Below are 130,405 nucleotides of genomic sequence, written 5' to 3'. Positions count from 1 at the left end.
CGTTTTATATTTTAAAACTGTAAATAGTTGTTTTGATAGTAGCCATCCTAACAAATTTTGGCAAGGATGTGGAAAAATTGAAATCCTTATACAGTGTTGGTGGGAACGCAAAATAACATAAGCTGCTATGGAGAAAAGTATGGAGATTCCTTAAAATTTAAAAATAGAACTACTATATGATCCAGCAATCTCATTTCTGGGTATTTACCCAAAAGAATTGAAATTAGAATATCGAAGAGATATTAGCATTCAGTTTTCATGACAGTGCTATTCATAATAGCCAAGATGTGAAAAACAACCTCAATGTCCATCTATGGGTGAATGAATGGATAATGAAAATGTGGTTTATACACACAATGGAATATTATAATATTACAATAAGCAGGAAAAAAATCCCCTGCAATATGTGATAATATGGATGAATCTTGAGGACATTATGCTAAGTGAAATGAGATGGTCTCAGAAGGACAAGTACAGCTTGAGTGCACTTATATGAGATTTCTAAAATCGACAATCTCATAGAAGCAAAGAACAGAGTGGTGGTTGTCAGAGGCTGGGGTGAGGGTAGTTGCCAATCGATGTGTATAACATTTCATGTATGCAAGATAAGTTCTAGAGATGTGACATTCAACATTATGTCACTAGATAACAGTATTGTATCTTACACTTAAAAATCTGTTAAGAGGGTAGATTTTAGGGTAAGTGTTTTTACAACAATAAAAAAGAATTAACTTTTAAAAGTTATGTAATTAAGTGCATAGAAGTTGATTACTGAAATTGCATCCTGGTGTATCATACCATTTATCAAAAAAAAAAATCATTGCTCATCCTTTTCAGTGATTTTTTTTAACCTTGAATCCTACTTTATCTTATATGTCTAATACTCCTCTGCTTTGATTCTTTTAGCATTTCATTAATACATCGTTTTCCATCCTTTATTATTAAACTCTCTGTATCATTATGCTTTCAGAGTGTCCCTTGTGAACAGCTTATAGTTGTTTTACTATTGTATGTTTTGCTTTGTTTTCTTCTGTTTTGAAATCTCTAACTTCTAATAGGGGAATTTAACACATTGACATTTTTTACAGTTTCTGGAATGCTTGGTTTTAGCCCTGCTATCTTATTTTATATACTTTAAAAAATTTTTCCATGCTTTCATGTTTTTGCTTCTTCTTTTTTGTTTTTATTTTTTTTAATGGAGGGCACAGCTCACAGTGGCCCATGCGGGGATTGAACCGGCAACCTTGGTGTTATCAGCACCACTCACTAACCAACTGAGCTAACCAGCCACCCCTCGTGTTTTTGCTTCTTAAGAGTGCTCCTGTTGAATTAATGGAATTTTCTTTGTTTCACTTTTCTTCTAATAGTTTAGAATTTATGCATTTTACATTGTTTGACAAACTACCACTTGATGATAACATATTTAACTTATATTTTCTATCAGCACCTAGCATTAATACCTATTTCAAATAGAAGACATCATGAAATCACTTTGCCCTGCTATATTTTTCTTGGTAATAAATACATGTATGTGGACAGGTACACTATAAAACTGATAGTGAGACAGGTTAGTTAGCATGTTGTGAGGTAGACAGGAAGGTCCCTGGTGGAATAAACAAAAGGCAGCCATATCCTGAAACTCCAGGTTCTGGAATGGCTCCTTCATTCCAGGACAAACAAATGAGAATGTGCCTGGAGGGTTAATAAATTATCTCAAATCCCTTTTGGCCGGACAAAGGAGCAGATCTGGTAGATAGGGATGGGTTTATTAATCCCTTTAGGGTGGGCAAACAGGACAAACCTGATAGACGAATTCCATTAGAATTTAATTAGAAGGCGCCAGCTCCCCTTCCCCAAGCAGGCAAGGGAAGGTATAAAAGTAAGAACTTTTGCCTCAGTCACTGGGCAACCCGGTTGTGACCCCCTCTGGTTCCGAGAGCTGCGACTCTTTACTCTTTACTTTTAATAAACCATCCTCTTTTACAACTCCTCACCTCTCCTTGGTCCATGCTTCCATTCTTCGGTTTCACCAGACACCATCCCAGCACAAAGAAAATATCCTACATCAATAGTATGTAAAATGTTTGCATCTTCACATTATCAATGAAGATCAAATTAAATTTGCATCGTTAAATATTAACAAAGACCAAATTAAAGCACAAGGAGCTCTAAGGAGCAAATCAAAAACTACTCCAAATTCACTGTTATTAATAGCTGTTATTTTAGAATTTATTTTTCTCAACATTTGCATACACTCTTAATTATTACTTTATATATAAATATAGAAATATAATTTTACTATTGACTTTGAAATACCACTCTCTGTGGTAAGACTGACATACTTGGTGTTCTGGCATAACTTTTTAATCCAATATCATCAGTGAACTTTTATAAGAGTAATATTCATATATGTTCCAAAGACAGTGCCCAATGGCTTCTATTACCTTCTAAATGGCTGAATTTGTGCATATATTGAATATAAATATGAGATTTGCCACACTTCCAATCAAGAGGAATAAAGATTCACTGTAAGACATAAGTCTGATATACCAAAATATGCTAAATATATTTACGGCATGAAGGCTATAAATATGCATTCCCATTTTATTACTTGTAACAATAGTTACATTAAAGAACCATTAAGACATTTTAAATAGAGTTGGAATGAAGTGAAAGAATGACCTTAAGAATAATTTGGTTGAGCGGCTGAAATTGATTTAATCTGACATCTGTAGAATGCTATAAGTGGGATCAAAACCTTTCCTGTATTTTAAAGGTTCTCATGGTACATATTACTTACATTGGCAAAAAGTGTCTGTTTATAACTTCAGACATTTCTTTTTCTTAAATCGTACATCATAGATTTTTCTCTATGCTTTAAGTAGTTATTTTTGTGTGATGATTCTTTTCCTCTTTTTTTCACATGCATAGTCAGTTTGATTCAAAATATACTGAGAATTTATTGATGTGCTTGGCCTGTAAGGAGCAGTGAAAATGAACTTGAACGTCCTGTTCTTGAAGAAGTTATTCTAGTTAGCTGTGCCAAGGGTGTGCCCCTCTCATGTCTAATGTCTTCTCTCCATTCTCACTCCCGCAATAGAATTTTGGCTCCTTCATTATTTCTGGAATGTTATAATCATTGAAAAGATCTTGGTTGTGTTATAAATGAATTTGAATTTTGGAAAACATTATGGTCACGTATGTAACATAAAACACACATTTGGATGCACACATTTAGAATACATACGTATCTGTATTCATAAATATCTACAACATATATCTACATGTATTCATAATATTAACACATATACACACATACACGCACACTGATCTGAGAAATGTATTCCAGTGTGTCCATATGCCTCACCGAACCACTAGTGTTTTACAATAATCATTTAAAGTCTGTTTCCCTAAAGTATCTTTTCATATATTTACTAATCATTTATATTTCTTTTTCTGTGAATATCCTGTGTATCTTCCTTGCCTGGTTTTCTATTGGCTTATTTTTGTTTTGAACATATAGATTCACCTTCCATATTAGGAATAACTTTTTGTCATGTATCCTCAAAATATTGTCTTCCAGTCTGTTGTGTCCTTTTTAACATTTTATTTGAAAATAATTTGAGACTTAAGAAAGAGTCGCAAAGAGTACAGAGAGTTCCTGTATACCTTCCTCTAATGTTTTCTTACATAAGCATGAGACAATTAGCAAAACTAAGAAATTTACGTTGGTACAGTCCTCTTTACTAAACTGTGGACTTTATTCAGATTTCATCAGTTTTTCCAGTAGTAATGTCCTTTGGTTGTTGTTCCAGGATCCAATCCAGGATACCACATTGTATTTCATTGTTACGTTCCTTTAGTCTCCTCCAATTGGTGACAGTTCCTCAGTCTTTCTTTTTCTTTCATAAACTTGAAACTCTGGCCAGGTGTTGAATGTCCCTCAATTTGTTTTTGTTTAATAATTTTTTTTCTTGATTAGACTGAAGTTATAGATTTGGTGGACGAATACCGCAGAGGTGATGTGACTTTCATTGCATCACGTAAGGACTCCGTAAGATCACTAAAACTTATTGCTGGTAGTGAAAGCCTTGATCGCATGGTGATGTTGGTATCTGCCACATTTCTCCACCCTAAAGTTATTTTTCCTTTCCATATATTATACCTGAGAGACTTGTAAATAAGGCCTGCTCATGCTCAAGTGTTTGAAAATTAAGCTACACCTCTTGAAGTATATCAAAAAATGTGTGTACAAATGTTAAAACCACCAACATAATTCATTTTGGGGGTGGGGAGATACTTTAGGTGTATGCAAATATCCTGTTTCTCTTAAACTTTCGCCGACTAATGGTGCTTTTCATAGTGGATCTTGCCTACCACAATGATTACTGTGATGTTCTAATGGTGGTTATCTATTTTTTGCATTCTCTCTACATTTATTAATTGGTTTTGTAATCAGGAGTTGTCCTTTCATCACCATTCATTTATGATTTTGCTCATTTATTTACATCAGTGTGGGCTCATGGGTATCAATTGCATTCTTTGGGTTTTAATCCAAACTGCCATTGTTTCTTTTATTTTTCACATTGTTCCAACTGGGGCCATTTGGATCTCTTTCAGATCGGCGCCTATGTCCTTCTGACATTAACGCTTATTGTGCCTCCCTCCTTTTCTGCACTTCTGTGCTTTCTGGCATCACGAGATGTTCTAGGTGCATCACCGAGCCCTGGAATTAATCATCACTCAAGGAGCCTTGCTTGGCCCCTTTTATTAGTGAATGGTGTTTAAAGACCAAAATCTGGGTGCTAGGTGTGTGTGGTGCTGTTGGGGTGTCATTGCTTCTTAGCTCTCTAGGCAGAAAGAGCTATGAATTAAAGGTAAGTTAAGGAATGCAAACTAACCCAAGTACATAAAATATACATGTATTTGTATAATTGTAAATATACATTGCTCTATATTTTTGTAACTGTATACATACTAAAACAAACATGAGTTCTTCGTGATATTTCCAACACTAATCCACCACCACAGCGTTCATTTTAGCATTCGCCTTGGCTTAATTGTAACTTCTTTCTTTGACAATGAGGAAGTTGGCTCTCATTGCTACACTGTATTGTATTTTTAAAAACCCAGGATACATGTACAGTGATTTCAGATTTGCTAACCCCTACTCCTGTGGAACACAAATTTAACAATGAGAGTACCAGGCTTGTGTACAACTCTTGTGTACAAATCTTACAGTATCTAGTCAAAACATCGTTTTCCAAAGTTACCAAAGTCTGCCTCTCTCTTCCCCACCTCCTTCAGTATGGTTATGACCTACATTTTAATACAGTTAGATTCACTTGTGACAGTCTGCATGCCATCTTGAGGTCCTAGGACATCCTGTTTGATTTTGAATTTTTTTCACTAAAACTAAATCTTTGTAGTGTAGAGTTTTAAGGGTTTTGACAAATGCTTGAAGTCCTGTGTCCAGCATCACAGTATCATACAGAACAGGTCCCAAACTGCAAAAATTAGCTTGTACTGACCTATTGACGTCCACCTCCTTTCCCCAGTGGTCCTGTTTTCCATCCCTATACATATGCTTTTTCCAGAATGCAATATAATGGAATAATACAATATGCAGCTTTTCTGTCTGGCTTCTTTCAATTAGAAAAATATACTTGAAAACCATCCATGTTGTTTGTTGCATAGATCCATAGTTCCTTCCCTTTCATTTCTGAGTAGTATTGTGTGTTTTGAATGTACTGTGGTTTGGTTACACATTAACTTCTTGAGAGACATCTGTTTTATTTTGTTTTTTCAGATTTTGGCAATTATGAATAAACATTCATACACAGGTTTTTTTGTGGGAACATAAGTTGTCGATTCATTTGGGTAAACGCCTAGGAGTGGGATTGCTGGGTTGTATGGCATGTGTTTGCTTCTCTTTGTAAGAAAAAGCCAAAGTTTGCATTCCCTCCCATTGTGTTAAGAGTTACAGATACATTCTCAACAGTACATTTTTAAAATTTTTTTGTCTATTAGTAAATGTGTATAGCTATCATATTGTGGTTTTAATTTTCATTTCCCTAATGAATAGTGATGTTGAATAACTTTTCCAATGCTTCTTTGCAATCCATATATCTTCTTTGGTGAAATGTCTGTTCAGATTAACAAAAAAAATTATTAATTTTTTTTCTTGGTGAGTTTTAACTTTCTATTCCATAGAGAATATGTGTAATCATATAATCAAATGTTACTTGCAAAAATTTCTCTCAGTTTGCAGCTTGTCTTTTCATTCCATTAGCAATGTCTTTTGTAGAGCAAAAGTTTTTAATTTTCATAAAATCCAATTTATCAGTTTATTGCTTTTGGTGTTTTATCTAAAAGCTCTTTGACAAACCTAAAGTCACACAAATTTTTAGCTACTTTTACTGTAAGTTGTGCAGTACGTAACAAAGTTCATTTTTTTTTGCTTGTGAATGTCCTACTGTGTCACCACCATTTGTTGGAAAGATGATCCATTGAATTGCCTTTGCATCATTGTTAAAAATCACTTGAGTCTGTTTGTGTGGGAACTTTTCTGCCTCTGATATTTGTTACATTGATAAAAGTGTAGCTCCTACTGCCACACCGCATTGTTAACTGTAGCTTTATACCATGTTTTCCCGAAAATAAGACCTAACCAGAACATAAGCCCTAGCATGATTTTTCAGGATGCTCATAATAAAAAATAAGCCCTAATACGTCTTTTGGAGCAAAAATTAATATAAGTCCCTGTCTTATTTTGGGGGAAATACGGCAGGGGTTATTTTATATTACGAGCATCCTGAAAAATCATGCTCGAGCTTATGTTCCGGTTAGGTCTTATTTTCGGGGAAACGTGGTAAAGTGTTGAGATCCAATAGTTTGAATATTCAAACATTGTTCTTTTTCAGAATTGTTTTGGATATTCTAGTTCCTCTGCCTTTACATACAAATTTTAGAATCAGGTTGTCAATCGCTACAGAAAGTTTGCTGCTCTTTTGATGAATTATATTTGTACCTATGGATCAAATTATAGAGAACGGACATTTTGACAATATTGAGTCTCCCAATGTATGATTATGAAATATCTCTCCAGTTACTTAGGTCTTCTCTGGTTCATCACAGTTTTGTAGCATGCTACACAATGACCTGGCACATATTTTGTTACAATCACACCTAAGTATTTATTGTCTTTGTGTTAGTGTCAGTGGTATTGTATTTTTTATTTCAAACTCCAATTGTTTATTGCTGTTATAAGAACATCCTTTATTTTGTATTTGACCTTGTATTCTACATAAGCAGTAATGTTATCTGCTACTAGAGAGAGTTTGAATTCTTTATTTCAAATTATTTTTTTTTCTGACTTATAAAACAGTTTAAGACTTAAAGTATGATGTTCAAAAGCAGTAGTAAGAGAAGACATTTTTGTCTTGTTCTTGAACTTAAGGGAAAAGTATTCATACTCTTCATCATTAAGTATGTTGTTAGCTGCAGGGTTTTTAATAAATGACCTTCATGAGGTTATTCCACACTTCTTGACATTTTATTAGGATTTGCTAACACAATAGTCTTAAATGTTGTCACCAAAAAAAAAAGATAAATATGTGAGGTGATGGATGTGTTCATTAACTAGATGGGAGAATCGTTTCATACTGTATGTGTATACCAAATCACCATGACGTACACTTTAAATATCTTACATTTTTATACGTCAGTTGTACCTCCATCAAGCTGAAGAAAAAGAAACAAAAATAATAATGCAATACTACCTTTGTAATTAAAATATTTAAATACTCCTCACAACAGAAATATCAGCTATGTACTATGTTACTGGTTAATATAACTACTAGCTGATAAAACAGACAAAACCTAAAATTGGCTGGCTTAACACAACGAAAGTTACTTTTGTTTACATAAATTCTGATGGCAGTTGGCAGGGTCTCTCTGCTGTCAGGTGACTCAGGGATCCAGGCTGCTTCCATCCTTTTGCTTCACCATGGAAACATGGGGTAGCCACAGTGGAAGAGAAAGCATAGGAATGGCTCACTGGCTTCTGTCTAATGACACATTGTCTGGCAATATAACTTTCCCCTTTGTCCAGGAAAAAGAGAAAGATCAGATGTGGATAAGTACTTGTAGTTTCTCCCACAAGCTGTCAATAGTAGACACTCAACAAAATCAATCATTATAATGTGTATAAACTCTCTTCATTTCTTGGAGGAGTTCCTGAGAAAGCCAGATTTGCTTTGAAATCCTCCAACTTTTCAAGTGCCTACTATATGACAGGTGCTTTCAAACACAGGGTCACATCTGGTTTTCAAAGGGTCATGTGAATGTCGGCAGGGAAAACATATGCTTCTTCACTCAGCAGCACTTTTCTGTACTGCCCTTTGCAAGAACCTCTATAATCTCATAGGCTGAGAATGTTCTTCTTCCTTTTGATGCTTGGTCAAATTTTAACTTGGGAGCCTCTGCTACCGTCCACATGACCGAACATGCCTGAACACCTGTACAGGTGCTATTAAGCAAACTGAAAACCAGGATTTTCTTGTGCGGAAGGTTCACAGACCAGAGGCAGTGGAATATTTTTGTCTTCTTTAATCAGAGTTAGCATATCCACCAAAGAACCAATCTTCAACTCCTAGGAGGACTCCATGGCTTTAGGAATTCAGCTGTAGTAGATGTTTGCTCCACAGCGATTTCTATGGCCTTTCCTCACCTACCACTTATGAGAGATCCTTTGGTTTTTAATTGCCTAGGTGAACTCATTCACCTGTGTATGTGTTCACTGGCCAGGTTCAAAAAAGACACCCCATTACAATCTTACTGCAAATATCAGAGGGGTTAAAAAACTCTCTAATTTCAGGGTTATAACTCCCGAACCAGTAGATTGTGTGCCAAGTCGGACTCTCCTTACAAGTCCTGCTGGGAAACACTAGAAGAGTGGTTGACGAGGCCGCGGTGGTCGGGGGAGTGACCAAGCATCTGAATGTCAGCATCCAAAGGGAACCTGCAAGTTGAACGGGCTGTTGCTCTCGAAGAGGTTCCAGGGTGAGGGATGGGGCAGCAAGGGGTCTTCTGAAAAGAATAGGAATGCTTTATGTCAGGGGAAGGGCAGGTGATTCTAGACTGTTCCACTGGGAGTAGGGCACAGCCTTCAGAGGAAGATGTAGTGAAAAGCCGGGAAGCAGGTTAGGTTCCAGAGTTGGACAAAGGGGCATACAGGGGAAGACCAGGGGAAAGGTGCTATCATTCAGGAAAGTGCTGGGATCAGAAGGAAATACAGAATCAACTCTCAAGGAATCCTGGGATTTGGGCAGTAAAACCCTCGTTTACGAAAGCCCCCAGGCAATACCCAAATCACGTTTGATTCGCATTGTCACCGTCCTTCTTTAGGCCTGCTTTTAGTATCTTGGTACAGAGACCTATTTGTGTGTGTGTGTGGCCTGAGAGACATTATGGAGAACTGAGAAGGGAAATAAATTAAGAGATGAAAGGTCTGCCTCCAGCTCGGAGGTGTGAAAACCACATGGACTCCAGATGAATTTAGACCAGAGGTCTAGTCTCAACCCTGTCTCTTACTAGTCATGTGATCATAGGGAAATTATCAGGTGCTATGAACCTCAGTTTTTCACCTGTGCAGTGAGTTTAGAAAGCCCTGTCCTGTACAACTGTTGGAGTATGTGTAGGTATGTAAAGCCCCTTTCACAATGCCTGGCCTATATTGGATCTTTAATGAATGGTGAGGAATCCCACTTCTGGTTAAAAATCCTAATGTGTGACTTTTCGGGTGTGAGCATAGGCAATTGCAAAGGCTTTACCTGGCAGGCGTCCTGGAGGAAGCGGCCCTCCCCACCTCAGACTGCACAACCGATGGATTGCGGTCTCGGAAGGGGGTAACAGTCAGACTCAGGTCCATCTGGCAGGTTATTCTCTTCTCCTACTGGCATTGCATTCCTAGCCCTTGGGCTTTCACTCTCAAGTGTCCGTATCTGAGGCCTTGGACAGATGTCCTTTGCAGGGCCTCTGCCGAGGCCTCCTTATGGAGGCGGGAGGAGGAAACCTTGAAGATACTTTTCCCATCACTTTTCCACTGCTAGCCCTGCCTCCTTTTCTTCCTCTGATTCCAGGATCCACAAAACTGCCAGAGCCCTGTGTTCTGGCTCCCTCAACAGCGAGGTGATCCCCAGGTCTCTGCTGATCCACCCAACCCCCACTGGTGTGCTGTTCCATGGAGGAAAATAGAACAGGAGGAATCGGCCCGTCTTCCTATTTGACACTCTTATGCCATCACAGGAAGTGACCAAAGGTTGAACTCTACTGTATCTGGCTGGTTGCTTCAATCAGCCTCTCTGCCATCTAGTAGCTTAGCTCGCACTCCAGCTCATGACAGTTGTTATGATAATATGATAACGTTAGAAACATGGCAGTTGTTTCTAATATTATTTTGACCTCAGAATCGGCCACCCTCTCTGGGAATTTGTTTTGTTATCCAAGATCTCTCAGTGATTACGCAGTGAGTATTCTTAGACACTGGACACCAAATCAGCCCGCAGTGCTGCTTCATAACGAAAATTTGGTAAATGTTCTCTTAGAGAATACATTATTTAATTTGGGTGTGGTTTAGTCTTTCCCAATTGGATTCAACTCGAAGTTCCTAGAATTCAAGTCAAAGACCAATTCTTTCCTTCCCTCCGGGCTCCTCTTCCATCCAAAACACTGTTTACATTCATGTCACTGCCACCAAAAATCTAGTCCTTGGTAGAGTGGGCCAAAGTGCACTCAAGATAACCTAATTACAATGCCAGTTTAATGGAGAGGTTCTGGCTCTCCCAGGCCAAGGAAAAGAGTGCCAGCCTAGTGGCTTCCGGGCGTCACTTCAAGAGAACATCACACATTTTTTTTGGACATTCTTGCAGATGATGTGTCTAGAACACCTACTTCATATACTGTGTTCCACTGCACTGGGTTTTTACAAGAATTCAGGACACCGTCCATACCTACCCCAGGTGGAGATTTCTCTCTGGTTTATCCATGATCCCAAAGTAACTGCTAAATGCAGTTTTTTCTCAATGGTAAGACACACTCTGTGAGTGTGGCCCCTGCCACCACGACAATCATCTCCCACAGAAGGAATCTTCGTTTCCCAAAGCCCCCAACTGCAGGGGCTCAGGGCAGTTTTACTTGACTGCTCGCAGCTGGAGTCCCACCGCCTGTCCCCTTTGTCTTGTTTGTTAGCTCTCGGAGGACTAAAGAGCAAGCACTCAATTCATGTTTGGGGAATAAATGAGCCGGTGAGAAAGAGATTTCATTTAAGATTTAAGATTTAATTTCTCCTATAATCTTGAATAAGCCACACAAATATATATAATTTAATTTTACAGAATGACAGACTCAAAGGAATAAATGAATCCATAAATTCGCCATCCTGCATTTTTTTTCCTCTGTTCCTTGAAACTCTCTATTTTCCTGCTGGGCTTTCACAAGGAAATTCCTATGCTAATGGCATGTTATCTTGTGACAGATCACCGAAAAAAAGATGGGTGCAAAATTGCAAAACTCTTATTCTTAAACCTGAGAAACAGCTATCAATGTTGACCACTGTCATTCGTAAACTTGATTCTGAAGCTAATTAAACTTTTCATTACAAGGAACAACATTTGAAAAACAAAAAAACAAAAAACGATAAGTCTCCAAATCACCCAGATTGAACAGGAACACAAAGATGGTATATACTGTGTCCCCTCCAGATCCAGTCTGGCCCTCCACTACTTAGATCTTTGGCCATGGCCTTCAACGGAAAAGTGAAGAATCTTCCTCAGACTTCACTCAGGGCAGGAGACGCTGCTGGACGTGACACTGGAACTTTCCCTGGCCGTGGCAGTAGTATCATCCACAGCAGCTCTGGCCTGGGCTCGCTCTCTCTCATCTCTCAGGGCCTCCTCATACCAGTATGGGAAGGAAGTGGGATCAGTCCCACTGATCTTGGCGAAAAACTTCAGGACTTTCATCTTGCTGGTTTCAGCGTGGGCTCTTGGACCCCACAGGAACTCGTAGCGTGGAGGATCACTGTTGGGTACCTGCTGGTACTCCAGGTAATTCTCCTGCACTAAATCTTCAGTGATGAGCTTCCTGGGCTCCCCATAGATGAAGTCCTTCTTCCCAGCAAACACTCCCATCACTTTCAGCACCTCCCAGATTTTCTCCTCAGGGGCACGGTTACCCTCCATGAAGATTACGCCCAGGATAAGTATCAAGAGGCCGGTCTTCGGCATACCCTGGTCATCACTCAGCATCCCATCGTAGGTGAGGTCTAGCGTTTTGACGAGCACATAGGAATGGCTGGTGGGGTCCACTTCCTTCACTTCAATGCCAAAGACAACCTCCATGCACTCACAGACTTTCTCGAAGATCACAGGGAAGTGTTCCTTGTGCTCCTTGATGACACTCTTCAGCATTTCTGCCATGGTGATGGGCTCTTTTGTTATATACTTGACACTCAGGAACTGCACCAATTCAGCCACCTTCTTGTGGAGCACATCGTCGGTGAGCAAGGACTCAGGATCTGGTGGAGCCTGTGAGGTGCTGGGCGCCTCCTCTTCTTGGCTTCTAGAACTCTCATCAGATTGACTCACTGGACTGGCTGTGATGGCAGTGGGGGAGGAGCAGGCACTCTGAGAACTCTGGAGAGGACTCAGTGTCCCAGTGGCAGGCATCTCCTCTGGAGTGCCCTGGGTCAAAGAAGAGAGAGAGGAGGAAGAGGTGGTGGTGGCTTCCTCCTCAGCCATGGGAGCCTGCAAACCTAGCAGGCCTTGTGCCTCTCTTGGGGCCTGAAGGTGTTCCTCTAGCTTGCAGTGCTCACTCTTCTGACCATGAGACATGACTTGTGTTGGGGGCAGCTGGCAGGAGGGTGGGCAATTGGGACCCACAGACCTTGGGGAGAGAGGGAGAGTGTCAGTGACCTTAGCTGAGAAACTCACCCATGATGGCTCCGACAAAGGCAACTCATAGGTCTTTAGGGGTGTTTTCTGTCCTCACAGGGCTCCTGTTCTCCGGGCTGCTAAGAACTGAAAGGAAGTGAGACGGCTCCTCAGGGTGTGGCCAGCCAACACAGCCTGAGGATGCCAGGGCTGAAAGGCCGGGCAGGGTTAGGCCCTGAGGCGCCCTTTTATTGTGGGGTAGGTGGAACCCTTAGTAGACATTGGGGTGCACCTCACCTTCACTTCTGGTATTTCCTGGGCCTCTTCTAATAGGCTGGCCTGAGGACACGTGCCTCAGACCAAGGCCCTCACCTCCTAGTTGCTAGAAGAACTGAGGGGATACCTCAGGATGCAGACTACAGACACAGTCCTGCCCCCGTCCCCCCATGCTCACAGGAGGGATGGGGCCAGACTCTGAAGTCCCGCTTGTTTTGGGGTAGATAGTTCCCTCAGTGCTCACTCAAAATCCTAATCTTTCCCCTGTCAGGGAATGGGCTTCCCTCCTCTCACTTCCTAAGCAGAGGAAGTGAGGAGGCACCACGTCTAGCCATACTTGCCTAGGGCCTCCTCGGCCCCATAGAAGGGACCGTGTGGGCTTCAGTGGGGCCTCCTTTGTCTAGGGTAAGTGGGCCCATTACGTTACTAATCGTTACTCCTGAGAGGGCCTGCTCCCTTTCCCACCTCAGCTGACCTGACGGGCATCCACAGACTGAAGCCTCCACTCTCTGAGAGGAACCTCGTCCGCCACCCCTATGGTAGAAGGGATAGCCTACCACAACTGGCCATGTCTGCTTGGTATCTTCCAGGTATGACACCTGGGGCTGGGCCCATCTTTTCGGGGGTAGGGGTACCCTCAGTACTCCTTCAGAGTATTCAACTTTACATCTGGCAGGGCCTCAACTGTCCCCCCGCCAATACCTGTCGACTCGTCCTCAGACCTCCCTGAGACCACTGAGACAAAAGTGAAAAGACGCCACATCCAGCTCCTCCTGCCCAAGGTCTCGCAGGGCTGGCAGCAGGAGCAGGGCAGGTTTCTGTGGGTGCCCTCTCTGGAGTGGGGAGGTACCCTCAACCCTTTTCAGTGTAGTCACAATTATTCTAGACAGGGCTTAGGCCGTCTGCGTTCTGCTGACCTGAGACACCCTGCCTCAGGCCAGGGCGTCAATCTCCCTGAAATCACCATCAAGGCAGCAGAGGCTGGGGGGAGGTGCCTCTGCCTCACAGCTTTGCCCAAGGCTGACAACAGGGGTGAGCAGGCAGGCAGGCGGGGCTCTGTCTGTGTACACAGAAAAGTTTCCTTAGTCTTCCTTCAGCATCCGCATCTGGAAGCCTGCCCTTCCTCACAGTTCTCACTTGGATGCTTAGCAGGGCCTGGAACTCCTCTTCCTGCTGACCTGAGGCTAGCCCCTTCAGACCGGGGATCTCATCTCGCCGCCATCCCTGATCCCGAAATAGTGATGGGGAGGGAGGCTTATCCTTCCAGCACTGCCCAGGGTCCAAATTTCTGTGGGGACCTCTCCGGTTCTGAGGTGGGGGGTAACCTCAGTCTTCCTCAAGGTATTCATATTTACCGCTAATAGGGCCTGGGACCCCTTCCTTCCGAGGATGTGTCCTGTAGGTCAAGGCCACCATCTCTTGAGTCCCTGAAAGGTAAGTGGGGGTGGGAGGGCGCTTTGTCTGTCAAGCGTGCTTGGAGCCTCACAGGGTTGATAGCACAGGCAGGTGTCTGTGGGAACACCCTCTGGCTGCAGGGGGAGGTTTCTTCAGGATCCTCACCTTGACGACTGCCAGTATCTGGGACCCCTTACCTCGCTGACCTTAGTCCAGTCACCCCAGTTGAAGCCTGATCTCCTTCAGACTCCAAAGCTCGAAGTTGGGACACACTACATCCAAGGCCCCTGCGTAGGGTCTCCCCAGGCTGACATCAGGGGTGGAGTGGTATTGTGGGAGGTCCACACTATTCTGGGATGGGTGGAGCCCTCACTCCTCATGAGGGTTCTCCCGGCTCCTTGATTAAATACTCTCTGGGAGATTCCGCCCTCTCTGCATGCTGGGAGCGTTTGCCCAACTGCAACTCTTTTAGAGAAAGGTTTTGGTTCCCAGGCTAAATGCTAGATGGGCAAGCAGCAGCCCCCATGACAGGTGGTGGAGATTCACTAAAGACACCTACCTTTCCATGACGTGTCTTCACCCACCAGACGCAGATTTTGGAAACGTTTTGTTCGAAAAGCTTATTCTCTACACTGAAGTGACTGAGCAGCGTGATTTGGGGAGTTCCTGCTCTTTTGAGATTGTCTGGCTTTGCATCGTTCAGTACAGTCATGTCCACTTTTCTTAAGCCTCATTGAAATTAAGAAGTTATTTTACATCTCGACCCTGCCATCCCTGATCCGGAAATGGCAGGGACTCGGGGGAGGCTTGTGTGTTTGTTGTTCACCCTGATGCTTGCCATTAAATTTTTAGTCCATTCTTTTTATTCTATTAAAATATTGTTTTAAAAGGCCAGTCTTTATCACTAAAGTGGTTTCAGGTGGTTATCAGCACCGACTCTGGAGTCACACTGCATCAATCCAGCCAGTCTTGCCCGATATCTGATACTACCCCGGGGCTCCTGGCCTGTGGTCTGAATCGATGTCTCAGATTTGTGCAGTGAAGCAGGGGCCACAGTTTTAAAGGTTTCCTCCTACCTACGGTGTCATCTGCCATCTATTACAGGCTATGGACCCTCCCAAACTTCACTGGCGCCTCCCACACCCCCACCAGAAACACATACTAGTTCAACACAGGGGTTTCTCATGTTCTGTTGTTTAGATTTTGTTGTTGATATTTTTGGTAGGCTGAAAAAGCTCCCCCCACCCCAAAGCCTACCCCAGTCCCTAAAACCTATAAACGCTGCCTTCTTTGGAAAAAGAGTCTTTGTAGATGGGATTAATTTAATACTCTTTTCATGGGGGGGATTACCCTGGATTATCCAAGTGAGCCCTAAATGTAATCATATGTATCCTTTTAAGAGGGAGGCAGGAGAAGAGTCAACAAACAGAGGAGACAATGTGAACATGGAGCAGAGAGATGTTGGAAGATGCTGACCTTGAAGATTGTAGTCATGTTGCCACAAGCCAAGGAATGCCAGCGGCGACCAGAAGCTGGAAGAGGCCAGGAATGGATCCTACCCTACAGTCTCCAGAGGAAGTGCAACCCTTCTGGCACCTTGATTTCGGCCCAGTGCAACTGATTTTGAGCATCTGGCTTCCAGAACTGTAAGAGAATAAATTTCTGTTGTTTAAGCCATCCAGTCCATGGTAGTTTGATACAGCCGCCCCAGGAAAACGATACATCATTGTTTTCATTCTCCCTTTTACAGATTTCCAGGATTGATTTTGGGAGCGGAAGATAGCAGCACAAACGTCATTGTCCTTTTGGCAACTACAGGTAAGGCACTAAGTCTGTAAATAATTTCAGGAGACTTGACATGTTTACAATATTTTGTTTCACATTAGTGAATATAGTATACTTCTCTATCTATTTGGGACTTCTTAAAAAATCTGAATCTATCAGTAAACTGTTACATCTGTCTCCACGAAGAGCGCTTACATTTTTGTGATTTGTAAAATTTCGCTTAGGTAACTTTTGGATTTGTCGCTGTTGCGCGTGGGATATTTTCTATTATGTGTTCTAATTAGTTACGGTTTTTGTGTGGTAAGGCTCTTGATTTGGTGTAGTTACCTTCCATACACTATCTTTCTGAACTTCCTTATTTATTTGTATATTCCACAGGCCTATTCCTTTTACTTTTCTACGCAGATGGTCATATTGTTACCAAATAGCATCTCTTTCTTTACAATATTCATATCTCTTATTTATTTTTACATCCATAGCTCTGGCTCTGTGTTCCAGTGCAGGTTTGAACAGTAGAGGTGAAAGTCTATGTCTGTCTTGTTCCTGATTTCAATGAGAATGCTTCTACCATTTCACATCTAACTATGTTTGCTGTAGAATTGAGGAAAAGGAAGTTCTCTTCTGAGTTTGCCAGATGTTTGTACCATCAACTCATGTTGAATTTCTTTCATAGGTTTTTGCTATACCCATTGGAACAATCAAATGTTTTTTTTTGTTTTGTTTTGTTTTGTTTTTTTGTTTTTTTACAGGACTTTGTTGGGGAACAGTGTGTACTTCCAGGACTTTTTATTCCCCAGTCCTTTCAGTCTTAGTTGTGGAGGGCACAGCTCAGCTCCAGGTCCAGTTGTCGTTGTTAGTTGCAGGGGGGGACGCAGCCCACCATCCCTTGCGGGAGTCAAAGCAGCAACCTTGTGGTTGAGAGCCTGCACTCCAACCAACGGAGTCATCCAGGAGGCAGCTCAGCTCAAGGTGTCGTGTTGAATCTTAGTTGCAGGGGGCGGAGCCCACCATCCCTTGCAGGACTCGAGGAGTTGAACTGGCAACCTTGTGAGAGCCCACTGGCCCATGTGGGAATCGAACCTGCAGCCTTCGGAGTTAGGAGCACGGAGCTCCAACTGCCTGAGCCACCAGGACAGCCCAATCAAATGTTTTTTCTCCTCTAATTTGTTAATATGGGGGATTACAGTTCAAAGTATTTTCTAATGTTAAATCATGTTTTCATTCCTCGGCACCATTTATTTGCTCATTTAATTCACTGCTGTGTTGACTATGCTATTTTATGTAAGATTTATTTATTTACTGCTATGTGAATAGCTTGGCTCAAGTGTTTTTCTTTGTGTGGGTGGGGGCCAATGTTCTCATTTGGTTTTTGAATCAAGGAGAGCTGGCTAGGGACAATGAGTTGAATAATTCCCCCCCCCCTTTTTTTTTTTGCATGCTTTGGAAAAGTTCACAAAAGCTAGCAGTTCATTTTCCCTGACCTTGGTAGAAGTGGCCTCAAAATGGTCTTATTCTGGACATTTGAGAGTGGCTTAAATTTTAAATAGTTCCCATTTGTATTTTTGCATTGAAGTTGTTTTAATGGATCACTCTGGTTATTTATTTTCTAAGAAGTGGTCCATTTTACTGAGGATTTCAAGGTTAACGGCATGATATTTATAATAAAAAGTATTGCAGAAACTCCCGAACTTATACACCAGTAGAAAGAATAGTATAATGAAGGCAATATACGTGATATTCAGCATCAACAATTGTCAATACATGGCCAATGTGTTTCCAATTACCCCCCCACTGTCACCCCACCCCCCATTTCTGCAACTGGGACAATGTGAAGCAAGTCCACGGCATCACATCTAAGTATTTCAGCACACATTTCTAAAAGATAAGGAATCTTTTTAAAAGTATAAACTTAATACAATTATTAGTCCTAAAAATCTGTCATTAGTATCAAATATCCAGTTATTTTTCACAGTTATCTGAGAGCCTAATACTTTTAAAAATTTTAATTTCTTGGAATTGATGTCCAAATACGGTCTAACAACTCTGATTATATCCCTTAAGCCTTGTTTTCATCTATAGATTTCCTCCATATCACCGCTTTCTCCTTGCATTTAAAAACAAAAGTCTTGTGTTTTGCCCTATTTCCCATGGTCTGGATTTTGCTGACTGTGACACTTTAGTATGCTTAAACGGGTTCTTCAGGCCCCTATATTTCTTTAAATTGAGAGTTAGAGGTAGAAACTTGATCAGACTGGTTTTTGTTTCCTTCCTTCCTTCCTTCCTTCCTTCCTTCCTTCCTTCCTTCCTTCCTTCCTTCCTTCCCTCCTTCTTTCTTTTCTTCCTTCTTCCTTCCTTCCTTCCTTCCTTCCACAAGACCACTCCATAGGTGATGCTGAGTACCTCCATTGGGAGGTATATAATACCTGGTTGTCTCCTTTTGTATTGATGATAATGACTTTTATTTATTAATCCCTTAGGGTTCACAGAATGATCATTCTCTCATTTCTTAGTTAACGTAAACCATTTTATACAGGCATACCTCATTGATATTGCAGGTTTTGTTCCAGACCACAGTCATAAAGCGAGTATCGCAATAAAGCGAATCATGATCTTTTTGCTGGTGGAAGGTCTTGCCTTCCATTTGTAAAAAAATGCAACATCTATGAAGCATGATAAAGCAAAGCACAATAGAAAGCTTGTGTGTAGATACATTTTTCTGTCCATAGTTTGGTTGTCCTGAAGGGAACTTGTTGTGTTCCATTATATTGAAATCTTTGCTGCATCTAAATTTTGTACAAATTTACTTAACTTGTTTGTTCCTGCTTTTCTCTTTAGTAATTGATCATATTTGCAACAATGTGTTTTAAGTGTTTTCCAAGGAATGGCTTGTATGAGTTGGCTCTGCTGTTTTCTATTTCATTAATTCTGCATTAATCTTTATTACTTCCTGGTTTCTGCCTCTTTAGATTGAATATGCTATTTATTCTGTAGCTTCTTGACTTGCTTGGCTGTTTTAAATGTTTCTCGTTTCCTAATACATCTCTTTAAGCCTACACTTCTCACTGAGTACCACTTGAGATGTATCACACAGAGTGTTGTATAGCTTCATGTTTATTGTTCGAATATTTTACAAGTTGAGTATATCACTCTTACTTATGCTATTAAAATTTCTATTTTTTGTTCTCTTAAAAATATGTTTCACAGAGTAAAAGATTTTAATTTTGATGAGGCCTAATTTGTCATTTTTTCCCCTTTTATGGATTGTGCTTTTGGTTTCAAGTCTCAGAACTCTTTGCTTAACCTGAGTTGCAATGATATCTTCCATTTTTTTTCTAAATTTTTTAGTTTTGCACTTTATGTTTACATCTATGACTCATTTTGAATTAATTTTTGGATGAAATGTGAGGTGTGAGGTTCATTTTTACCATTCATAGAAAAGGCCATCCTTCTTCCATTCAATTGCTTTTGAACCTTTGTCAAAATGCCGTGGACATTTTTCTGTGGCTCTATTTCTGGGTGTTTTGTTCTTTTACATTCATCTATATGTCTATCCCTTTGCTTATACCACATTGTTTTGATTACTGTGGCTTGAATCAGATCTCTTAAAACTGGGTGATGTTCCTCCCACTTTCTTCTTCTTTTTCCAAAATTATTTTATGTACTCTAGGTCCCATTCCTTTTCCATATAAATTTTAGAATAAGCTTATCTAGATCTATAAAAATCCTGTTGGGATTTTGATTGGAATCATGCTCAATTTATAGATCAATTTGGAGAGAGTAGACATTTATTATTTTGCGTCTTCTAATCCATTAAAACAACGTCTCTTTATTTATGCAGGGTTTTTTTTTTATTTCTTTCATAAATGTTTCTTGAGTTTTCAGCATACAGATCTAGTACATGTTTTCATAGGTCAATAACTCAGTATTTTCATTTTTTGAGTCATTTTAAATGGTATGTTTAAAAATTTCACTTCACAATTGTGCATTGGCAGTATATAGAGACTGGATTGATTTTATTGTTTGATTCTGTATCCTGTGACCTTGTTATGCTTACTTATTAGTTGTAGGGGTCATACTAAGATTTGAACATAGATATTGGTCTGATGGGCACAGATCTAAAGAGGGCATGTAGCACTGTAGTCCTCTGCTTAGTATAAAGGTCCTTTACACAGTAAAAAGGCAACTGAGGGAGCTCTTCTTTCAAGCAGCAGTGAACCATTTCTGTAGGCTAAGAGGATTTAAGAAAATCTATAGGTTCAAGACTCTCAAGTGCATTTACACAAATATAACTCTCCCATATGCCAGTTTCCAACTCCTTCCCTTTTAGGGGCCTGACTTTGGCATATGACACTCACCAAGGATAAGAATCCATTCAACATCTTCTGAAATTCTGCTACTCTAACAAGTAAGACCTGGATCTAAACTTTAGCTCGGTCAACTCTGTGGTAGCAGATGGGAGTCTCTTTAAACACTGCTAAGGAGTCGAGCTCGAACTTACACATTGCTTTGAATTGGTGATTAATTGACATAAACCTGTTACTTTTTCTCTTAAAAGCATCACTGGTATGATACTCAACAATGGCCACCCAGTTTCACAATTTCCCTTTTTTCTTAAATGCCAGAGATATTGCAAAAGAAATACAAAGTTGAAGGACTTACTCTATACAATTCAAAAACATGCTATAAAACTACAGTGATTAACACAGTGAAGTATTGATTGAAGTACTGGTATAAAGATCAATGGAATAGAATTGAAAGTGCAAAAATAAACACAAGTTTATGGTTAATTGATTTTTGATAAAAGGGCCAAGACAATTCAGTGGAAAAAAAGGATAGTTTTTTTCAACAAATGATGCTAGGAAAATTGGGTGTCTTACATGCAAAAATACTGGGAGTGCCAAAAACATGAAAACAAGTGGACACTTTGGTCAACATTGCTCAAGCAGGTATTCCCCATAATCAGAAGTGTCTGGATGCTGATGGTAACCACTTTGAGCACCTCTTGTCATTGCAGAAGTCAAACGTGACTTGTGTTCATCTTTTGTGATACGTACATATTGAGTATTACAATTTTAATACAGTTTTCCTTTCTTAAAATGTGCATACATTGTTTTGGCACCCTCTGTATATATAAATTGGAGTTCATCAAAATTAAAAAGTTTTCACTTCAAAAGACACCATTAAAAAAAATGAAAAGACAATCCACAAAGAGAAAGTACTTGCAAATCATGTATATGCCAGACTCATATCCAGAAAACATCAAGAACTCTTATAACTCAATATTAAGAAGGCAAACAACCTAATAATAGACGTGTAAAAGGTTTAAATAAAAATTGCACCAAAGAAGATACAAGTATATGAACAGATATATGAAAGTATGCTTAACAAAGATGCTAAGGTCATTGGGGAAATTCAAATTAAAACCATAATGAGATACCACTTTATAGCTACCAGAATGGCTAAAATTTTAAAAAAGCAATAAATGTTTATGGCATTTTAGAGAAATTGGAACTTTCATATATTGCTGTTAGGCATTTAAATTGTACACCCAATTTGTAAAACAGTTAATTTTCTTAAAAATTAAAACATCAACTTACAACAACACCCAGTAAAACAACTCATGTCCGCACAAAGACTTGTAAGGGAACATTAATCATTAATCATAACAGCCAAAAAGTGGAAGCAACCCAAATGTCATCAACTGGTAAATGTATTTTTAAAAAGTAGTAAGTCCATATAATAACATTACATTCTTCAACTCAAAGGAACAAACTACTGATGCATTGTGTAGAGAGCATGGTGGGGTGTTAAAAACATGCCAAGTGAAAGACGCAAGATCCAAAGACCACATATTATGATTCCATTTTTATGAAATTTCCAGAAAAGGCAACTCAGAGACAAAAAACATATAAATGTTTTTCTGTGGCTAAAATGCGAATGGAGATTGATTGCAAATTATTTTGAGGGAATTTTGGGGGTGGCTATTGTCTGAATGTGTCCCCCAAAATGCATATATTGAAATCTTAACCCATAAAGATAATGGTAGTAGGAGGTGGGGCCTTTGGGAAGTACTTAGAGCATGAGGGTGGAGGGAGTGCTCATGAATGGGATTAGTGCCCTTATAAAAGAGGATCTAGAAAGATCCTCGCCCCTTCCATCAAATGAAGACACAGCATGAAGACTGTGAACCAGGAAGTAGGCCTCCACCACAATGCGACCAGACTGGAGCCTTGACCTTGGATTCCCAGCTTCCAGGACTGTGAGAAATAAATTTCTGTTTTTAAGAAGCCAGCTATTCTGTGGTATTTTGTTATAGGAGCCCGAATGGACTAAGACGGGGCGGGGTGATACAAATGTCGTAGAACTAGATTTTGGTGATTGTCACACAGCTCTATAAATGTACTAAAAATCATTGTATTCATACTTACAATTGATAAATTTTATGCCATGTCAATGATATCTTCTTAAAGCTATAAAAGTATGAATCTGCTGATAGTTATAACAATGAGTCTGATTGTTAGGTACCACTAGCCTAGATGGGCAAAAGTGGCATTATGCACATTAGTGCCGTTAAGCTAGTTATCTACTAAAAATTTTTTGGCTAATTCTTACCCTTGTGTCAATGACCAATAAATATTATCACTCACTATACCTTGGTGGCTCCACAAGAGCTTTTATGAAATGAGCTATATCCTACTAGGGCAACAGAGCTGAATCATTGTCTGATCCTGCCCTTGAACAACTGAGGAATAATTAGAAAAACTGCTTACTCCTGTTAAGTCTCAGACACAATTTAATGGAGTCCCATGAATATAGTAAGTTGTCTGATAGAAGACATTTATGTTTGAAAGCATCAAATGAGTATCAGTTTTATTGAGTTAGGAAGCCATGTCTGATTGGTAAATCTTTGTTTTTCAGATAGTATTTAGCATAAAACAGTCAGTGGTCTTTATTTTATTCCTCTTCAGGGTATTGGTTGAGAGTTTGATGTCAGTGGAGTTTAGCAGCTTTAATCTGAGACATTTCAGAACCATGGTACCCGGACCATACCCTGAACTTGGCTCACTGTCTCAGTCCATTCTGGCTGCTATATAACAAAGTAACATAGACTGAGTGGCTTATAAACAACAGAAACATATTTCTCACAGTTCTGGAGACTGAAAGTCCAAGATCAGCGTGCCAACCAACATGGCTGGTTTCTGGTGAGCACTGTCTTCCGCGTTGCAAACTGCTGTCTTCTCATTGTGTCCTCATATGGTGGAAAGGGAGTTACAGCCCTCCCTTTTAGAAGGGCACTAATCTCATTCATGAAGGATCCACCCTCATGACCTAATCTGCCCACAGAGTCCCCATCTCCAATACCATCACATCAGGGGATAGGATTTCGGCATATGAATTTAGGGGGACAAAACCATTCACTCCATTATCTCACTGTAGCCACCCATTCTCCTCATCAAGGTCCATGAAACGTCTTACGAACTCATCCCAACCTCCTACGGTGTCAGCTCCTGCCACCCCATTCATGCCCTGTACTCTAGCTACACTCACCTTCTCACCGTTCTTGAGAAATCTAAGCTCTCTCACAACTACATTCATTGTAAACGTTATTCCCTTGGCTAGTACTACTCAATTTACCCTTTCAGGAACAGCTAAAATAGCACCTCTTTTATGAAGCCATCCTCAAACATCGCCATCCCATTTTCTCTCTCCTCCAGTACACAGCTATTTATACTTATTTTTTTTGTTGCACTTATTACAGTGGATTATGCCTTTTATACCTGGTAAATTGTGCATTTCCCAAGGAAGAGAATATACCTACCTATGTTTCAGTCCTTAAGTCCCGGTGTAGTATATGGTGCATGGTAATCATTGAGTTACGGGATACATGAATCAAGGATGCATGAGGTTCAGTCGCTATTGTTATCTTTTAAAAAAAAAAAAATACATAGCCCCAAGCCTCCAAGTCAAATCCTCTTTCAGAGGAGGATAAATAAGACTGGCTGACCTACATGTAAACTGTGAGAAGGACAGTGTTTAGAGAAGAGAGTGGTGAGGGGCAGCACTGAGTGTCTAAAACATTCTTGTCAGGTAGTCATATTATGTGACATCTGAAGTGAGAAAAATCACAAGATCAGAAATTTACAGGTAAGAAAAATGGAAAAAGGTAACCACGTGAGGTTATAGATGTGTTCATTAATTTGATTGTGGGATCCTTTCACAAGTTACTCATATATATGAACTCATCACGCTATACATTTTAAATATATTACAATTTTATTTGTCAATTATACCCCAATAAAGCTGGAATAAAAGGAAATTTACAGATGAAAGTTAATAATAGTTTTAGAAATTTTCTTTAGGTATTGTTAAAAAATATGCTTTATCTCAACTGTCAATAAATAGCTTTTGAAATTTTCCCTAGTGATAAAACATAGAATTGGTTATATTATCTATTGCCAAGGTCACCACCTTGAGTCTTATCGTAAGTGGCATTCCCTTTGATGTATCAAAAATAGTAATAATAGCTATAATCTATTGAATATCAGCTATACACCAGTAATTGTGCTCATTGCTTTGCATATTTTATTCCAAATCTCAGTATGCCCACGATATGAGGTCACTTTACAGATGAGTAAACTGAGGCCCAGAAAGCGATAGCAAATTGTTCAAGATTAGTTAAGCGGAAGAGCCAAGATGTGAATACAGATTCATCTTATCCAGAGTTCATGATCTGTCCTCTGTGTCATGAATAATTTTGCTTCATAGGTGTTAAACGGAGCTAGAGTTAGACAAGAAAACTATACATATAATCAATAAAGGTGAATTGTGAGTACAAGTTATTTCAGAAATAATTGCAAATTTGGTGACCAAGTAATTACATCAGATTCCTTTAAGACATAGTACAAGTTCTTCTAGCAGTAAATAATAGCTACAGTAAATAAATACTCAGTGCATTTATCTGTTGTGTATTAATAGACTCTTTCACATATAAGAATACTTGAAAAATATACGCCAGCACTGTTGGGTATTAACAACATTTAAAGAGATCTGAAAACTCAAAAATGTGCTTTACAAAGTATGTCTCTATTAAACAGGACAACCTAAACACTGAGGAATAAAGTCAAATCTAGAAGCAATCATTTAACTTCTGTCTGTGCCTCAATGCACTCCAATTGCTATTTTAATAGTATCAGTAAAATGCGCCTGTTTATGTAAATTCCAAAATCACACATTTTGCATTGCATTTACATAAGCACTTGGGGCACTGCTTAGGAAAATATGCACTATTCAGCAGATTCTGGAGCCACGGGGTTTGAGTTATTATCAAAAGGATCCTTCACCTCTAAGTACGAGTCATATACTTTCAAATAGACAGGTAAAATGTTAGAGCCATAGGCTTGTTCGAGAAACACTGTAATAATAAGATGTATTAAAACCATGACAAATAAACTAATAAGATCATGAAAAAAAAACATAATAATTTTTATTTTTAAAATATTTTAAAGAAAATAGGGGCGGCCAGATGGCTCAGTTGGTTAGACCACGAGCTCTCAACAGCAGGGTTGCTGGTTCAATTCCCGCATGGGATGGTGGGCCATGCCCCCTGCAACTAAAGATTGAAAACAGCGACTGGACTTGGAGCTGAGCTGCGCCCTCCACAACTAGATTGAAGGACAACGACTTGGAGATGATGGGCCCTGGAGAAACACACTGTTCCCCAATAAGATTATATATATTCCCCAATAAGATTTATATATACATATATACATATATATATATATATATATATATATATATATATATTAATTAGAGAAAACATATATGTTACCTATATACAATGTAATAATAGATGATTTTGCATCTCTGAGGATAAGGAGAGATGGAAGGAACGTCACTCCATTTGCAATTTAAAATGCTAAAAGAAATCTTCCAATTGCTAGTTTTCCATGAACTCGTGAGAGATTTGAGGTTGCAGGGCAACCAAGTGTCCCGAGCCCTGATTTACTTGGAGAAGACACACCACATGATGGTAAATGGAATTCACCTAGGGTGATCGGCAAATTGGTGAAGACTGTAATCCCATCAGGACCACAAAAATTGGGGAAGTCTGCGATATCTTGAAGGCTTTTTCTGCATGTACCTTACCCAGTGCTCACAGAAAAGATGAGTCTTTGGGAAAGTTCTCTTGGGCAGACCAGGAGAAAGGAGAACAGAAGCCACTGTGAGAGGGCCCGAAGTCCACCAAGACCCTTGTGATTTATTGTCCCTCTTACACAAAATCCTTCATCTGTGGGGAAAAGAACACCATTGCATTTAGGGGACTGGTAAAAATCCACTGTAAGGGGGAAAGAGGAAGAGATTTTTTTTGTTTTTAACTTTTTTTTAAAATTTTTTTATTCTAAGTGTGTTTTTTTGCAGGACCCATCAGCTCCAAGTCAAGTAGTTGTTTCAATCTAGTTGTAGAGGGTGCAGCTCACAGTGGCCCATGTGGGGATTGAACCGGCAACCTTGTTGTTAAGAGCACCGCGCTCTAACCAGCTGAGCTAACCGGCCACCCCAGGAAGAAAGTTTTAAACTCTATTCGGGGGGAGTGACAGGAGTTCTGGGGCTAGAACTAACTACAGCTAGAGGAAGAATAAGAGGACTGAGAAGGCCAGGCCCCTGAGACCTAAGGATTCCTGCCTGACCATGAGGCATTGAGAAGGAAAGAACGTTATCAATATTACATCTGTAGTATTTTTGTAAAAAAGGCATAACTTCAATGTATTCACGAGACAGCATCAGATAAAATTAAATTGAGGGACATTGTATACCACAGATCACTAGTGCTCTTCAAAACTGTAAATGTCCTGAAGGTAAGGAAAGACCGAGAAAATGTGATGGATCAGAGGAAACTAAGAAGAAATGACAACTAAATGTCATGTGCTATCATGGATTGCATCCTGCAACACAAAAAGCACCTGAGTAGAAAAACTGATAGAATCTGAATACAGTCTGTAGTTTAATCATATTGTACAAATTTCGAGCTCTTAGTTTTTATCACTGAACTATGGTTATGTGAGATGTTAACATTAGGGGAACTGAATGAAAGGCACATGGAAACTTTATGTACTATATTTACAATTCTTCTGGAATTTGAAAATAATCTCAACTGTACGTAATACCTTGTGGTCTCAGCTATGTATTTCAAGGATTTTTGTTTTATTGGGCCTTGCATTTCTATGTATTTTGTGGTTGGTGGTTTTTCAGGCTGTCCATTTTTCCATATTGCTAGAAATAGAAACACTCATCACTCTTAGGCTCCACTAAAACCGCTTCGACAATATGCCCAGGTTACGGGTAATTCACTTGATGTTGAATCCACTAACAACTTTTAAATTTAAGAAGGCTTAGTATCACTTAATATCTCTTCATACACTACCATCCTCCTTGAAAGACTTTTTTCGTCTAGGTTCTATGACAGTGTACTCTCCTATTTTCTTCCCACTTATCTCTAGCCATGCTTTCTTGGGATTCTCTGCAGCTATCTGTTTCTTTGCTGTGCTTAGCCCAAGACTTAGAAGTCTCCTTGTGTTCATCTTCTACATCTAATAGATCACCAAGTCTTGTTCATTTTATTTCTTAAATGTTTTCGTATCTGTTCATTTATCTCCATCCCTGGTGAGCGTCTCCTTGTCCAGGAAAACCCCATCGCAGTTACTCCAACAGTCTCTTGAATGGTGTCTAGGTGTCTGGTCCATTCTTCTCGTAGCATAATTGTTCAAAAACAAACCTGATCGTGATAAGGGTGTTTGTTTGTATCCCTCACTGAGCTGTAACGCCCTGAACCACAGCAACCTTGTTTTATTCACTGTGTTAGCCCCACAACAACGCTCCATACTTTTTTTGTTGAGTGAATAAATGACACTAAGAAAGAGATACAGCGTCATCCATGACTGAATGCTGCAGATAAGGCTCTGGGCTTCGGTCACGCACATTCATCAATCAGCCCTTTCATGATTTGTGGACTGATTCTCATTGTAATATTCTGAATTCACGTGTCTTCCCTGCATCCTCTCTGTCATGTAGCCATTGTACCATTTTCACCATGGACAATGTTCGCTACACATTACACTCCCTCCCATATTGCTTACCCTCAGCTAAGGTAGTTCAGTTAATTGACAAATATAGTTGCTTTGTTTTTGTTTGTTTCAAGAATGTTGCCAAATGGTCTGATAGTGTGGAGACATAGTAGAGAAGCTGTGGTGAGACCATAGTTTCTAATTGTTTCTCCCTTAGGGAACACCGTTGATAGCTATTTGCCCTTGGCACTCATTTTCCCCATGAAATCAGTAAATTAGTGATTGTTTCAGTCTCTCATTTTGGGGATAGTCTTCCTAATGTGATCACACAGAGACTCATGCCAAGAGGATGAGGTCATGTGCTTGAACATACTTAGTTTTTGATTCCAGCCATTTCTCTTCTCAGCCAGGGAATCCAAGTCAATGAGTTCTTGGCCTATACTACCCTGTTTAACTGTTGATTTTTTTAATGCTATGTATCATCTTACCAATTGGGCTGTGAAGTTTTCAAGGGCAATGAGCAAGTGATTCATTCACTTGATAAATTTGTGAAGATCATGTATTATATCTCATGTTATTCTATGCAATAATAATAAATACAAATATTACCCTTTAGTAAATACCTGCCATATTCTAGGTACATGGATTCATGACTTCATTTTAGCCTCAAAATATGTCTGAGAAATATTCATATTTTACAGATAAGGAAACTGAAGCTTAGAGAGTTAAGTTACTCACCCCAGGTCACATAGTTGTAGCCAGGATTGAAACCTAATCTGACTGATTTTAAAACCTGTTCTCATTGTACAGCTCGGTGGTTTAAAAAAAATTTCCCAGGGCAGCCGATGGCTCAGTTGGTTAGAGCACGAGTTCTGAGCAACAGGGTTTCTGGTTCGATTCCCGCATGGGCCAGTGAGTTGCGCCCTCCACAGGTAGATTGAGGGACAATGACTTGGAGCTGATGGGCCCTGGAGAGATGCACTGTTCCCCAATATTCCCCAATAATTTTTAAAAAAATTTTAAAAAATTTCCCCATGGACCTTTTTAAAAACGGAGTATTATTGAAGCATCATTTATAAAGGCAAAAATCAGAACTGCTCTGTTGAAGGAAGGGGTCAAACCTACTTTTGATTGTCTCTTTCCTCTCTCCCCACAGTGACCCATGTCACATAGGTTGTGATTTATCAGAGCTCCAGAGTGTCAAGTTGGAAAACCCGTCACTATTCCTTGTTACCTCTTTTCACCCTGACCATTTTTTAGTTGAATGAGGAAGAGATTTACTGAAATGATGAAATCACATCCTATTCTTGTCACACTTTCTTTATGAAGAGAGAATGTTTTATGAAACAGTTTCCATGCAACTGCTTTAGCCAAGAGCTGTAGGTAACTCATAATAATTTGCATAACAATGCAGGTTTTGTTTCCATCAGCAGGGGTTTCGAGCAAATTCCTGCATTTTTCTGTAATGAGGAATACCTGGAGAAACAATTGAAAAATGGTAATACCTTGCAAATGAAATTTAGGTGATTGCAAAGATGTCCATGTTCAGCATGAGGAAAAGCCTATATGTAAAGACAAGTTGGTGTACAAACAAAAACCATCAATTTGACTTCTCTCAATTTCAGTCTACAAAAATGGAATGGAATTTATGATGTGTGTCTGACACTGGATCGTCTAGGGTAGATTTCAGTCACTTTCAGGTTAGTCTTAAACACAGATAAAAGGCAGGAGCCAGACGTGGAAGCTGTGGGTAAAGATTCTGGAATCGCAACAGTACAGAATAGGCATTCATCCTCGACAGATGTTAAAGAAGATGAACTACGGTCTTAAAGGGCCAGAGTTAAGCCCAGCTTCTAATATTTATCTTACAGTTTTCTTAAATGACATTATGAGTCAAATGGTTTTATTTATGCCCAAATGTACAGAAAAAGATCACTTGGGCAGGGTCTGGGAAAGGGGCGGCAGGCGCCATGTCCGGCTGTGAAGGTGGCAAGAAGTCCCTGAAGCAGCCCGAGAGGTAGGCCGAGGAGATGGACTAGAAAGATAAAGCATTCAGGCAGAAGCAAAAGAAGAAGAAACTCAAGGAGCTAAAAGCGAACACTGAGTGGAAGGACGCCCTGGCCACATGTGGAATTAAGACATCAGGCAAAAAGTGAGCTGTTCCTTGTGCCTAGGGCAATGGTGATCCTTAATTCCATTCCGGTTTTAACATCTGGATTCCCTGCCATAACACCTGTTTTCACCTATAGCTACAATGAAGTGTGGTCTTGGACCCTGTTGTATATTGAAGAAGAAACTTTTGTAAAGAAAAAAGAAAAAAGATCACTTACTGTGACCCATTAGTGTGTCTTTAGAAGATTCTCTTTACTCTTCTTTTCTCTTCACAATGAACAAACGATTGTAGAAAAACACTCATTGTGACTTGGGTAAAAATATTCTGAGAAAACAGTAACTAGAATGAACAGAAGTTTTGAAAGATATAAAAGACGAATGTTACTTCCAAATTTTACGGATTTGAAAACTCATGAGCTATACGAGGCTGGGCAATTAAGTTCACGAACTCATCCTAGAAAAAGTGCTACACACCTCACTGCTGAATATCATCACTACGGTCAGCTTCAAAGTACTCCCCTTGGGAAGCTATGCACTGATGCCAGCACCTGGTCCACCCTTCAAAGCAATTTTGGAACTCTTTTTCTGGAATGGCTATCAGAGCTGTCATTGTATTATCCTTGATGTCCTGAATGTCATCAAAATACCTTCCTTTCAATATTTCCTTTATCTTCAGGTAAAGAAAGAAGTCATTGGGGGCCAGATCAGGTGAGTAGGGAGGGCGTTCCAGTACAGTTATTTGTTTACTGGCTAAAAACTCCCTCACAGACAGTGCCGTGTGAGCTGGTGCATTGTCGTGATGCAAGAGCCATGAACTGTTGGTGAAAATTTCAGGTCGTCTCACTTTTTTATGCAGCTTTTTCAGCGCTTCCAAACAGTAAACTTGGTGAACTGTCCAGTTGATACAAATTCATAATGAATAATCCCTCTGGTATCAAAAAAAGGTTAGCAACAGGGTTGCAACAAGTTCGCAAACTTAATTGTCAGGCCTCCTTTACGACTACAAACAAGTCTCTAACCACTCTGAGCTCCATTCTTCTCTTTAGAAATGAGAGCATTTTGAGAATGGGCATAACAAGGTGATCAAAACCAAATAATGAGTCTTAAAGCTTTCACTTGGAAGATTATACTGTATTATTCCACAGGTTATAATCTCATGGTCAAACCCAAAATCAGTGGGACAGGAGTATATGCTGCTTGCAGGAAAGGCATGACAAGGGCTTGAAGGGAATAATTGTGAACAAACAATGTCTACCACACTACCCTTATACCCATTGTTAAAATGTTTGTGTACAGCTTTCATACTATGCATATTTGACCTGAATTTTCATGGACAAATAGACATTAGCGATCCTATAAATGTTTTGATTTTTCATTCATAAATATATCACTTCTCTACAAAAGGCTCTATAATCCTTAACCAAAATATCCATACATCTCAACTTTCTTTTTAAAATATTATATATTCACATGAGTTTCAGAGATCTGGTTCTGTAATTTTAGCAGTAATATATTTTTTTTGTCTTCTAGGTTTACTTACAAACCTGATTTAAATGAACTTTGGAACATCCTAAATGGGAGACAAGTTCAAGTTAATACATAATTATTTTCACCATTGTGTTCATTTAATGGTAATTCATTTGACTATTTAGAAAAAGAAAATCACTTATCTAACTAATTATTCCTACATCAGCCTACCCATATTGTAGAACTTACTGCAAGATAAGTGGCATAGAAATTTACTCTGATTAACAATGCTATACTTGATTATATTCCTGACATTCTAATAATAATGAGTCCACATAAGAGATTAATTTGAAATATCCCCTCAGTATTTAATGTAAAGCAGTGTACTCTGAAAGAATGCACTCTCCATATAAATACTAAATCTGGAAGAGTAAGCCTCCCAAATGAAAATAATGACTTACTTGCCAATCCCTTCTGTTTTTTTTTTTTAACTTTTATTTATTTTAAGTGTGTTTTTCCAGGACCCATCAGCTCCAAGTCAAGTAGTTGTTTCAATCTAGTTGTGGAGGGCGCAGCTCACAGTGGCCCATGTGGGGATCGAACCGACAACCTTGTTGTTAAGAGCACTGCGCTCTAACCCACTGAGCTAACCGGCCACCTCCAGCCTTCTTTTTTTTTTTAATTTTTAAAATTAAAATTTTTTTTATTAGTTTCAGATATACAAAACAATATGATTAGATGTTTGCACCTCTCACAGAGTGATAATCCCCCCAAGTCTACTACCCCTCCGATATGGTACATAGCTGTTACAATTCCATTGACTTTACATCCTGTCAACTATAAAACTATAAACAAATAAATATATATATATAGCCAATCCTGTCTCTCTCTTTCTCTCTCTCTCTTTTTTTTTTTTTTTTAAGGAGGGTGCAGCTCACTGGCCCATGTGGGCATTGAACCGGCAACCTTGGTGTTATCAGCACCACGCTCTAACCAACTGAGCTAACCGGCCACTCCGCCAATCCCTTTTTGAAAACGCTTTTTAAAATGTCAATTGCTGTCATCATTTTTCTTATCTGTAAAGGCTGTACCGGATGCCAGACAAGAGTCATATGCTGTGAAGATAGGTTCTGAAAGCAGTTCAAGGCAGATAGCAGTGCAGCTTCTAACAAGTCCTATGTAGTAGATTTTTTCCTAGATACTAACAGACATCCCAGAGACTAGAGGGTGGGGGAAATAGATACATTGTTCACTGGATCCCTGCTGAGGTGTGGACTTACTGTCCTGAATCTGCCTTTACAAAATAAGGTCTCACATTGAGCTTTTCCTACTAAATCGCTAGGTGTGTGTGACCTTGGGGCCAGTTTGTGTCACCCTGGACCTCAGGTTCCTCATCCTGGCTTTGACATCAGAACACCTGTGACATTTCACGAACTATATCAAATATTATTTCCAAACCTCAGTTTCCTTTCTATGCAATAAAAATAATGGCAGCATCTCCATTATGAAGCCGTTGTGAGGGTTACAATAAAAGAGACAGTGCATGAAAGCACTTTATAAATTATCAAGTACTGTATAAATGCTCAGAGGAACATCTATCCCGCTTACCTAACAAGACTGTAATAAGAGTGTGAATAAATTTATATTAATGAATGAATGAGCGTGTAATCATAAAGGTACGTTTCCTACGCTTCTCATCCTTATTTGTGGCTTTATTATGGCACTGGGTATAGTCTGCCATACAATGCAGGTATTTCCGTTTCTGTCTTGCCCACTGGATTCTGGGTACTTAAAAGGCTTAAACATCTCTTTGTTTCCTGTAATGCGTTGGTGGGTGTTCAGTAGGTTGAATCATGCTGTGTCAGACACTGTTCCAAGCACCTTTCATATACTAACTCATTTAATCCTTAACTGCGCAAGGGAGAATGATGAAAGCTTAGATGAATTCGGTGATAGGGAGAATGGACTATAACGATGAATTTTAAAAAATGAGTAAACAGGCCTTCTTAACAGTTTTCTTTAAGTCTGCAATCAAATTCAAGGCAATAGACAGGGAGATGTTCGAGGATTTATTGTTTTTGACAACTTTACCTTCTGTCCTTCATGATATGCTTCTACAAACAAAACACAGGACACAAGTTCCCAAGTCCTCTGATTTTAATTCAATACTTCTCAACCCCCAGAGAAATTTTGTGTTAGGACAAAATACATTCCAGTGCCAGTTCCATGTGTTAGTGAATGTTGGACAAATCATTTCCTCATGTTTTTCTCTCTATGTATTCTAAATTGTAAGGTTATTTCCTTTAAGACAAAATACAGATAATTCATAGCCATATTAGCCACGTCCTTGAAGCAAAGCTAATATATAAAGTGTAACTATTACATGGTGTTCCTTTCGGCAGAAGTCCTGGTTTCTATATGACATTAGTAGAAACAAATGCAGTTTTTAGATTGCAAGTAAAATCTGAATATTAAAGGATAAGCAGACAGGAAGAAATAACAAGCAATTCAGCATGCTTTCAAGAGTTTCATTAGTTACTCAATATCCATTTTAAAAATTACCAGTAGGACAATCGGCCCCATGGATTCTGTGAGGGGAAGAATCCAAAAAACTTTTCAAAACTTTTTCAAAACTTTAAGATCAAGGGTAAGTTTCACTGTAAACATAAAGAGGAAGCTGCTCATATTATAATCCCGAAGTTGGCAGCAAGAAAAAGGATGGCTCCTTTTCCTTCATTTACTCTCTCCGTGGGATTCCTAGGTATCTTGAAGAAGGAGCCATGGCAACAATAACTTGCTCAAAAATACATAAAGTTTAGTCTCAGGATGTCCTAGCTGTTGAAACTCCTAGAACAGTCATCTTTTCATTATACTATGCTTTTGGTGTGAACAGAATTCGAGGGCTCCAATCCAGTCCCTGTCTATTTGTTCTGTTATGTTTTGCCCTTACTGAGTTACTGAAAGTATATTGCACCTAAATAAGCGATTGAAAATTGGAAAAATTCAAACAAACTTGTTAACCCCTCCCCACCCCCACCACCAATTCCTGGCCATTTCACTGAAGTCAATCCATTGGGTAGCGAGTTTGGCTGATACTATTTCCTTGATTATCGGCATAGAAAAATCTGCCTGAGGACCTCATGGTAGCATTGCTATAAATGGTAGCCTGCCAGTGGGGTAACTATTGATAAAGAAAGGGCAAAGAATATGAAGCATTGCTCATGTTTTTCAGTTGTGTTTGAACAGAACTGATGTTAAATATTTTTTCACTCATAATAGTCTAACTTCATGTTATTACCTCTGTTCCTATTCCCTATGCATTATTTATAGAGCAGTGGATAACTTCTGATTTGCCTTACAAAACATAAAATACATTTGAATAAATTCAAATTCTGAAAAATCTTGGAATAGAAGTTAAACTCCGAACATACAAAGTATGACTTAAAAATACGATGATTGATTTTAGAATGGGAAGATTTGAACTCATCCATCCCAATAAGTGTCATCCCCTTCTAAGTTGTCCACATGGGAGAACATAAACTTATTTCAGTGATGAAGCTACTGCTCAAATAATTCATGAAGCTCCATTCTTGGAGTTATCTCTGGAGCTTGTGCCTCGCAATCATTTATCCACGAAACATTAATTTAGCATCTTCCATGCACCTGTCACCATTTTGGTATTGTTCCCATCAGATGGATAAGATTTTTTTAAAACCTAAAAAGTAATGTGAATGACTCTAATAAATGTGAGATTGACTAATAGTTCGGTCTAAAAAAAAGAGGGAGTAATTACTTAGGCAAATTTCTCAAACGGCTTTCAGCAGGCTTCCAAGAAAATTCCAAATGGTGAAATCCAACCTGTTCTGAGCACTAACGATAGCATTGGAGCAAGTTTTATTTTGAAGCAACACCTTCATTGAACATATAAGGCTTACTATGTATCAAAGTTAGTATGTTTAATTTGCATAGAAAGAATGTGTGAATTCTTATAGGTACACATATAAGTGTTAAATTATTTTATATTCTCTGATTATATTTTATAGTGTGCTTTTTATCATCAAATCATATCAATGTCTATCATTTCTGTCATCTCTTCTATTCATGGTGTTAACATAAACCAAATTCTAGAGATTTCCATCACCGTCTACAAGGTACAATCAGTTTGAAGACTCCTAGCCTATAACATCCTCCCTGACAAACTTTACTATAACCCTTGCAAACCAAACCAATGAGATAAGTAAAGGTTCAGAATTATGTATTTAATTCCACAAATTTAATATTGATGCTTCATTCTGGAATGGTATAATTTTATAATATATAATATGTCCATAACTGGCACATCTTGTTTTATTGCCGGCATCTACTGCTAACTTATGACTGGATTGTTTTTGTGGTGTACAGTCTCACCAGCATGGTTGTTAATCTTCTTTGAAACTTTAAATTATGTTAACATTATTTTTTCCCATGAGCAGCTGAAAGATGTAATTTGGTTGTCTTTGATTATATTTTTCTTTTCCACTTATCAAATCGTTTGTCAATATGTCAACACTAAAACGATTAATGCTGTTTGTTATAACATCAGGAGTATTAATAGTTCCATTAAGACGAGGTGGGTTATAAATATTTTCACAGCTGATCAATGCAGCACGTCATTATGGAAAGAAATCCAGCAGACTGAAAAAATGATGCAGATTCTTTTCAAACACTGAGTGTAACAGATTGACTGAGGTGTATTTGACTCACAGCAGAAGCTGTGCATTTCCAATGGTAAGAATAAATATATTCTTCAAAAACCAAAAGTTCCAACAGAATGTAGAACGTAGATATTTCTGTGATTAAATGGTGGGCATCCTGTTCTCTTTTGTTCTTGTGCGTTAGAATAATCTGGCTACAAAGCCCTGTACAATCCAAAATGTCCAGCTAAATGAGAAAGTTGGAAAATCTATGTAGAAAGGCCAAAGTCCATCAGTGAACAAATGTTCTGATGATTTCTTACCAGATTAAAGACGAAAATATAGTGCAGCCATTAAATGTATGGGTTCTGTAGTCAGACTGCCTGAATCTGAAACCTAGCTCTGCCATTAACTAGTTGTGTGACCTTGAGCAGATTTATTTTACCCCTGTGCACCTCAGTTTCATCATTTGTAAAATGGGAATAATAATCATATGTTTATCCAGGATTACATGAGTTCATACACGTAAGCACTTAGAACAGTGCTTGGCACATCTTGAGTGCTCTGATTACAAAGTGTCATTGACATAGTTACTTTGTTTTTTTATCTAAATGTTAAAAAGTGATTTTTTCCCCTCCCATGACTACTACTGGAAAATGTCCTTCAATGTATGTTTTGCTTGAGGTGGTCTGGGTCATACGTGTATATTTTGAATAGGGATTATTTTTAAAATTTTAAAGTTAAATTTGGTTGGTTGACCTATAAGGTTTCTTCAAACTCTGAGATGTGATACTTTAATTCTTTGAAATGTGGATATATTCAAATATCACGTGTGCCCCCAGGAGCAATTGACCTGTTATTAAAGATAATTACAATAATCAATAAAAATGCCAACTCTGAAAATAGGTTCATAAACTACTTACAATTCCCGGTTACTTTAGCAATTAAGACAGAGCTTGATTTTTATAATGCAAATAAACAGAAAGTATGAAAGAACAGGCACATTCACTGTGCACAAAAAAGCTAACTGTTGAAGAATTAGAACAATTGGAAACTTGTAAATATCTAGGTCTCCTTGAAAGAACTAGACACTCATAAGTAAATGAAAAAAAAAGAACACAAAAGTAAAACAAAAAATGCATTTGTTTTGGCATAAAAATGATAAAACCTTTGATTCTAAGAAACAAAATTAAGACAATATTTATTAGAAATATGATGTACTCTAATTACTTGGTATTCTAAAGCTGTCAAATGTAGACTTAGAAATGATCACATTTAATACTGCAATTCTATCTCTCAATTCTGCCCTCTACTCTTTTTTTATTTTTTTAAGCTTTTTAATTTATTTATGTGTGTTTTTCCAGGACCCACCAGCTCCAAGTCAAGTAGTTGTTTCAGTCTAGTTGTGGAGGGCGCAGCTCACAGTGGCCCATGTGGGGATCGAACCGGCAACCTTGTTGTTAAGAGCACCGCGCTCTAACCAACTGAGCTCACCTGTCGCCCTATCCCCGACTCTTTACCCACCCCCAAAAGCACAAATAAAAGGATCATTTAACCACTTGGAGTAAGTAGACAGAAATATTAACATTTTGGTTCAAATTCACAACAGTAACACTTACTAGATATATGACACTGGCCATTTACTTAATCTCTCCGTATTTTGGTTAACACATTGTTTCAAATGGGGGCAATCATATCCACCTTGTAGGAGTTTTTAAGTATTACTTAAGATAACATACATAAAACACCTGTGCCAGGCACAACATAAATACTCAGTAGAGTGTATTAGTTTGGTGTACAAGCAGCAAAAATATGATAGCATTCATGTTGATAGATTTTTCATGGGAAGATTGGGGAAGAGCAGACCAAGGTATGGAGAGAAATCAGCAGGTCAGAGGAAAATGATGGCCCGAGAGGTCTTAGGTACGTACGACGTGATCAGCGTCCTGGGTTGTAACCTCTAGGAGCTGAGAGATGATATGTAACGTATCATTTATCGTCCACATTGTCTACTATATGTTAAATGTTAAATTCCTATTGAAAGGGCGCCCATGGGCCAGGTGGGGGAATCCCAAGTTGAGGTTCTCCCAGTGGCTAATGGGCAGGCTTCCTGCTGTAGTCCTGAAAGCAGCCAGCAGGAGCCACATCCCTTAAATGCCTTTTGATATTCTCATCTGCCTCTTTCCTGATCTCCTCCCTTTGCCCCAGTCACGGAGGTCCCACCTCAATACGCTGGGTGCTGCTGGAGCGAAACGGGCATCTGTGTACCCCAGGTACACAGTTGGGGTAGCCAGGCACTCACTCACTTCTCTCCCTTTCCCCCATCGGAGAGGTCACTGCCATCTACTTGAGCCCCACACTATGCGACCTTAGGGAAGGGGTGGTGCAGGCAGTTTCTTGTATACTCTCCACTGCATCCAAACTCGTATTTTTTTGCTCCAACACAGTGGAATCTCTCCTTGAGAAGGCTGGATTTCTACAAATGTTCTCTTATCTGTGGGTGTCTGCCCAAGTCAGCACTCTCCTGGTTTCACCCAACTGTGGCCTAGAGAGGCTTTGGCTGGTTCTGTCGCCCATACTGTGGTCTGTCTGCCTCACACCTGATGCAGAGGGACGTTAGACTCAACCAGGTCCCTTGGCGTATGTTCCTGGATCCCACAAATCCCACAGAAGTACTTGTGTTTGTGGATGAGCACCAAATTTAGTTGTTACCAAGAAGAGACAAGAAGGAGGGACATTTTATGCTGCCACGATGTCGACGTCACGCTCCTTGTAACAATCTTTAAAGAATTATCTACTTTCCAAACCAGAGGGATGCCTAGAGCTCTAGAAAGCTGATGTGGGGGATGGGGGAAGGTGGAATGAGGTTCCAGCCACCCCAATTTTTGAGAGCACCAATAACAGCACAACTGTAACCCATTATTTACTTTTTGATCGTATCTTAGCTTGGGCTGCCATAACAATATACCATAGACTGGGTGGCTTAAAAACCCCAAATTTATTTTTTCACAGTTCTAGAGGCTGGAGTCTTAGATCACAATGCCGGCATGGTTGGGTTCCGGTGAAAGCTGTCTTTGTGGCTTAAAAATGGCCATCTTGCCGTAGCCTTACATGACCTTTCCTCAGTTCATGCATATGGGTGAAGTGGGGAGAGAGAGAGAGAGAGACAGAGAGAGAGAGAGAGAGAGAGAGACATCTCTTTTTTTAAATTAAATTTATTGGGGGTGACATTGGTTAATAAAATTATATAGGTTTCAAGTGTACATTTCTATAATATCATCTATATATCACATTGTGTGTTCACCACCCAGAGTCAGTTCTCCTTCCATCACCATATATTTGACCCCCTTACCCTCATCTCCCACCCCCTCCCCCCTTACCCTCTGGTAACCACTAAACTATTGTCTGTGTCTATGAGTTTTCGTTTCTTTGTTGCTTTCAGTTTTATATCCCACATATGAATGAAGTCATATGGTTCTTGACTTATTCTGTCTGGCTTATTTCACTCAGCATGAGAATCTCAAGGTCCATCCATGTTGTCGCAAATGGCACTATTTCATCTTTTCTTATGGCAGAGTAGTATTCCATCGTGTCTATATACCACATCTTCTTTAGCCAATCATCTCATCTCTTCTTCTTATAAGGCCACCGATCTTTATGACCTCATCTAACTCCAATTTTCTCCCAAAGGCCCCGTATCTAAATGCCATCACATTGAGGGGTAGGGCTTCAACATATGAATTTTTTAGGGGGACGCAATTAAGTCCGTAGCAGATAGTATTAATAATGTACTGGTTAAGGGCCTGTATTTTATCCCTGGATACTTGGATTCAAGATCTGATTTTGTCATTTGTTGGCAATGGAAACTTTCTTTTTTCAATTTTATGATGATCATAGTTCCTACCATATGGGCTTGTTGTGAGGTTAAAGTGAGATAAAGTACTTCACATTGTGCTAAGTACATGGTTACTATTCAGTAAATGTTAGTTGTAATTACTATTATTACTAGGAGTTGTTGAAGAAAACTATATGCTATAGTGTTATTCTTGAATGTGGAGATTGTCCAGGGCTTCTGAATATATTCCTTGAAAATATCAACAGACTCTTCTGTCTGGATGTCATTTGGCTGGTTGGTAAGCTCCAGTGTTGAGGATATAAAACCATATTTGCATGCTTTGCTCATATGTGCACATACACAGTCACACAAATGTCGGGCAAAATGTGTTCAACAGATCTGTTTTTGTAAAACTTAGTGTTTATAACAACAACTATAGAAAAAAAGAAAAAATAGTAAATATTTTCGGAATTCATTACCTTGAATTTTATTTTTAATTCAAAGAAATTATTGCATTCATTCATTACATTAAAGTGTTGACAAAACAAATGTGTTTCAACTTTGAGAATTGAAAATATTCCATGCTTTTGAACAAATTATGCAGAAGCGGACAAGATGAATATATTTCAAATTATACTGAATATTTCAGAAACAAATCTAGTGGATTTTCTAATCATGTTTATTACATTTAAGAATATACATGAATGGTATGGATAATGATAGATGAGAAATTCTATCTTTGTTACTTGGGAAATGACAATGGAAAATTTCATTAAATGTAAATCTCATATACTTGAATTTTGCTGTTTCTCCAGAGAAAGTTTTGCAGACTAGCCAGGAATGCTAGTTTTATATATGCTGTCTGTCAAATTATTTGGGTAGAAAAATTATACCCACTTCAAAAAATTCTCTGAAATAGTGTACCTGCTTCAAGGTCTTTTGTACATTAATGCTAAAAATGATGACAGGTAAAACATATGTAAGTTATGGACTATTTAGAACAGTATATTTTGGGGAACTATATTAGGTTTAAATAACTAAGAACACAAATATTCTCCAAAAGATTAAATCATAGCATATAAATAATCAAAATAAAGTATTAGGCTGCTTCCGCTATGCCATAAATCTAAGCTTTGACCTTAAACATATAGCAACTATGTAGTTGTAAGAATAATATTTTAGAAGAATATCTAATATAATGGGATAATGGTGATGGTATACTCCTAGATTTAAAAAACCTATAAAGCAGACCACATAAAGGAGGACCCTCATTTGTGGGTAAAATGTAGGCATGTAATACATTCAAATAGAGAAAACTTGGAAAACATACAATTATGTCAGTTTTTATCTTGAGGTCATTAAACTATAGGTATTTTCTTTGTTTTAATATTTTTCTCTCTATTACATTTTTTTTTGTTCAGTATTTCATAACGAGAGGTAAAAGTTACATATTATTAAGTTGAAATTATATATGGAAAAACTTGGTACTTGTTATCGGGTATCTGTCATAAGGATATGCTGATCCTGTCCCCCAACATTCAATACTAGCTTTATAATGGGGTTCACTGGCGGGAGAATACTTTAAGGTTGCAGTAATAGAAAGTGCTTTCATAGGGATTTGTCAGTAATTCTATAATGTCTGGGGGGAAACTTGGCAAGGTCCTAAAATGGAGTTACAGATTTAGGATTTTTACATTTCCATTCTCTACAGTATGAAAGTAATGAGTTGCTTACAAGCCTTAAAGACATTCATGAACGTTTCAAATCCTTTCTTAAGTAGAATTGCAACACAGACTACAATGGAAACAATTTGGATACAGAGAGAATAATGATATCGTTCCCATTTCCACATGTTAATTAACAATCAGGGCTTGATTTAGAAATGCTATGGCAGCTTGAAAAGCAGTTATAGATCACATGATGCAGGGTTTTCCTGATAAAAACCAATCGCAGTTTCATGAGTCAAATCCTTAAGTCATCTTAAAACCTTTTTTTAAAAAACAACTTGTTAAATTAATGCTGAGCAATATTATCCTGCCCAGAGCAAAGAAACAATACAAAATTTGCTGTAGCTAATGGACCCCTTTGAAGTTGCTGCTGATGGTTCTCATTTGGGATATAATTTTAATATTGTGTTTCTTTTCTGATTTACTATTGATATTGAAATTATGCAAATTATTATTTAAAACTAGACATTTAAATTTGGCGGCAGTATGTGGACCGGATGAAGTACAGCGTTAGGGGCATCGGTGACAAGAGTTAGACGTTTTTTGGCAGCCGCCTCCTAGTCCAACAGTGCAGTGATCGTTTAACAAAGGAAATTCATTTTTCAGTCATGGTTTGTTGCAAGTGTCCACTAGGGCTCCTGCATCTCTTTCCAAATGCTCTCAGGACATCTCTCTAACAATCCAGTAACCATGTCTCTGGTATTATTGTCAAATACATTGGACTATGGTCTGGGGAATGTGCTTTCTTATAATTATGAAAACTATGACTTGATTTGCTTATCATAATTTTTCCATCATTTCTCTCATTCTTTATGATTTCTTAATGATTACTGAGAGTGGCTTGGAACCCTTACCTGAAAGTTGTTCCAATAAACCAGAATACAATTTATCATTTCAGGTGCTTAAAGGAAAATAATTTTTTCGAACAGGGTAGTTCTGAGAATATATATAAAGAGAAGAAAAAGAGGTTAGAGAATATTTATTCAGTAAATAAAATGGCATAATTACAAAATAATGTGGGGGGAAAGAGACACTCTCCTACTCTATTCTATTCTGTTCTGTTCTGTTCTGTTCTGTTCTACTCTACTTTTATTCTATTCTAAAATAAAAATTGGGGGCTAAAAGTGAAGTAAATCTCCCCTGCTGAGAAACCTGAAAGGAACATTTATTTCATTATCTAAATGTTATTTTTCATGAGTAGGAGACTATATCCGCATTTACAGAAATTGTATATGCTATGGGATGTTAAGGTGTCTATCCACTTTGTGCATCCATTTCTTTATCTGTATAATGGGAATAATAATATATCCTCACAGATTTGCTCCGATGAATGGTTAGGCTAATTTATTAAAGCCTCTGGCATAGTTATTTAGATATAATTTAAAGGTGAATGCAAAACAACCCTGAATGGGTTTATCTCTTGATTTGCATTTTCTGATTTTTTTAATGTAATCAAATATTTTAGGACCTCAATATTTAAAATATTTTATTAGGATTTTATCTTAGAACATATCATATTTCTGACGTAATATTCTTGAAGGAGTAGTTGTTTTTGCTTATAATTTGGGAAAAGTATTGATTTCCGAAATATTTGCTCTGACTCTTTTGCTGATATTTGTAACAAAGATTTAAAAGGAGCGTAAATTATTTAAACTACTGCAACATTAAAATATTGTTAAAGTATCCAGGAAGTAATTTTTAGTTTCTTCTCAGGTGCTGACAATGCTCCTTCCACTATCCAAATCTGCTTCCCTTTTCTGTTTATCTCATACTGTAAATGTCTCCTTCCCTGGAATAGTACATATTTTAGACACAAAAAATAGACTTCTTCAGTGGTACCTTTCTAGTGGTTCTTACACTCCCTTATGAGTGTGTCTGTCATCAGGGTCACAGCCAGCCTTCTGGGAAACAAATGGCAAAATAGACTCCCGTACCAGCTCTAACTCATAACAGGAATCTCAATTTCCCTTACCTGGGGTTGCCTTGTGTTTCATTCTTTATATACATTTCAGTTACTCTCACTAGACTGCCTGTTTTTTGGGGGAATCAAAGATTCTTTTATATTTCCTCTTAATCTACCACAACTTCTGGAACAGTATTTGAAATATACACCAAAAAGAACTATAAGAACTCAGTGAATAGCAGAGCCAGAAACCACTCATCAGATAGGACACTGAAGACGTTCTCGACCTTCTAGGTTCTGAGGCTTACTCACGCTTGGGTCTGCTCATCTCTGCATCAGTGGGTGGGGTTTAACCTTTAACAATACTGTGATGAAAACAGCCCCTATCAGACCGGAAAGCAAGTCAGAGAACATACAAGAGATGAAATCTCATCTAGCCTATTCTTCTTCTTTTTAAAATATTGATTATGACGTGGCCAAGTGGGATTCTTCTACGTACAATTTTACTTCCATATAAATAGCGTCATTTTAACTTTCATTAAATCACTTCCATTTTTTTAGCTATAAATATGTATTCTGCATTGATACCTCAAGAGTTGCCAAAATTCCCAAAGTGACAATAATTCAGGAATATTTTAGAACTACAAAATGAGGGCTGTGAATATCTAGGACTTACGACGGGCCCTAAGGTGCCAGATCATGAATAATTCCTTAGGAAAATTGTTCTGAGCCCCCCCAAACTAGGTTAGACCCCTATATTATATGCTCTTATAGCACCATGTGTATTTTGGAGTAATATCTTACTTTGCTTTATTTTATTTCATGCTGCAAAAATGTTATTGTTTTCATTTGGTCATGGCCTGGGATAGGACTCCTGAGTGGTTAAAAAGCTGCCTGGTGGCAGGAGAGAGAGACTTACGCAGAAGCCCTGATATCAGGGAGATGAGAGGGGCCCATCAAAAGTTGTTGGGCTCCAAGCCCTCTTAGCTGTGTCCTTGGAGGGCTCCTAGCTTGGGTCCTGTCTAGCATATCAAGGTTAGTCAGGTGGTTGCTCATCTTCTTGATGAGTTTCACCTCCTCATCTAGGTAATGGCTCTCCAGGAAGTCACAGAGATGGGGATCTGTGCAGGCAGAACCCAGGATGTGTAGATCCAAAAGGGCCTGGTTCATGTTCTCCTCCAGGGCCATGGAAGTTTCCATGGCATTCAGGCTACTGCTTCACTCATCTTGGGAGAGCTTCTGCCCATGCTGAAAGAGAGCACAGTTGCTGCACTAGTTTCACACCTTCAAGGGACCCTCAGCACCCTGGCACTTCTCCTGGGCCATTTCACGGAAGAAGTAGCCCAGGCTCTCGATGGCCACACGGTCGCCTTCTAAACAGAAGCGGAGAGCGACAGATGTGGAAGGCCTGCAGATGCAGGTTGGCCATGCTGTTGGGATAGGGAGCTCATGGTTGGTAACAAGGAGCTTGCCGGGGAAAAAAAAAAAAAAAGTAGTGTTGACTGGTTCCAGAAGCACAGGATGAGCCAGAGGACATTCCCAGAAGTCATAACCAGAGAGGAGGTTGGAGGGTGGTTAGCAGCTGGAAGAACGGGAGTCCTTGGATCTGTTCCATCTAAGCCATATTGAAGCAAGAGAAATCCACAGGACTGCCAGGCAAGCATGCTGCCCATTTAATTAATTGATTATTATTATTTTTTAAGGAAGACGCAGCTCACAGTAGCCCATGTGGGGATTGAACCGGCAACCTTGGTGCTATGAGCACCACGCTCTAACCAACTGAGCTAACCGGCCACCGCCCATTTTATTTTTTATATAAAATTTCATAAAAATTAGAAGAATAGTACAAGAAATCCTGAATATGCTTTATCCAGATTCTCTAATTGTTTACCTTTTATCCCTTCATTTGTGCTCTCTCACGCGCACTCTCTCTCTCTCTCTATATATATATCAATTTCTATATATATCAATATCTATATATATAGTCAAGATATATATCAATTGATATATATGTATATATCAATTTCTCACTCTCTCTGTCTTTCTCACTCTTTCTTTCTGCCTCCCATCATGTGAGATTAAGTCGCACACGTGGCTCATTTACCTGTAAGTATTTAGATGTCTTTTCTCTAAGACATCTCTTCCATAACTGCTATAACCATAGTAGTTCTATTAAAATAAGGACAGTTAACACTGATACAATATTATTATCTAATTTAGAATTAAAATTCAAATATGTCAAATGTCTCAATAATAAGATAAAAATCTTATAGGTTTTTATTCCCTAGTGCTTGAGACAGCCAACATGGCCGAATAAAATGTCTCTCAACCTATCCCTCCCGAACAACAACCATTTGGCATCCATCCATAGATAAAAGTGCCTTTGTGGGAGCTGTGGGATCCAGGACCACATGCCAAGGAAATCTGGATGAGTCTTGCCTGCCTATGCATTGGGTAATATGCGTATAGACCCGGATCCCAGTGGCAGGCCCTGCCATGGCCTGTGAACCAGGTCCAGCCCCTCTTCGCTGTAGTCCGGGACCCCCTGGTGAACACTGTCTTAGACAATCACCCACGGATGAGAGAGTCCTTGTGGAAGTCCAAGTTTCCAGTGGAGAAGTTCCAGTACATCACTGGAGGAAAGGAAGGGAAACAAGTTTGGATGCATTAGCGAGCAATACTGAGTCACATGCTGCATAATTGGGGGTGGGGTAGGAGGAAGCTGGGTGAGTGGTAGATATTATTCTTGGAGGGTGTTAAAGGGACAAGGATCCTATTCACTGCATCACAGACTTTATCAAGAAGCCCGCCCACAAGCTACTGGGGACACCTCACCTGCAAATCCCACCACTGGCCAATGGGCACACCAATGCTTGGGATGCCTCATACATGCCCCCCTTTACCCCCCCACCCCCCCACATCTTGTGGCTAACTCCTTGTGCATGCTCCTGTTGGAGGCAAACGTGAACTTTGGCAGCTACCTAGCGAGCATACACAGAAAGCCAGACCACATAGGCATGCCAAGGAGACACCACAAACTTGACCTTTAGCTCTGCCCTTGAGAAACCAAATAGAGGTTGTCAGCACTTGGCCTGGTACATTGTAGGATGAAAAGAAGGCATACAAGCTGAAGAATTCTGCCACAAGAGGGGGCAAGAATTGTGGATAAGACATATTCATAGAAGCTCTGACAAAGCCTCAGAATCACTAACAGGGCTGACAGAAAGTGTTTCTCTTCTAAAGGCAGTTAGTAAAGATTGGAGAGGGTGACTGCTATTTCAAGTGTGAAAGATTTTAAAGAACATGAAAGATCAAGGAAACTTGACACCACCAAGGGATCACAATAATCTAGTAACCAACCCCAAAAGTGTGGAGATCTGTGATTTATCTGAAAAATAATTCAAAATACCTGTTTTAAGGAAGGTCAATGAACTATTAGGTTGGTGCAAAAGTATTGCAAAAATTGCAATTACTTTTGCACCAACCTAATACAAGGAGACACAGAAAGACAATTCAATGAAATAGGGAAAACAGTGCAAGACAAATGAGAAATTTAACAAAGAAATAGAAATCATAAAAAAGAACCAAACAGAAATTCTGTAGCTGAAGTGTTCAATGAATTAAATGAAAAATGAAATAGAGAGCATCAACATCAGGATAAATGAGGAAAAAAAAAAAGAATATGTAAATAAGAAGATAGGACCTTTGAGGTTATCCAAGAGAAGAAAAAAGAATGAAAAAGAGTGAAGGAAACCTATGTGATTTATGGGATACCATTAAAAGATGCAATGTGCACGGGCGGCCTCTTAGCTCAGTTGGTTAGAGTGCGGTGCTCATAACACCAAGGTTGCCGGTTCGATCCCCACATGGGCCACTGTGAGCTGCGCCTTCCACAACTAGATTGAAACAATTACTTGACTTGGAGCTGATGGGTCCTGGAAAAGCACACTTAAAATAAATAAAAGTTTTTTAAAAAAAGATGCAATGTGCAAATTAATGAATCCTAGAAGAAGTGAGGAAGAAGGGGGTAGAAAGCTTACTTAAAGAAATGATATCTGAGAACATCCCCAATCTGAGGAGGGATTTGGACATCCAAGTTCATAAATCTCACCGGTTACCAAACTCAGTTAAAAAGAGATCTTGTTCAAGGTATATAATGAGAAAACTGTCAAAAAATCAAAGACAAAGAGAGAATCTAAAAAGCAACAAAAAGAAAAGAATCTTGTAACTTAAAAGGGGGCCCTGATAAGGCTATCAGAAGATTACTCAGTAGTAATCCAGGAGAGAGTGGGATGATATATGCAATGTGATAAAAGAAAAATGCCACCACAGAATACGCTTACCTGACAGAGCTATCCTTCAGAAATGAAGGAGAGGTGAAAATTTAACAAACAAAAGCTGAGGGAGTTCATCAGCACTATACCTGCCTTAGAAGAAATGTTGAAAGTAGTTCTTAGGACAGAAATTAGATGCTAATTAGTAACATATAAATATATAAAAATATACAACACTGGTAAAGGTAAGTATACAGTCAGATTCAGAATATTCTAATACTGTAATATGGCACTGTATTAACCACTTAACTCTAGTATAAAAGTTGAAGCACAAAAGTATTAAAAATAACTATATCTAGGGGCAGCTGGTTAGCTCAGTTGGTTAGAACGCGGTGCTCTTAACAACAAGGTTGCTGGTTCAATCCCCACATGGGCCACTGTGAGGTGTGCCCTCCGCAACTAGAGTGAAAACAACTGCTTGACTTGGAGCTGAGATGCTGGTGGGTGGCTGGTAGGCTCAGTTGGTTAGAGTGCAGTGCTCATAACACCAAGGTTGCCAGTTCGATTCCCACACGGGCCAGTGAGCTGCACCCTCCACAACTACATTGAAAACAATGACTTGACTTGAAACTGATGGGTCCTGAAAAAACACATTGTTCCCCAATAAAAATTAAAAAACAAACAAACAACTGTATCTATAATAATTTGTTAATAAATACACAATATGAAAACATTAAATTGTTACATCAAAAACACAGAAGTAGGAAGGTGTACAAGGGTAGAAAGTTTATATGAAATCAAAGTTAAATTGTTATCAGCTTAAAATAGACAGTTGTATCTATCAGATGTTTGATGCAAGCCTCGTGAAAACAACAAAGCAAAAACCTGTTATAGATACACAAAAGATAGAAGAGATTCAAAGTATACCATATGGAAAATCATCAATACACAAAGGAGGGCATCAAGAGAAGGAGAAAAGAACAGATCATCCAGAAAACAATAAGATGGCATTAGCAATTCCATACCTATCAATAATTGCAATTGCTCTAAATGTAAATGGATTAAATTTTCCAATGTAAAGGCCTAGAGTGGCTGAATGTATTTTAAAAAAAAAAATGAGACCAAAGTATATGCTGCCTAAAAGAGAACAACTTCAGGTTTAAGGACATACATAACTTGAAGTGAAGGGAAGGAAAAAAATATTCTATGCAAGTGACAACCAAAAAACAGCAGGGATATCTACACTTATATCAGACAAATAGGTTTTAAAGCAAAATCTGTAACAAGAGACAGAGAAGCACATTATATAATTATAAAAGGGTTCTTTTTCAAGAAGATAGAACAATCATAAATACATATGCACCCCAATCAGAGCACCTAAATATATTAAGCAAATACTAACAGATCTGAAGGAGAAATAAACAACAATGCAATAATAGAAGGAGACTTTAATATTTCACTCGTAGCAATGGATAGATAATTTAGACAGAAAATCAACAAGGAAACGTTGGACTTGAAGCATCCTTTAAATCAAATGGAACTAACAGACATATACAGAACATTCCATCTAACACTGCAGAATACACATTCTTCTCCTCAAGCCCACACAGAACATTCTCCAGGAGAGACCATGGTATAGCACAGAATAAATATCACAAAGATTGAAGCAGAAATGAATGAAATCGAGACACGAAAAGCATTAGAAAAGAGCAACAAAACTAAAAGCAGTTTTTTCAAAATATAAACAAAATCGACAAACCTTTAGCTACACTAGCTAAGAAAAAAAGAGAAAAGACTCAAAATCAGAAATGAAAGAAGAGGCATTACAACTGACACCACAGAAATGTAAAGGATCATAAGAAATTACTACGAACAATCATACACAAACAAATTGGATAACCTAGAAGAAATAGATAAATTCCTAGAAACGTTCCAACTACCAAGACTGAATCATGAAGAAATAGAAAATCTGAACAGACCAATAATGAGTGAGGAGATTGAATCAGTAATCAAAAATTTCCCAGGAAAGAAAATTCAGGACCAGATGGTTTCCCTTTTGAATTCTACTGAATATCTAAAAAGAATTAACACCAATCCTTCTCCAACTCTTCCAAAAACTGGAAGAGGAGGGAACGCTTTGAAACTCATTTTCCAAGGCCAGAATTGTCCTGATACTAAAGCCGCTTAAGCAGACTACTATAAAAGAAAACTGCAGGCCAATATCACTGATAAATATAGGTGCAAAAAATTTCAACAAAATACTAGCAAACTCGATTCAATAGCACATTAAAAGGATCATATACTAGGATTAACTGGGATTTATTCCTTGCAAGGAAGGATGTTTTAATATATGCAAATCAATAAATGTGAAACACTACACTATTAAATGAAAAATAAAAATCATATGATTGTCATAATAGATGAAGAAAAAGCATTTCACAAAATATAACATCCTTTCACGATAAAAACTGCAACATAATAAATACCATATATGAGAAGGCAATAGCTAACATAGTCAATGGTAAAAAAATTGAAAATATTTCGTTTAAGATCAAGAACAAGGCAAGGGTGGCCACTCGCACCACTCCTATTCAACATAGAAGTGAAAGTTCTAGCCAGAGCAATCAGGCAAGAAAAAGAAATAAATGTCATCCAAATTGGAAAGAAAGAAGTAAAACTGTCTCTGTTTGCAGATGATAAGGTCTTACATATAAAAAAATCCTAAAGACTCAACCAAAAAAATATTGGCACTAATCCATGAATTCAGTAAAGTTGCATGATTTAAAATCAACATACAGCTCTGTTGTATGTCTCTGCACTAACAGTGAAATATAGAAAGCAATCAATCCCATTCACAATAGCATCGAAACAAAATATTTTGGAATAAATTTAACCAAGGAAGTGAATGATCTGTATTTTGAAAACTAAAACTTCGATGAAAGAAGTTGAAGGAAAAGCAAATAAATGGAACTATATTTCATGTTCAAGGATCAGGAAATTAATGTTGTGAAAATGTCCATACTAGCCAATGCTATTTATAGATTCATTGTAATCCCCATCAAAATTCCAATGGCATTTCTTTTCACAGAAATAAAATAAACAATCTTAAAATTCATATGCAACCATAAAAGACCCCAAATAGTCGAAGGAATCCTGAGAAAGAAGAACAAAGCTGGAGACATCACACTTCCTGGGTTCAAACTATATTACAAATTATAGTAATGAACACAGTATGGTACTGGCATAAATATAGATACATAAACCAGTGAAAGAGAATTGAGGGCCCAGAAATAAAGCCACATATATATGGACAACTAATATTTGACAAGGGAGCCAAGAATATTCAATGGGGAAAGAATGGTCTCTTCCATAAATTTTGGGAATACAAGATAATCACATGCATAAGAATGAAATTGGTCCCTATCTTACACCACTCACATATTTAACTTATAATGGATTAGGACATAAACATAATACTTGAAACTGTAAATCTCCTAGGGGGGAAAATATAAAACAGGGAAAGAGCTGCTTGACATTGTTCTTGGCAATGATTTTTTTTGGATATGACAAGAAAAGCACAAGCAACAAAAGCAAAAATAAATATGTGGGACTACATCAAACGAAAAGGTTCCACAAAGCAAAAGAAACAATCAGCAAAATGACAAGGCCTACTGAATGATCCAAAATATGTGTGTACCATATATCTGGTAAGAAGTCAATATTCCAAATATATAAGGAAGTCATTTAACATCATAGCAAAAAAAAAAAAAATCTGATTAAAAAATGGGCAGAGGAACTGAGTAGATAGATATTTTACCAAAGAAGACATACAAATGGCCAGCAGGTACATGAAAAGATGCTTAACTTCACTCATCATCAGGGAAATGCAAATCAAACACAGTGAGATGTCATCTCACACCTGTTTGAATGGCTATCATCAACATGACACCATGTAAGAAGTGTTGGTGAGAGTGTGGAAAACGGAACCTAGAGCACTGTTGGTGGAAATGTAAATTGTTACAGCCACTGTGGAAAACAGTATGGAGATTCCTAAAAAAAATAAAAATAGAACTACCATATGATCCAGAAATTCTACTTTTGGGTATTTATCCAAAGGAAATTGAAATCAGGATCTGGAAGAGATGGTTGCACTCCCATGTTTACTGTAGCATTATTCACAACAGGCAAGAAATGGAAACAACCTAAATGTCCACGTACAGATGATAAAGAAGGTGATATGTATGACATATATATGATATATAATACATAAATTAATTATGTATCTAAATTAATTAAACAATGAAATATTATTCAGTTATGGGAAAGAGAAATTCTGGCTTTTGCAAGAACATGAACTGACTCTGAGGGCATTATAATAAGTGAGATTTCAGACAGAGAAACACAAATACTATCTGATCTCACTTGTATGGGGAGTCTAAAAGGGTCTATCTAACTCATAGAAACAAAGTAGAATGGTGGTTGCCGGGACAAGTGGTAAGGGAAATGGGGAGATGTCGGTCAAAGGGAAAAAACTTCCAGTTATAAGATGAATAAGTTCTGGGGACCTAGTGTACAGCATAGCGGTTATCAGTAACAATTCTGTACTATATACTTGAAAATTTCTAAGAGAGTAGATAATAAATGTTCTTACCCCCCAAAAAGAAATGGTAATTCTGTGAGGTTATGGAGGTGTTAACTAACCCTACTATAGTAATCATTTCACAATCTATACATGTATCAAATCATACATTAAGTACCTTAAACTTAGACGATGTCAATTATATCTCAATAAAGCAAGCAAACAATAAAACATAATCAATGATATTTAAAAAACAAACAGGCATTGCATTAAGTTGACATGTCTCTTTAGTCTCCTTTAGTTAGTTATTAGGAGTGATGGTCATTATACTTGCTCCTGACTCCACCCCTAATTTCCCAGACTCACATCATCTTATTGGTGTAGATTTTATTAGTGCTCTATTGCTGCTGTGACAAATCACCACAAACTCAGTAGCGTAAAACAAAAGCAATGTATTCCCTTATACGTTACTGGGAGTCATCAGTGTGAAATCAATTTCACTGGGCTCGAGTCAAGGCTGGTTCCGTATGGAGGCTCCATTTCCTTGCCTTTTTCAGCTTCTAGTCTCCTCCTATGTTCACAGGTTTGTGGCTGCTTCTTCCATTGTCAAAGTACATCACTGTAATTTCTGCTGTCATCATAGCAGCTTCTCTTCTGTAGCCAAATATCCTTCTGTCCCTGTCGTGTGGGACGGCCTGCTGGCTCTCTCCTCCCGCTCCCCACATAAAAACGCAGGATGTGGGGAGGCCAAAAAGGAACACCCACGGAGCCATAGGTAGGGGAGTCATACCACTGTAGTCTCACTGGAGGCTGGATTCACACGACGTGCGACGTGCTGTCCGCTTTGCTGCCAACCGACGACTCTCCTCCACTCTCTTCCGTAGCGGTGGCAGTTATATTAGTGGCCAATGGCTCACTGGTTACAGCTGACGGCCAACTAGCCACAGCTGACGGCCATCTACTACCCGAGCCAGCACCCCTCCACGTGAGGCCGAGAGCCTGGAAACTGCTCTGTGGGGCTGTGTCCCCGCAGCCCCCCTCTTAGAAGGACACTTCAGGGCCCACCGGGATAATGCAGCGTAATGTCCCCATCTCAAGATCATTAATCACATCTGCAATGCCCCCTTTTACCGTAAAATGTAACATTGACAGATTCTGGGGATTAGGAAGTGAACGTGTTGTATCATTCAGCCTCCCAAAAGGACACAGTGTCAGATAAAAGTTTCTGATTCAATGTATGTACTCTGACCTACAGGATGGTATCCCATGCTCAAAGAATATTGCCTGTAAGCAGATACTTTGGTTGTATCTTCAGCTCTTTTGTTTTCCAATTGTTCTACCAATAACTTAGTGAAGAAACAAACTCTCCAACTACGTACGATCTTTGTGAATTTGTCTGTTTCTCTTTTTAATTTTGTCAGTTTTTTCCTCCATGTATTTCGAAGCTCTATTATTAGGTACATTCACATGCATAATTGCTGCTTTTTCCTGATGAATCGCTCCTTTCATCTTAATGTAACATTATAGGTTCTCAATAAATATTTGTTGGGTTAATTTAAATAACAAAATACAGCATATGATTAAGTTCAACATAAATACAAAGTAAAGTAATATACCCTGATGTATTTGAAGTAAAGACACTGGCCAGAGTTCCAACCTTTGGAAGAACTTCTCAGAATAGTTTCTCCATTGTTTAGACCGTTATTTCCTTATCACAAATATACCCCTGCTTGCTATTTAGAACTAGGAACTCTGAAGAAGATCACGATGATATGGAAATCAGAAAAAATGGATCTTAGAAAATGAAATATCTAGCCAAATTCTGCGTCGTTGGAATGAGTATGAAGAGAGTTCTCGATGTTATAACAGTATGTAGTTGATTTTGCCAGGTTCTTCCGCAGAGCCTCCTGGAGACTTTGGTAATTGTGGTTTGCAGTTTGGGTGGCCCCCACTAGAGGGCAATCATATCCTTTGAAGTACAGTTTTCTTTTTAACATGATATCCTTTGTATTTAAAAACAAAAGGGATGGATATACAGATATAAAATTGATCTGCAGAAATAATTGAGTAGATCAAAACTTTTGAGTTCAAGATAGAAAGAACAACAAGGGTCTCAAGCACTCCGAGGATATTCTACCTCTCACACATGCTAGAAACCTGGTCTTTCATTTATTGAAATTCCTACCTCAAAACAGGTGACACATCCAAAATATCTTTCATTCATTGCTGGTCAAACATCTCAAAACTATTCTTAACTTTATCATTCTTATTAAAATTCAGCTGCAGGATGAAGGTTAACTTACTCAGGTTTAGATCCATGTTATATTCAGTTTCACTGACAGAGCATCTTCTCGTGCTATTCTAGGCTATATGGTAGTAAAATGTATTTTGCCCTTTGGAGTTGAACTAGTAGTCTACCAAAGCATTCAGGCCCCTTCCTTCAATTCAAACTGAACTTCTCGTGCTAATCAACTTGGAGTGAATCCCCCACGACAGCCTCTTTCTCCCATCAATTACTACTAAAAAAAAATGTATGGACTGAATATAAAAAAGCAACTACCTGAGGACTTTGCAAAGTAAGGAATGCTAGGCGGTCTGGAGAGGGAAATCAAAATGTGAAGGACAAGTACCATGGTGTGTTTCCTGTTTGTTTGTTTGTCTGCTGTTTTCCTCCTTTATCATCTCCTGGCTTTGACCCAAGTTGCAGAAATCCAAAGAGAAAATTCCTAGACAAATCTCTTCATGGCCAGAGGACCAAGATAAAGGTTCACCTGAGAACTGGGCGGAATGTCTTTCCCTTTTTAAACCCTCTCTTTTCTTTCTTTTTCTTTTCACTATGATTAGGATGGGAGAAAGGTTTCCCTCCAAAGGGGCACCCTGAGGGGATTTGGGGGAAGTTTTGGAACTGTTTCCTATGTTGATTGTGGTGGTGATTAGTGGCTCTATGCATTCGCCAAAACTCCTACATCAAAAAGTGGATTTTACTGTGTTTAAATTAGAAGATAAATTACTACCCCCCCCCCCGCCCCCCTTTAGCCTTAGGTGGTATGCAGTTTTGAATAGAATGGGAGGTTTAGAATTGGGAAGTCTTAGGTTCAAAATACTAGTTCTGCTTACTCACCAGCTTTGTGATCTTTTATGTACCTGATTATGAAAGAATATATATAATTTATGTACAGGGAATATATATATTCCATATGTAAATTTGTGTCAGTAATGAAAGGCTAAATTAAGCTGCACTAACAATATACAATTATTTACATGGAAGTAAATTCAAAATGTATTTTTAAGACACACACGTATGGGGAAGGGAGGGAGGGAAGGAGAAAAAAAGTGTGTAGAAGAGTGTGAAGTCATTATTTTCTTTTTCCTTAACCATGACTTTCTTCAATCAGACCTCTCTAACCCTGATAGCTTCCATCTCTGCCAATTATACAATACTGACAGGAAGACTGTGGGTTCTCAGAACCTTCTCAGCCTACTAGAGATATGGCTACTGGATTAAGAACCCAACAGACCCTTGTTCCTTTTGTAATACCAGAGTGCCTTTTTTAAAAGCTGAATTTGAAAACAAAACAAAACTGAATTTGCAAAGGAAAAGTCCCCATTACAAAACTAAGTAAATTTAATATTAACATGTGACTTACATATGTACATTTGTTAGTAGTGAAAGCCTAAATAAACCTGCACTAACAATATAAAACAACAGGTTTCTTGGGTACCCTGATAATTACAATAATAGTTAGAATGATAGGCTATGAGACACTGTAATATGAATAATATATTAAACAAATTACATATGTTATGTTTGTTTGTTTGTTTATTTTCGGTTCAGTTTGACTTATGTTCCAATGAGAAATCTAACCTTGCATGAGGCAGAAGCCTAGACAACTTTGGAGGGAATTACAGGGTTTTCACAGCCAGGTTATTGCTGTATCAGTGTAATCAGCTGAGAAATACTTAGGTTTTTGGTACATTGATTTATTCAAACATTTTTGACAGTTACGTATGGAAGAAAAAAAAATTATATAAAGATTGTAAAATTCCAAGACATATAGAGACTGTTTTGGGTTTAGACACAGGGCAAACTTGGGTCATAGCTACTTTCTAAAGTGTCTCCGAGATAAGACCAAACATAAGGATACATTGTGCGATCTCATCTTTTCCTTGAATTCAGACGACCCCCTCTTTCTGAATAATGGTTTATACCGAGAACTTGCATCTCCAAAGAGAAATGCTGTATTGTTTTGACGCAAGATAATATCCATTAGCTCTCTCTGATTCATTGAGTATAGAATGATGTATTTTCTATGAGATGACATGTTTCCTGAGGAATGTACTTCTGGACAAGTACAGGCCAGAGGGGAATGGCAGTCCAATTTACATACTCTAGTGTTTTGTCATGCTGAATCTGAGTTCCCACTATGAGACAGTGATCTCGCTTTTTCTTCATTCTGCCTAGGAAAACAAGTCTGTTTCTGGCACCTGATGTCATTTCCTAACTCTGAAACTGTCTTACAAAAGTTAAAGAGCAAACTGACGGGAATCCCTTCTGAGTTGACTGTATTAATGATGAAAATATTGATCCTGTAAAGTCGAGTCTGCATTAATGTAATAAGATGGTATAGAAATAGTTCAGCCATGGTAACTAGTGAAAAGAATTGAACCGTCTAAGCTGACTCTGCTGTGATCCATGTGGATAGCCATTCTGAAGTTACACGGTAGAATCATACTTTCTTCAAGGTGGAAGGGGCCTTAGAGTCCATTTCTAAGTCAATCTCCTTTCTGATTTTTCAAAGTGGTTGGCATATTGGTATCTAGACTTTGCCTCACGCTTTTTGTAAAGGTGACTCTATACCTTCTATTTTGAGATTTAAACCTCTGATGTAATTAGATTTGACAGTATGAGTTAGCTTGGGACTTGGTGAGTTGCTTTTTTTTTTCTTTGCTTCCCTCCCACCAAACCCTAATCATTCCTTTTACAATGCACACCCACTAGTTTCAATGGTTCTGTTTATTTCAGGCCAGTTGAGTGCATGCCTGGCCCAGAGACTGGGGAGAGGTTTTTGCATTTGTATGGGATCTGCTCCTGACCCCGAGACACATCAGCCTCTGGGAAGCGCTTTTTTCTGGAGGAGCCTGACCACCTTCTCCTTTCCTTTGTTCTGCCTCTCCTCACCTGCCTCTAAAAGCTTTTGGCCGGTGCTGGGAGGCAGGAGATGGCCTTTGGACAGGAGTCTGCCACGCTCCCAGAATATCCGCATTTGAATAAACCTGCCTTTCTTTTCACCAAGCTCACCTCTCGAGTTTTGGCTTTCGGAGGGAGCAGTGGACCCTTTGCTTGGTAACACTTTCAGTGATAAGGGAGCTCACTGACTTAATTCTTTGCGAGGCACTAGGCATCCCATAGTAATTTGGGGATGCCTTACACTCTAATGAATCTTAAACTTTTATTTATTTTAAGTGTGTGTTTCCAGGACCCATCAGCTCCAAGTCAAGTAGTTGTTCCAATCTAGTTGTGGAGGGCGCAGCTCACAGTGGCCCATGTGGGGATCGAATCAGTGACCTTGTGTTCAGAGTACCGCGCTCTAACCAACTGAGCTAACCGGCCGCCCCTCTAATGAATTTTAAAAAGACAGAATTCCATCCCCGAACTGAAATCCACCAAGAATGGTAGTGAGCATTATTTATACAAATAGCATATTGAAAGATTGAAGTTTACATGCATTTATCAACAGGGAAGAAATTTTTGTAAATTAGTACACTGTCCTAATTAAAGATTAAAATGGTGTGTGTTGGATTTTTTATGTATTATTGGCATTTTACAGATATTTTGATCACCAGATGACGGTGAAGAGGCTATACCTTGATTTTTAAATTCTTTAGTTTGTGTTTCTAAGATTACTTACTTCATCGATTATTTATAACCAGTACTTATTGAGTTGTGCTATGCGCTTCACACTGTGGGAAATGGGGTTATCACACTGTGGGGAAATTGGTTATCAAGGAACCACATTTTAAAGGATTAATATAACTCCAGACATAACTCTATTCAAAGTTATGTCACATTCTAGTTTATAAGTCTGATCATACACCTATGTTTTAACAAACATAACTTGAACCAGGTGCACGTACAATGACTTGCCATACAATATAACATAAAACAAAACAAAATTCTGAAATATTTGAAAATGATAATGGCTGTGTGACATTTTTGTGTCCAGTATATTGTTGCACACGTTACAAAAAAGAGTTGTTTGAAAAAGATGAGTGACTCCCTTAGAAGGACCAGAGGACGTATAGATGTGTTGGATATCCCAAGGTAAAAGTGTTGTGTAAGTGACCAAGTCACTCCCTGAAGATATGTCTATTAAAAGGGCACAATTGAAAGAGACAGGAAAAGTTTTAGGTGGCAGCTGAGAACTTTCATGGGGAGGGACTCTGTATTAATTCCTCCTGACACAAACTTACTGGCTTAAAATTCCTATTGATACAAACTTACTGCCTTAAAATGACACAGATTTATTATCTTACAGTTAAGGAGGTCAGAAATTTAAAATGGGTCAACAGGACTGGGTTCCTTCTGGAGGGTTCTAGGGGAGAGTCCATGTCCTTGCCTTTTCCAGCTGCTAGAGGCCACCCCTGTTCCTTGACTCAATAGCTCTTGCCTCCATATTTAAAGCCAAGAGCACAGCATCTTCAAATCTCTCTCTGTCCTCTTTCTTTCCATCCCTCTCCCTCTTCTTTTTTCCCTCCACCTCCCCCCACTACAAACACACGAGAGAGAGAGAGAGAGAGAGAGAGAGAGAGAGAGAGAGAGAGAGAGAGAGAGAGAGACTTCCATCTGCTTCCTCTGCTTCCATCATCTCGTCTCCTACTCCGGACTCTGAACCTCCCGCCTCCCTGTTAAGAGGACCCTTGTAATTACATTGGGTCCACCTAGAATAATCCAAGCTAATGCCCCCACCTCAAAATCCTTAACCTCAATCTCATCTACAAAATTCTTTTTCCCATGTAAATTAACATATTCACAAATTTTGAGGATTAGAACCTAGACATCTTTGGTTGCCTGATGTAGGTGTATGACCTAGATGACCTAAACATGGTAGCCGTGTGTTTTGTTTGTTTTTTAAAAAAGGAGTCCCCCAAAGTAAAGAAAGTTATGAAATGTTTTCTATGTTTATTGTAGGTCAGTCTTTCAAGAAATGAAACGTCATAACCATAATTAAATAAATTAGTGGTGTTTATGTTCTTAAGTGTTGATAAGAGTAGTCCTACTATAGTAGAAAAGCTTACGTTAGAAATTCCAATAGAATGTTAGGTCATTCTGCCATTGATTTACCTACAAAAAATACAGTTTTCACAAGAAACAGTTGTCTGAATTCTGCTCCTCACCTCACTGATGTTTTATGCCCTTTGCCTCAAGTTAGTACAATATTAACAAATAGTTGAAGAGTTATCATTTGCTTCAGTACAGATAGATAGAAAAGATAAAGATAGTGCCTTCTATTAGGTAGTATACTTCTTGAATAATAAATATATTCCTTGTCAACGTTCCTTTCTCCCTATACGAACGATACACTTTTGATGTTTAACTGGTCTTATATGCTTTCTTTGTGCACCATATGGTTTTCATAGATAACTGTAGTCTAATTGGTTTGAATCAAGCAACTGATACAAATATGCAAATAGAGTCAGAATAGAAAAGATTTCTACCATAGTTGCCTTCTGCACTATTGATTAAAATATGGATGCTTACAAATAGTTCTGTAGAGTTAGTCTATTTGAATACTTTGTAATTACATCCATTCTCAGTTGTTTACATTCAGGAGTATGACGCTAACAAGGAAAAATGACTGACCAAGTGCATTTATTTAACAAAGTACCAACTCTAGGAGAACATTATATTTGTGATCATTTATATTTGGTTAGCACAAAATCAGCATGTTTCTCAGTAACGCTGCTGTTAAGGATATATACTGTTATATGACCAGATTCTATGCTATTAGGCTAATGTTAGATTACATTCTTGGTAAAGTTGTTATTTGTTAAAGGAATTCATGTTGTAGAAACAATTTTGTTTTCTTTCCTTTTAGGCAGCTTCTTACCCCCTCTCTCCCCCTTTTTTTTAACAGGAAGCCAAGTAGAGTCGCTTTAATTAAGGTCTCTACATAGTTCTACTCTGTATTGTTTGCCATCATCTTTTTTTTTTCCCTCTGACCTTCCACAATCTGTTCACATTGGATATGAGGTGGACCATGTCATCAGTGAACATATTTTCATTTGAAGGATTGCCAGCATAGCTTTCTGCTGTTCCTTTCCATTAGCTCAAAAGTATTGATGGGACTATACTATACTCCACTTAGGGTTTAGTCATATCACTTGCTAACCACTTTCAATAAAAGCTGAGTCACTCTTCATCATTCCTTACCTTTACGTCTCATCATTTGCCTTCTCATTGTGGACGATTTCTATCGGATTTATTAATATTCTGCTTCATACTAATTCCAAAGTCTATTTTCCCCATGCGTATATGTTCTTAGGAAACTCAATTGAGACTGAAAGTATCGAGAAAAGGAAGTACATTTTCTATGTCATGTATCTCCCCACAGTAACTAGCACAAGGCTTTACATGCAATAGGAACTCAACAAATGCTAAAGACTGTCAACCCATGTATATATTCACAGTACAATGTAAAATAATGCATTCTATCAGTCAATTTTTCACAGGGTATACTTAGTCCAACTAAGTGCAACTGCTACAGTTTTTTGGGGGAGTGGGGATAATTTACTTAGGTCACTGAGATACTATCAAAGAACAACTTTCTATGATCAATTAATTGATACCTTAATAATAGTTTGCAATTACTAGACTGTCTCCAGAATTTCAAAATGACTCATAAAACGTACAAAATCTTGTTGGGTTGCTTTTCCCCTTCAGGTCAATCAGGCTGATAAAGCTAACTTTAAAGTAGCTACTTATATCTTTGGGAGAAACCTATGTCCAAGGAGACTCACCGTGGATTTTAATTGATCCAACAATGAAGCACAAAGATAACCAGAGACTGAAAACAATTCAATAAAGTACACTACTTTGGGTTAATCACCTTCCATTTCGCAGTGATCTAGGAGTAATAATGGTAAAATGACCTTGATATTATTCCTGGGTTAGAATGGCTATACATCAACTGCCAAACAATGTAGAGAACAGAATTTATGGTCCCTATTAAATTCTGAGTGCTTTTTCTCTTTGAGGAAAGTAAACTATTCTTCCTTTAAATGGTGGTTCATAAGGCGGTATTTTTGCAAACACTGAATCACTTCTTAATTTCTGTTTTTTATCCAGGCATTTTTCACTAAAGCTGGTAACTCTTTCAATGACAAGGGTTCAATGTACAAGATAAAATAACAAGGATAATAGAAAAGGCTTCTAAAGAATGAGATTTCTTTTTATACTTGCACTTGGAAAATCGTTACTATAGTAATTTGACTTTATAACACATTTATTCTTTTCATCGATGCGAGCATTACCTCTTCTCCACTCTCAAACAATTACATGCGCATGGAACCGTATACATGTACATTTTAGTATATGTCTTGGATATTTGCTATGTTAGAACTAGTTGAGAATCAGGCCACTACAAACCGAATTAATGCTATTTGACATAGAAACCAGATGGAGGAATGGGCAAGCATTGAGTGTAATGACCCCACTATATACGGGACAAATTCATCTTTTGCCAAGATGCACTTTCAATTCTCACTAGGGAATCTCACTCACTTCTGTATCCTCATGTGCCATCTGAGCCCTGTCCATCTGTGACTCACCTTCAGGCCAAGAATCAGTTGTGTTTTCAATCCTAATGAAAATAAAACTTATATATAGACTCTTGCTTCCTCTAACATATGTTTTCATGCTAAGACTGTCCCCTAAAAATAGCCTCCTCTGTATGACCTTGAATTAGAAAAGAAGAAAGAATCCAGCTATCTCCTGACCAAGAAGAAACCATTGCCATAATGGCAGATCATATTTAGCATTAAATGTCTTGCAGTGACACAGGAGGTGTATCACGCGTGATCCCTACATGCTCACAAACATGTCACATCCAGACATCCATATGGACCATGGTTAATTGGCATAAATCCTACACTGTTATGTGTAGCCAACTGAAAAGGAAAATAATAGATGGTGAAATGGATTCTAACAGTTAAAACCGGTATTATAAATGTAAACTGCTAGTAATAATTTGGAGATCAAATATAACTATAAGTAAGACATAAGGTTTGACTTAACATCCAGTAAATCTTCAGTATTTATAGAAAGTTTCTATCCTTACAAATAACAAAATTGATGTATTTCCTTATTATTATTATTATTATTACTATTATTACTATTTTAGTGCCATATATTGGTTTATTAGAAAGCATCCGTCAAATTCTGGGCAGTGATGTCTTCCTCATGTGTCACACTGGTGAGAACTATTCTATGTGCATCCCTTCTGAAGCCACGTTATCAAAGAGGACACCTTTCCCACATGGTGAATGAAGGAATATTTATTATTCAATAGTATACAAATAGCTGAAATCCCTGACTAGAATCCCAGGTACTAAATACATTTAGGGGTCTTTAAATCAAACTTACTAGGTATGTTCAATTCACCACTTTGAGAGTTGATCACATCTCAAGTATAGTGTCGTCATCCGGTACGGTTGTATCTATATAATGACCAAATTACTCAGTTCAGTAAGTAAGAAGCAAACACAACAGTCAAACCAGTAGTTAGATGTCATAGCTGCTGAAAACACTTATTTAAGTTTTTACTTCTAAGTAGGCACTGTACTTTCAATTAGACTTTTTGTTGACTATATCATTATTTGCATATATTTTTTCCATTATTACTTACAGATATAAAGAAACTTGGATGCTTTCTGTCTATATAAACTAGTATCTTATTTCATTGATAAGAAACTGCCAGGTAATTCGTCCTTGTTCCGAGGTTACATTAATAATACTTTTCATGGACTTGATGATATCACATTATGCCGTATGGTTCTTTCTAGAAATATTTGTTACCAAAGATATATTTTCTGTGTTTTAAAAAAGTATGGGGGATAGTAACCCATATATACAGACCTTAATTATTAGATTGGAACTCTTCTATGTACTTAAAGAGAACTTGAAACAAAAGACTATGGCAGTGAAGAGGGGACCATGATTAATTTTCTTCTTCTTTTTTTTTAAATTAGTTTCAGGTGTACAAAACAACATAGTGATTAAACATTTATACACCTCACAAAGTGATGAACCCAATAAGTCTATTTCCCATCTGACATTGTATATAGCTATTACAATACAATTGACTATATTCCCTATGCTGTACTTTATATCCTTGTGACTATTTTTTTAAAAATTATAGTTGACATTCAATATTATTGTATATTAGTTTCAGGTGTACAGTGTAATGGTTAGACATTTATATAATTTATGAAGTGATCCCCCCCAATAAGTCTAGTGCCCATCTGACACCCCTACATAGCTTTTACAATATTATTGACTATATTCCCCATACTGTACTTTACATCCCTGTGACTATTTTGTAACTACCAATTTGTACTTCTTAATCTCTTTACCTTTCTCACCCAGCCACCCAACCTCACTCCCATCTAGCAACCATCAGTTTGTTCTCTAAGTCTATTTTTGGTTCGTTTATTTTGTTCTTTAGACTCCACAGATAGGTGAGATCATACGGTATTTGTCCTTCTCAATCTGACTTATTTCACTTAGCTTAATACTCTCCATGTTCATCCGTGTTGTCACAAATGGTAAGATTTTATTCTTTTTTATGGCCGAGTAATATTTCATTGTATATATGTACCATCTCTTCTTTATCCAATTGTGTACTGATGGGCACTTAGGTTGCTTCCATATCTTGGCTATTGTAAATAACACTGCAGTGAACATAGGGATGCATATATCTTTTCAAATTAGTGTTTTGGATTTCTTCGGTTAAATATCCAGAAGTGGAATTGCTGGGTCATAAGGTAGTTCTCTTTTTACTGTTTTGAAGGTCCTCCATAATGTTTTCCATAGTGGCTGCACCAATTTGCAATCCCACCCACAGCGCACGAGGGTTCCCTTTTCTCTACGTCCTCGCCAAGACTTGCTGTTTGTTGATTTATTGATGATGACCATTCTGACAGGAGTGAGGTGGTATCTCATTGTGGTTTTGATTTGCATTTTCCTGATGATTAGTGATATCAAGCACCTTTTCATGTACCTGTTGCCATTTGTATGTCTTCTTTGGGAAAATGTCGATTCAGGTCCTTTGCTCATTTTTTATTGGATTGTTTGGTTTTGATGTTTTTGCTATTGGGTTGTATGAGGTCTTTACGTCTTTTGGATATTAACCCTCTATCAGATATAAGGTTTGCAAATATATTGTCCCATTGCATAGATTTCCTTTTCACTTTGTTGATTGTTTATTTTGCTGTGCAGAAGCTTTTTATTTTGATATAATCTAACATTAATTTTTGCTTTTGTTGCTTATGCTTTTGGTTTCATGTCCAAAAAAAAAAAAAAAATCATTGCCCAAGACTAATGTCAAGAAGCTTTTCCCCTAAGTTTTCTTCTAGGAGTTTTATAATTTCAAGTCTTATGTTTAAATCTTTAATCGATCTTGATTTAATTTTTGTGAGTTTTGTAAGATAGGGGCTATCTTACAAAACCCCTCCAATTTCTTCTGCATGTGCTTATCTGGTTTAATCAATACCATATATTGAAGAGACTATTCTTTCCCCATTAAGTATTCTTGACTTCCTTATAAATATTAGTTGACTGTATATGCAAGTGTTTAATTTAGGCTCTTGATTCTGTTCCATTGGTCTATGTGTCCCTCCCGCTCCCCCCTTTTTTTCCAGGACCATACTGCTTTGATTACTTTAGTTTTGTAGTATAGTTTGAAATCAGGAAGCGTGAGGCCTCCAACTTTGTTCTTCTTTCTCAAAATTGCTTTGGCTATTTAGGTTTTGGGGGTTCCACAGAAATTTTAGGATTTTTTTTTTCTACTGCTGTGAAAAATACCATTGGAATTTTGATAAGGATTGCACTGACTCTGTAGATGATTTTGAATACTACGGACATTTTAACAAAATTAATTCTTCCAATCTGTGAACACAAGATATCTTTCCATTTGTTTGTTTCTTCTTAATTTCTTTCATCAAAGTCTTATAGGTTTCTGGTACAGATCTTTCACTTCCTTGGTTAAATTTATTCCTAAGTATTTTATTGTTTTTGATGCTATTGTGAATGGGATTTTTAAAAATTTCTATTTCAGATATTTCATTGTTAATGTATAAAAACACAACTGAATTCTGTATATTGATTTTGTATCTTGCAACTTTACTACATGTGTTGATTAGTGCTGTTTTTTGGTGGATTCAATGGGATTTCCTCTAGATAAGTTGCTATCCTCTGCAAACAAAGATAACTGTACTTCTTCCTTTCCAATTTGGATGCCTGTTATTCCTTTTCTTGCCTGATTGCTCTAGCTACCATGTTTCCCCGAAAATAAGACCGAGTCTTATATTAAGTTTTGCTCCAAAAGACGCATTATGGCTTATGTTCAGGGGATGTCATCCTGAAAAATCATGGTAGGGCTTATTTTCTGGTTAGGTCTTATTTTCAGGGAAACACAGTAGGATTCTCAGTACTATGTTGAATAGGAGTGGTGAGAGTTGGAACCACTGTATTGTTCCTGATCTTAGAGGGAAAGCTTTCAGTCTCTGACCACTGAGTACGGTATCAGCTCTGTCTTTGTCATATATGGCCTTTATTATGTTGCGGTATATTCCTTGTATACCCAACTTGCTGAGAGTTTTTATCACAAAAAGATGTTGTATTTTGTCTTCTCTTTCATTTCTGATGTTATTTATTTTCATTAGTCTTGATTCGTCTTCTTAGTCTAGTAGTCTAGCTATTGATTTGCCAAATTTATCTCCCTCCCCTCCCACCCTCCACAAAAACAAACAAACAAACAAACAAACAAACAAACAAACAAACAAACAAAAACTACCTTAGTTTTGTTGATGTTTTCTGGTTTCTATTTCATTTATTTTTGCTCTGACTTTTGTTATTTCTTTCCTTATGTTCACTTTGGGCTTAGTTTGTGCTTGTTTTTCTAGTTTCTTGAGGTGTAAAGTTAGATAGTTTATTTGAGATATTTCTTTTTCTTTAACATAAACATCCATCACTATAAACTTAACTCCTAGAACTGCTTTTGCTGTATCCTGAGGGTTTTGGGATATTGTGTTTCTAATTTAACTTGTTTCAAGTTTTTTTTTTAATTGTCTTTTGATTTCTTTTTTGACCCAATGGTTGTTCAAGATTATATTTATTAATTTCCCCATATACTGAATTTTTCAGCTTTCCTCGTGTTATTGATATTTGGTTTCATACCATTGTGATCAGAAAAGATACTTGGTATGATTTTAATCTTCTGAAATTTGCTAAGACTTGTTATCTTGGAGAATGTTCTCTGTCTGCCTACTCAGTGCTTTGTGATTCTATTCTGTTTCTTGTCCTCAGAGATATATATCATATTTTTGAGACTGGACATGCTTACTTTTTGTTTTGTTTTCATCTGTTATTGCTATATGATTGGAATGTATGTGTGAATGCATAAACTCACTGAGCCTTGTTGACCACAAGTTTAATATATCTTTTCTTTTTCTTTTCTTTTCAAAAAACACCATCCTTCTACAATATTGGGTTAAGGTTGGGAAACCATGGTCAACCACTAGGGTTCCCTTCTGTTAAAATATTAATTATTCATCCCTAGTGTAGGCAATTTTTAGACTAAACCATGTGTATAAATGCATTTAATAAGTTACTAGTGCCTTTGGTACATATGGAGAATCATGTACTTAATAAAGGAGTGGGGACGATATTCAGCAATAATTAATAGGGTGCTAGGGAGAGTAACACGTGGGAGAGCTAGTTATTTGCCATCCTATTATGATTTTCAGATTGTGTATGTCAAAAGACATCCTAAGAGAACGTGTTGATCACTACCAAGAAGAGTCTCTTTATAAAAGAAAACTTTTCAGAATGATAGGAACAAGTCAGATGAGAGGAAAATAAAGTAAACCCAATAGAGTAACCAAGATTTGTAACCATCTAAGATACAGTAATTCCATCTCCAGGAATATATTCTAAGTAAATAGACATGTAGAAAAAAAAAAGTTTGTAAAAAGATATCACAGTGTCAGGTATAAAAAATTAGAAACAATCTAAATCACTCAAAAGAGGGTACCGGTAAAACAAATCACAATGTGTCCATGAGTAGAGTATTTTTGAGTCCTAAAAAGAAAGATGCTTACACTAAGAAAGTATTAGGGTATCATACGTAAACAGCAATTACAATAATAACAGTAGAAATAATGGTAACCATAGCTGACATTTATTGAGCACTTACTATGTGCCAGGGACTATGCCAAATGCTTTACATTTACTCATTTAAATCTCACAACTTCCCTTTGAGGTAGGGAAAATTATATTCCCCATTACAAAAATGAGGACTCCAAGGCTTTGTAGTTACATGATTTGATTGATATTATGCAGCCAATAATCGTAGGGCCATGGTTCATGAGTACATGTGTGTGTCTGCCTTGTATGTGCACGTGCATGTAATAGGTGGGAAAGATAACTGGAATGAAATGTACCGAAATATTAAAAGATCATTATACTTGCATGGGTTGCTTTCTTTTCTTTATATAGACATATATATGTGGTGTGTGTGGACGGGCACGTACGTGTGTAAATATCTATGTATATTTTCCAAATTATCTACAGTGAGCGTGGATGTCCTTTACAATTGGAAATGCAAATTATTATAAATATTCCATGACCTTCACCCATCTGGTTTTTTGGCTTTTACCTCATTGGTGTGGTCCAAAATATAAGAAGGATTCTTTAGTGAAATCTCATTGCATTTCTTGTGATGACAGAGAGATCAACAAAATAGTCACGATTGAATTTACCAGAGATGGTATTAAACCCTCTTTTTTCTATCGTGTGTGTGTGTGTGTGTGTAAAAGCAAGCTAATGAATTTGAATTGAGTGTTCCACATTCTAAATGCCATTTATGAGAATACAGCACTAACAGCACTACAATATGCTGCACAAAAGCAACTTATGAGCTAGAGAGATGAGACAGTAAGTGGCATTATAAATGCGAAGATGAAGTTGATAGAATAGGATTTGAATGAAACGTATTATGGTAGGAAGTGAAGTGGAAACTAGTAACAGCACAGTAAGACCTATGAGTGCTAAGAGCTTTGTGATAGGAGTTTGAGTGGACACAGTATTATTAACGAGTAGACTGAGGTTAACTGTATTCTCCCGGTACAGTCATACAATCACAGGGAATCATACATCTACACTCAACCAATACATCCCATTTATCACACGAATATGCTTTTAGAATATCACTGCCAAGACAAAAGAAAACTACGGGAGGAAAAGGTCTATGATTTTCTCTTCTCTTTGGTGTGTAGTGTGCTACAAATGCTGAAGCCTATTTTGCTTTGTTTAGAAGAATTTCCAGCACACTATAAAGTAGGAGTCTTCAAACATTTGGATGAGATTACAGTGCTTCAGGGAAGAAAGTCAAGTCTTCAAAAAGGGGTTAGACTTCTTGCAGATAGTTATTTCCCCGATGACAGTCAATGTACTACTTGTGAGAGCACCCTACCAAGACCAAGATTTCTTTTAAACATTGTATTTATTTAAGTGTGTTTTTCCAGGACCCATCAGCTCCAAGTCAAGTAGTTGTTCCAATCTAGTTGTGGAGGGCGCAGCTCACAGTGGCCCATGTGGGGATCGAACCGGCGACCTTGTTGTTAAGAGCACCGCGCTCTAACCACCTGAGCTAACCAGCTGTCCTGACCAAGATTTCTTAATTCCTCATCTGGTGCTCTACAGAACTTACTACGTGCCCAAGGTATATGCCCCAACACTTCATTACTTCCTAGGACTTATTTACACATTTCTGTGTTTTCTCAACCTTCCAAGCTGTTCTGAACTGTGTATTTCCTACTGGGACTCCATTAATATCCCTGCCTCCCCACCCAGACTGACGGCCATATACTTGTTTGACCACCACCTGCTTGTCAAATTCATTGAGTTGATGGGAGAAGAACAAAAGTCGGGAAAGTGTTGGCTACGCCTTAAGCTTTAGGGCAGTGGTTCTTAATTTAGGGAGAGGGTCCAAAGATCCTGTTGAGACTCTGATGAAAGCAGTGAACCTTTCCCCCTCAAGTGTTTTTGAATATGTGTATGCTATGATTCTCATAAAAAACTTCGTATTTTCTAAAGTGCATGCAACTCATACTTGGACTCCTTAAAAGTATTTGAGTTCAGGTGTAAAACTTCTGCTCAAGCAGAGTTCAAGGCTTTTCACTTAGTTTACCCTACAGAAGAATCTGTTATTCCAAGATCTGTTATCTGATCTTGAATTCCAAGATCAGTTATCATGGAATTCATTCTGATAAACTAGATTGTGAAGATAGAGAGTTGGGTTTCCAGCATAATTGAATCTAGAATAACAATATCTTGATATAAAAGAGTAGGGTGAGGCCTGGGGCATAAATGACTAAAAGCAAGGGGATGTGTCCTCCAGTTTAGTAAAGTTATCTTGCTTCCTAAATGGGTTTATTCCACCTGCAAGGGCGTAGGGTTGCACGGTGAAACCCCCAAATGATCTGTGCATTTACCTAGGGTATCTTTTGTGGATAAGCCCATGCATATGGGATGTTAACCTTAAAAGTAAATGGTTAGAGGAGAAATGGGAGTTTGACATGTGCCCCCAGCATATCATTTTTCATCATAGGCAAAATTAATACCAGCCAACTAGCAAGAAGAAACTACGGTGACATCAAACTTTGAAATCTACTGGAAGATCTTTTCTCATCCAGTTTCTGGAGGTACAGTTATGGCAGAGTCCATTTGTGCACGTGAACTAAGCCATGAGTCTCTGCTAACACATTGGCTACAACGGACTGAAATATGCCCCAGTACTAATGGAGTACGGACTCTGACTTTTCATTAAACGACGTTAATTCTGGAGCAGCATACCTGAATGAAAGAAATACAGGCTTTGGAGTCAGAGCTGGGGCTGAATTCTAGCTCAGACACTTCCTGCGATCTCTTTTATATTATTCTTCATCTACAAGCCTATTTTCTAATCTGTGAAAAGGGTATAAATAATGCTTATCTCAGGATCACTGTGAGAATTCAAAATAGTTTAAACTTTGAATCTGAGCTCTCAGTAAACAGTAGCTATATCTGATTATCATCTTGTGTGTGTCACTATGATCCTTTCAAGGTAATTATTCAAACCATTGCACAATCTGTGGTAGATCTTAATACTAGGATAAGAAGCCCATACTTTATTCCCTAGGCAATGGGGATTCACTGAAGATTTCTTCTAATTTTTGATGTGAATGAAAACAAAACAAAGTAAGCTAATGGAAAATGAGGAGAAATTACTTCAGTACTGCAAATTTAGATTGATTTAATTATATTCTGCAGGCCTGAAAACATCGTCATTTTTCAAATGAATGATTTAGCATTCCAACGACATTGCACTCTATTGCAGCTAGTGTTTTCATTAGTAGAAAGAGAATCAGCTTACACCTAACTCACAATATTTGTTCAAAAGTTGCCGGTATCACTCATGAAAATCTAAGCTGCACTCTTTGAAGAAAAGTGAGGGACCAGAAGATGTGAGATTTTATGTAAATCATATTTACTTCTATAATAGAAGTTATATGTAATTGCTGGAAGTCGTCTTAGATGGCCCAGCTAGGGAAATGGAAACCTAGGTGAAGGAGGAGAGTTGCATAGCAAGATGGTACCAGATTAGAACACAGAAAACAAACATGAATTTTCTTTCTCATACTGAGAAATGTGAGCGAAACTTTTGTGGGGGGAGTTTGTTCATTCAACAGATATGTGAGCTCCCATATATGTGGGGTTGGTGAAGGGGGTCATTCATCCCAGAAATATGTGAGTCCCTGTGATGTACCAGATAGTACACTAACCCCTGCCCTCATGGAGCTTCTTATGTGCCAATCATTTATTCAATTTAATTATAATTCTGTAACGAACGCCGATGCTGGCGTTGAAAATATGAAAATATAAAAGGGGGAATTTATTTAGTGAAGGAAGTCCGTACAAATTACTACAGGCCAAAACACGTTGTAAAAAAAATTTAAGGCTGTTCTATCTAGGAAAATAATTCTCACGGCTGTAGGAGTCTTTATAGACCAAGTAACTCACAGTTTATTTGTATCCCTGAGAAAACCATGATCTTAACTTAAGGTATCAATCAATATGTTGCCTTACTTGATTTTATATTTTATTCATGTAATTTCTTACTACATCAACGGAAAAGTAATCCTCAGGTTTCAGTTTGTGTTTCGTTGGTTTGAAGCTATGACCTGATCTGGGCAGGTTTAACCACTAGGGGTCGCCTTGGGCTAGGGCTGCTGCAAGAACACCTCTTAACCTACATCTGTGGCTCTTCAACCTGAATACAAATTAGTGATTAGGATTTAAGTCGGGCCTGGGACAGTGGTGAGATTTGGGCTATACACAGTTGGACACGAGAAGAACCTCAGTTAGTTATTCCAATATTAGCAAAAGCAGAGAGGGGAATATGTCAGAGGTTGATGGAGTATGATCACTAAATCAGTTGGGCTGGAAATGAGTGTGTGAAGGACACAAATAGAACATAACATGGGAAGGGTGGTTTGGGCTCAAATTTTTGAGAGTCTTCAGTACCACGCTAAAGAGTTTTAATTTTTCATGTTAGCAATTGGGAATCGTTGAAGATTTTGAAGAAGGAAATATAAACAGAATTAGCATGGTTTAGGAAGCTTTGAAATATCCCAGTGAGACATAATGAAAGAATGGTCAGTTATGGCCAATCACTGCAATACAGAATGCAGAAAGAGGAGGACGACTGGGCGAAAGCTGAGATCAAGTTTGTACATGCTCTGGACATAGTGGTTTGGTGGGCCTGTAAGTCCTCCACATGGAACATAGAATAGGCAGTTGGAAACGAAACATGGGAGCCTAGTAGAAAAGGAGGGCTACTCCCCAAAATTCAAGGAAAATAGAGGCAATGGTTAAGCTCAGAGATGGGGCATCAGAACAGAAGCAGAGAGAACCTAGGATGGACATTTGGAAAATCGCCAGCATTTGGGTGTAGGATGTGGACGAAGCAATGGAGAAAGAGACAGAGAAAAAAGTGGCCAAAGTGGTTCTGATTCTGCGGCAAACAGCCAGTGTTGGAACAGAGCTGGCAAAAACAACTTTTGTGTACTCCTATATAGAGTTAGAAATTGACAACAAAGGAGAGAGGTCAATGAAAAAGAAGCTTTGCTCCCATGGATTTGAGAGACAGAGATAACTAGATTTAATAACCATCGGATGGGCAGTAGAGCAAGGAAGTAAAAAGATGGGGGTTGACTCAAATGGACTGAGGATGGAGTTGTGCTCTGTGTGACCTTACACGCCTTCCTTTCCTCTCCAATCATCCTCTTTCTCTTCAGTAATATATAGGTGCTATGAATGCGTCCTCATGGGGTTTCTGTGACTGGCATATGTGATAATGCATATATAATGTAGTTAACGTACCACCTAGCTACAATACATTTACTAAGTGCTCACTTTGTGTTGCTTATTATGACATCTGCTATAAAGAAAATGGCCCCTCCGTCTCTTGATGGCCTCTGAATAAAACCTCAAATGCAAGATTATCTTACAATATGGTTTCACGGAAAAAAAAAAAAAAAGTTGGCTTTCCTTAGAAATTGATGACCTTTCTGCTTTGCAATAATAATGAGGATTACGCAAGGTTTTGTTGTTGCAGCTGTTCATAGGTTTGTCTCCTTTTGCCTTGCTTTTCAGAAATATTGGACCAAATTTTGAAATGGAAACCCAAACAAACAAGTTAACCGTTACAGTTTTCATATTTGAGGCTATTTCTTCATTTCCATGCTTCTGATTTGGTATTTTGAATTGATCTTACTGTTTTTAATTATCATTTGTTATGTACTGAGTTGTTTTTCTGGCACAGGATTACTCTACATGCATCCGCAAAACATCCCTGTATGGTAAAAATTATTAATCCTATTTAACATGTATGACAATTAAAGTTCAAGGTGGTGGGGTAACTTCCAAAGTTACAGTTAATAAGTGCAAGAGTAGTGATTTGAAACTACATCTCTCAGACCCTAAGTCTTTGCTATTTCTCTTATGTTATAAGTTGAAAGAATAGGTGAAGGAATAATGTTTTAAACATGATTTAAAAGCAGTACACATAGAAACGGCTTGGATTTTGAATGTCGGTACACATAAAATATGTGAACTCTATGAAATGACCAACAAAAACCTGGCATGTGGGATCCATCCACTTCTCTATGGTCTGTCTACAATTCAGTTCTGGGCATTGCATTCCAGGAGGGATATACGAGGTCTGACAATTAGGTTCGCGAACTCATCCTAGAAAAAGTGCTCCATACCTCATTGCTGAATATCACTACAGTCACCTTTGAAGTGCTCCCCTTGGGAAGCTATGCACTTAGTCCACCCTTCAAAGAAATTTTGGAACTCTTTTTTCTGGAATGGCCATCAGAGCTGTCATCATATTACCCTTGATGTCCTGAATGTCATCAAAATGTCTTCCTTTCAATATTTCCTTTATCTTTGGGTAAAGAAAGAACTCATTGGGGGCCAGATAAGGTGAGTAGGGAGGGTGTTCCGATCCAGGTATTTGTTTACTGGCTAAAAACTCCCTCACAGACAGTGCCATGTGAGCTGGTGCATTGTTGTGATGCAAGAGCCATAAATGGTTGGCGAAAAGTTCAGGTAATTTTTGTCTAACATTTTCATGCAGCCTTTTCAGCACTTCTAAATAGTAAACTTGGTGAACTGTTTGTCCAGTTGGTACAAATTCATAATGAATAATCCCTCTGATATCAAAAAAAGCTCAGCAACATCGTTGCAACAACTTCTCAAACTTAATTGTCAGACCTCGTAGTCAAGCTAGACGGTGTTTAAAAGAGGCTAACCAGATGGTAAAGTGACCTTAAACCATGTCACGTGAGGATTATCAACATGAATTTGAAAGCTTTTACAGGAAGAAGAGACATGTATAGGTCCCTTTAGTGCCATCACATTTGTGAACTGTTAAGGGATTAGTCTTGGTTTCCATGGTGTGCAAGGACAGAATGGGGACCTGTGGCAGAAGTGGCAGGGCAGAAGATTTGGCTTAAAATAAAAACGGAATGTTGGACTATTAAAGACTTCCCATTAAAAGAATGAGGTTCCTCAAGAGAACGTTGGAGCAATTTAGGTTTTAAGAAGAGGTTGGATAGCCATTTGGCAGAGGTATCGCAGAGGTGTTTCCAGTAGTGAGGATGGGATAGGCAGATGATTTCTAAGGCCTCTCCAACCATGCGTTTGTATGAACTGACGATAACTGCATTGCTCTGTCCATATGTTTTCTGTTAGGTGTTTCTGCATCATACATGTCAGCTGAGAAAGGCAAAGTAGTACAGAACTCTAGCACCTCAGTTATGTAAAGCAACAAAGCAATATATCTTCTGCATATCACAGCTCTCTTATGGATCAACAGGAAAGCTCTACTCAGCTTAGTCACTCAGTGCCATGACTTCTGATGCGAACCACCTAGAGTTAGGCCAAACTTCACAAGTTATGGGTACAGTTCTCCACATCTGCCCTCACTTCAGATATCAGCCATAAGCTTGGAGGTTCCAGGGCCACTCACACTTTTGACCAACTAGCTAAATATCGGGTTCACACTGTTTCCTGCATTTCAATAATTCACTAGAACAACTCACAGAATTCAGGAAAGTGTTACATTTAATATCACAGTTTTATTCTAGCAAAATGGACACAAATCATAACCAGACAAAAGAGACACAAAGAGCCAGGTCTGGGAGTATCCCAAATGCGAAGCTTCTACGGCCTTCTCCCTGTGGAGTTAGGACAGATCATCCTCTCAGCACAGAGTATTGTTAATCAGGGAAGCTCAGCCAAGCTTTGGTGTCAAAACTGTTATTGGGGCTTTTTATTGTGGTTTCATTAAGTAGGCATGATTGAGAGAGAGAGAGAGAGAGAGAAAGAGAGAGAGAGAGAGAGAGAGAGAGAGAGAGAGAGAGAGAGAATGAGATCTCACAGTGGTGTTTAATTGGCCTGGCCCAGAAGTAGCATGGTACGTCTGCTCACAACTCATTGTTTCAAACTAGCCGCATGAATTCACCCAACCACAAAGGGGCCACAGAATGCAATCCTCCCATGAAACTAGAGGAGAGAATAAAAAGAAATATTTGAATAATAGCTCTGATAATTTATTATATAAGTCCTTCAATTGGGCAATCACTTTTCTTAGCATAGTCACATTTTATCAATATTTTCTTTCACATATTAAGTTTTCTTACGTGACTGTGGTCTTTAAACCTAGCTAAAATATCATTAGAATGATCTTATTTGGAAACTCATGATTATTTTCATAGGTTTGGAAACTCATGATTATTTTCATAGGTTTAAAGGGTTTTTTTTAATGATATAAAATGATTTCCATATAAAGCATCAGTGTTCATCTTTTATTTCCATTAGCCACATTAACTTTAAATTGTGTGTTGAAAATAAAAATGATATGTAGCGAGAATCAGACACTTAAAGTTTTTTTGTTCGTGAAGTTATTTCAACAAAAATAATTTTAAAGGGTAAAATATAACCAGTTTGTTGTATGTTATATATTTCTTTTTTATTTGCTAAGTAATCTAGACTGCTCTGTAGCTTTATTTTGATCTCACAAATACTAAGGGGAATGAAGTAGTCTTAAACTATTAGTCATAATGCCACGCAAACACATAGATAAGTAGTTATTAATATGACTTCAGAAGGTAATAGATTTTTCCTTTGCAAAATAGAACTTATAAATAGATTAAATGAAGTAGGAAGCTCAAAAGCAGTATTCAAGGCCATTCATCTGACATTCAAATTCTCAGTATATGTAACCATTTCTGGATGATGTCAAGGATATCACATCTGTGGGAAAGAATGAAAAGAACTGAGAGGAGAAAGATGATTATTTTAGAGAACAGGCTCGCTTTTGTTTAGAGACTTAGAGTAGCTGAATCTCCTCCATTTCCCCATGCCCCAGGCCTATGTGAATAATTGGTGGGTATATTACCCCACATCAATCATCACCTAATAAGATGGCACTTCTCGGATCTTCCTGAAATTGCATCATCCTTCCCGATCGACTCTTCTGTTAGGAATTCAAAGAAGGAAATGCCTAACTAGTTTGGCAGCATGGGAATTTACAGTTAATTTTGAAAAGACTCTTGAAGTGTTAGAAACTTTGTTGGAAATTCAGTTGAAAAGAAAGAAGATAGCCTGCAAATCAACTGGGCTCTTCCAAGTCAAAAGAGATCATATGGAATAGTTAAAAAATAATTTAACAACAACAACAGCAAAAATGCCCATGGGACTTCTTTGATCACCAGTCCTTAAATAGCAGTCATGAAAAGAATGAAAACGATTTCTATATATTGGAGGCCTCACATGTATGAGTTGTATTCATTAACTCTAGTGATCTTAATAACATGAAAATAAATGTTAAGATCCTAAATTTTAAGACGGGGAAGTAGAGTCTCCAAAGAATAAAATCACTTGATCAAAATCACACTTGCTGGATCCAATGGTAGACCGTAACCACGATTCATATATAGGACTGTTCTCCTTTTCTCCCAACCAGTGGCTCGCTGGTGCTCACCTGTACTACTGGTGAACAAGGGCCAATTGTTACATTTTCAGGGATTTTTCAGCCATTATTAAAAAGTAAATTGTATAAGCCTATTATCAAATAAATCATATTTTAGACAGTTAATAAATACTCAAAAGTCATCACTTCCTCATTCTTTTACTACACTTAACTATTATCTGTGTTCTTGAGGTTATTAGGACTATTGTATCTGTATGGTGGAAATAATATACCATGGGGCCGTGCTGTGTATCTATTTCAGGCTCCCCATTCAGTGACATCATGTGGTAGCTTGAAATAAGCCATAGTGGTGTCATGTTGGTAGCTTGAAATCAGCCATATTTACACCATGGAAATCAGCAAATGCTGCAAACCAGAGCTTGGTTTACTGTCCTGGTGCTTTTCTAGATCTAATAAAGTGGTGGAGAAAGCGTTAATGCAGATTAACATAAAAGTGTTCCATGACTGTAGCCATTATGTTGTGAATAGCAGAAATAAATGAGAGACTATTCTTCTAATATTCAAAATCTATCATCCAATGTAGCACAAATTCACTCACGTCCTTGACAAAATGAGTGAAGTTTCAATATTCACTTTTGATGTTTCACTTTCATGTTACTTCTTAACATAAATATCAACCAACATTTATGTTGTAACTGCATTAATCGATCAATTGTGACCTAAATACAGGACTTTGGCAAAAATCAACAAATGCGTTATGTGAGAATAATTTGACTATATAGAATTGACAATAAGGTACAAGAAAAGAATATTGTATATTTTAATAGTATTTGTAAATTGCATGCTGCACCATCCTTAATATCATTAACATTTATTTAAAAAATAGATATGTATACCACAGACTTTTTCTGAGAGCTCGTTAAACATTTGCCAGAACACCAGAGCTTTCAATATCATGATATTGTCAAAATTGAATGAAACTGCTTTTGCCAAAGTCACCAATTCCTACTTGCTAAATTCAATTCTTTTTTATTTGATTTCTTGGTAGCATTTGGCACTCAACGACTCTTTTTTTAAAAATGTGAAATATTCTTAGCTTACAGAACTCACTCCTTTGCTTTTATCACAGTTCAATCCAAGTCCCTTATTTTCATCTCTCTTCTATTTCCTACATCTTAAATACTGATATTCCAAGGTCTTCTAACCTAAGATTTCTAGTCTTATAATAGTCACTCTTTGGACAAAGTCAGCTACTCACAAGGTTTAATACCTTATGGTTTGATAAGTTATTAAATCTCTATTTCTGGCCTAGATATCTCTCTTGGCATTATACAGTGGTACCTTGACTTCTGAACGGCTCCATTGACGAACATTTCGGTTTACGAATGCTGTAAATTTTATGGATTTATGGTATCATTAGATAGTAAAATTCATGCTAAATTTGCAGTTTTAGGGGTTGATTTTAAAAGTCTGCAATGGATTAATCCATTTTGCGTTACTTTCTATGGGGAAACTGCACCTCGGTTTTGAATGTTTCCGAACTCGGTCTTTCCCGAACGGATTACGTTCGAAAACCGAGGTGCCACTATATAGGCAACTGTCTACATATCCCTCAGTGGATATCTTTTAATAACTGCCATAAACCGAATGTTTGTGTCTCCCAAAATTCATATGTTGAAACCTAATTGCAATGTGATATTTTTAGGAGGTGGGGCCTTTGGGAGGGGATGAGGTCATGAGGGTGGGACCCTCATGAGACCCCAGAGAGCTCCGATGTCCCATCTATCATGTGAGAACACAGCAAGAAGATGGCCTTTACCAGACACCGAATCGGCTGGCACCTTGCTTCTGAATTTTCCAGCCTCCAGAACTGTGAGAAATAAACTTCTGTTGTTTATAAGACACCCAAGTCAACGGTATTTGTGGTATAGCAGCCCAAATGGACAAAGACAGAAATCTTGCACTAAATACAGCCAAAACCTAATAAGGATGTTTTTCCTTGTGAATGTTCTCCTTCTTTGTTATTTTCTAATCTGAATAATGGCATTATGCAGCCATCCAAGAAATATGTGAGTCACCTAGACTTCTCACTCAATTCCGATTTCAATCAATGACAAAGTCCCTTTATGTGGTACATTTCTCCTTTTCTTTCTAAACCTTGTGCTAAAACCATCTGTTGTCTGGAGGATTATAATAAGTTTCTAATTGTTCTCCTCGCATGTACTTTTGCCCACCTATAATCAACCCGACAAACTGCTGCCAGAGTTGTATTTCTAAAATGTAAATGTAATCATGTTATTCTACATGAAATCCAATTTTCAATAGCAGTGTTTGTCAGTCTTTTTCACTGCAACTTTATAGGAAGACATACTGTGTTTATTAGAACCCAGCGTATGCACAAATGAATCTACTCACACACACACACACACACACACTCACACACACACACCGTCACACACATACACATAGTCACACACATACACAATTGAAACAAAAATGTAACAAAACAACAGTTAATTTTCTTATATGTTTACATTCTGCTATTTGGGACATATTGTTTAATTTTTTAAATGCTGGCTTATTACAGCCATTAAATTTATTTTATGGTCTAATGGGATGTGAACCATCGGTTTATAAAATACTAAAGTAGAGGAAAAAAAATATCTGCATCCATAAAGCACAGCACACAAAGTCTTTCACAATCAAAAGTAAAACTAGAAAATGTTTTTAAATAAATGGTAATAAAGGAACCTATGAAAATTTGTTGTATGAGTCTGTAAATCTAAAGCTATTCTAAAATAGGATTTACCAAAACTCTGTTGGATATAGCTCAAGCAGTATTCAGAAATTTAAAGTGAAAGGGAGGCTTCACTAAAAACAGGCGTAAGGAAGCTTTCTGGAATGATGGTAATATTCTATAGTTTAAAAGCTGTGAATACACGGATGTATGTATTTGTTAAAATTCAATAAATAGTACTCCTAATGTTTATGCATTTTATTACATGTAAAATGTACCACTAAAGGAAAAAAGGAACTATAAGGACATTTTAAACTATAATTAAAGATATGCATGCCGAAGTGTTGAGGACATATTATAGTAATATATGCAACTAATTTTGATATGTATCAAAATCTAAGATGTATCAATAGACACGTGAGAAAGCCAGTAGAATAAAAGGTTAATGATTGACACTAGTTGGGGTGGTATATGGGTTTTCACATTCAAACTCTTGCAGCTTTTTAATATGTTTGAAATAGTTCCTAACAAAATATTTAAAAAGTCATGCTGTGTGAAATAATACAGACACAAAAGAGTACAGATTGTAAGATTCCATTTTTATGCTATTTAAGAACAGTTAAAAGTAATCTATGGGGACAAAAATGAGAACAGTTATTGACAACAGGGATGAGAACGGACTGCAAGGGGTAAAAGGAAATATTTTGGGGTAACAGAAATACTCTGTGTGGTGGTGGTTACGTGGACATATATATTTATTAAAATTCATCACATCTACACTGAAGATCTGTGCATTTCACTAGACATAAATTGTGACGGAATCAAAATAGGTTATGATATTGATATCAGAGACAAAAGCATTAAACAACACAATGAAGGGTACTTCATAGTAAGAAAATGAACCATGAACAATGCATATTCTCAGTTATGAATTTTACGTACCAAATCACATGGCATCAAAATGTACACTGTGATCCCACAGGTATGATAAAGAGTCTGACTCCATCGTTGTTTAACTGCAGTCAAGCCCCGCTACTCCTTGCCTTCTGCAACGTGATGGGACGTTCCAGCCATGCGAGCCCGGGCCCACACAGGGAGAACTCCCACTCCAGCCCACCCCGCCCCATCCACCACGAAAACCTCAAGTTAGTCTCCTTTTCCTGCCCTATCAAGCCATTTGCAGACCTCGTCGGGAGCCACCCGCTCTCTCTAGAAAGCCTTATTATATGAGTGATAAATCATTTCAAACACTTTTGGAGCATATATGGTATTATCGGTCTTAACAGCTGTATCAAATTTGGGGTGAGAGGGTCCATCCCACTTCTGTGGCATGACCACTTAAAACAGGCATGCAATAAATAGATCATAAAGATATCCTTTCATTTCCTTCTTTTGCCCTTGAAATGTCATGTAAACAAACAAAAAAATGTATCTTTTGCTGCATGACAAAATACCTGATTACTTAGAGGCAGGAAAATAATTTATTATTATATTTCTCACAGTTCTTGGTGTTGACTGAGTTCAGGTGAATGGTTCTCACTAGGATGCCATCAGATGCCATGGATGGAATCAACTGAAGGTGTCTTCACTCACATGTCTGGTTCCTGGGCTGGGATGGCTGGAAAAGCTGGGAGCTGTCAGTCTCTCCACATGGTCTAGGGCTTTGTCACAGCATGTCATTCTCAGGTTAGTCACACTTCCTGCTGCTGTCTGGCATCCAAGAGGCAGGAGGTAGAAGCTGCCAGGTCCGTTATGTGCTGTGCCGGGAACTGGCACAGTGCCATTTCTGCATGATTTCATTGGTCAAAACAATCATAGGATTTGTCAAGATTCGAGGGGGTGGAGAAGCAGGCTCCTTTTGATGGGAGAGTGGCAAGTCTCATTGCAGAAGAGCATGGGGGATAGGCGTTATCCCTGTGGTCATCTTTGGAAAATACTGTCTTCCGTGATAAGGATAAGGGACTGAATTACCTGACATCAAGTAGAGCTAATTGATTATGTGCAACTCTATAACCTGAAAACTGAAACCCTCCACCCTATTCCAATACACATAAAGCATTCACTACAGTGACCATAAAGAAAAATTAATACATCCCAAATCATTAGAAGCAGGGCAGACAACATTTTCTGATCATTGTATCTGAACAATAATACTTGTCGTTGATTATAAAACTAAAAAGGCAAATATTCATTCCCTCTGGAAAACTTCAATACAATAAAAATTTTAAATCCTCTACCAAACAACTTGATTCACAGAGCAAATCACAACTAAAATGTTAGAATCTCAGGAAATAGCAACAATGAAAATGGTATATATAAGGAACGCTAAGATAATAGCTCAATCACAGCTCAGAGGTAAATTTATACAGACATTTTTATTATTTAGAATAGGCTTGTGGTTATAACAAATGATCTGCACATAGAATGGCTCAAACACAACAGAAGTAAATCTCTTACTCACGTAAAAGTATAGTATAGGCGAAGAGCTCAGAGGGCTACCCTCTTCCACACAGTCATCGGGAGTCTCTGGCTAGTGGAGGTTCTGCCATATTGAATTTCTGGCTTTCAGGGTTTCCCTAGGTGTCATCTCCATTCCATCCACCTAAAAGGGCAAAAGAGCAGAGATGGATAAAGTGTTTTGTTTTGTTTTGTTTGTTTGTTTGTTTGTTTGTTTACAGTGCAGGCCTTAAAGTGGCACAGCTCATTTTGGCTCACGTTCCATTGGCTAGAACTCAGTCACATAACTACCCAGAACTGCGCCTCTAGGGCATATGCACTAAAGAAGCAGAGTCAGCATGTATGAAAGCAACCTTTCAGTTAACAAGAGTTTATTGAGTGTCTAGTGTTGATTGAGACCTGTACTAGGAATTTGGGATTTAGTGATGCATATAAATGAGACACACCATTCTCTCATGAATCTTAGAGTGTAATGAGAAAGCAAGTAATTATAATAACATATGGGTTATGATATATTCATATCATAACAGAGCAGTATCAACATGTATAGATCTTAACATATTGCATAGTGAAAACAAATTGCAGAAGGTTACATTTTACATGATATATATATATGTACATATATATGATTTAGGGATCTTACATATTAGTAAACTAATTAAGACATGTATGTGTGTGATAAATACCAAATTCAGGATAGTGGACAGCACGGGGAAAGCGAAAGGGTGAAAGAGGGCAGGGAGTGTAATTTCAAGGAGGTTCGGGAGATTTAATTGAATTTGTAATGCTTTGTTCTTTAGTTTTGACAAAAAAGTTATATATATTTGAGGTATACAATGTGATATTTTGATATATGTATACATTTTGAAATAATTACCACAATCAAACTAAATAACATATCCATCACCTCTCAGTTACTATTTTTGTGTGGGGGTGATGAGAACCGTTGAGATTTACTCTCTCAGCAAATTTCAAGTAAAAAATATATTATGACTAACGATAGTTACCATGCTGTAAATTAGGTTTCCAGAAATTATTCTTCTTCTAGCTGAAAGTTTGTACCATTTCATCAATATGTCCCCTTCCCCCTACTGGAGACTCTGGTAACCACCATTCTACTATCTGTTACTATGAGTTTGACATATTTTTTTTGGTAATGCTTCGTTCTTTACGTTGGTCATGGGAACACAGGTGTGCATTATATTATACTTTTCATATTATTGTATGTTTGAAATTTTCATAAGGTAAAGAAAGTTCTGAATGCACTGAAAAATGAAACCATAATTCGATGTGTATATTCAGTAGTTAAATTCATGTACAAGTGCTTTTGTCATCATCAGTGAATATTTATGGAAAGCTTTTTTTTGGTAAAGAGTGCGGGGAAGACACAACATTCATTATTTACTCGTCCAAAGAGTGATTATATCATGCTGGACGGGGACGGAGAGTTCAGTGATTGGATCAGTGGCTCATGAGCGTCTCCTGGGCAAATAAGGAGTGCCTTATATGGTCAGTCTGGCCATCTCTGCTTCTGCCTATTCAGATGATTTTCCTTTAAAGGGCCCCTCAATCCCACTGACAAATTACTAAGGGTTTCCCCAAAGCTGGAGCAGGATGGTTGTTCCTACTAACTTAGATACCCATTACTTCTTCCTTCTGGCCTTGGGCATTTACGATTGATGGAGAGGCTGAGAAAGCACCAGATTTGTTTTCTTCCTGGAATTATAGATCAAGTAAAACTTTAGTTGACTGCCTGACGAGTCATTCGGGAGAATTCTATCTGATAGCAAGTAATGCCAAAAGCCCCACCAGGTCATGCTGTTTGACTCCCTGAGTGAGCCAATGAACCCCTTGGGGCTTCTTTTCTTCTCCTCGATGCAAAGCTCTTTTCTCTTGGATAAGAACACCATTAGGCTGGCGCATTGGGGTGGGGGACATCTCTAATCTTCCTTAGAATGTAAAGTTGGCTTCTGTGCTTCATTCCAGCATGCCCCGTTATCACTTATTTTTTATTTATTGGTGAGAGTGCAGGAGGTGCCCTGGAGAGGCCCTGAGTTTCTGGGTTCGCCAATTTCTCTGGCTCCTCCGCCATAACCCCATTTAAACCAATATAGCGCTTGTTTACCTAATCAGTACACCTATTTTAATTTTAGAAATTGGCCGCTACAGAGAATTTGACTACTTCCATTCAGCAAAGTTCATGACTATAGACATTTCAGCAGTTTCAATAACACTGGCTGAAGTCAGAAAGGACTTCCTTAACAGAGCTTTCCCCGTCATTCTAGATTTTCAGGTGAACAACCATGGATCGCAGCACTTATTATTCAACATTTGTGGGTTTTTCTGTGTGTGTTTTGTTGTCGTTGTTGTTTTTAATCTTTCAGCACCCTAGAAAGACATTGATGGCATGGTCAAAATGAGTGATTTGAAAATAACATAGTAAAGGGACTATTAATACAGGTGTGTTCAGGGTTTAGGAAAACCAGTGACGGGGAGGGTGGTCTCCTAGGACTAACAACAGGTAGGTCTTATGACCGTTAGACCTAAAAGTACAAATGGAGGGACCAGCTACTGAAATTTAGTGGGTAGATATATGGAGAGGGCTCCCTGGAGGCGCTGTGGGCTTCCATAAAGGGACTAGACCATGGTTACCCAACAGAGTGTGAAGCAGGGGAATAAAAGCCCTGAGCTCATTTTTCTTCTGTCCGTCTATTTTTTCTCACGGTGAGATCCCAGCCAGACACCGAAGGACAAGGGAAATCGCTGATGAAGTCCGTGTGGGTCAGCCTACCATGGCACAGAGCTGGGTAGAGAAGGGTGAAGGATGGTTCTAAAGGGACAGATAAGATAATGAGCATGCCTCACTCTCTGACAGTTTCTTTTTTAAAGACTTGATTTGTTTTTCGAGTAATTTTAAGGTCACTGAAAATTTGAGCGGAAGATACAGAGATTTCCTACATATCTCTTACCCTCTTTCATGCACGGCCTCCCCCATTACCAACTTCCCCCACCAGAGTGGGACATTTGTTACACTGATGATTCTACACTGACATATCACAATTACTCAAAGTCCATAGTTTACCTAAGGGTTCACTGTTGGTGTTGTACATTCTATGGATCTGAATAAATGTATAATGACACAGATCCATAATTATAATGTCAGAGCACTTTCACTGCCCTAAAAATCCTCTGTGCTTCTCCGATTCATCCCATCCCCTACCCTAACCCTTGGCAACCACTGATCTGTTGACTGTCTCCATAGTTTTGCCTTTCTAGAATGTCATATAATTGGAATCATACAGCATGGAACCTTTTCAGATTGACTATTTCATTTAGTAGTATGCATTTAACTTTCCTCCATATCTTTTCACGGTGTGATAGCTCATTTCTTTTTAGCGCTGAATAACTTGTAGTTTCTTACTGAAGATCATAAGAGTAGCTTATACAGTGTGCTACAATGGCAGTTTCCTAGAACTCTCTCTTAAGCTTAAGCCACAGTGGTTACATATGCTGAATCTTTTCCTCTGGTTCACATGGTCAACGGAAGAGATGCACCATACATTTTCTGAGATTATACGTGATACTCCAGAAAAACCTAAGAGAGTCTGAATCATGTCTTGTTGTCCTAATCCCAAATTCTTAGGAAAGGCATTCTGTTAGGACTAGATTGGTTCAAGACCAGATTAACTTTAAAAAATCAGCTATTTCAGATTGGGGTAAATACAAGGCCACAGAACAGAAACAAAGTTGCTTGGAGCCACCTCTTTAATCCTGTGGATCAGAGTGGGGGGTAGGCAGTTCTAGGAGATGAAAAGAAAACCAAACACATGTTCAATGGTGGTCATCATATTATATCCATCCATGCGATATACTCTCTCCTAATATAAGCTATCACTATAATGTAGCGAAATGATCTCCAGACTTAGATCCATAAACCTTGTTTTGAATCACTACTGTCATTTACAAGCCATGTGCTATTCAATAAGTCACTAAACTCTCTGAACCTCAACACCATTATCTCTAAAATTGGCTTTAATAATACCTGCTGTAACTACTCATTGGGTTTTCATGACCAAACGACTATAAATAAATTATTATAAATGAATAAAATGAGATAATGTATGTGAAAGCTCTTTCAGCAATTATAAGTCAATGCAATTTTAAGTTGTTTGCATTGTTTAAACAGCAACTCCTTCCATTCTTTTTCTAACTTCCCAAGTTAGATGTACAGGCCACTAATTTTCAGTCTTTCCTTTTAAATATAGAACTAAATGCTATACATTTTACTTTAAATATGACAGCAGAATCCAATGAATTTTCATTACCACTCAGTTTCTTAATTTCCTAATTTCCATTTTTATGTATTCTTTGTCTCCTGACTTTTGAAGGTATGTTTTCTTTTTAATTCCAAATCTGTGGATTTTTAAAATTTTATATTTTTCTTACTGGTTTCTAACTCAATTTCATTGTGGCCAAAGAATGAGGTCTGTATTCTTTGACATGTACCATGGTAGATTGTCGCTTTGGTGGCTTTCAGTGAACCACAACTCCTTTATTCATTCCCTTCTATAATATGCCTACCATATTGACTCTGGACTTGGCCATGTGATAAGCTCTGGACAATGAAACATTAGCAATAAGAACACAAGATGGAACTTTATAAATACAGTGGTACCTCGGTTTCCAAACATCTCCCTTGATGAACATTTCAGTTTACGAACACTGCACATTTTATGGATCCATGGTATTATTAGATAGTCAAATTCATGCTAAATTTGCACTTTTAGAGGTTGATTTTAAAGGTCTGGAATGGATTAATCCATTTTGCAGTACTTTCTATGGGGAAACCGTGCCTCGGTTTTCGAAAGTTTCAGAATTCCAACGGTCTTCCGGAACGGATTATGTTCGAAAACCGAGGCACCACTGTATTAGCGATTAGTGTTTGTCATCTTGAAACATTCCTTCCGGGAACCCAAATACCGTGCTGTATAAAGCTACATGGAAGGGCCATGTGTTTTGGTTATCTGTTGCTGTGTAACAAACCACCTCCAAATTTCATAGCTTAAAACAACTATTTCTCATTGTTTTATGAGGTGGCTGGGTGGTTCTTCTACTTAATGTGGTCATGGTAGCTGGGGCAGGGGGGCAGCTGGAATGTCCAAAATGGCTTCATTCATATGGCTGCCAATCGTCTGGGAACACAGATGGGGATGTTGACCTTGCTTCTCTCCCATGTGGGCATTCCCAAGTGGTTGCTTAGGCTTCCTCCTAGCTTGGGAGCTGGCTTCCAAAGAGTGTTTCAAAAGCATTATTTAACAGCAGAGCCCATACTCCAAGGGGGAGGAGCAAACATGCAAAGATAACGATGAATTGAGAAGCATAAACTGTAAAAAAGTCTAGCATTCTAGATACGAATTCCACAAAAGCGAAAGCATTAGAACAGGGAGGCTAATAACACGTAATTAGTCTAATAAACCTACTAAAAGATATAAGCAATATAAAAAAAGAACACAAGAAGATGAAGAAGAAAATCGTATTAGGTAGAAAAAAATACATAATAATCGAAATAAACTATGCAAATACATCAGATAAAGAGCAGAATGGATATCACTGAGGAAGAAATCAGGAAATTTATAAACCAGATGGAAGAAATCTCATAGAAAGAATAAAACAAGAAAATAGGAACTATAAAAGAAAAGCTAAGAAATATGGATGATAGAAGCAGGCAGCATATCAAAAAGAGAAAAATTAGTGGAAAGATTTGAAGCAATAATAAAGATAAACTTTCCCCAACTCAAAAGAAATGAAACACCTCAGAGTGAAAGCCTCCATAGGGGGCCAATATGGAAGAATAAGAAAAAGCCAGCCCTAGACACGTGTAGAGGGGAAAATATTAATAGAAAATAGAAAAACAAATCTTTCAGAAAGAGAAGATGACATGTAAAGGAAAACAAAAACCAAATTAATGTTAGATTTTTCAACAGTAAAACTGGACTTAAGACAATAACGGAGTAGAATTTTTGAAGTACAGAAGGAAAATAACGGAGAACGTGCAATTTGTATTCAGCCAAAGCGTCTTTCAAAGGTAAAGTCATTATAAAAATCTCCTTAAGTGTAAAAGGACCCCAGGATTTTGCCACACAAAGCCTCAGACTGCAATAGTTTGAGTGAAGTGCTTAAATAAGAGACAATAAAGGGGAGGAGATAAACAAAATGAAGGTGATCAAATATGTTGGCAAGATTCAATGCTAGCATTTTAAAACCTAAGGCCAAGGGACAAAGGGGAGAAAATCTATTCATAGTAACTCACAGTTCAAATATTTAGATAATATTTACACGATGGAGGTTGGGAGTGAGGGAGACCAATGAATGTGTGATGACACTAAAGTTCCTGTCTTATGACAATAAAATAAAGTAACAAAGGTTAAGGTGAAGCAGAAAAAATAGGGGACAAATGGAAATATGATAGTATGACAGAAATAGGTCTAAATATATCAATAATTAGAATACATGCAAATGGAATAAACTAGCCAGTTCAAAGACAAAGATTGACTAATTGGGGAAAATTAAAATAAATGCAGTGTACTAGAGGTACATTAAGTACATACAAAGTTGTAAGTAAAATGATGGAAAAAAACATATGAAGAAACCATAAATCCAAAGAAAGCTAGCATGGGTATATTAAGATCAGATAAAATTAGACATTAACACACACAAAAATATTATTAGGGATGGTGAAGTTCACCACATATAAAGTTAAATATTTACATTATAATAGACGGTCTAGCAATATGAAATATGTATGGACCTACTAAAATAGCCTTAAAATTTAGGAAGTCATGTTTGTAGAATCGCAAAAATAAAGTGATGGAACTATCTTCCTTTTGAAGATTTCAACACAACTCTCAATTGATAGGTGAATCATAAAAATAAAATTAAAAAGAATATAAAAGATATGAATGAAACATTAAACTTCACCTGATGGATATTCAGATGTTACATAATTGATATCAGGATATTGTGTAATGGAAATTAGGATATATGTGCGAGTATGTTTGTGTGTAGGTAGATCGATAGATGATAAATAGATAGATAGATAGATAGATAGATAGATAGATAGATAATAGATAGATGATAGCCTTCCAACAATTAGAATATCCATATTTTCTTAAGTACACAGGGAAAGTAAAAGATTGAACTAGGCTATACCATAAAGAAAACCTCAAAAAATTTAAGACTGGGTGTCATACAAACCATGATCTCAGATCTCACTTCAATTACATTAAAAATTAATATGAAAACAAAAATATTCCCTCCCATGTTTGGACAATACACCGTGGGTGCCAAAAAATGTATACAAGTGGACGCTTTGGTCAACGTTGCTCAAGCAGTAGTTTGCTGTAATCAGAAGTGTCTGGACGCTGATGGGAACCACTTTGAGCACCTCTTGTCATTGCAGAAGTCAAACGTGACTTGTATTCATCTTTTGTTATCAGTATATATTGAGTATTATAATTTTAATACAGTTTTTTCCTTTCTTAAAATGTGTATACATTTTTTGGCACCCCCAGTATATTACCAACGAACTCATGGGTTAACAAAGAAATTTTAAAAAGTGTTTTAAATATAAACCCCCACCTTGTACGAGTTCAAGGCCTCCTGTAATCTTACGACCTTTCAAATACAAGCCTCTTCCTTATTAAGACAAGAAAATTCCCCAAACAACTTATTGCTGTGGATTTCTGTTCTCTTGCTTCATTTCATTCTCTGGGCATTTCCCTAATTTTATTGTGAGTTCAGGTATTTATTTGAGATGATGTTGCTTTATTTTATCCAGCAGTTCTTGGTGGGTTTTGGTTTTGGATTTCTGGAGGGTTTTCAGGATATCTAGGCTGTCATGTTGCTGGAAATGGAAGTCTTCATTCTCTTTTATTCATTCATATAAATCTATCTACCCTATTTGTGTCAAACCTAGGTTGGTAGATATAATGCTTTCACTGAAGATTATTTAGCAGATAAAATCTATCTAATTATAAAAGCATATCACACTAAAATATGTATCGTAAAGATTCTAAAAGTGAAATTTAAAAATAGATGCTAAAAACAATTGAAAAAATACCACCATTTTCCCATCCGTAACCAAATAATGCTTTGTAATTGCCATCTGATCTATTTCCTGCCTTCCTGATATTTTCTACATTTAGTCATATTATGTACAGTTCCTGCCTCTGGCACAGCTGAAAACATAAACCAATTGGGATTTTCAATGCTATGACCGTGAATCAAATTACTTTGTCATTTGGACCAGAAAATGAACAATAAACTCAGTGACAGTTAAGAAAACCAAAGACCTGACAGGTAACCAGCCCCCCGCCCCCAGCACATGGAGATTGTATCAGAGGTCACAAATGTCAAAACGTCCTGCCCAGGATGTGGATGGTAAACACATGCTTCATCTTGAATCTGACAACTAGTTGTCAAGACTAGTTGTCAAGGGTAGTTTTATGATGTTTATGGTGTAATATGACTTGTTTATTTGATGAAGCTCTTCTCAGAGTTGCCAAAACAAAGAGCATTCGCCTGTACTAATAACCCTGAATGATCTGAAGTTACATTTTTACTTATCCTTTCTTTCTTCCATTATTTGAGTATGTTAGCTAGCTGAATGAATTGCCTCTGACGTCAATACAATTCAGTAATTTCTTTCCGTGTTTCGCTGTCCCATCTTACTAGTCTACGGTGTCTTGTGTGGGTTCTATCTGCAGCTGTCTTCGCAATGTCTGTTCTCACATCGGTATGTTGCTAGAGTGACAGCTGGCTGAGCCGTAGCTTATGAGTATAAAACAAGTAATTGCCTCTCCTTTTGGACCTGACAGAGTCTTGTGTAGCTTGATATTAAAGAAGCTACAAGTGATTTTTAAACTTCAGCAAAATAGAACAATTCTATAGATTTTACCCTTGGATATGGAGTGTCATGTGGTTTGAAGACGGTTCAATAAATAGCCTGACTTTCTCCTTTATAAAATGTGCTCTTTACTATGCTGGCTTTCATGGAATTATCTATTACTTTCAATTCATTGAATTTGAAAAGCGAAACTAACCTCTTATGTATCTCATTTAATGTTCCCATATGTGTAGGTAGGCAGTGCAAAAGCTCAGTTTAATTTTACCAAAGTTCTCTAGCACAAAGCATTCCATCGCTTCATTTCTCACTAACCCACTGCTTACAATTAACACTCCAGCCACACTGGCCTATGGATTTCTTTTATCAGTTACAAAAATAACTGGCAGCAAATTTCCGTGGCAGCAAAACTGTCCTCATCAGTAATCTTCCACGGTGTAACCTTCCTTGCAAATAGTAAGCATTCAATGAGTGTTGAAGTAAACATACTTAATATTCTACTTTAGACGTAATTTATTTTTGTTTCATAGAGAAAAAACTTGGCACACATTAGTATAGAAATCTAATTCAGATTTCATGTTTTCTGTTCTTGTTTTTCTGTTCTCTTTTCTTTACCAATATGAGGCTGGAAACTTCAGGCAGGTCTGAAGCCTCATTTTAATGAGGTAGATTCCTGGAAGTGGCTTCTTATTTAATCCACGCCAGAGTCTTGTACTAGCTCCCTTACTGATAAGGTGAGTGGATGGATATGAATGTTGAAAGGCAAGATGCATTAATACCCTAATGCAATTGATTTATACATGGCTGCATTACCAGGCCAGCTGGCTGGTGTGGAGTCAGGATTTCTTCATGTCTCTCAGAACAATGAGAGGTTGCCCCAGGGGAATGAGACCGCCCCCCCAAAAAAACAAAACAAAACAAAACAAAACAAAACAAAAAGATGAGCAGGACAGTGCTCGGCTTTATCTTCTTGAAAGACTTGATAAAATCCTAATCCTGATTATGCAACATCATTGACAATTGTGTGGCCTTATGTGGGGCTGGAAGAGCTGCACCTCCAACTGGGAAAATGCCGTGTCTCTTACTCTGTGTTGCCATCTTGGATCAGTTAATTTGCTATAGTTTTTACTTATGTTAAAGTAACTCGTATCGTGTGTCTCTGGGTTGATATTAACACAGTCCTTATGACACCAGCCTGTGTCTCAGCTGTACTATATAATTGAAAAGCATAATGACTAGAATATGAGTGATGTTTTTGTACAGAAACCCTGTAACTTATGCAAACAAATGAGTGAGTGCTGTCATTTTTTTGAAGTCTTCTTCAGGAATTTGTTTTTCTAAGATCACATTTCCTGTAAATAATACATCTACTTTGCTTTAATTTTCTTATTTTCTACAGCGTCCTCATGATACTTCCATTGCTACTTAATAACTGTAAGACCTTGGATAATCTCTTATGAAGCTCTTTTATCATCTATAAAATTCAGATAATGGCACATATTTACTGGGCAGGCATGTAGTCTGAATTTGAGGGAAAGGATATTCAAATATTCATGGGAAATAGTCTACTATCAGGTCCTCCAAAAAGAGGACATGAAATTTAAAATGAATTTCCAGGAGACTAATTAGGTGGCTCTTGTAGTATTCCAGGACAGATATATAAGGGACTGAACTAAGGTGATGGCTACAGGAATGAAGAGGAAGGAGCTGATTCAAGACATATGATGTAAATGTCATGGTTATGGCTGGGAACGAGGAAAAAGCATCTAGGATCACTGCCAAATTTCTGACGTGGCTACTGGATGAATAGTTACATCAGTAAAAAGATAGAGAACATTGGAAGATGGGAAACAATGGTTCAATTTTTTCAATATCTCATATTTATTGAAATATGTCAGACCCTAACTTAAATGCTGTATGGGAGTATCTCATTTGACACACACGACTTTCTTATGAGGTTAGTGACATAATTATCCTTATTTTCAAGTAAAGAAACTGTGGCTTAGAGAGGGTAAATAACTTGCCCACACCAGAAAGCTTAATTCTAGAGCATGTCCCGCCCAATCAATGGTGGATACTGCCTTTATTTATTTTTAAATGTGCCCAAATTTCCTATTATTAAACTAGCACATCCTTACTCTTCTTGTGGTCTTTAAGTCCTTCTTAAAGAAATTTTCTAAGACTGTTTTACCAAACATTGAATTCTATTTTCTTTATTGAACGAATTTGAATTCCTGTCGTTGAATTTCATAGACGTGTCTTCAGACGTACGAAAGGTAAATTTTTCTGTTACTGAAGACTCCACTGGCACTCAACAGTGGTCAGATGATTCAGTCGGATTCAAAATCAACTTAGTCACTTCCAGTTTACAACTCAGTTTCTTTTGCATCGTCAATTCAGGAATTTCCCTCTCCCTCTTCTCCCTAGGAGGATGGAAGGTGTTTTTGTCTGTCTTGAAATCAGAGGGAGCTGGGGGCATCTGGTCCACAGTAACCAGGAGTCTCCATTGGCTTTCTCTGAGATGTAGCTCATATTCTTCTATTGATTTCATTGTATTTTGCTCTCTACTGCTGATGGTTGTGTATGGTCTTTCTGTGATCACCAGTCACTGAGGCCTTCAGATCCTGGAAACTTGAGTGTTTTCATTTAGGTCTGTGGGGGCAAGCTCAAATACACTGGCCTAAGCCCACCACTCAGCCACTGCTCCGGCTTCTGTCAGTACCTCCCCTGGCCCCCAGTACCACAGTGTGTTCTGGGAAATCACGGTTACCCCCTGCCTCCATTCTCACTTTACAGCTTATGTATGTTTAGTTTTAAATGTGCAGTTTGTGGTACTTGTGGGAAAGTCAAGAAGAGAAGGTTAGTGAGCAATAGAAATCTGAGTCTGGAACTCAGGAGAGAATTCTGGGATTGAGACAGTTTTTACAGAAGCATCACTATATACATGCTGGTTTTAGACACAGATGCTGATCATATCACCCAGGAACCATGCATGAAGTTATAAAAATGGAGGCCAAAACCATGGGTCACAGTGATATTTACAGGGTATGTAGAGGAAGCAGAGGCCACAAAGTATATTGACAGATACACATCTGGGTGAGCTAGCTGGGGAATATATTATACTCTGGTATTTCAAAGAGCGCATATAACTGGGTCTAAAAAAAATAGAGACCTTTTTAACAGGGACTGGCTTGCATTTCCTTTCAAAAAGTCAGTTATACACAGGCACAGTATGAAGGAAGTTGGTTTAATACAAGTTGGTGTTGAGAGGACCTAGCAGGATTGGGTTTAGTTGACTATGACTTCAATGCCAAGAGTAAGGTCCAATCCATCTGATCAAAACTGATTTTTCAAAATAGCTTTCTGACTTCCTTCCTTTATCTTTTTTTGAGTTTCAGGTGTACAAAACCACTATGTCACATAATGATTAGACATTCCCTTCCTTCCTTTATCTTGTAAGGCCATTTCTCTTCAAAGTAGCAGTCGGCTCCTTTCTGGCTCGTAAGGATGCAAAGTGTGTATCACTTTATCTGCTATTTTTGCCAGCTTCTGCTTTAGGATTCCTGTAACTGTTGTCTCATAATATCGGCATCCTCCAGCGTCTAATACCCTCTTTGTTTCATCATGAAATATCTTGGCCAGTGTACCGTATGCCCCTTTCTTGGCCACTTTAGTACTTCTCATTCTCAACAGTTAGTCTAATTCAGCGTTGAATTCATTATGCCCAGACCTCTTGGATTCAACACCCTGGATCGAACAGTCACTTGTCAAGCTGGTATGAATAACTCAAACTGATATGCTTCTTTGGCCAACTGGTATTAAACGAGAGCTCAGGCTGGGCTGCCTTATCAATATTTGAGCCTTTCATTCAACATATTTCTGGGTGATTGGAGAAAATGTATTAATGAGTCCAATAAAGACTAAGGATGCCACCAGTTGGATCCTTGGGAAGCTAATGATTATCCCTTTGTAAACCCACCCCAAACTTTGTCTCCCAATTGTCCTCTTTAGATTACTGTACTTTCACAGTGTCTCCAAGTGATACCATCTTTCTTTTCGTCCTCTCTACCATTACTGACCTGACTCTGACGATCTAGCTTTTTCTCAATTATTTATGGTAATTCTTGAACGTCTCTGTCCGCATCTTTTGTCTGTTCTCTCTGAAAACTGTTAAGTTGTGGATATGTTTGTTTCATTTTTGTAAAGTTACTACTACTGCTATTACTACAATTACTACCACTCAGCAGTGATCACCATCGCTCACCTCAGCAAGAATATCAGCTCTTCTTCTTTAACTCAATACTGTGATTGCTATAGGTCCTTGAACCTATATGTATGCTTCGGAAATATGGAAGTCTTTTCGCCATCAGTATTTTAATTGATGTGCATGGTGTTGTGTATAGATTCCATTATCTTCTTTAATTCTTCCACTCGAACATACAATTTTAACATATATCTATGTGGCTGTGTTTACCTAGTTCATTGCTTTTCCCTGCTGCATAGTATTACGTAGTACGCATCTACGACACTTTACTGTCTCTTTTACAAAAGTGATGAATGAACACCATGTTTCTGCTCCTTTTTATAGCAAACCTTACTGAAAGAGATGTTTATACTTGTCTTCACTTTTTCACTTCTCATTCTCTCTTGAATGCTGAACAATCAGACTCTTGTCCCCAACAGTGCACTGTAACACAGCATGGAAAAACAGACCGGACAAGGTCTCCAATGAATTAGTTGCCAAATCCAGCTGTCATTTTTCAGTTGTCATCTTACTTGACCTTTCAGCTACATGATCCAGCCTACTTCATCAACCACATACCCCAGCACTATCCACTTCATTCATTGGAATCCAACGACATGTGCTACACTGTTATTCCTCAGACACACATTAAGCGGGATTCAGTATCATCTCTGCTGTTGCTTGTTATTCTGCCTGAGACCCTCTGATGGACATACATACGCATTTCCTCCATGAATTAGTACCTGCTCAGGAGAGCCCTGCTGTCATTCTCTCTTCCCTTACCTACTTCATGTTAACTCAGAACACTTAGTACTGTGTGAAATCTCAGTAAATTATTACTTATTTATTTTGTTTATTGCCTGTCTTTCCTCACTACAATGTAAGCTCCCTGAGGGGGGCGGGGATATTTTCTATTTCTTGCACTGCTATATTGCTATGGTCTAGCACAATGCTTGCCTCACAGTAGATTTTGAGTAAACGGAAGTTGAATGAATAACTCAAGCATGTCACATGAAATGCTCTTGTGGTTTTTGTATTACAAGAGACATATTTGTGCTCATTTTTGTGTTTGCTATTTCAGTAGTGTTAGTAGAAAAGAGGCAAACCGATAAATAAATAAATAAATAAATAAATAAATAAATAAATAAATAAATAAATAAATAAATAAATAAGAAAGAAAGAAAGAAAGAAAGAAAAGAGGCAACCCAGACAATTGAATTGGGATTGGCTGTTACTATGGTCAATCATTTCTGCCCAGGGACGTGTCATATCATGGGTCCCTTCAAAATAAGCAATGAGATAGAAATGACAGGAACCAAAAGATATAAACCAGTTAAATATTTTTCTTTTGCCCCTTTATCTTTTACCTTAAATAATATTAAACAGCGTGCAGATATTATTCAGATAGTTTTGGCCCTCTCCTTGTGATTTTTCTATTTTCCCATTGTCTATGTAGTTCTATGCTTCCTACAAGGAGTGGAGAGAGATGGTAGATACAGAGTTTTGTCTCATTGCTTAGTTTGAAGGCACCAGAATTAGTTCTAACCAAAGGAAGGAGTCATCCTGGAATTGGGTAAGTACCTAAAAGAGCTATAAACTTGTAAAGGACTATAGAATATTCATTACATAGTAAATGTAATGAAAACTTCATAGAAATAAAAAATAGACCTTTCTCCTATGAAAACCCCTAATATTGAAAACAAGTTACAAACAATATATTTGCATCAAAAATAACAGCCTTATTGTATGTCAAATTATAAACCCAAAGAAGCTTGCTGTTTCATAAATAGCTACTTCTCCCCTTTAACAGATGCAATTTCCTCTTCTATAAAGAAATAAAACAATCAGTACATTATGAATTATTAGAGGACGAGATGACCAGATTGACCTCTATTCTAGAAGACCTACCAAACCGTATCTGGAAAACAGAAACTAGTAATTATGTCACTTGGTATTGCCATTTGCACTCCAAAATTAAGTTGTCTTATTGTTTCAGCCCTTGTTATAGTAACTGCCATTTGTTCTGGAAACAGATGGGCCCTTGCTAATTAAGAAAACTGCTGTGGTTCATTAAAGAAATAGCAAACAACCAAATGAAATGTCAGTTCTTAGGGTCACTCAATGGTACAAAGCTTGATCGCATTACTCATTTGTTCCATCTTCCTCTGAAACATTGACTTAACCTAATGATTTACCATACATTACCTTTAAGTACTGTAATTACAAAAACCACTCCATACCAAAAGGCTTAAGTATGTGCAGTATTATTTGGGGGTGTGTGTGTGTGAATATTTCATGAGTTATTTTAGACTCCTAAAAGGATGATTTATAAAATTATTATCTTCATGCTTGGAAGAGACCTTTGGAATCTTTTAGGTCAATATCTTTCACTTACTCGATTGTTCAATACTTACTAAGCTCCTTCCTCTTACTAGGCTTTATGCTAAATGTTCAAGATGCAGACATTAATAGGACTATCCTTGTCCTCAAGTTTTCAAAGTCTTTTGGGGGACAGAGATACATATAAGGCAATCATAATAAAGATATGATTTTGCCATTCAAATGTATAAGAAATTTTGTAAGTGCAGAAAGAAACACCTAGCTCTAACAGAGTGAAGGGTGGTTAGATAAGGTCTTTGTGGAAGAGATAATATTGTTGGTATATAGGAAAGCTTTTTATCTTTTTATGTTTTTCTTGCTGCTACCTTAAATGCCATTTTACCGATCTTTTCTACTACCTCTAATTTGTTAATTTGTTCTCATTGATTTTCAATGTAGATGAGACTATTGCCTGTAATAACACTAACTTTATACCTTCCTTGCCAATGTTAATCACTCATTTCTTATTTTTTATTTTATTGTATTGGATAAGATATTCAGAGCTTTAATGTATTCTATATTCTATTCAATAATTAATAGAAATTGTATCCAATTCTAGTTAGGATATAGAAAATCAAAAGAGATTGTTCTTCTTACCCTCTCAATGCAGAGAATCTAGGTAATATACAAAGTCATAAATTTAAAAAACCCATCAGAGAGCTGAGAATGTCTCAATGAACTAAACACATAGATTTCAAGCCTTTCTAGGTTATAGGAGAACTGCTGCTGCTTCCATCCCGGCCAAAGCAGGAAGCGAAAGAAAAATCCATTAGATAGGCATAGGAGAAAAGAACAAAAGTTTAATAAACATTTAATAGATGCATATGGCTTGGAGTTACAGGATAGAATTCTTAAGAGCCCCTGCCTCAGAGCAAGTCTGTATCTACCTGCCAACTCTTTCCCACGGGCCTTCAACAAGATAACAGGGGTAGCGCAGCAAAGACTGAGTGTGAAAGGCAAAGGCCTGAAGATAGGACAGGAGAGCTGGCTCTTCATCAAGGTCATTGCAGTGGCCCTCAAAAGGCTTTGGGCAAGGAAGAGATCACCCAAGGAGCAAAAATCCAGGGGCAAGACTGAAAAGCCAAGAGAATTCTCAGGCAACGCAATCACTGTCAGCCAAGCTGTAAAGCAGTGATTTCCCATGGATCCGAAAGCTGGTGACTGCAGCATTAAACATAAGGAGTCCTCCAGAGTCTTGCTGATGCTTTGATCTCCTTTGAAAGGGGAATTCTGACCCCACCATTGAAATAATCTAAATCAATGGTGAAATAAATCTAACTAAAATTGAAAAAAAAAAGTCCATACTCAGATAAACTGTAGATTACATTGACTTGACGCACCACCTCCAACACATTATGGCCTAACAGAAGAACAGATATGACCTTTTCCTGGGACAAATGTTATTTACTTTAGATTTGACTGTGTTTTTTACACACAATATCCAGCACACAGTAAATTACGAGAAATGTTAAGAAGCCATAAATTATAACCCATGATCAAGAGAGAAAACAGCCAATAAAAGCAACCCAGAGATGGTTGAAATTATCAAGCAGGGGCTTTACAATGACTATGAGAAATATGTAGGGTATTTATTTTAAAAAGTGGACAATGTATGGTGACAGATGAAGAATTTCACTAAAGAGATGGAAACTATTTTTAAAAATTTCAAAATGAAAATGCTAGGATTAGAAAATACAACATCAGAAATGAAGAACTTATCCAATGGGATTAATAACCGACTAGACCCAGTATAACAAATATTGTTCAGCATGAAGAGCGACAGAAACTATCACATATTGCTGGTAGATGTATAAAATATCACAACGACTTCGGATAATTATTTGTCAGTCTCTTACAAAAATTAAATATGCATCTGTACTATGATCCATTGATTACACTCCTAGATATTTACGTGGAGAAATGAAAACATAGATCCATAAAAAGAGACTTTCATAGAATGATAATAGTATCATTATTCATAACAGCCAAAACTGGAGAACAACTCAAATGTCAATCAATTGGGAAATGGATAAATAAAGTGTTATAGTCATATAAAAAAATTGCAGCTTCAAAATAAGAGTGTAACACATGGATGAATCTCAAAGACATTATGCTCAGTAAAGCCAGACACAAAACAGTACATACTGTGTTTTCCCATTTATATAAAGTCATAAGAAACAAATCTAATCTATATTGATAGAAATTAGGAAGAAGTTACCTATGGGGATTGATGGGAAGAGAAGACAAGGAAATTTCTGGGGTAAAAAAAAATCATATATTTTTGGGGTGCTGGTCATATGAGTTTATAAATTTTAACGAATTGGACACCTGAGATCTATGCATTTTATTGTGTGTAATTTGCACCTGCATCATAAAATATGTATTCTTAGAGTTGACGCTATGTAACTAACAAAGAAACACCAACACATAGTGGCTTATATAAAACCAAAGTTTATTTTTCTCTCATGTAACAGTTAAGCTGTTCTGAGCTGGAGGAGCTACTCTGGTCAAAGTAGTCACTCAGGGAACCACATTCATATATTCTTTTTGCTCTGCTGTTCCCTAAAATTGTCTTTGACTGCATGGTCAAAACAGGGTTGTTGCTATGTTCATGTCCTAGTTCATGGGTAGAGAAAAACAATCCATCGATGTTCATTTTAATTTGAGATGGCCTGGAATTCAAACACATGACTTCCACTCCCATTACAAAAGCCCAAAGTTAGTCACATGGCCACTCCTAGCAGAACACTCATCATCTGAGAGTTAAGGCAAGGGAGCTGGAAGAGCATTAAGGAAAGAGAAGGTAAAATATAGTCACCTAAGAGAGCGGGAAAGTAAACTGGGGAAAATAGTATGGCTTTATTTTTATTTGTTTATTTATTTATTTAATTTTATTGGGGAACATTGGGGAATAGTGTGTTTCTCCAGGGCCCATCAGCTCCAAGTCATTTTCCTTCAATTTAGTTGTGGAGGGCACAGCTCAGCTTCAAGTCCAGTTGCCGTTTTCAATCTTTAGTTGCAGGGGGCACAGCCCACCATCCCATGCAGGAATTGAACCGGCAACCTTGTTGTTGAGAGCTCGCACTTTAACCAACTGAGCCATCACACAGCTTCAATCTAGTTGTAGAGAGCACAGCTCACTGGCCCATGTGGGAATGGAACCAGCAACCCTGTCGTTCAGAGCTCGCGCTCTAACCAACTGAGCCATCCAGCCACCCCCTTTATTTAGTTTCTTAAATTAAAGTTTATTGGGGTGACAATTGTTAGTAAAGTTACATAGGTTTCAGGTGTACAATTCTGTAATACATCATCTATATATCACACAATAGACTACTGTTCTGCCATAAGAAAAAATGAAATAGTGCCATTTGGACAACATGGATGGATCTTGAGATTATTATGCTAAGCGAAATAAGTCAGACAGAAAAAGTCAAGAACCATATGGTTTCACTGATTTGTGGTATATAAACCAAAAACAACAAAGGAATAAGACAAACAAATGGAGAAACAAAACTCATAGACACAGACAATAGTTTAGTGGTTACCAGAGGGTAAGGGGGTGGAGGGGGATGGTAGATGAGGGTAAAAAGGATCTAATATATGGTGAGGGAAATAGTATGGCTTTAGAAGCACTGAAAGCCTACTTTAGTGGTTTGTGATTAGGAATTTCAAGTGAGACCAGTTGAAACAGAGTGGCTTTGTTTCTAGCCATGCTCAGCCCTGCCATAGACATATGGAATAGCCTGAGAGTTGTATTCAACCTGGGGTGGCTTTGCTAAAGGAATATAATGAAATGAGAGATGAGCAAATGTGAGTGTACATATAGGAGTGATTATAATGATCGACCTCTTTATAGACAAATAAACAGGCTCATAGAAGGTCAAAGATTCACCCAATATCATGAACCTAGAAATGTGTAGAGCCAGGGGTTGAACCCAGGTGAACCTACTGACAATTTCTCTCCTTATTACAATGTAGCACAGTGAATCATTGCTTTATGTCAGAGCTGAACAATACACTTTGATGGATCAAATAATACCTATGCATCAGGGAAGGAGATGTACAACTTTACAAAGTAGTAATCAACTATTTGACTTCATAATTAAGGAGAAAAATGGTATTTAAATAGAAAAATATGTGAATGATATAAAATAAAAAGAACTCACTAATGGATCTATCCAGATCCTTCTTTAATTTGAAATTTATTTAAAAGGTACTTTGTGATCTAGTGACTAGAGGAGTCCAACCACTTATTTTTGTAAATGAAGAGACTAAAATCTAGAAAATATAAGGCAGAGCCTGGACTAGAACAGCGGTCTCCTGATATCTAAGCTATCATTCTTTCCATTACATCATGCAATTTTAGAGGGTTTAGATGTAGTGCTGCCTAAAGCCAAAAAGATTGGACAGCTGACCTCCTGACACAGCCTTCAGTCTTTTAAGGTATAATCTCTGATTCTATAATACCTGGCACAAGATTATACACACTGATAACTAGTAACAGTGTTATCTTAGGCTCTTTTCCTTCTAGCTTTATTGAAGTATACTTGACAAATAAAAATTATGTATACTTAAGGTGTATAATGTGATGATTTTACATTTACATACATTGTGAAATGCTTACCACAATCAAGCTATCTTAGCCTCTTCGTGACTCTCTGTATCCTTTATCCTAAAGATTCATAGAGGCTAAGTATTCAATGTACTAATTTGGCTGTTTTGAGAAAAAACTGAGTAAATATAAATCAGGGATGCTAATTTAAGTTTATAATAAAAAAGATAGCAAGTTTTCCACAGTCTCCTAAAGAATTTTCAACTGAAGAAATCTAAAGATGAGCTTAAGAACTGTAAGTGGTAGGCACTGCTTATTGAATTTTTTTCTCACATCGCTGAATAATTTCACATTACTTAGGCTGTGTCATTATGTATTTCTATCACAATAAGGGGAAAAACATTAAACTAATGAATGTCGTGCCTCGTTTGTCAAGATCTGAGTCACTGGCGTGAAGCATCTTTCAATGTAAATGCAATTTGGGAGATTCGACCACACTTCTCTTTGAAAATACCCAAGTGGTTAGTACTGAGCCATTTTACTAATACATTGAACATTAAAAATAATTTGACATATGGGAAAGATATTCGAGACTACATGGTTAAAAAGGAAGACTAAATAAAAGGCCGCATGCTTTATTTGTACAAGCCACAGTTTATCCTGTTGTGAAGAACAGCAAGGCTTTTCTGAAAATGGGTACTTATAGAATGTCACACTGTTTAAAATGTTATGAAGAAATCAATTCCCATTTTCCTAGATACTTCTTTCAAGGTGCTGCTCTTGCAAGCATCAAGTGGGTGTCCTTTATCGTAAACACCTCGGAACATGAAGGAATCAATAGACATAGAGTTTAAGATGATGAATAAACTGGCTAATCTATAGTTGGGGTGTCAGACTATCGAGGCCAGGAAAAAATTCAGGGCCAGGGAGGTAGAAAAAAACAAAACAAAAACACTGAAGGAAGAAGCAGTTGTCAGACCTCCCCTTTTCCACCCCGGTCTATGAAATTAGGATCTTCAAAGCTCCATAAAGAAAAGAGAAGAGAAATTAAGCTTAGGAAAATGGGAAGGGACAGAGGTTTTACAGGATTCATGAGGTAGTCTTCTCTGTCAGATGTTGGGTGGGAATTTTTGAATATTAGGGTTCATGTCTGAATCCTGAAACATTATGTGTACACCTGGAAGAAAATGGAGCTGAGACCTCCCCGAACATCTGCTCGCCATGGCTGGGTGGCCTGGCTACATTGACTGTTTCTTAATTGACACACTATGCAGTGGGCTACAAGAGTCTCATATTAAAGATAATCTTGCCATGTCCTAAAGTGACCTCTAGTGATTCGTACCTCCTAGTCATGCCTTTGTGCAATCCCCTCCTCTTGAGAGTGAACACAATGTGTGACTTGCTTCTAACCAATAGATTTCAAAGGTGATGGATATCACTCCCCTGATTTGGTTACATTATATGGCAAAGGTGCTGGGATGTCACAACTGTGATTCTGTTACATTATATAAGACTCCATTTTAACAGACTGGAATGAGAGACTCTCTTTGTAGGCTTGAAGTAAGTGGCCATGTTGAAGAAGCCCACGAGGGAAAGGACTACGAGTGACTGCTAGGATCTGGAGTCAGCCTCCAGCTGATAGTAAATATCCAGGGTTCTTAATAATACAGTTTCAAGAAAATGAATTCTGCAGTTGCCTGAATGAGCTTAGAATGAAGTCTTCCTCAATCAAGATCCCAGAAGAGAATCTCAGCTCCAGCAAACATTTTGACTGTAGATTTGTGAGACTCTGGAACAGAGGACCCAACTAAACCATGCCCACAGACTCCTGGTTCACAGAAACTGAGTTACCCTGTTTCCCCGAAAATAAGACCTAGATGGACAATCAGCTCTAATGCGTCTTTTGGAGCAAAAATTAATATAAGACCCAGTCTTATTTTACTATAATATAAGACCCGGTCTTTAATATAATATAACATAACATAATATAATATAACATAATATACTATAATATAATATAGTATAGTGTAGTATAGTGTAGTATAATATAATATAATAAATATAATATAATATAATATAATATAATATAATATAATATAATATAATATAATATAATATAATATAATATAATATAATATAAAATATAATACCAGGTCTTATATTAATTTTTGCTCCCAAAGACGCATTAGAGCTGATTGTCCAGCTAGGTCTTATTTTCGAGGAAACATGGTAACAAATGCATGTGTTGTTTAAGACACCACGTGTGTGCTAATTTCTTATATAGCAATAGAAGACTAATACGATGCAATATATATATTCCTGGAAAAACTCAGTTTATACATTCATACGTAAAATATAAAAGTGTTTATGGGAAAAACAAGGTTGCGACAAACCACTTAAAAATCACGCAATGGCATGAACGGAGCACAAACAAAAACAAGAACAAGAAAATCCTGGGAAAATTTAAAAGATGGTAAATTACTAACAAATATAAGAATATTACAGTAAACACACACCTTAACCTCACCCAAAAGTGTTAAAGGTAACTTGATGAAAGTTGGTGTAACGAAGAGTTAGGACTGAGTTAGGAAGAGTTAGTCATTTGGACAAAGGTCCAATATGCACAGAGCTGAGAGAATTGAATGGTAAGTACTTTCTAAGCAGAGGAGGTTGTCTAAGCCATTAGGAAAAGCAAGGTGGGGAATGGATATCACGTACAGTGTATGAGCTTGCTAGGGCTGCCATAATAAAGACCCACAGACTAGGGGGCTTACACAATAGAAATGTATTGTCTCCCAGTTCTGGAGGCTAGCAGTCCAAGATCAGGTGTGGGAAGGGTTGGTTCCTTCTGAGGGCTGAGGGAAGGATCTGTCCCAGGCCTCTCTCCTTGGCTTCTAGATGGCTGTCTCTTCACACCGTCTTCCCTCTATGCATATCTCTGTGTCCAAATATCCCCCTTTCCTAAGGACACCAGTCATACTGGATTAGGGCCCACCCTAAGGACCTCATCTGATTACCTTTGGAAAGACACTATCTGCAAATAAGGTCACATCGTGAGCTACTGGGGGGTAGGACGCCAACCTATACAGAGGGTGCCAAAAAAAATAGGTGCCAAAAACATGTATATACATTTTAAGAAAGGAAAACACTGTATTACAATTGTAATACTCAATATATACCGATAACAAAAGATGAATACAAGTCACGTTTGACTTCTGCAATTACAAGAGGTGCTCAAAGTGGTTACCATCAGCATAATTTTTTTTTTAAAGATTTTTTTATTGGGGAAGGGGAACAGGACTTTATTGGGGTACAGAGTGTACTTCCAGGACTTTTTTTTTTCCCCAAGTCAAGTTGTTGTTTTCCTTTCAATCTTAGTTGTGGAGGGTGCTGTTCAGCTTTTGTTGTCCTTTCAGTCTTAGTTGTGGAGGGCACAGCTCAGCTCCAGGTCCAGTTGCCTTGCTAGTTGCAGGGGGCGCAGCCCACCATCCGTTGCGGGAGTCAAACCGGTAACCTTGTGGTTGAGAGGACGCGCTCCAACCAACTGAGCCATCTGGGAGCTCAGTGGCAGCTCAGCTCAAGGTGCCGTGTTCAATCTTAGTTGCAGGGGGCCGAACCCACCATCCCTTGCAGAATTCGAGGAGTTGAACCGGCAACCTTGTGGTTGAGAGCCCACTGGCCCATGTGGGAATCGAACCGGCAGCCTTCAGGGTTAGGAGCACGGAGCTCCAACCGCCTGAGCCAGAGCCACCAGGCCGGCCCAACATAATTTTAATATAGTTTTTTCCTTTCTTAAAATGTATCTACATTTTTGTGACACCCTCTGTATTTTGGAGGTGGGGGACACAATTTAACACATAATATGCACTAATGGACTCCTCTGTGGCTTTCTGGATTCACTGTCGATCTACTTGCATTCGGCCCTGTTACTTAATGGTACAAAAGTTTATGCTGTGATGGGAAAAAAAAAAGAGCATGAGCCAAATCAACTTCTGCATCATACTGACGTTGTTACTAATCCTTAATACAGAAGTCTGCCCTCTAACAGAACAGTCTAGAAACCATCTACACCTTCCTTCACTCTCGTGTAGTGACTTAAATTCAGAGTAGAGGGCATGGGACACAGAATAGGTCCTTTGGTCCGAAGTAAGAGGTGGGGACCTACCATCACCACCTCCAGCCTACAGGCCCTGGGGTGCCTGAGTGAAAGAGCAAGTACCAGGTGTGAAAATGAAATTCGCGAACTTGTTGCAACGATGTTGCTAACCTTATTTGATATCAGAGGGATTCTTCATGAAGAATTTGTACCAACTGGTCAGTTAACCAAGTTTACTATTTGGAAGTGCTGAAAAGGCTGTGTGAAAAATAGACTACCTGAACTTTTCGCCAACAATTCATGGCTCTTGCATCACGACAACGCACCAGCTCACACGGCACTGTCTGGGAGGGAGTTTTTAGCCAGTAAACAAATAACTGTATTGGAACACCCTCTCTATTCACCTGATCTGGCCCCCAATGACTTCTTTCTTTCCCCGAAGATAAAAGAAATATTGAAAGGAAGACGTTTGGATGACATTCAGGATATCAAGGGTAATACGACAGCTCTGATGGCCGTTCCAGGAAAAGAGTTCCAAAATTGCTTTGAAGTGTGGACTAGGTGCTGGCGTCGGTGCATAGCTTCCCAAGGGGAGTATTTCGAAGGTGACCGTAGTGATGTATTCAGCAATGAGGTATGTAGCATTTTTCCTAGGACGAGTTCGTGAACTTAATTGTCCGATCTTCATAAGTAAGTGAGGATGTGCGTGTACACACACACACACACACACACGTAGAAAGGAGTATTTTGATTACAGGGAGGAAGACTGGGAAATAACTAGGAGTGGGGGAAGTAGGGATGTTTCTGAGGGACCAAGATCTAGGTGTGGCTGTCAACAACACTGAGGAAGAAAAGTAAGAATCCTGCCTGTTTACTGGGAACCCTGGATCTGGGAGGATGATTTCATTGTAAATCCCAGACCCTCTTTACTCAAAGCATGGTCCCTCGAGCAGCTGCCGCAGTGCATTTGAGCTTATCAGAAATGCAGATTCTCAGGCCCAACCTCGGACCTACTGAGTCAACATCTGAATTTCAACATGACCAGCAGGTGATGGCCATGCACACTAAATTTGAGAAACGTGGATCTAGCACAGTAACTCTCAGACCCCAGCACTTGGAGAGCTTGTTCCAAAACAGATTTTGGGTATCCAACTCCAGTGCTTCTAATTTAATCGATCTGAGGTGGAGTATTTCTAATAAGTTCGCAGGTGGTGCTGTTCCTGATGCTGCTGCCCCATGGGATGTAATTTGAGAACCACTGCCCTGGTATGTGGTGGCAGTGGACAGCAACATAGAGGGGGTAGTTACACTTCCTGTTTTATTCAGCATTCGGACAGAAGATGGAGTGAGCCTGAGCCTGCAGGTGGAAATTATGCCGATTCAGCCTTGAAGAGCTAGCAGTATTTGAATGTTGTGAATATCATTTCTTCCTATCCATGAGCAGACCTTGTACATTATTTGAGTAATTCCTACACACCTGCATTAGTCAGGGGTTCTTCAGAGTAATAGATCCAATAGGATGTGTGTATATGTATGTATATATCTATACAAAGGTCTGACAATTAAGTTCATGAATTCATCCTAGATAAAGTGCTACATACCTCATTGCTAGATATCACTAAAGTCACCTTCGAAGTACTCCCCTTGGGAAGCTATGCACCGACGCCAGCACCTAGTCCACCCTTCCAAGCAATTTTAGAACTCTTTTTTCTGGAATGGCCACCAGAGCTGTCATAGCATTACCCTTGATGTCCTGAATGTCATCAAAAGGTCTTCCTTTCAATATTTCCGTTATCTTAGGGTAAAGAAAGAAGTCATTGGGGGCCAGATCAGGTGAGTAGGGAGGGTGTTCCAATATAGTTATTTGTTGACTGGCTAAAAACTCCCTCACAGATGGTGCCATGTGAGCTGGTACATTGTCGTGATGCAAGAGCCATGAATTGTTGGCGAGCAGTTCAGGTCGTCTTTCCATGCGCCTTTTCAGCACTTCCAAATAGTAAATTGGTTCACGGTTTGTCCAATTGGTACAAATTCTTCATGAATAATCCCTCTGATATCAAAAAAGGTTAGCAACATCATGGCAACAAGTTCGTGAACTAAATCGTCAGACCTCCTATGTATATTTACATATGGAGAGACAGACAGACTGAAATTGACTGATTGATTACAAAGAGTTGGCTCACATGATTATGGAGGCTGACAAGTCCCACAATCTTCGGTCAGTAAGCTGCAGACTCAGGAGAGCTGATGTGTATTTCCAGTCTAACAGCCTGGATACCAGGAGATCCAATGGTGTGAGTACCAGTCACAAAGCTGGCAGGCTGAAGACCCTAGAAGAGCCAATATGGCAGCTGGAATCCAAAGACCAGAGAAGACCAATGTCCCAGCTGAAGCAGTCAGGCAGGAGGAGTTCCCTTTTACTCATCCTTTTTGTTCTTTAAGGTCTTCAAGTAATTGGATGAGGCCTAACCTTGTTATGGAGGCAAGCTACTTTACTCAGTCTACCAATTCAAATGTCAATGTCATCGAAAAATAGCCTCACAGACACTCCCTGAGTAATGTTTGGCCGAATGTGTGTGCAGCTGGTGGCCTAGTCAGGTTGAGAGATAAAATTAACTATCACACACCCCAGAGTTTTGATTGCTACTGTGAATTTTTAAATTATTGTAACCTTGTTTAATTGGCAGTGGTGGCTATGTAGAAATGCTTTTGGTACCTTGTTGTTATGTGTACAAATTGCTGATAAAATCTTCTTCCTAAAACTTCTTTTATAGGTGTTTTTGTATTTTCTATGTACATAATCATATCATCTACAAATAACTTTCCTTCCTCTCTTTTCAAACAATAGATACCTTATTGCTTATTATCTGAAATTTTAGGAGTGGTTAGGAGTGTTGAATTTGTAGCCAACTTCCTGATTTCACTCACAGCTATGGAAATTATGGCATAATTTTAAGTAAGTTATCTCACGTCTTTGTATCTCAATTTCATCATGGTAGTTAGACCTAGCATATATCTTATATATAGCGTATTTATACTGGTCAGACCTTGAAGCATTGTTGTGAGAATTAAACATGAGAATTAAATTAAACAAATTTAATGGAAAGTAGTTATAAATTTTCTGGCTTTTATGTCTCTTTTTTCTAGCACGAGGATACTTCCTCTTAGTTTAAACTTAGCTACATATTAAGCCAGTTTTTGTTAAATCTTATCCCGCATTTCTATGTTTGTAGCAGGATGGAGCCTAACAGCTTACTCCTCCAGATTTCAGGAAGTCACCAGGGTCAAGTTTTCCTTAAATTATAGTCTAACTTTGACCTGTACCAAGTCACCTGGGGTGCTTGTTACAAAGGCAGAGTCCCTGACATCCTAGACAACACTTAGTAAAATACAACTTTGGAACACGGTTCCTGGGAATCTGCACTTTAAATGAAAACATGATATGGGTACACTGTAAAGTTGAACAGCCACCTTTTTGGGATTTCCAAATTTGTGCTCCAGGGTGGAAAAGACGACAAAAGCCCCATCGAAGAGAAGAGTATCCAATTCTATAGACTTCTTTACTTGATTTTCCATGTGAATAAATTCTCAGTGTCACAGTTAAGGGGGAATCCTCAAAATGCCAGTGTCATTGTCTTTTCCTTAATTTCAGAGCATCCTTGACTTTCTGATTCCGCTCACTTCAATAGTGAGTTCCTGTGTTTGAGTGCCTGTTGTGTGCACTTCCTTAGCAGAGTTGAAACAAGCAAGGCAACCTCCAGCAGAGCAGAGACACACGGGACCCCAAATCTGGTTTGGTTTAGGTGAAGACAAGAAGGAGGAATGTTCCACTTTAAGCTTACTGGCGGCTGTAGTGACACTACATTCCATCTGTTTGAAAAATCTTACACCAATTAAATGTGGCATATTTTAATTTAGCTTTCAATAAGTCTGGATTGTGTAACTCAAAGCTTTTTGTTTATTTTTTTATTTTTTTAGGAGACATTTGCTACCACATTACAGTTTAGTACCTAACCCAGTGAGTTCAATGGTTGCTAAGGGACTATTCAGTTTATGTTTGAACCATCAAAGCTCCACCTTCAATGGACACAGAGTTAAGGTTAAGAGATACAATCAAGCAGCTGGGAAATGTCCTTCTGAATGTAAGAGGATGATCACAGGGCTGACCGTGGAGGCACAGTGCTAATGAGTATTTTTTTCCTCTCTTTCCAAATTTAAATAATCAGGCATGCTGAGCCTTCAGCTAGCTAACTTTGAACTCTGAGAATGAAACTCAGCATCTTGTTACTGGTTGTTTGAGGAACCAAGGTCTTTATCAACAGAAGGAAGACTCCTCCTGCACAGGTGTTAGCCGAGCGCAGTGATGTGATCAAGAAAAAGCCATAAAACATCTCCGAGGGGACCAGATGTGCAGGAGCCAGTGATACTACTCATACAGCAGAAAGATTCTACCTGCCGAAAAAAATCTTGCCCCATCCTGATCTCACAGAGGTTCTACATATATAAAGTCTTGATTCTTCCCAAGTATTCTGAGGACTGAACACATGCCATGCCTGCCCACTTACTGTGTACTAGCATCTAAGAAAATAAACACACACACACACACACACACCCCTGCCTGTTTACCGGGAGTCAAGGTCAATGAAATAAAAATTTCCCAAGTGTAGACACCCTTAGGAGGACCAGTCCTGAGGATCTCTGACAGTTACTTTTCAACTACAAAAGCTTTTCACAGAAAATTAGGCAGACATGTCAGAACTGAAACTATTCTTGCAAAAGTTTTAACTACTTTAAGGAGAATAGTAGAGTTGGAAGACGGTATATTTAGGGAAGGTGGTAGTTATATTAAGTAGTGGCAAATTTAAGTGGTGATTAAGGATTAGCAAGTAAAATATGAAATTGACCTTAGGTACTGGGTTCTTCCGGTCTTGCTTTAGATCATAACCTATTAGATAGATCAGTAGTGTTTGTTAATGTGCCATTTTAGCAAAGACGCATTTGGATATTTTCCACTCATAGGGAGTATCTCCCGGAGAGAATGGCTGCTGCAAAACCCTTGAGCACATCCTGTCATCTGTCCCTAGACTATGGTTTTCAAGGCTCGATTTCCTAGGGTAGGCCTTCTACTGGAGGATTGGCGAGGGCCTGGGGCATCTTTCCTCCATTTCTGAAGGCCCTTCTTACCGATCCCTGGCTCCCCCCAATCTGGACTCCCCTAAGGCTCCCTGAGTCAGCTGTCCCTGCAGCGAGGATCCTTCAGGCCAGGCCAGCTGAGAAGTGGAAGTGTCTGTGGTGTCTGGTTTTGCTGGGTCACCTGAAGGGAATCTTGTATATAAAAGTAGGCTATTAGGATAGAGACGGAGAAGAAGCAAAATTACCACTTCAGGGGGGAAACAGAGATGAAAAGAGTGTCCCTGTGCCGGCTGTGTTTTGACATTTCTGAAACCTATGTTTGCAATTTCTTCCTTTTCTGAGCCTTGGACTCCTGACACCTTGGAAAGGAAATCCGGGAAGGCAGGCTCAGGCAGGGGACAGAGGGACCGGAGTGGGATCTGTTCCTCGCAGTGCACAGTGGGGGTGAGTGGACAGAGTAATGAAGACACCTGTGTGCTACGTCTGATCTGACAGAGGATGTTTGCTGATATGACGAGAGTGCAGGGAAGTTGTGCCTAACCAGGCCCAGGTGAGATGAGAAAGGGACTAGGGAGGCATCCCAGAGGAGGTATCCCACGAGTTGGATCCTAACGCAGAAGTAGGAGTTCCTAGATAGAATAAGGGGGTGCAGCCTAAGGAGGCAGGGAGGGTTGAAAAGCACAGGTCTAAATCAATTAGCAAAAGGCACCCCAACATAGTCAGAAATCTGAGGCAGGCAGATGACCTCGACAAGGCAATCATCGTGAAGAGAAAGCATTTTGGGGTGGGGTGGGAGGAGAGGGTAACTGGTGACGCGGGAGTACCCCAGTCATCCTGAGACCCTCGTGAGGGAGCCAGGCTGTGGGGATCCCCCCTCCTCCCACCAACTAAGCTGGGCCAGCCAGCATTCCTCTTGGGAAATTATGGGGTAAGGGTCCAGACTGAGGCCAGCCTGTGATGTCACTGGGGTGAGAAGTCAAGGGAAATATAGCCTTGGGTGGGCATTTCCTGCCTCAAGGATGCCCATGAAGGAAAGTCCAACTGCAAGCGAGACTGAGAGTAAAAGGTGGAAAACTTGCAGAGGAAAGTAGAGACAAAGAATCTGGGGGCCTCTGAGAGTGAGAACAGGGCTGGCCAGTTCCTGCCTCAAATTCACTGCAGCAGAAAGAGCCAATCAGCAAAACGTGGCATGAGCAGACACAAAGAGAGAAGCGATGACAAGAGAGCCACGGCCAGGACATATCGTGGGTCCTTTCCCTTTTTAATTTCAGTGTCTCACAGGGCCCAGCTGGACATTGTGCCCTTGGCTTCTGCAATATATCCTCATTCCCTTCCAATAAATTCTCCCTGGGTTCCAAATCATGTTGATGGGGACTCTGATTCTAGCCCCACCAATCCCTGGTAGAGACACAGGGAGACCAGGCAGGAAGTGAGACCCAAACAAGGCAGGCGCTGTGGGGTTGGAGGGCGGGCAGACCCCCATGCCTTCTGGGACAGCCCGGTCTGGGGGGCGAGGGCAGACTGAAGGAGGCTGCAGGCTCCCTAAGGGGACACGGGTGAGGACCTACCCAGCGAGAGCAACTTGCCTAGGTCTGTGGCATCACTTCCTGGTACCGGGTCCTGTGGGTTCCATCCTCTGGGCCAGGACCTCCGAGTGAAGGTCAGGCCACATCCTCAAAGGTCACCAATCTCTAGAAAGTCAAAGAGAGGCAGGGATGTTGGTCCTGTAGCCATAGGATGCAATTAGCATCTGTCACTCAGTAATTGGAAAAGGTCCAGGGGGACCCAAGGTCCGCATCCCTATGCATCTCCTGAGGGCCTAGTTCTGTGCTGGGCTCAGGGGGAGGCAGCTGCTGCCTTTGGACAGAATACAAGTGTGTCGAGAGTGAAAAGTCTTCTACGGGGGAAGCCATTGGAGAATGACACAAAACAACAGCAAGCCCCCATGTCCTGGGAGGACCAGATACATAGTAAGCATGGAGGACGTCAGAGGAAGGCGGAAATCATTTTAACAGTAATCCCAACACTACTAATGACAACAGCAGCAGCTGCTGGTCCTCAGCAGGTTCCTTGCTCCGTGCTGAGCACTTCACATGCCATATTAAAGTGATGAAATGTCCCCAGCACTGGAGTCAGACTCCTAGGTTTGAATCCCGCTTCTTGAATCTGACGCTTGCCCACTGTGCGACCCTGGGGGTGTCACTTTGCTTTCCTGTGCACCAATTTCTGTATCAATACACTAATAGTTCCCACGTCAGCAGGCTTGTTGTGAGAATGAAAGAGAAAATGTTCACAAGGCAAACGCTGGAAGTCCGGGCCCATGTCTGTGCTCGGTGTGTTTTTGCAACTTGTACTAATCTTCCCACAGCTCATGAAGTCAACGCTAGCAGCATCTTGTCACAGGCAGTGCGCTAAGGCTCAGGGAGAGTCAACCGGAAGTCAAACAGAGTCTCATGTCTAATAAGCACAGATCTGAACTCAGGTCCCTCTGGCTCAGGGTCCGTGTACATAACCCCCATATTCCTCCATCACCACAATGGGGGTGGGTGGGGTGGGGATGAACATCCAGCAAATGATCTCACAGTCTGGCCCTCAGGGACATGTCTCAGCAGTTGGAGGGGTCCCTCAGCAACCACACAGTCCCTCCTGGGCCTCCTTGAACAATATATATATATATATCCCTGCTTTGCCCATGTGCTTCCCTCTGCCTGGAATGCCCCCATGCCCTCCTCATCGCTAAGCCTAAACCCACTCTGCAAACTGAACTTTAGGTGTCACCCCCAGGTTAAGTATCGTCATGGTTAAGAGCGGAAGCTCTGATGGTTGACATAGTGAGTTTGCGTCTCTACTACTTAAGAGCTCTGTGATGTTGGACAGGTAACGGAACTTCTGTGCGCCTCAAGTTCCTCTGCGATAAAGTAAGGATAATAACAGAATCTAATTCTAAGGAGGTGAGAGTAACCAGGTGGTACATCATAACTGCATATCAAGGGCTCAATGAAGACCAACTTTTATGATTGTTTGGTTGTTAGTATTTTCCCCATCCGCTCCCTCAGCAACCTGGAAAAGCTCAACCCAGCCTGCATCTTTGCTTTTGTAATTGTGCCAAATTCCCTGCACAAAAGATTCCAAAATGAGGGCAGGTGGGGACAGGGGCTATTTTAGCTGGAACTGCCAGGAAAAGCCTCTTCAAAGAAGTAGCATTTGAACAGAGCCTGGAAGGATGGAAAGGACAGCCAAGGAGAGATGTGATGACGTCGGTATTCCAATCAGAGGGAACTCCACGGGCACGGGCTGGGAAGAGGGAAGAGCTGGGCATATTCAGGTTAGCGCGGCTGGATGGCAGCGAGCAAGAGGAGAATAGGAGACAAGGTCAGAGGTGGTCCGTCAGGAGGGGGCATTGCAAAGCATGGCCGGGAGCTTGGATTTATTCTAAGTGTGATGACAGCCCCGGAAGGGGAGTGTCGTGCACTCATTTATGGAGGCCCCTGATACAGACCAGCAGTGCTCTAAGGCCTGGGGATACAGCTTGAAGAGGAGCTCACACATTTTAGGGCTGGAGACAGATCATCCCCCAGGAAGTTAAAAAATGATCAAGAGAATCTTGAAGATAACAAAATAAGAGTGAGACAAGAGACATGGGGGGTAACTTCCTATGGGGCAAACAAGGAAGGCTTCTCAGAGGAGGCGATACTGGGGGAGCCTAGAATGAGGTGAGGGATCGAGCCACATGAATGACAAATTTAAAAAGAAGGCAAGTCCTGACAGCGATCAGGGCTGTGATGAGAGTCAACAGGATGGCTGCTGGAGAGTTAACTGGGCCTGGCAGATGTTGCCAGCCCCAGGGACACCTGGGTTCAAATGACAGTACTGCCTACTAGCTGTGAGAACTTGCACAGGACTCAATCTCTGTGCCTCAGTGTCTTCATCTGTCCAATAGGCATAAGATTGGTACCCATCTCACAGGCTGTTGTTGCTATCAAACGCTTTAGCACACGGCACATGCTGAGTATCTTCTTTGATTGGCCACAGGATTAATGCTTTGGTAAATACTTGTGGTGCAAATAAGGTGACGAGCTTTTGAGAACGTGGGCAGCTTTCCTGCTTTTTCAGCGTTTCAGAGAATGTGACATTTAAGACTTTTGATTTTAATCAAATGCTTAGAAACAATTTTTCAAACAATTAGTAAGACTTGGCACAAATTTAACTCATTAAATCCCCAAGGGTTCAATTTCTGTTGTGTTTTTATTTAGAGAAATGTTTAAAGACTCAATTATTTTGTAAAGCAATCAATACGTTCTGAGGGTACGTCTGAGCAGGCAAGTGGGATGTTAGCTCCTTCAGCGATACCGCCTGCCTGCTGCCGGCTCCCCTGAAGAACCTGCTCAAGGAAACTTCCAGTGAAACATTGGATCAACCCTCCTGCTGAGGGCCTCAAAGAGCTGGATATGCTGATACACTCTTGCCCTGGTCTGGCCTGGGTTGCTCTGGCAGCCTAGCTAACTTTTGTTTTGCTCTTAGCGGGTACACACAAAGTCCTGCTGAGCCCACAGGACACTAAACAAACTCCATCGCACAGTTCCATCTCTGTCCCTGCCTGGCTCCTTCTCCACTACAGGCCTTCCTTCTGTCACCTAACAGCCACAACCCACTGGCACTGAAGGCCCCTCCCCTCTGGAGACAGCACCAGGTATGCTCACCTCCTATGCCTTCCCTCCAGCCCTTTCTCCTCTCACTTCAGGCCCATATGAAAAGACAAGCTTAACATTCCCTGTCCGAAATTTGATCGCCAGGCTATGCCCTGGTCCAGATCTAAAGCCCCTCTGGCTCTCCCTAGTATAGACCCCTCCTAAAACTGCAGACTTGTGTGTCCAGCGGTCCATGTCTCTGTCTCTCTCTCTCTCTCTCACACACGCTCGCTTCTGGAACAGCTCAGAATCACCAAGTCCAAAATCCAACCTTTGACCTTTCCCCCACAACCTACTCCATCCACGCAAGTTCTCCATCTCCATTCTTCCAGATGTTCAACAACAACCAAAAAAAAAAAAAAAAAAAAAAAAGGACAAGGAAAACAGGAAAAAGAAACTTAGGATGGTACTTCATTCCCTACTTTCCTTCGCATCATCTGATGCAGCAGGAAACCCTGAGGGTTGTATCCTTAGGATCTATCTGGAATCGGATGACTTTGGCCTCCTCCACTGCCATCAGTCTGGTCTTGACCCCATCACAACTGTCCTGGATTCCACTGCAGCAGCCTCATTGGTCTCCTTACAGCCACCTTCACCTGGCTCCCTCCAGCCCCCAATCTCCCCTGACCAACCTTTAGGAAATTTTAAAAATCTTAACGCAGATTGTGGCCCTCTTCTGTTCACAATGCCCCTGGCTTGGTGCGCCCTAGGATGAAGGCCCAGCAGTTCAGGTTGCCATTTCAGGTGTGACTCCCATCATGCTCTATTCCTTTCAGCCAACACATGGATCCTGGGTTCCCCCGAGGTTTCCCAAATGCTCCCCATTCAGTAGCACATTTCGGCCTTTTCACAATCTGGCTCCTCTGCCTGCAAGTCTACCACATTTCTCACTGGCTGTCAGATATGCGGACCCCACTAACGAGCACCCCACTGTCCTGACCACAGCGGCCTGGGCTTAATGATCTGAGCAGGTGCCCTCATTCGGGGCTTTGGGATTCGGGTCGGGTGACGACCTGGGAATGGCAGCACCCACCTGCGCCAGGTCCAACAGCGCAGCCGCCGCCATCGGAGCCTGCAGGCGGAGTGAGGCCGGGAGCAGCGGGTGACAGGGCGGGAATCCGGGCTCCGTCGTCCCCAGCCCGGCCCCAGCGACGGGTGACACCGGGCGGCGACACTGCCAACCCTCAGACCTGCATCTGTGCAGTGGGGACAACGCTTTCTCTCCCGTCACCTCGGGTATGACATAGTGCTGCGGAGCCTCTCATCCAGTGGCCCAAGGCCAGAACAGATAAAATAACCGCCGCGAGAACAGGGTCCAAGTCCCGCCCCGATGTGGCGCGAAGGCACGGAAACATCCCTCTCCGGCTTCTCCATTGGCTCACGGTGGAGAGCCTTCTGGGTAATGTAGTTCCGCAGCCCAGGCAAAGGCTAAGGGCCTGGGAGCTCTTAATAATAAATATGGTCTCATTCAATACACCTAATCTAAAGCTTTAAAGTCAGTTTTGTAAATATCAGCATTTTCCGTCAGGAACAAGAGAAAAGACTTAAAACTGGACCATGGTGATGAAGGTGGAGGAGGCATGCCAAGTGGTCCTGAAGCAGATAGACTACGGTGGCTCTTCACTCTGATTCCCCCCCGGGGGTGAGGAGAGGTAGAAAAGAAGAGAGAAAGAAATCTCTCCTGCCCTGTATACTTAGAGATTGTGTTCCAAACCAGTGAGCAATACTATTTTATCCAGATATTTTTTACTGCATATCCTGAGATGCATTCAATTCCTTTTAGGAATTTGAGACCTAGTTGGAAAAAAAAAAGTGACTTACCAAGTGTCATTTCCTGTGGGGATGGTGGCTGCAATGGTCACAGCACATGTGGACAGGGACCATCTGAACCCTCAGTAAAAGTTTGGGATACCATGATCTCATCTCCTTACTGGGAAGTGACTATCATTTCACCTGAAGTTTCAGTGAGTGTCTGCACAGGGAGTTGAGATTCTGTCAGAAAAACAGCTGTGAAATATCTACTTAACTAAAGCTACTCATCATGATTAAAGCTCCTCATAGTTATTTCTTGTAAGCTAATGGCAGAAATAGCCCCGAGTAACATATCTGACATAAGAAAAAGTCTGGGATCACACTGAAGTTTGACCAGGGAGCGCTGAAGTCTGAGAAGCCGAGGACATGGTTACACTGGAAACTTGGCTGCTCTGAGGCTTTGACTTTCTAAAGTATGATTTTTTTTTATCATTCTTGAGAACACTGAGCAATACCAACTTGAAGAGAGATGCAAAGTGGAAACTGAGGAAAGGGTTTTCAGAGAGGTAATGACCACGTGATAATTCAGAAAAGAGTTTGCAGAATGATAATGACCAAGTGCTCATGTAATTACTCATGAGTAACCCTTAGTTTAACCAACTCTGAGCTTCTCTCTGCGGAGCCCTAAATTGTGGTTCACTCTCAAGCTTAAACAGGACTAAGGTGCAACTTATTCCTGACTGTCCACAAGAGAAATATTTCCTATTAAACTGCCCCAATCATGCTGTCTACTCACCCCCACAACTCCCCCACCCCCCAGCAAAGTTCCTGCTAGCCCCGTTTATCCCTCCCTATTACAAAAAGCCTTTTGCTGTTTGATTTTGAGACACCCCTGGATCTCGTGGTCAGAGCATTCTCTCTATTGCAACAGTCTTTTCAAATCAAGTCTCTCTTTATCTAAGTCTGCATTTGTTTTATTTGACAGTTTTACGGTGCCATGACTGGATTCAAGATTGGACCTCTGTCATGCAGGGGACCCTGCTCGCTGCGCCAGTTGTCACGCGGGGCGGCCTGCGGGGTCTCTGGTCCCACGCCCCACACAAGAACGCAGGATATGGCTAGGCCAAAAAGGAACACCCACGGAGCCATAGGTAGGGAAGTCACACCACTGTGGTCTCACTGGAGGCTGGGTTTACACGACGTGCGACCTGCTGTCCACTTTGCTACCAACCGACTCTCCTCCACTCTCCTTCAGTCTCCTCCTCTCTCCTCATCTTCCCTCCATAGCCGCGGCAGTTATATTAGTGGCCAATGGCTCAATGATCACAGCTGACGGCCAACCAGCCACAGCTGATGGCCATCTATTACAGGAGCCAACACATTTCCACATGAGGCCGAGAGCCTGGAAACTGCTTTCTGGGGCTCTGTCCCCACAACCTCACTCACGGAACACTGTCATTCTTGCCCAGGTAATTAATGGCACCTTGCAAATCCTTTGAACTCCCCTCTTGAATTCGGGAATCCGTTGGTGAATTCACTTCTCAAACCAGTGCTCCGGGCATCATGTCTGTTACAGCGCGGTAAGGAGTGACTTTGAGTCTTCTGAGCAAAGAAATTTTTCTCTGCTATTTTGAGTGAGGAATCATTCCCTGAGTTTTGAGCAGGAACCTTCCCTACTCTTCTGTGTGAGGACTCTTCCGTGTTTCTTTGGCTCCCCTAGTGGGGGTTGGGGGAGGGAATTTCCTTGGCCCTTCAGACAGGGACAGTGCCAGGGAGTAATCTAGCATGACTCTTTCCTGGCTCCTTTAAGGGCTTCTCTCTGATTTAATTAACTAATCCCATGGGCAACTCTCACTCTGTTTCTTCTTTCCCTGCTAACTGTATGCTGTACCATTATGGCATTCATTCCGTTCAATATCTTGAAAATGGCAAATTTTACTAAAGGCAACTTAGAATTTCAATAGTCTCGTTGGGAAACATGGGATCTCCCCATTCTGGCTCATCAAGTTATCCCTTCCCATCACTCCCCCTTCCATCTTTCTTCCTCCTTCTCATGACCCTCAGACTCCCCTTTAGCTTCCTTGAATTCTTGGATCTGTCTGCCCCCCTTCAACACTCCTACCTCCTCCATCCCTCTATTCAACTCTGCCAAACCTTCTCCATCCCACTTCAGCCCTTCCCTGTCCTATACTCACTTGAACTCTAGGCCCCTCTCTCTGTTGAGAGCTCAGGGATCCCAAGAGCAAACACTCAATGCTGAAAAAGCGAATTGGAAACAGGATGGATGATTTATTAACTCAGATGAACTTTACAGATACCGAGCTTTAGAGACACTCAAATGTCACTTGGTGTATTCTCAGTCCCTAGCCCACAATTCAGTTCACAGCCTCCATAAGATGGCATATCAAGACAAAGAAAATCTTAAGGGTCTCCTCCACTAATATTGTTGGGGATACTTTACCTCTCCTATTGAGTAGGTAACCTCAATTTGCTCCCTCTACCAGAAATGCAATCCTGATTTTTTTTTTTTTTAATGTAAAGGTGGTCAAGGGCAAGAGCCAGCTCTTTTATATAAACCAATGAGTTAAAATTTTTAAATTAAAGCCGTTCGTTCTCTATTTGTGCCTGCCTGGGTACTTATGTATGTATATTATGTATGTCATTTTCCTACCTCCAGATAGTACTACCATATTAGATTATAAAATGCCTCAAAGGAATTATATTCTGATTGGCTTAGAGACAAATAAGTACTTCTATAAATTAAATATTCCTAAAATTCTCAAAAATTAAGGAAATGTACATCTAAGACTTTCAAAAATATTCTTGTAGAAATCAACCCACATATTTTAAAAACTTAAGTTCACATGATTTAAGTAAATCTTGGCAAACATGAATAGTTTAATAAAATCAGCTATGTCTCCTGAGTTATAGAGTTCAGCTAAAATATAAGCATACATTTTTATTCTATTTGGGATATTCTTCCTAAACTTATACAGGTTTACTGATTGAATAGATTAGCACTACATCTATAAAATATTTAAGATTATAAAAAATGTAAATTTATGTTTAACTAAATTAAATCATTATCCTGACAAATTTATTTTAACACTAATTATGTTTTATATTATGTCAGCTTGAAAACAGTTTTTAAGATCTTTTGGTAAGTTAAAACCTTTAGACTTATGCTAAATTAATTAATGAATATTTATTAAATAACTAGGTCATTTTTAAATAAGATAAAATACTGAAATATTAATTCCTATGCATACTTTTAAGGCTATATATGTTTGGATCTATTAATGAATATATTCATTTTTACCTCATTGAAACGTACTATATAAGGGATAGTGACGACTAAAAAATTGTGAGATGTATTAGGGTGGTGCACAAGTAATCGCAGGTTTTGCCTTTATTTTTAACCTTTTAAACCGCAATTACTTTTGCACCAACCTAATATATCCATAAGCCCTGCTAGTCTGCTACAAAATACTGTGTGACAGACAGTTCACAATTATCCACTTCCTGATTTTCTCCAAAATATAAGTTCCTGTGAATGAATGTTTAATCAACTTATGTGAATAAAACTACTAGGAGCACTAGTAGCATATGAGAACAACATTGTATGTAAAGTGTAGAAGATATGTTTTTATTAAGAAAAAAATGTTTTATCCTCAAGTAAAATGACTGGTTGTTCCAAAATAAAAAAGAAGAAAATGTAGGATAAAATTTGGCTGGAGATAAAAAGTTGTAAAGAGGAATTTTATTTGTTTTGGTCAAAGCTGGAGAAGGATTAATGGGTTATTTATAATTTTTTAAAAAGTACATTTGTTTTTATTTTTAATTAAAGTTTATTGGGGTGACAATTGTTAGTAAGTTTACATAGATTTCAGGTGTACAATTCTGTAATACATCATTTATATATCACATTGTGTGTTCACCACCCAGAGGCACTTCTCTTTTCATCACCATATATTGAATCCCCTTTACTCTCATCTACCTTAAAAAGTAAATTTAATGTCAAACATTATATTAAGGCAAAACTGGAACTTGGTTTTTCTCTCAGTTGAATGACAAATTTTTCTTCAATTGTTGGTCTTCTCTTAAAAAGAAATTATAAATTTTTTCTTTGACTTCTAAGTAATTAGCCTAAAAGGCAGAAGTACTGTGTTGTATCCGAGTAATTCCCTAGGCTTTTATGTTAATTTTCTCATATCTGTGATTAAGAAACTAAAGTCTTCTCACTTTTAAAAGTTCTTTACAAACTGCCACATTTTTCAGTTTTTGCTGGAAGTAACCAGGACTGTGGACAGTTACCAAATCTACCAACATGATCACCATAGAACTACATCAACTCCAACAAGTGGTCCTCTAAAATTGTCTGGCACTGGACGTGATCATGGCTTCCCAGAGGGGCTCTTACACAATGGTCAGTGGTCAAAAGTGGCTGCTGTGTATGGGTTGCCCGAAACATCTCTGATGTCTATGCCATCACCAAAAATAGTCAAAACACAAACTGGCAAATTCATCAGATCACCACTGTGATTCTCACTCTGCCCTCTAAGGACACTTTGGGTCCAATGTCCTGGAGTCCTCTTGACTGATACCCTTCCAACCTCAGATGTTGGTTTTACTCCCTTACTCAACTTTTAATAATCACTATTTAAAATTATATTTCCAGGCATACCCGTCACCAGTGCCTTATCTCTAAGACCCTCCAATGGCTGTCAGTTGACAACATGCTCAACACATAATGTAGCTAATCCCTAAAGCCAGCAAGAACGGGAAGGCCAGCTCAGCCCTGAAACCTAGTTTACCAACATTAACCTCATGATGAGTATCCCTAATAGTGTTTAAGGACAGACTGTGCTTAACTTAAACAACAGCAGCGACTGACCTGGTGCTCACAATTATCCATCATGTACCCACTGACTTGATTTGATGAAACTTTAGTCAGGCTTCTGTCCTTCTCACAGGCCCCTGAACTTTGGCTCACCTCCAATCTTAAGAAAGCACTAAGATGCCGACATCTCCCTCCCTTACAGCTCATTCTGAGAATCAACTAACCACACACAGCAACATTTCCTATTAAGCCGTCATGCTATCTGCTCCCCTCACAAAGTTCCTGCTATCCTTGATTATCTTTCCCTATGAAAGAAACCCCGTTTTCTGTTCAGTTTTGAAACACATGCAGAACTTGTGATCCGAGCTTTCTTCCCTATCGCAATAGTGTTTTCAAATAAAGTTTCTTCTTACATAATTCTGGGTTTGCTTTTATTTGACAGTAAAAATGAAGAGGAATTCTGTGGTGTAATGTTTACTCACTCAGCAGCTATTAATTAAACCCCTACTGTTTCAGACACAGTTGTGGGTACAAGGGACACATCTGTAACCAAAGAGATATGGACCTCTGCCCTCATGGAGCTTATGTTCTGGTCCAGGAAGATGGGAGGTAAACATTTACAACAAAATAGTAAATTATACGGTATCGAGAGAAAGTTGTAGTGATAAGAAATGGGGAGTTCCCCCCGTTAGTGAGGGAAAGCCTTGTTAATCTAGGGCATTTAAGCAAAGATTTAAAGAAGTGAAGGATTGACTTTGTGAATTACTCGGGGGATAAATTCTTGGCGAAAGAAACAGCCAGAGCAAAAGCCCTAAATCGGTATGGTCTGTGCCCTTCTGAAAAAGCAAGGAAGCTGGTGCAAGTGGAACCAGGAGGAGGAGAGTAGAAAGAGATGAGTTGCTGGTGAGAGAGAACAAGACAAGACAAGGAGGAAAGTAGTAGTAAATCTATTCTGCCATTTACATGATGATTGGTTCACAGCACATAAACCGATGTTTGTCATAGTCTGCAGGCAAGGAGGTGGGGGAAGGGTGCTTTGAAGGAAGGACATCTGAGATGAATCCTAAAATGCCAGAAGTAGATCTGTAACCCAGTGAAAAGGTGGGAAAGTGTTTTCCAGGGGAAAGGAGGAAGAATCTGCAAAGGCACTGAGACCCAAGAAAACACTGGTGCGTTGGGAGTACATGAGTTGAATATGACTGGAATTTAAAGTATGATGGGGGATTGGGAAGAAAGGTGGCCCTGGAGATATAACAAAGTGAGAAATCTGGGCATACGTTAGTTTAATGGCTGTATTACTCGGCTTTGAAAGAGTTTTATTACTGCTTTGTGATTATAAATACGTACTCAATGCAAAACAATTTGGAAATGCAAAAAAGTATCAAAACTGAAATTAGAGAGCACCAATAATACCATCTCACAGACATATGTACTCTTTTTGGTATTTGGTATGTACTCTTTTTTGGTATTTATTGTTCTACCCTAAATGTTCATAATATATGTTATATATTATGTATATTATATATTGCTAAAATGTATATAATATATGAGATGTGTGCATATACATAAATGAATATATTTTTTATTTATAGAAATTGAATCCAACTCTACATGCTATATCGTAGCCTTCCTTCTTTCTTTTTTAACCACTGAAAATTTATTTTATTCATGTGTCAGGTATTGTGCTATGCTTTCACAGCCATTTTCACGTTTAATCTTCTTAATAAGCATCTGAGGTAGGTATTATTATCTTCTATCAAATGAGATAGTCAAGCACTTAGGCAACGTCATGTTATTTTTAACTGGTAAATCCAGAAGTCAATGAAGCCTTCCCTTTCAACACAATATATTGGGGGAAAAATCTTTCCATGTGTGGGGACAGAGCCCCAGAGAGCAGTTTCCAGGCTCTCGGCCTCACGTGGAGGGGTGCTGACTCAGGTAGTAGATGGCCGTCAGCTGTAACCAGTGAGCCATTGGCCACTAATATAACTGCCGTGGCTTTGCTACCAGAAAATGGGGGCTAGCAAGAAGATGGTGGCTGGCAAGCTCATAGTGTGGTGGAGTGTGGATTGCAGATCGTGTGGCTCCTGGTTCCTGTGTCTCCAACCCAGCCTCCAGCGAGAATATAGTAGTATGACTCCCCTACCTATGGCTCTGTGGGTGTTCCTTTTTGGCCTCACCACATCCTTTGTTCTTATGTGGGGAGCAGGAGCAGAGACCCCGCAGGCTGCCCTGCACAACACCATGTCAACAAACAAGTGTCTGTGAACTTTGAATGACTACTGTAGTGTTCAGATTCTTGCATATCCCCTGCTGGATGCAAGTTCCATGAAGACATGGAGCACGTGTGTCGTATTCATTGTCATGTCCCTAGCATCTAGCAGAGTGTCTGGAATATAAAAACCTAGATAATGTATTTAATTATTAATTGTGGATTTTCAGGTTGTTTTTCAACCTTTGCTGTTACAAACAATGCTACAAACAAACTCATTGGTCATATTTTTAGATTAAATGCCTCAAAGTTAAAATGCTAAGTAAAAATGTATGTTGTTTTTTAGACTTCTTACGTGAATTGCCGGACTATCTTTCAGAAAAGTTCTTGTCGCCAATTCGTGGTCTGACCGAAAATAGATGAGAATGCCATTTTCTTCACACCCTTGCCAATCTAATATAGGAAGAATGTTATTCATTTTTGCAAATACGATTACGTGAAAAAGTAACCACACTTTAAAATATGTATATATTTGATTACTAGTGAGACAAAATATCTTTTTATATTTTATTGGTATTGATCACTTGTATTTCTTCTTTTGTGAGTTTCTTGATCACATCCTTTGCTGTTTTTCATTTTGTGTTTGTCTTTTCCTTACGTATAATAACTTTTATTTATAAAAAATGATTGGCATTTTGTCTAGGCAGTAAATATCGTAGTTGATTCTGCAGCATTAAATTTACCCTTTCTCAGTTTTCTAGCATTCAGGTGCTTTGGAATGGATTAACCCCACTCTCAGGGCCAGGAGTAGATTCTGATTGGTCTAGACCAGGGGTGTCCAAACTGCAGCCCGCGGGCCAACATTTTTAATTGGCCTGCAGCAAATTCCAAAAATATATTTAGTTTACTTAAATAAACCAGGTGAGGCAATACGTATTTCACCTCGAGTGAGTGGCCCGGCTGATTGTGTATTTTACTGCATATGGCCCTTGGTAAAAAATGTTGAAAAAAGTTTGGACACCCCTGGTCTACACCATAGAGGATAATTCCATCTTTTCTCCCTGGTTATTAGTTCCGGCCTAAGCCAATACTGATTAGTTCAGAGGTGGCCTGCAGCACTCCTATGGAGGAACACTTAATGAAGACAGTTGGGATAATTACACCCTACTTTCCACAGGGAAAGGTACTAGCCCAAGCTTAAGTAAATGAAATGATGGAAATATTCCCCGAACACTGTGATTTGGTTGAAGAGTGATCTAATCAGAAATAAGCTCAAGAAGTTTTTTGATGATTATGGGAAGTAGATAGAACATTTTCTCCCCTTGGAACAAACAGAATAATATAGCCCCAGCTGCCAGTCACAAATATCTTATGAATATGAAGGGAGCCAAAATGAGGATGAAGCTAACGCTAGAAAGTATGGAATCAAGAACAACACAGACAGTAGATCCAGAGCTCTCATATAACTAATGCCAGAAATTTATGCAAGCTGAGAAAATAGAAATTTCTAAAAATAAGGCAGCTTTCTGTCACTTGCAACCAAAACTACCTGGATATTGTATGTCATACAATTTTCATGATGTTTCCAGTTGTTCATTTGTCACACCTTTGTTCATGATACTTTTCATAATGTTACTTTCCATAATGTTTTGCCATTTATTTCAAATTATTCATATTATTCAAATCTATTATTCTTGATATTTAAAAAAAACCTAAGATATTTGTTCCACTTGGCATTGAAAGTCAGTGATAAATCTCAAGGCAGGCAAAATTTCACAGAGGTGTCATTTCCATATTTCTACTATACACATACCCAAACACATATAGTATTTTATTTCTCAGTATTCATTTGTTTCTCTTTAGCCAAAAGAAGTCACATGATCTCCACAAGTCCTTACTTTTCTAATCCTGTGACTTTTATTTTATTGAACCTATTAGAGAATTCTGGCTGTGGACTTCTTTTGAGACATCCTTAGGCTGTTAAGCAGAGACAGAATACTGTTTCTAAATAGTATTTAGTTTGCCCAATTCTAACTCTGTATAAAATTGTTGGTGTTATTTTAAGAACATCATCTCCTGCAATTCAACAGCATATCTTAAACGTCAGTATGAAACGATGAGCTGCTGAATTTTAATTTTTTTTTAAATAAATAACCTTCTGTACATGGGTAAGCTTCAAAAAATAAAAACAGGTGTGCACAAGAAATAAAATAATCTGTCAACAAAATTATGTGAGAAGTAAGTGTTCATTTCATCTCCAAATGGAGAAAATTAGAATTTCCTTCAACTTTTAATTGTGTGAATTAAATTTTTAAGAATATCCATATCAGTGAAAACAGCAAATCATGCATAAGGCTAAATATAAACAAAGATAAAAATAGAAGAAGATTTTAATTAGTATGTTTGATTTTCTAGAATTTAAACTATCTCTGTGATTCTTAAACATAAGAAAACGAAATCGAGAACTTCTGGTTTCAGCTCTGACATGTAAAGAGCTTGAAAGTCAAAACTCCCATCCTGAAAGCCAGAAAAAAGCTGAACAAACTGAAAATAAATGGCTTTTCTTGGACCCATCAGGGAATTGAAGTCACGGGGCAAAATCTACTCCCACATCCGGATGACAGGCAAACACAGAGAATCACAGCTGAGAGTAGAGAATCACACACTTTACCTGGAGTAGAGTACACTGGAGCTGCAAACTGGTGTGCACATTTAAACAGAAGTGCTGATGCATTGCCAGAGGCTGAGTATGGATTGGGGTGAGCATGAGAAACTTCTCAAGGCTGTAGTCTTCACGAAGGCCTCCATGCTTTTATGGGTTCCAGGATTCCCATCAGGTTCTCATGGTGAAGAGCCAAGGAAAATTCCTTCGTGGCTCTGGTAGGAGGAGGAAAAACGTATCCATTTTGAAATAGAGTATTCTCTATAACCAAGGCCTACTCTCCGAGGGAAAAGATTTTACCAGAGTCTCCTCAGACCCCGGAAAAGGGCAGTTATTCAACCCCAGCCCCCTCTAGCTTTCCTGTCTCACGCAATAGGGAATGGAAGCTGCGAAACAGTTGGGAAGGCCACAGTCCAGGGACACACTAAAGGACTGAGATTTTAATGAGATTATAGAACACTGCTTCTATCCCATACCTTACCTACTTTATGTCCGCTGTTCTCCTGGGCCCTTGGGAGACATCAATAAGCACAACAGAGAAAAAAAAACTGCTCTTTTCGTGCAACTGCATTTGAGAGAGTTAATACCTTACATGTCACACAACAATCTTTATTTAATCCTCTTGGTAATTATATAAGGTATTTTAAAAATATTATATGTAAGGAAACTGAGTTCTAGAGAGATCAAGGTGTTGGGGACTATCACATGGCTAACAAAAAGCTGGGCCAAGTTGGTAACCCAATTTTGCCTTTGAATTTGAGGCTAACTTCAGGAAACGGCATTGTTTTTGTTACAGGAATGATGATGCTATATTTGAGGGAAGAACGTTTCTGAAAGCAAACAGGAAAATGACCAAGCCAGCTACTGAGCTCCAACTTGCCTGTGCAATCATTTAGGATTTAATGGGCATTCAGTGATTTCTGATAAATCTCCCTTTTTCCAGTACTTAGGACGTACCACCTGCAAATGTTGGAGTTTGTTTGAGAATCAGAATAGTTCAGGCACTCAGACCCAATATTTGAGAAGGGGCTTTGTTTACAGAGATCCTAACATAAATAGATGAATGTCTATAGTGGATCTTAAATCATAAGGAAAAAGCCCTTAGGACCAAAATATATGTGAATGAAATAAAGCAATGCATTTTCTCGTCGTGATAGGTAATGTTTTAACCAGAAAACAATTTTTCTAATAATCCATCCCTTTGGAACTATGCAAAAAGTGAGTATTTTGGAAGACTTATATAGCTGGTTATTATGGAGATAAATGTATCTCTATTTGTGTATAATTTCCTTCTTTTGGGGGAGCATTAGTATATTGATTACACACTGTGATTGACGTCAATAAATAGTAAAAGCAAAACTAAAGCAAACATTCTCAAAGTAGGTTTTATTTTGTTCTTGATGCAGTCTCTTCTCTTTATATTTTGTGTTGTTTTATAGTGTTTCCCTTGAATGATTTCCTTCACTCATATGGATTTCGCTCTTATACTATACTTCAATAACTCCTATTCTGAATTTTCTTCTGAGCTCTGAGGCCGTATGTTTGAACTACTGACTGGATATCTCCACCTGGGTGACAGAGGCAACTAAAACTCAGTGGAACTGGAAGGACATGAATTATCTTCTCCCATACACACATCCCTCTTTGTATTATCCTAAACCAGTTAATGTCCCCACTATCTCTACTCTGTCTCCCAAGACAGATATATAGAAGTCACCCTTAGTAACTCACCCTCTCTGATCACCTGTTGTCAGTATGTCTTGTCAATTTCATTCCCATAACTCAAACGTGCCCCCTCTAATCCATCCTTAATGTATTATTGGTTTATGTACCAATGAGCTCTTGGCCAAACATTTGAAATATTAACCTGTCATAGTTGTGATTTACCCAATGGAGTACAGCAGCACAGCT

At 38.8% G+C, this 130,405-nt stretch overlaps 2 protein-coding genes across 4 annotated transcripts; one reads left to right on the top strand and one right to left on the bottom strand.

The window, feature by feature from the left end:
* Positions 1-11,371: 11,371 nt before the first annotated feature.
* LOC117032132 (putative MAGE domain-containing protein MAGEA13P) lies at positions 11,372-118,318 on the bottom strand. Of its 3 annotated transcripts, XM_033123418.1 has the most exons (4): positions 118,062-118,318; positions 83,040-83,180; positions 63,663-63,736; positions 11,372-12,945 (listed from the first exon to the last, which is right to left on the bottom strand). In XM_033123418.1, the coding sequence occupies exon 4, from the start codon at positions 12,891-12,893 to the stop codon at positions 11,838-11,840; it is 1,056 nt and encodes a 351-aa protein (XP_032979309.1). In that variant the 5' UTR covers positions 12,894-12,945; positions 63,663-63,736; positions 83,040-83,180; positions 118,062-118,318; the 3' UTR covers positions 11,372-11,837. The 3 variants fall into 3 exon arrangements, 2 of the variants coding, with proteins under 2 accessions (XP_032979309.1, XP_032979394.1); XR_004424705.1 differs by lacking the exons at positions 11,372-12,945; positions 63,663-63,736 and adding an exon at positions 81,256-82,549; XM_033123503.1 differs by lacking the exons at positions 63,663-63,736; positions 83,040-83,180; positions 118,062-118,318 and adding an exon at positions 16,080-16,210.
* LOC117032260 (translation machinery-associated protein 7-like) lies at positions 30,421-30,606 on the top strand. The gene is given in 1 exon segment (XM_033123663.1): positions 30,421-30,606. A coding segment is annotated over 1 exon segment (186 nt).
* Positions 118,319-130,405: the final 12,087 nt, after the last annotated feature.

Source organism: Rhinolophus ferrumequinum, chromosome X (assembly GCF_004115265.2).
Source record: "Rhinolophus ferrumequinum isolate MPI-CBG mRhiFer1 chromosome X, mRhiFer1_v1.p, whole genome shotgun sequence".
Taxonomy (NCBI): Eukaryota; Metazoa; Chordata; class Mammalia; order Chiroptera; family Rhinolophidae; genus Rhinolophus; species Rhinolophus ferrumequinum.
The sequence above is the reverse complement of the archived record's forward strand: the minus strand, read 5'-3'. Positions and strand labels throughout refer to the sequence as shown.

Coding starts and splice junctions, on each gene's coding strand:
- LOC117032132 (XM_033123418.1), bottom strand. CDS start 12,893: ATGTCTCATGGTCAGAAGAGTGAGCACTGCAAGCTAGAGGAACACCTT.